The 144,179-nt window shown below is 40.6% G+C and overlaps 2 protein-coding genes and 1 long non-coding RNA gene across 6 annotated transcripts; 1 reads left to right on the forward strand and 2 right to left on the reverse strand.

Annotated features, from left to right (window-relative positions):
- Positions 1-3,378: 3,378 nt before the first annotated feature.
- Positions 3,379-49,172, reverse strand: EFNB2 (ephrin B2). 3 transcript variants are annotated; one of them, XM_032151296.2, is made up of 5 exons: positions 48,345-49,172; positions 26,081-26,364; positions 9,376-9,468; positions 8,512-8,625; positions 3,379-7,057 (listed from the first exon to the last, which is right to left on the reverse strand). In XM_032151296.2, the coding sequence occupies exons 1-5, from the start codon at positions 48,464-48,466 to the stop codon at positions 6,669-6,671; spliced, it is 1,002 nt and encodes a 333-aa protein (XP_032007187.1). In that variant the 5' UTR covers positions 48,467-49,172; the 3' UTR covers positions 3,379-6,668. The 3 variants fall into 3 exon arrangements, with proteins under 3 accessions (XP_032007187.1, XP_032007189.1, XP_032007190.1); XM_032151298.2 differs by lacking the exon at positions 9,376-9,468; XM_032151299.2 differs by lacking the exons at positions 3,379-7,057; positions 8,512-8,625; positions 9,376-9,468 and adding an exon at positions 19,655-20,666.
- A 7,579-nt stretch (positions 49,173-56,751) lies between these two features.
- ARGLU1 (arginine and glutamate rich 1) lies at positions 56,752-82,413 on the reverse strand. Of its 2 annotated transcripts, XM_032151300.2 has the most exons (4): positions 81,819-82,411; positions 72,885-73,110; positions 70,501-70,584; positions 56,752-57,585 (listed from the first exon to the last, which is right to left on the reverse strand). In XM_032151300.2, the coding sequence occupies exons 1-4, from the start codon at positions 82,163-82,165 to the stop codon at positions 57,421-57,423; spliced, it is 822 nt and encodes a 273-aa protein (XP_032007191.1). In that variant the 5' UTR covers positions 82,166-82,411; the 3' UTR covers positions 56,752-57,420. The 2 variants fall into 2 exon arrangements, 1 of the variants encoding a protein (XP_032007191.1); XR_009213322.1 differs by lacking the exon at positions 56,752-57,585 and having other exon boundaries at positions 70,500-70,584; positions 71,012-73,110; positions 81,819-82,413.
- A 45-nt stretch (positions 82,414-82,458) lies between these two features.
- Positions 82,459-102,487, forward strand: LOC131383338 (uncharacterized). The gene is made up of 3 exons (XR_009213323.1): positions 82,459-82,585; positions 82,680-82,816; positions 102,352-102,487. It is a non-coding gene; the product is annotated as an uncharacterized LOC131383338 (long non-coding RNA).
- The last annotated feature ends 41,692 nt before the right edge of the window (positions 102,488-144,179 follow it).

Here is a 144,179-nt window from a genome sequence, read left to right on the forward strand (position 1 = left end):
TTCTTCCTTTAATGTTGTGTTAATGAAGCCACTGCACAAAAATGATATACCTGAAGAGGATTCTTGGAGTATTCAGTTTAAGATTCTAGTTAATTTTCAGCAATTTGCTTTGAGGAAATTTATCTCCCCTACTGTTCTTGGACATTTTAAGATAAGAGTCACCATGCCTTTTAAAACACCACACACACACACACACACACACACACACACACACACACACATACACACACCCCTGTGATCTCTTTATTAAGCAGGAATGGCACTTAGTTAAGAAATAATAGCTCGATTATGAACTAAAAGATGTTTCTCAATTCTACAGTTCTCTGTCACAGACTACAGAATTAGAGGTGTAAATAATAAAGGAGGGATAAGGATGTGTTCCAGATACCAGCATGAACAATATTCAACAGGAAGTTAAATTAATCTTGAGTCAACAAGGAAGACAAAGTCAAGTTGGGCTAAGTTAACTGGTGGAAGGGGACACCGTGACCACCCGACACATTGCCTGGCTTGTGGTGAGTCTTTATCAGACATTCACGTAGAAGGGTGTAGCGAATGTGCTCGGACCCCACCTGCAGTGGCCTGAAAATGTTTTTAAACAGAGATAAACGATTCCACTTAACAATTAGAGGGAAGGGCTGGCAACACCAGCTCAATCAGTATGTAGACATCGCTGGTTCTGAAGTCTTTTTGGATTTTGATTCTAGGGAGGGGTGAAGAGCCGCAGAGTCCTGGACCCCAGGCCCCGGGCAGCGGGTTCTTGTTGGAGGCAGTGGGTGGATGGGCACGTGCAGCTAAAAGACAAGGTGGGGCCGACTGGGCACCACCTCCGCAGACTTCAGAGCTGTGTCTGCAGCACACTAGGACATGGAGAGGCTTGCATGGAGATACTTTTGTACAGCTGAAAATGGTGACGGCTTTTTGCTGCGAATCCTGCAAAAAGCCAAAAGCGACCTTCGGTATCTTAGAATCCATCCGTCTCACTTTACAGGTGAGACTCTGAGGCACAGAACATAAAAGCATCTGCTGAAGGTCACAGCATGAGTCAGTAGCAGAAATACAGCTAGAAACCAAGTGCCCCTTTCATGATTTAACACCTTTGTTAACTGTCTACAACTGGTCAGAAACCGTGCTGCTATAATTAGTATTATTTTCCTTCTGCCACATGCCTGTGTACCTGGTGTATACCTGGAGGCTTCTTGAGGGGGTTGGTTGTTTTTAAAAATATGGTTGACTTCATATGAACATTGTTTTAAAGAGATTCCACTAATCAAGTTATCAAAGTATAAAAATCTTAAGCTGCATATATCGTTAGCTTTTGGGACACATCTAAAAATGGATTAACCTACCTGGTTTGCTATATTTTATTACAAATAATGCAATATTTTAGTACCCCTCCCCCCCCAAAATCACTGATGAATGACTTCCTACCTGGAATAATGAATCGGAGTAGGAAATACTCTTTTCCATGACAACACTGAAAATTTGCCTTCGAGTAAGTGTATAGTGTAAATATCACAAACATAATTCAAAAATCCATCCAAAGTAAAAACTAAAGCAGTAGCACATCCAGCTAGTGTTCTTGGTGCTGCAGTAGCAACTGCGTCTCCTGAGCCACCTGAGACCTATTTGCTAGGTCCAAAAGTAGGGTAATGGTCCTTTTTTTTTTACCTACATTAGGAAAGTGAGCTTTCCTACTCTGGAGTTTTCTTTTTCTTTTGCTAATTCTCCTCTGGTTTGGGTTCAGAGACTGACAGTAAGCTGGAGAGCAGTTACCCAGGAAGGAATACTTTATTTTTTCTCATTTCCATTGCAAACCTTTATCCCAGGGTTTGAATGGCCATCTGCTTTGCCAAAAAAGGAGTTGAGGGACGCTTGCCCGTGCAGAGAAGTAATGTGCTCAGAGCAGGCTGGGCTCACCTTTCAGACAGAACAAAGGGCATCTGGTTATACGCCCTCTGCAAGGAGCTTCTGCATGTGGTTCCTTCTTCCCAGGTGAAAAGAACAAGTGGACAAATCTTATTTCTTAGCTGAGCTTGGCTTACTCAGAAAACGTGGTTTAAAAACAAAGTCCAAGCCATGACATTGTGTATTCGGTAATTTATATTGTAATAGGGACCACAAAGTAAAGGTTGAAAATGCATGATTTCATTTTGGTTCTTTTGCCCAAACTAATCAGAAATGACCTTGGTACATACGGTCGAGGGTTCAGCTTAGTTGCTTGGCCATAAAATTGCATCCGTAAACTTGGATCTGCAACTGAAGGCAGGTGGGCAGCAGGATAAAATCCTGGAATAGATGAAACTACGATTCTAGCATCAGCGAAAACCCTGGGCCTCCGGGGATTGTTGTTGTTGCTGATGAAGGGAGACATTTATTTAACAAACCTTTCTCTAGTACGAGTACTATGCTAAGCTGTGTAGATCCCTGTGTCCAAACCAGCCTTTCTTCATGACCTGGGGACTTTTGAAACATATGGTTTGTTCCACTGATTGGGGTGTGGTCTTGGGCAAGTCAGTCAGACCTGGGAACTCTTCTGGCTTGCTTCCTGACTCCAGGGGCCTTTTCCTATTCTCCCTACCTAAAATGTCTCACTCCTATGGCAGGGATTAAGCTGAGATAGTGTAAAGATCTTAGCACTCAGATCTCAAGGGTGTGCAGTTCTCTGCTATGGGTGGGGGACTCTTGGTTGTTTAAAAAGCTACCCAGGAAGTATAATGATCAGTCTTAATACCCAGTACTGCAAGAGGCCTGAAAAACAATCACACCCCTCAGGGTACATAGTTACCTTCCCCAGGAAGGTGACCACCGAAAGTGTGTTTTAAACTCACAGCTGGCCTCCGGCTTGCCTTCAACCAGTATCTCAAAATGTGCTTTCATCAATGTTAAGTTTTTACAAAAACATTTGACTTTTTCCTTCTCCCTAGGATTATTCTGTTAAGAAAAATGAAGCGATAGACAGCTGCTTTGCTTCTATGGACACTAGATCCATTTGGAATTAAGTGTAAGGTAAGAGTACATTTCCCTCCTTTTCCTGAGACAGCTCACTTTGTAGGTAACTATTCTGACTGTGCAATTCAGGTGCCACTAGAGAGATTTTCTGCTGAGGATTATTAGGATTTTATGCAATTGCATATTATTTTTGAAATGTGAGTTCGTGGTTTTATGGGGAATAATGAGCTCACGGCTCTTGGCAAAATTAATATTTGTGTATGTGCGCATCCCAATTTGAAAAGTGGGCACACGGTGTCCATGGACAGAAGTCTCTGGATTACTGTAATTTTGGGGGAAATAGAGTAAAGGAAGGCAAATAAAATAACAAACAAAAAAGAAAGAAAAACGAAAGAAAAGAAAAGAAGAAAAGTACTTTGAAGGCACTTTTTCCATAGGAAAAAAATATTTTATTTTTTTAAGAACAAATTCAGTTTGAAACAGATGTGGAATGTGACTTCACGGATTTCATTTTCTGGGGCTAACTGCAATGTGAAACTAAAGCAGATTTAAAACCTATGACAGGCTATTAAAATAAAACAAAGAAAGAAAAAATATAACTCAGGCATAATACTGTGTTACTTACAAACTGGACAACGAAATTTTAAATAAATATTCATGGTACATAATTACGGCACAAATATGCAGCAATTTGGCAACCTTTTATACCATTTTTTCCTCATTACAGTGCAAAGGGGAATGACACTGCCGTTAAACAAGCTGTAGCTAAATACATTGCAAAATTCAGATTTTATACAAAACATCTTGCTTAGACTTTATAAAAAACCAACATTGCTCTATGTACACAATCTGGGTAAGAAAAGCCATTTCTTTCTTGTTTTCATGTGTATTTTTATTAAAAAGGTGAATAAGGCTACTGTAACACCCCAAATCCATAGACAGTAAAATCTGAACCTATTTACAGCATCTTCACTTAAACATGATGGTGCAAATTCCACAGTCGGGTGGCCAGGGACGATCATACAAGCAAGGCATTTACAGTCACTTTCCAAAGCGAAACCAACTTCAAATAAAGGGACAGTTGGTGGATTGTCATATTCTGCACCAGACACAAAACAGACGCACAGAACACTTTTCAATTGGTTGCAGGGAACTCTTTTATCAATTCATCTGATTTTTCACAGTTTAGCATAGAACCAAAACGTAGCCAACTGATGATACATACATTTGATTTCATTAAAATCAGACTATTTCCCATTTTTCCCCTTCTCACCCCTCTCCCCCATCCTAAAAGTAACTTCTGATGGCTTACAAGAAACTCTTGCACGAATGCACAGAAAGGAGAGGTTGGGGTGATGGAAAGAATTACATATGTACTGTGGCTGGTTACCACGGCAACCCTCCACAGAAATATGATATAGATATATATAATATATATTGTAGATATATATTATACATATATGTACACATGTATACCACACACCCACTCACACATACACACACGCACTTTGGACCAACATCATTTCCAGGTTCAGGAAATAGGGGATCATAATTTCTGTGACAACTCATTTTTGCAGGTACTCACTGGAGGTCTGAGAACCTTAAAATGCTGTCGCTACATTTTTTTCCCTTCCAATTCAGAAAGCAAAGTGTTACCATAGTAACAGGACTATGTTAAAGATGTCTATTTTGCATAGCACATAAAAAGTAGGTTTCCTGTTTACTCTTCTTGTTTCCCAGAAGGGAGGGGGTGCGGGGGAGGACAGGAGGAGGGAGCCAGAGCTAAATCATCACCTGAAGCCCCCAGTGTGACCTGCTGGATTCTAGAGAACACTTCAGCCCATAAGGCAAGGGAAAACCCAACGCAGAAAATAAATGCCGGAACATCTTGTCATTGTTAAATATATGATGCAGTCACATCGACTTCCTGCTCTGTGGGGCTCGTACTTCCTAGTCTACGGTTCCATGAGATGGCTTCGGAGGACTTGGTTATTTTTGTATTTGCTCTCATTATTGTTCTTTTTGGAATGATGTTGTTTTTCCCAGAAGTAGCTGTCCAATTTGCTTTTTTAAGCGCTGAGCATTGGGACCACTTAATTGCCACCAATGAATTTCACATCTTCTGGTGTGTACTGTGTGCAACCTTAAAATATATATTAGTAAAAATCTTTCATTTTATATCCCTTGTGTTCTATATACCTATTATAAATACGTCCTATCTTCCTTCTCCCCCTGGACATCATAATTTATTTCCGTCTTAAGGACTCTAAGAGGTTTGCCGTATGTGCTTCACCTTGACACAGAGCACCGGGCGCTGCAGCCTCCATCAGTACCGACCCTGCAGCCCTGGCACCCGGACAGCACCGCATAAACCAAAGTGTCATAAGGCTCAATCGGGAGAGGAAGGGGGAACCCGGGGGGAGGGGGATCTGACCTACCTTTTATAGATGAGAATTCTTTAATAACAACAATGATGATGGAATTACAGCCTGTTTGACCTTTGGCTTTTCAACTTTTAGGTCAGATTTGGCTCTCTGCTATTCTCCTAAATGCTTTCCCTGTGTTTAATAAAATGTGATAAGTATAGCAGCTGAGTCTGCTTAAAAAATCATCCAAAGCAGACCGACTCTCCTACAGCTCGGAGCTGTATATCTTATTGCCAGTACCACAACAGTCCTGCCCGAATATATCATCAGCGGCCTACTTTCTCCCTTCCCTCCAAGCCTGTTCCTTTCCCAACAATACCCGTCTTTGTTCCCCGGAATGAAGAGGGGCTTTTCTTCCTGCACATCGCTAGTTGATAACAGCGAGTGCCTCCCCATGCACTGGAATCCACTGTGTGTGCTGTCGTGTCTCCTACTTGCCTCTTAAATCTCAGCAAAACCAAAGTGCTGTGCTACCTAATTGCTTTTTTCTTTTTTCCTTTCCAACTTTCTGTTTCAGAGGCAGCAGCAGTGAGCTGCAATTGCAGCCAGCCCTTTCCCCAGCCCCACTCCCTTCTACGAACTCCTAGCCTTCTTCGCAGACAGCCTAGCATCTGGCTAAAGGGCACCTTGTTAGCAAACACAATTTCTATGAACGGATTACCCATGGACTGAAGCTGTTGTTGCCAACGGCTGGAGGAGCGGACTCCAGACATGAGTGTTCCATTAGTGATGCAGATGTGGAGTGGAGGTCTCAGGTGAGGTGCTGCAGAGCCCTGGGTGACAGAACAAGTGAGACAGTAAGGACTAAACTCTAGAGATCTTTGCACACCTTAACTAGCCCGAGGTCCGTGTGACAAGTCCGGTATGCACTGTGGGGGAAATGCACCCCAGGCGGAAGCCGGCCCTTCCAGGCGTGGCGTCCTGGGGCACCTGCCAGGATGCTCACAACCCTCTCGTCCACAAACCACTGTCTTCCCTTGGCTTCTGCAGAGGCCTGAGTGACCGCAGCACATGGCTTCGAGGAGGAGACGTGGGACGCGGCACAGCAGTCCGAATGGGCGTCTTCTGCACAGTCTTCCAGCTTCCAGGGAGCGTGTGTGTTCACCAAGGCCGAATGCTACAAGACTAGGTAAGCTGTCCAGCGCGACGGGCTCTTCCGAGGAGGAGTGTCCCTCTCCCCCGGTGCTGTGCTTCAGTCAATTCTCCAGCACGCGGGCTCTCAAACCCTCAAGGGAGGCATCGGGACATTAGGTGTCCTCTGGGAAAGCACAGGTACCACCAGGGTCCCTCTCAGACCTTGTAGTAAATGTTCGCCGGGCTCTGCGGAGGCATCTCCTGGACGATGTACACCGGGTGCCCGTAGTCCCCGCTGACCTTCTCGTAGTGAGGGCAGAAGACGCTGTCCGCAGTCCTGAGCGGGATGATAATGTCACTGGGCTCCGAGCCGTTGTTGTTGCCGCTGCGCTTGGGTGTGGCCAGCGTGCTGAGCGACAGCGTGGTCGTGTGCTGCGGCGAGTGCTTCCTGTGTCTCCTCCGGTACTTCAGCAAGAGGACCACCAGCGTGATGATGATGACGATGAAGATGATGCATCCTGAAGCAATCCCTGCGAATAAGGCCACTTCGGAACCGAGAATGTTGTTCCCCGAATGTCCGGCGCTGTTGCCGTCTGTGCTCGAACCTGCAGACGCAGAGACAGAAAAGGTCAGAGATGGTTACTGCTGTCCCGGTGCTGACGGACTGCTTTTATGACCCTTAAAAATGTGAAGAATAAGCCAGGCTTATTACTAACTAGAAGCTGGACTTTGCCTCGCCAATACCTCGTCTGAGAGCTCAGCGCAAATGGAAATGAGAGGCATCTCCAGGAGGGACTTTCCTACCCTCCCAAGCCACAGGGTTGCCTTTGTATCATTATCCAGCAAGAGCACAGACTGTCGGTGACAGCCAGCCCTTGATCTGGCTTCATCTTCTAACCCGTGTTAGCCAGCCTGGGGCAGCGGCAGGGAAGAAAAAGGGAAGTGGCCAATTCTCCAGGTCAGCGGTGAGCGTTTATGTAGTATTGCTCTTCTGCCACCTTTGAGAAAGCGAGTTTCATGCGAACCTTCAAAGGGCCTGCCTTCTAAAGAAGAGCCCTGCCTCCTGGCAGAACAGAACAGCTAGGCAACGTGGAAGGAGTGAGGGGGCCTGGGAAAATGTTCAGCTCGTAACTCGTCTGTATTATTTGATTTACACTTAAAATATATTTGGAAGGCAGCAGAAACTCTCACACCGAACAGACTGCCAGCCCAAATGTTAAGCACTAAAAAATTGCCTGGCATCATTATATTATCCATTTATCAGTTTGTCACAAGAATTTGACACGTCTTGTCATTGGAAGTTAGAAATAACAACTTCCCTCCTTGACTCTTGGAAAGAGACGGAATATTGCTGCAGATGATAAATTCGCACAACGACCAACCAAGCACACAACAGATCCCTAATACAAAACTGCTGATGTCTGCTCAACAGCTACTCTCTAAAACCTTCATTAGCATGGTAACAAATACAGAACTATTTGTTCCAAGACTGTTAAGAAAACGAAGGTCAACAACGGACACTTTTATCTGGTATTCTACACTTTTGTCAGGGACCTGTTTAATATTTTCTTTTACATGTAAAATGTGAAACAAAATAACGATAACCACCTGAAAAAATACTATTATGCAATATTTAAAAATGTTACCATTTAAAATTTAGAAGAGGATCAATTAAACCCTCTGTGGATTAGATATAATTAGATGAGGGATTAGCACATTAATTACATATACATTAACATCAGCTTTAAGCTGGCGTTGACAACCAGCTTGATAAAATGTCAGCCAATGAAACCTTTGGCCTGACAGAGTAGTTCTAATAACTGGCACTTACAGCTCATGAATTCTACTCCTTTGAATGTATGACTTTCATTGGAATGAGTTATTTTGTTCTTATTGAGTGTAATTAATAATGACTCACTGACAGCAAAGATTCCTGATCACTGTAACTTCCAGCTAATCCTAACTGGTTAGAAGTCCTTAGACTCTGCCCTACCTTTTAAGATACTACTAAGAATGTGGTACCCACAGACCTCCATACACACAGATCATGCTGTTATACCTGGATTTGGTTTTACAAAGGGACTTGTTGTCGAACTTCTTCCATTTGTACCAGCTTCTAGTTCTGGACGTCTTGTTGGATCTTTATTCCTGGTTGATCCAGCAGAACTTGCATCTATATGAAAAACAAATGATTAATTACAGCACAGACATCTGACAATATCTAGCTTTAGGAGCTGCATATATATTTCAACAGGCATGAATAGCAATGAACATAAGAGTCTTTATGCAAAGTACTGTGAAATACAAGAATATAATTTTTCTTTTAAAACAAAATGGTTATACTAGTTATTTCAGAGGTTTAGATCGTGAGGCCATCTGTGGAAACTATAGGGATTCTTGCATTTGGCAGGCAAAGCATTGCAGATGACATTTCAATTTAACTGAGCAAGTTGATTGACTACTATACCAATTTTTAATTAGAAGAATAATTATTTCTTTCTGCACAATAGGTTATCTATATTGGAAAAGTCACAATGAACAAAACTCTTCTGTAGTCAAGATTCAGAAATGAGCAAAACTGCACAAGCTTTTAGTTTTCATTCTGGATATTTTGATTTTGAACCAAAGTGTTTTGCTTTTTAAAAAGAAATATCTATCTATCTATCTATCTATCTATCTATCTATCTATCTATCTATGGCAACAGACATTCTACCTTGCTGACCGTAACTCTTAGAGAGATCTCCAATAAAAGCTTAGTATATGGACTTGAGGAAATCTGTCAGTGGCTCAAAGTGCAGAAGGGTTTGCTTTGAAAACTAAAGAGAAGAGCGAATGAAGGTGGGCGTCGGCAACATTAGCACCACACTAGCTGGGGGCTACACCAGGTCACAGTGGCGTCACGAAGCAGCAGATGGTCTTTACCTTGTCCAACTTTCATGAGGATCTTCATGGCTCTTGTCTGGCACACCCCTCCCTCCTGGTTATCCAGGCCCTCCAAAGACCCATTTGATGTAGCTGATTAAAAATAAAATGGACAAAACAAAAAAATAAAGAAAAATCAGGAAATCAATAAGCCAAGTTTACATGAACATGAAATGTCTGAAAACAATTTGAAAAATAAGAATTCACTCTTAGTCGCAAGTTTTCTGAAAGTATGGGGATGCTGAAAGCCAAAAAGAAAAAGAAAAAGAAATAAAGAGAAATGGATATCGGAAACACTGCCGCATGTATGCTATCTGACTCCAAATTTATTTAGGCACTTTCTCCTTCCTTCACAAATGACTGATTTAATGTTAGTCTATAAATAAAAGGGATGGCATCTTTCAAAAAGTCTATGGACTCTTTTGGGGCCAAACTCAGAAGAGCAAAATAGTTAATGCAGCCATTTCCAAACGTGGTAATCATCCCCCCACACCTGCTTCCTCCACTGCAGATTTCCTGCTTCAAGAACAATTAGCTTGACGCTCTGTTTGTCAAGCATCCAAGTTCTGTAAACACTAGACCAGGAGCCTCCCACAACCCTTGTCTTCTTTTTTCAGCCTTACACATGCTTAAGAAGTATACCAGAAATCAGGTCTTCAAAATCTCCCCTTTTTCCTCCATCGTTTTGCAAATCAGAAGAACACACGTGTTATTACTGCCAATGTCAACCTTAGTCAACCGCTTCAACCAAACTACCTGTTGCGGGAAATCTCTGGCTGAATAGAGGGTTCACGCACATGCCCACCACTCATTCTGGGTCCTGTGGCAGCCCTGGAGAGAAAGTGGGGACTTTTACCAGCCACTTGCTGGTGTTCACCAATTGAATTCCCTCTCCACCTCAGCAGTGAGGAGTGGAAGGAAGGAGAGAATCGTTTTACCATTTTCAGCATCTTTTTTTTTTCCAACAGCCTGTGCTCTATTCAAACACATCCCTGCTCTGTCTCTTTAGACCAGCGAGGTCTCTGAATAGCTTTGTAACTCAAGCTGTAAAGAGATAGGCTGCCAGGTACTTTAATGAGAAACAGGCTTTGAATTACAGTTCAAGCTCCAGGAGAGAAAAGAAGGTGGAGAGTGCTAGACATTTTCATTCCCCTAAAGTTCAAGGGACAAGGAACAAAAGTGTTTCATATACATTTCTGCAATTTAAATCCATTTTCTACCTGATTATCAAAGTCTTGTCTTGTAACACTGTACTTTGCAAGGGAGTGAAAAAAGGATTGATTTTCTGGTAAAAATAAATCCCAAAGGCATTCTTCTAATGGGATTGTTTGTTTTCCAAACAGTAGGTCAGCAAACAAGTTCTATATGCATTTATAGTAGAAATATGCATTCCACTGAAATTATATTAACTACAAAAATAAGGCACTTGTTTACTTGTCTTTGTGGTCTTGAATTAACTTTTACTTTCACTGTTTTCCTCAAAACAAAGGCTGCCTCTTCTGTGCATACGTATCACTGTGCTTCTCTGAGTGCTTGCTTAAACTTTACAGTCTCACAATCACATCTCATTCTTCTCTAACTGTGGATAAATTTTTCCAGGAAACTGAGCAATAATTGCCATAATAAAAATCGTCTTGGAAGGGCAGTAAGAAGCAGACAGTATCTGCTTGTAGATACAAACATTGTAGACCATTAAGAAACTGTTCAGCAGACAGCTTAAAAAAAATACCGAAAAATTTTGTACACTTCTGTGAATCTAAAAAAAATCTTTTTTTAAAATTATTTAATGGGGCTATTAAAAAATTTTTTTTATTATACTTTAAGTTCTAGGGTACATGTGCACAACGTGCAGGTTTGTTACATATGTATACATGTGCTATGTTGGTGTGCTGCACCTGTTAACTCGTCATTTACATTAGGTATATCTCCTAATGCTATCCCTCCCGCCTCTCCCCACCCCAGGACAGGCCCCGGTGTGTGATTTTTTTCAGTTCTTCATTCTGCTCTTTCCCTTTTCCCTCCTCCAAATATGTGCCTAAATTTTAAAGCATCCTTTCCTCCCAAAGGCTTCAAACTATGAGTTTCTATGAGCAGACTCTATTTCTGGACCATTTCAGAGCAGTGCTATAATCTTCAATTAATTGTTGAGAATTTTCCTATTTGATTTTTCTAAAAAATTAGGATATGTCTGCGTACAGAAAGAAGTGAAAAGCTGATGTCTCTATTTGGCTGATAGTTTAAAATGTTTGGTTTACTTCATTCAAGTGGAATCTCAATGTTTTTAAATTCACATGCACATAAATGAACCTACATGCAAAAGTGCACTCAAACTCAAAGTTAAATGACTTACTTTTTGTTGCTAAAAGTTTCAACACTAAGCTGAAAAATGACAAAATGAGATCTGAAGGGCAGTGCACAGAAAGAAAGGGGAGGAATATACATTTATTTATTTTAATCTTGAGGGGGAAAAGACAATCAAAGATTCAGATCCAAAAGAAAAACAATTAAATGAATATCAGCAAGAGAAAGACAGGCACAGCAGAGCAGAGTTACTTGTAAATAGAATTGAGAACTGCGTCTGCAGGGGAGAAACTACTGATGACTTCTACTTTGTCAAATTGGAAGCACAAGAGGTGCACATTATTGCACTTGTTTTCTTTTAATTTGTAGGTCAGTGCCTTTTCTGAATATCAATGCTTTTGTGCGGAGCTCCCTAGGTTTACCAAAATGGTGTCTTGACAACCACAAATGTAAAATCTCTAGAGTATTAAAATTCGATTGGAATCTATAATTTAACATCCACAGACTATAAGACAGTAAGAGGAAGGCTGTGTTGCATAAGAATGAAACTGCTTTGCACCTTTAAGAGGGAAAACCTTTTTATTTCTTGGTTTAAAAAAAAAGTGTGGGGGGAAGAGGGAAACTTTCAAGTCTTAGAGTTGAATAAGGAAAAATCTACGGATGCTGCCTTCGTAGGTTCTTCTGAAGCCACAGGGTACTGCTTGTTTGGGGGAGTGTGCTTGCCGGGTGGTGAGCAAAAGTGGGCTGAACAGTCTGAGCCCAGACAGTTTTTCTGCTATATTCAGGATTTTGCTTCTTTTCCTTTTAAGTCAACCTGTGACTTGCAAAGGTTACTGGAAGATACTGAAAAATTCGCTCCTAATATTAAAATAACATCCCAAATACTTGGTTGCTTATAAAGGGGCATTTAAAATACAGTTACACGTTCCACCAGGAAAGATTTTTGCCATGAGTTAGAAATGATCTAAGGTGCCATGAATAACCCTGTTTTAACCCAGTTAGTACGCTGGTACTAACTGAAACTCCAGGAGATAAACTTTACAAGTATAACATAATTCAAAATGACTTCAGTCTATTTTATACTTGATGTAAGTATAGCTTCCCACAGTGAAAATCACCTTTCTTCTCCCCTGCCACATCCTCATCACGGAGTATAATTCTCATGCTGAGGTTCCAAACCCCCCTCCTTGAACAGTGACACAGCTAAAAAAAAAATAAAGAAAAAGATAAAAACTTCTCCTCCTCCCATACTACCTCCTTCCTGGCAGCAAACACTGAAATAAAACCACAAGATTAATATTCTGATTTCTCCTGCAAGTCACCAAGAAGCTTTGAAAGGCTTAGTGGCTGATTTTGAAAAATAACAAGAAATTGCTAACGCTTGGAAAAAAAATCTATTTCCATTTCAGGAGACAATTTTGCAATTATTTTCATTGTTCATTTGAATGTACTGGGAATTTTTAACTTAGAGAAAGAGTGAAAATCAATTGGTAGTTCATTATACTTAGTTTTTCTTTGTATCTTTCTATCAGCGTGATCTAATGCAGCCACAATCATAGTATTGCTAAATAGATGAAATCACATTTAATCATTCAGAGATAGAAAAAATAACATTGTTATAACTAAGCTTTTAGTGCCCAGATATTTTTTTCCCTTGGCTCAGGAAAAAAATAGACTTTACAAATTTAAGAATTACCAGAAAAGTTTCTCTATCCAGTTGGAAAATAGGTTTCATAAAGATACATGGGTATTTTACAGCCTGCTTTTAAAAGCTTTTGCTTCAGGGGTCTAACTGCATGTAGTAAGTATATAGAAGTCACTACATTGCTCCCCCCAGGGCCTAATTTCCAGTGGGTAGAGATTACTGCTCAGCAAAAAAGTTCCTTAAGTTCACATCGTCTAAAAGTTCTCCAGCACATCTGAAACCACACAGCTGCCATCTGCGGTTTGCCATCTATTTGCACCTATACTTATCTGCAGTTCTTAGTCACTGGGAAGAGTATACTGGTTATCTGAGTAGGAAAAAAAAGAGAACCAGTGAGTAACTGTAAAGCAGACTGGAAGGGCAAGGAGATTTCTGGCTGTGCTTTTTAGCCCATCCCCGCGAAGAGGAAGTAGTACTCCATTTTCACATGTCTTCATCTGATGTTCACCGCTCTGCTCCCAGGAGGCTAAGCTCCAGCCCCACATCTTGGCTGTGTTTAGTCCACCACATTGCTAAGCGTGTGCTAATCGACAATCAAACTTCTGGATTTATACCGATATATGGGTCTCACTGGCACAGAGATTTGAAACGGGGAAGCACAAAAAAATCCTACAGAATAATGATATCACAGTTCTTATGGAAAGAATGAAGCACCAGGAAATATAAATACTATGGAGGGTATTTCAAATTATTTAAAAATGTAGCATATTTGCATGGGGCCAGGATGGAGGAGAGGGCAGATGGACACTTGAAAGCAAGTATTTGTATCAACTCTGTTGAAGAAGTCCACCAGAGAGACATAGTAAGCATCCAGGGTCATGAAAACCAGAGTCGTCGGAATAAAAATGTTGCCCTTACATACAGCTGCACTGGACACAACTCACTCTCACGTAACCATGAAACAAGTAGCATTTTATGAACATTCCCTGTCAATATCTATGGGAACTATTCTTTTCCAGCATGTTCTCACATGCTAGCCTTGCTAATTTGGACTTCTTAGGCAAGTCTTCCTACACATCAGTTTCCTTAAGCTCGATACAGACTTCTGAAGATCGGAAGACTGTTATCTTGGCAAACTGAGGAACTAAAAAAAGCATAATCCAGTAACAACATGGAAAGCAAAGCCGTGACTTTAAAATAAACACAAAGACAACAACATACCAAACTATATTACTGTTTTCTTCTACCACAGGGCTATCAAATCTGAGTGTCAAAAAAAAAAAAAAAAAAAGGAAGAAGAATAAGGTAAGTTGAAAAATAAGAAGGATGATACAAAAATAATTAATGTGAATATACAACCTAGGAAACTAAGATTTATCTATTTAACACCCTGACATCAATTCAAACTATGTACTCTAGAAACAAGAATTCAATTTCTGAAACTCAAATTAACGTAGTTGAATGCCTTGAGTTTCACAGTTATCTTTTAAGATTCTAACTTAGAATAAAAGTTCTAAACATGGAAATGATAATGTTCACTGAATGCCAAAAATAAATGACTGTTTCTTTAAAGTTAATAAAATCTTCTGAAACAGAAACATCTATTTAATTTGCCAAAAGGTAAAAGAGAATTTCATTCATTTTTTTTCTAGCTTCTTCCTTTTATGTGTTTTTCACTGTGGCTTTAAAATGAGAAAAATGAGAAATATAATCATGACTTTCCAAGGGCCTCATTATTCTTGTTTATCTTAATATATTTTAAAAATTCAGCATTACTTCAAATCACATAGTACTTCATCCTATAATACCAAATTTGCCTTATCTTAGAGCAAAAGTGTTATGGTATACTTCCCCTAAATGGCCTCACTTGAAGAAAGAAAAATACAGAAGAATTTATTTTCTTTCTTTTTTTTTTTTGAGACAGAGTCTCACTCTGTCACCCAGGCTGGACTGCAGTGGTGTGATCTTGGCTCACTGCAAGCTCCGCCTCCCAGGTTCACGCCATTCTCCTGCCTCAACCTCCCGAGTAGCTGGGACTACAGGAGCCCACCACCACGCCCAGCTCATTTTTTGTATTTTTAGTAGAGACGGGGTTTCACAGTGTTAGCCAGTTTGGTCTCGATCTCCTGACCTCGTGATCCGCCTGCCTCGGCCTCCCAAAGTGCTGGGATTACAGGCGTGAGCCACCGTGCCTGGCCCAGAAGAATTTATTTTCAAGAAGAAATTTATACTTAGCAAAGTTAATTTAAACAAAACAAGCCCTCTACTTGATGAGACGGTTCTCACTGACATTTGATTAACTCTTATTTTGCATACAGGAAGCCACAGCTAAAACACTGTATAAACTATCAGTGATGTAGGATGTGTGAGTTTTTCACCCGTGAAAATATTGTTCAATATGATAGGAAGAATCACTTGAATTAATACCACATTGCTATAGTTGTGTTTTGAAAATTTAAAGCAGTAAATCATGCATTAAGAAGTAATAACTGGCTTAGCTTCAGTGACTTTTCTATGCAACACAATTAATTAGTTTTCTGCACTAAACAGAGTAATTTGGAAAAAGTAGATTCTAAAATTGAGTCACACTTTAGACCTCCCCTCCTGTTTGCCAGCATTGAAATATGACTGAAGATGTTATCAGGTACAAATGGATGCTTTTAAAGAAAATGGTACAGTTTTATTTCCTTAATTTCAAATATTCATGATGAACAATAATAGGACATTCTACCCAGAGCTCAGAAATAAGATTGTTAAAAATGGAACAACTTTGAGGCAGTTTGGTAAGTTGCTTTTGTTTGTATGTGCACTTAAAAGGTTTTGATGACATATATTACTTAATTACTTCTACTTGGGAAGAGAAAGGATACCAGGATACAGAACTGAGTTTACAGGTGCCATCATGCTATGTGAGGCTTGGACACTGAGGGAGAAGGTCAATCTACTGAGAGAACAGTCACAAAATAAAGCAATAAACACCACATCTAGAACAGAAGAAATTCTATCACAGCTTTCACATAAAGCCTTTTAATCATTAAAAACCGTATGAATGTCAAATAGCAATCAGTGAAGACATTCAGGGCCATAGTTATCTTTGACAATACAGACCTGGAAAGCTACTGGCTACAGACACTCAAGAGTGAAAAGACGGAAGAGCAGAAAGCAGTGATGGCAGGTGCACATGTGTGCGTGTCTACATGTGTGTGCGTGCAAGCACATGTACACATAGGGGGTATAGATCAAGAAAACATACCGAGCAGGCTCAGTGATATACACTGATGCTTTTCTGAGAAAGACCAGACAGTACTGGCAATAAACTTCACTCCCCCAACCCCCGACTTTTTTGTTTGTTTGTTTTGCTAGAGACATGTTTAACCACGTAAGATTATTTATGGAGTTGTTTATTTTATTTCCCCTCAAAATATTGTTTGGAACACCTTGATGTCTTGATTTTTAATAAATTCTGTTGAGGAAAAACATCACTTTCTAAGTCTAAGATCTTATTGTTAAAAGTTATCACGATTTATGCAGGTGGAATCTCTCAGTTAAGAAAAAAAATTTAATTTCAAAATAAAAAACAAAACAAAAAAAGGCCTTTCTTCTAGTATAATTTAAGGGACTGTTTCTTATTGCCACAGTAATTCAGAAAAACTTAATCTAGTGGGAATATGAGAGTCAATGGTAAAAGAATAAGTAACTTCACATAGAAGAGCCAGCCTTAGACACACCTGAATATGGGTTCTGAGCTAGGGAATCCGGGAGTGGCTAACGTGGAGAGTCATTCCTCGTCTATGAGGAACAGCTGAGCCCTCGGCCCATCCTGTGGAACATGAGCCGTACAGAGACTCGAGGTCCTAAGTTCTGGAGTAAATGAAGGTTGCCAGGTGGAAGTCATTAGCTGGATGGTGTTAGGTGAAAATGCTATAGATAAACTACATGCTGTTTGCACGCAGTTGCACTTTTCCTGCCCGGCTCACTGCCACAGGGCCATGCGGGTATCTTGTCCAGCCCAGTGCCACTGGACTCTCTCTCTCCTGTATATAAGCCCCCAATAAAACCCCATGTCTTGAAAAAAAAAAAAAAAGTCAGTCTTAATATGCTTAATATGGGCCAAAATCTACTAAGATAGAGGAATTGTGTTTTAAAAATAGGTGGCCAGATGAGCACTTCAATAGTAATGACTAAGCTCACATTTTTAAAGAAAAGAATCATGTAAGAGTTCTAAAGATAAAACATAATTCCCTATTGTCTATATTAGCTATACTTAAGCATCAGATTTTTTAAAATGAAACTTCCCAGGGAAGGGAGAGTGATAATATCTAATGAAAATATTCTGAACCATGAAGAAGCATGTGTTTGAGTGAATTATTTCCAGCACATAATCCAGTGCCTGCTCTCAAGATTTTGACAGTCTCAATCATTAAAATATCATTGCCAAGATGCGAAAAGGTCTAGCTGGGAAAGGGTCAGAGTAAAAAGTTCATGGTGGGGAGGGTGCGCATCCCACAACCCTCTAGCTCTTTCTACTGTCACTAATTGCATGCAATGATATTAATGACCCAGTAATTGCAAGACGAGTGGCACTGAAGTGGAAAACACCCATCGGAGGCAGAGTTCATCTCTAGGCGGTGGGACTTCACCAGCGACTGAATTAATGTCTGCTGACAGTTTAGAATATAACACTGCAGAGGAGAAAACACGCCACTCTCATGGCATCACAGCTTAGATGGACGTGTTGTTTGCTTTGACCATTTAGAGACCAGCAGTAACCCCAATAAGGTGCCCCTATCTAAATTTGCCCTACACATCAACCTTATTCCATCCAGGGGACATGTTCTATCCTCTAAGAATCCAGAGCAATTTCCCACGTTTGTGCCAATAAAAGAATACCTTCATCTCCTGTTTAACATCAGGAACAACAAAACGGGCTACTTCACCAATGCAAAAAGCCACTTGCAAAGCAGAACTGTCACCCAGCCTGGCTTCCCTGTAATGAGATCAATTACACTCCAGCTTGAGGGTCTGCCAATCCATCAGTCCGTCTATCCAGCCAGCCAGCTAACAAAACTGTTGCACTTGTACTTGGCTAAGGAAATTTGAAGTCTCATACCACCTCTACTTGTATGTTTGAGAGATTTTTATTTTTAATAACTATATTATGTAGCAACTTTCTATTGAGGGGCTCAAAGTACTTGCTAACACAAAAACACAAAGTAGTATAGACTTATTGAAAAAATGGAATTAAGAGTATGTCTAGAAAGAAAAAGAAAATTCATAAGAGCTAACAAATTGCCATTATAACCACCTTTTCCCAGTGGCCTTCCTTTCTTAGTACCCTGTAGGATTTTCTTAGTTCAACTTTGGGGGCAGATGATTGCAAGCTGGTTATATGTTACACAATATATGACAAAGCGTCAGTACCAAAATGTCTGATACAAACATACATTCCATCCTTTACAGTTCATGAGCTTCTCTGTTGTTGCTATGTATGCAACATGTGTATACGTATACGCTGCTGTCTCTACATATGTGTTATGTATGCATGCATACTATCTTTACTATTGCTACATGTGAAATTAGATGTTTGGACCCAGGAGGCACTGTTGTAAACTAACAATGCCGGCCTAAGGGTCCAGCGGCCCTGGATTAAGTTTTGTTTCTGACATTTGATGGCCAACTGAATTGTACTAAGCTACTCACACTCTCTAAGTTTCCGCTTTCTCACAGTGATAAAAGTTGCTCTAAGACTTGTGTTTCTAGACTTCAAAGTGAGACAAGAGTATGTGAAGGCCACAATACTTCCCTAAGTGATCCAACACCCAGCCTGAGATTTTGAAACTTCAGGAACAAATGTGACTCTTAAGAACTATACAAATAAGTTAAAGTAATATTTGTTTATCTGGTCTGTGCATCTTGGCTATTTTCATGTGTTTTATTTTGCTTTAAAGTTTTATCTTCTTGGTGAATGTTTAAAGGTTATTAAGAAAGAAGCCTGTCCTCTTTCATTCTTATACTAGGTCTCTAGCACTGTCCAATTATTTATAAATCCCAGTGAACCTTTAAAAAGCCATAAATAAGGTGCTAAAGATACCAAGATACATTTTATGAAATAATGAAGGCAGTTTTGTTCTGAGCAATTCCTAAATAATTCTTGCCGTCATGATGGCTTAGGTGATGTCATTTAATGTGAACAGAGTCTCCGTCCACAACAGCTTTTTCTTCTTACACACTGAGCCATATGGGACAGACATCCCCATGGTCATGACTCCATTATACCTGAGAGCCACAAGTTTCTCAGTGCAATCTCAAGTTAAGCAGAAGCTGAGACTTTAATCCTTAAGTGTAAAGAATTTATCTGTATTCATATTAAATTCAGTAAGGAGTCTCACTGACACACACTGGGAAAACCTTTAATACAGCCAGAAAAGGAGTTCACATGATGTTAAGAAATAACAGAAACAATGCTTCTAATTATCAGACTAATGGACTGATCTACTTTCCCAGCTAGCATCAGTGATAACGCAACCCTGACACATTTTCTTCTCTGGAAGGCGATTTATACCACATTAGGATGCTACTAAAATTATCAATAAAGATACACTTTTCATTGTGTAACAGGGAACTGAGAAAAAGTCCTGGCAAGGCTGGTGACATGGAAATTGGGAAAAATGATTATACGTATCTGAAGACTCCTCCCCTGTCTGTCTCTTTTGGGTCTTACAAAGGATCTGCTAACAAGCTTGGGCAATTCCATGAACAAAAAGATACATAAATGCATGTTTCTTGGTAAAGGAAGCTCAAGGACAAAAGAGCTTTTATAACACTCGAAGAAGACAAAGAGAGAAGATCTTATAATTAAGTTATGCAGTATTACTGAAACGTGTAAACTCTCTGGAGTTCCATTTTATAGATGGACCAAATCAGCCAAGCTTTTGGGGCCCGTCCTCTCCAGCCTGCAGCCGAGCACAGGTCTGCCTCCAGCCTGGAGCCTCATACTTCCTCCCCTGCTCCAAAGTTAACTCTTAGTTGTATGTATTTGGTGTCAAAGGTGGAAGTAATAAGCATTTTATATATCCCACCGCATCTGGATTCCCATCAACCCTGTGAAGCAGGTGCTGTCATTATCCCCACTTTACAGAAGAAGAGACTGAGGCAGAGAGGGGTTAAGTTACTTGTCAAAGGGCACTCAGGAACTCAGGTCTTCCAGACCCCAGACTCTCAACCTAAGATGTTGATCTGTTTCTCTTGGACGGGGGGAGGGTGGTGGTGGTGCTGTATCCCCCAATATCCCAAATGCACAGTATCTGGCAAGATTCTGATGAATATCCTATTACAAAGATGACAGCTGTAGGTTAAAAATAAAAATGAGTTTAAATGCTTGAACTCAGCCATTATGTGCAAGGTATCAAACATAAATCCTCACCCCTCAATCAGAGGACCCAAATGACAGGCTGATGTTGCTGTATCACCAAAGGGGATTACATTTAATGATGGAAATGTGGCTTTTGCTACATTTATCGTACATAAATAATTCATCAAATAAAGCACATAATCGCTTTATACAGCCCACACATTATTCTATATTCTAAAAGAAATCTATATGTTAAAAGGACATTTGAAAGCTCCGTTAACCATCTTGCTAAAGAACAGTGCATTCAGTACGTTTCAGTGCTACTTGCCAAACCTACACCCCAGAAATAAGTAAAGCGAAGGCAGAGAAGAAAACAAATATATGCTCAACAACATAAGCAATAGACTCTAAAGTTCTTCTGTTTTGATTCTTTAAGAATATTGCTTCATTATACTTGTGCAAGCATTTTACTTTATTTTGTGATTTTGCTTAGAAGTGGAGTACATTCTAAAAAATAGCAAAGCTGTTTGTGAAGCTTTCCAATTTTACATGCTATTAAAAAAAAAAAAAGCTATAGACAACTGGACCAATGAGGGCCCTAAGAAACGGCAGCTTCTCCAGACTCGTTCAGTGTTTCTTAAGGAAGACTTTGCCACGGTATGGAGAGTGAGGGAGGCCTCCAAGAGGGTGCCATGAACACCACAGGGTGGATCTCACAGAACAATCTTTGATCAAACAGTCCTTAGAAAAGATGACTTATGGACTATGCTACAAGATGTGTCTTAGCTATGGATTTGCAGCAAAATAATGCAAAAGCCATATGAAGCTAAATTGGGAGGTGCTTCATTAATACGGTTTTCTTTGTCTAACAGCTCTGCTATAGCTACTGTTCACTTGAAAAGTATGAACACAATGGCATTCATTTTTCATCCATCTCTGACTCACATGATTTTGGTAGTGTGACGAAAACCTCTTTGTGGGTTATTTTGCAAGGTTTTATGTGAAGGTAGAATAACCAGCCCACAGAACCTTCATAAGGACAGCTGTTGCAAAGGGCCAACACACCAAACCTGCTGACTCATTCAGCTCTGGGTGTCGCCTCTGAAAAGAAACTAAACCAGGCACAGAAAGTGCTGCAAAGAAAACTCTATGGATAAAGGCTACGAACACAAGAAGGCTTTCCCAGTATCAACTGGAGCATTTAGTAAGTCTAAGACACAGCTTCCCTTGAAAATGGGCAATTTCAGAACAGTTACTTTATGAACATTAAAAAAAACTTTAAAGACAATAATAAACTAACTATAGGTTAGGTAAATTAGCTACTCTGTTTTTAAGGCAATTAAAGATCGGAGCATAATAAAGAAAAGGTCTCCTCAGACCACATGGTCATAATATCTCCATCTTTGCATCACTTGAAGATTAGGAGATCTCATTATGCAAATTAGGCCCAGGGCTAATTACTGAAATAGGTCACTTGAAAAAGTCAATTCTGAACAAGAATAAAAACCCATACACAGATGCTCCTTGACTTAGGTGGGGCTATGTCTTGATACTTGATAAGCACAAGGTAAGCTGAAAATATCATTAAATTGAAAATACATTTAATACTCCAATAAACCCATCAGAAAGTTGAAAAATTTAAGTGGAACTATTATAAGTAGGTGATCATTCGTATATAATTTTGCCACAAGTTAAAAATCAAATAAGCATCTATGAGAAGAACACATGAGGACACATATCAGTTTGCCACATATCTCCTAAGGGCACTTAGTGAATACTTAGTGTTGTTTAAAAATACAGTTCAAATTAAAAATTCATATTCACGTCTGAAACTCACAAGTGTGATGACTATATTTTAAAGCAGGTAACACCACAAATCAAATTACATGTTTTTAAAGAATTTACAGAGGATCCTGTCCATTTGAAACCACACTAACAAGTGATGCTATATTGGATTTGTATGCCCAGCCCCAAGGTGGCTTGAAACTGGAAGAGACCACCATCATTAGCCAGAACAATGACAATACTAAAAGTGTCTTTTAGAGAAATAAATTAAAGTTTAAAGAAAGAAAACTGACTTTCTCATTAAGATTAGGAAGCAGGACTAGCAAGTAGGACTCTAGGTTCCTGGATTAATTCTTCTGAAATGCTGTTCATGTAGGGTACTCCCCAATGCAAGTCAGTCCCTCTGGACTGCTCCTCACTGGGGAAAGTCAAGCACTCCTCCAAAGCATCAGATCTCTTTTTCCTCTCCATGGAAAGAAACCAGCACACAATAACATATCTATTATAACACTGCTCGTTCTGAAGGCGCTTACCAACTAGACACTCAGATTTGGGGTTAAACCCATGTAGAATTTATTAAAGCTGAACTCAAATGCCAATATTATTTACTGTCTCAAAGTGAACCAATAATTTGAAGTGTTAAAAATATATATGTAAATTTTAATACTTTCTGTCGTGCTACCTAGCACTATTTATAAATGTACTGATATAAAAATTACTAACTTCAAACACTTTCCTTCTCAAAAAAGCCAGTACAGAGCTTGACTGTGTGTGTGTGTGTGTGTGTGCATTTGTCTGATATGCAAAGTAGTGACTTTTTAAAATTCATTCATTGTTTTGGTGTCTTGGAACTTATGCAGAAGCAACACAAAGTCAATATTAATTTCTAAAACTATTTTAACATTTGTTCTCTGCATTTCCCATTTTCTTTCTAGGGAAACTTGTAGATCAATGGGCTTTGCTGTAGGGTGGGTGAGAAATTGGCTTCCAAATTTTCCCAAGTATCTGAAACGCCTTCCTCTGCCTACGCCATCGTGGAAGTCTTTCAACTCTGCTGAAAGTCTCAACTGGACTTCCTGGCAAACTTCTGAGCCCTGCGTCCTTCACCCAGCCCTTATGACAGTCCCGCAAAGCAACATTCAAATAGCCTCTCGTAGTTTCAAACTTGAGACCCTCAATTCTATATTCCGAAAGATTCATTTATCCCAGGCTACCACATGCTTTTGCATGGTAAATCATAACTCTAAGGAGAGCTCTGATGGCCACAGTAGCTCAGTAACTGCAATGAACCTGTTAGTGTGGTAGGAAGAGTTTCCAAAAAAAGAAAATAATAGATGACATTATTGTGTAGATTAATATTATAATTATAAATTAAACTGCTTCTAAATACAAATCTCTCATGTATTAATAAAAAGCAATTATTAAATGCTCACTACATTAAGCAAAGAGATGTTGGTAAACATTTCTTTATTTGCATATCTTGCATATTATTTCACACTAAAGGTTAAACTCTTAATGTTTACTAAAATTCCACTTGCGCCCAGTGGGAACTTAGAATTTGCAAAGCATGCTTCATGAAGTCATAAGCTAAAGTAAGAAGAGAGACTCCGGGTCTGCTGGCATATCAGTGGACTTGGGCTGCATCCACGCACTAGGGACATGCGTTCACTGCCCTAGGGCATCTCATCTCTAGTGCGTCCACTCTTCCCGTACCACTACCTTCTTTCTCCCACCCCACCCAGGGGCATTAACCTTCTTAATAAATGCATCTGATCAGTTTCAGTTCCCTGTAAGTGTCATGCTTAACAGAAGCTTTCACTGAAAATGTCTTACTTTCAAAGTCTTTACTAAGGCCAGGCGCGGTGGCTCATGCCTGGAATCCCAGTACTTTGGGAGGCCAAGACAGGAGGATCACGAGGTCAAGAGATCCAGACGATCCTGGCCAACATGGTGAAACCCTATCTTGCCTAAAAATACAAAAATTAGCACACGCCTATAGTCCCAGCTACTTGGGAGGCTGAGGCAGGAGAATCACTTGAACCCAGGAGGCGGAGGCTGCAGTGAGCCGAGATCATGCCACTGCACTCCAGCCTATGAAAGAGAGAGACTCCGTCTCAAAAAAAAAAAAAATAATAATAATAGTAAAGTCTTTACTAATATAAATACATTGTTAGGCTTCCAAAAGCTTAAAGTTTCCATTTATTTTACCTGGTAACTATTTTACATTTTCAAAGATTTCCCTATTATTCTGCATACTTGGCCACCCCATCTACCTGTTTCATTTCAGAATGCTTTTATTTTATAATAATTATTCCTTACTAAGTATATACTCTACCACTTTATTTTTTCTTGTTGTTGTTGTTACTAATTCTTGGTAAGCTACTCTATGTATCAAGTTTTATTTAAAAATAGGTTTTCATTCTGTGCTTTAAAGTGTAGCTCTTGAGCTGGGTGCAGTGGCACATGCCTGTAGTCCCAGCTACTTGGAGGCTGAGGTGGGAACATCACTTGAGCCCTGGAGGTCAAGGCTACAGTAAGCTGTGATCACGCCACTGCACGCCAGCCTCGGCAACAAAGCTAGATCCTGTCTCTAAAAAAATAAAATAACAATAAAGTGCAGCTCATAGGTTGAGATGCAAGAGTTTCAGTTTGATCACCAAGAGTTTCCTACCTAAAGTTCTAGAGTCCACCTTGGGGCAAATAACAAACCAGTGGTAGACAGCAGTTCCCTAATAAACTGAAGTCTGTAGTAACCAAGCCACTGGAAAATTCAACCCAATTATAATTTTAAACCAAAGAAATTAAGAAAAAAGACTTCATTGCTTGAATGTGAACAGCTGTCTGAGTCACCTAGACTTTAACAACACCTGGGGCCCTGGGAATGAGGCTGACGAGAGATCTGCACATAGTAGGCGTGGGCTCCAAATGTGCTCATCAGCTGACTTCACGTCCTCACGAGTTAGCCTCAGATATGACCCAAAGGATACGTGCCATCTCTTCCTGAAACAGGGTGTCAAATTATATATATGTATGCAAAAAAGAGTAATTCACTGAGCAAACCAAGTTTTGTCTTTTTCTTCTGAATCTGGTTTTAATGTAACCTGTCATCCCCATTTTTCTGATTTATGAGCTCCATCTTCTCTAGATTGATAACTTCTTGAGGAAAACATGCTATTTTACCACCTTTCACTGCTGAATCCCTAGCCCTTCAGCACAGTCTCTGGCACAGAATAAATACGAAATGAATGAGTGAATGAATGGATGGATGGGTGAAGAGAAAAGGCAATGCACAAGATTTACCTATCAAAATCCACCAATGGTCCTTAAAAATGGTTTTGTCAGTAGAGATGCTGAATATATTCATATAATACATTTATTTCAATACTATTAAGAATTCTAGTGTTTTTTTTCTCTTTGGGTATGTATACTTAATGAATACTGGTAGCACAGGGTCCCAAATTCAATGAAGTTTTCTTTGAAAAAAAAGGGGGGGGGGACAATTTTTCAGCAAAGATTCTCATCAAATTATTTGCCACAATAATTTTAAGGAAACAAAAAAATTGATACAAACCTATATAGCTTATCTTAATTTCTATAAAATAAATGAATAAAATTATACTTACATATAATGTAATAATCTTTGTTCTTCTGAAATTCTAGACCCCAGAGGTTAGGGCTGAATTCTTGGAACTTGATGGTGAATTTGATATCTTGGTCTGGTTTGGCACAGTTGAGGAGAGGGGTATTTTCCTTCTTAATAGTGCATCTGTCTGCTTGGTCTTTATCAACCATATAAACTTTATAATATTCATACTGGCCAACAGTTTTAGAGTCCACTTTGGGGCAAATAATATCCAATTTGTCTCCTATCTGTGGGTATAGTACCAGTCCTTGTCCAGGTAGAAATCTAAAAGCATAAGAAAAAAAAGCCATTGAGTTGATAAAAATTAACAGTATTAATGATAGTTACAAGATAGCCAGGCAATGCCGATAATCCCAAACTATACATTTTCAGATTCATGCTTTTATTTATCAAAAGTCTCTTACTTCAGATCAATATGGGATGAATGTATTTTGGAATTAAGCTTTAAAAGAAAAAGGAAAGACAGAGAGAAACCACTTCCCTTACTCTAAGCCATAGGATCAGGCTACCTGCTGACATTTCTTTACCACCCCCTCGCTTGTAATATTTCAATACTCCTTTGTGTAACTTTACAGTAACTTTTCCTCCACGGTGAGTCAGATCTCCCACATGTTTGTTATTTTTTAACCATTGGCAGCTTTAGTTTATTGGGCATGCCACAGAGAGAGCTCATCAATTGGAGGGAACAGTGGATCCACTAATACTTTGTTGTCTTGTTAGTTTCCATGTGCTGTTGATGTTAATTAACAGACAAGTTTCATCAAGAATGTTTCAAATTACTTATCATAATTAGCCAGTCACTGATCAAACAATGGGTTTTTTATTACACTGAACAAAAGAAATGTCTTACAAACGCATAAAAGATAACCAGAAATAATTAGTTGTGGTATTGATTCAGCTGCAAAATGAAGAGTCCTCTACTTGCAAGGACAACAACTACTGTCCCTGCTCTACAAATCTTTTTTTCCTTCCCTTAAGATGTATTTGCTCCAATTAATTCTCAGAAGCAAATCTTTAGAACTAAGACTACTGATACAATATCCCCTTAATGCTTATAGCTAAAAGCCTCCCTCCTCCCTTTCCTCTTTCTTGGGAGCCATGTTCCTGAATGATCTTTAATGGGGAGTTTCTCTGAAAAACTGAAACAAGAACTTCCTAATGAACATCCTTCTACAAGTGCTAACACTAACAACACACTTAGAAATCCCAGCTCGTTCGTAAGCAGCCAAGCCTGCAGGCTCATTAAAATATTAAAGCCTGAGAACAAAGAATCGCCTCTGAATCCTTCCAATCCAACCCTTTCTTTAACCAGAGACGCCCACCAGCCATGATGACTACAGGGTCATAATTCACTAAGAGATAAAGCAAGGATGATAGGGCACCCCCAATTTCAAACCCATACCAAGGGAATAGTTTATGATTTATGCTAATGAATGGTATTAATTTTCTGAAAAGTGCCTGAGTGTGGTTACGAAGCAGCACAAAACGTAACAGAAATCATATTTTGGATTCATATTAAAAACCCGTACGCTTTATTGGCAGGAAAAATGTATGTGGCTGTTACCTCTTTCTTGGGAATGTGTTACTGTACAACCCCCAAAAGGAAGGATGGTCCCCTTTTTTTTAACTGAGCTCCTTTAGCAAGGACATATGACATTCATTCATTCAAAAAAACTTTCTGTGAAACAGAACTCAAAATGAATTTTTATAACAATGATATATTTAAAACAACCATGTGTGTACTGTTGAAGAATTCTCTAGAACTTTTGACAAATGCAGATCACAGTGGAAGCCTCTCTGTGGTATCCCCTCAACCCTGTGAATGGCGATGTATTCTCTCTAGACAATTTCATCTTCTTTATGGACAAAACACAATTCAGTTTCTCAAGTAACAGACTGAATCAGAATGTTTGTGGATGAGGCTAATTTCTTTATCTCCCCCAGCCCCTCCAACACACACACAGTAATTCTGATGTGCTGCTGAGGTTAAAAACCTCAGGCAAGATGCCGGGCTGTAAGTACAAACTAAATTCCATAAACATTAAATTGATCATATTCCTGACATTTCCTTTTTCTGCCATTTTATTCCTTGACCTTTTTAGGACATCTTTAAGGTTTACAAACACCAGGAGTCAATTCCTGCCTAGGGTTTCTCATACCACTCCAAACCTTTTCTATCCTTAATCTGCTCCTTTTGTAGCCTGCACAGACAGCACTATATAAGAGTTAGCTACTATTAGGGGAAGTATTCCTAAATTACAAGCCCTGGGGGCTTCCCAGGCTTCAGAGATTAGGATCCTTAACCAAGCCAGATGTACCCATTTCCTCAACCATTCATTCAGCTCTTTTAAGAAAATGCATTACACCTCCTCCCAAGCTGTACATCTCTGCAAATCTTAAAACTCTCCCACATTACACCCTATGTCTCAAGTTTGGCTCACTATGCTGTTTCTTCATTCAAAATGCTCCCAAGATCCTGTTTCCTTCACAAGGATTTTTTTTTCCTGCTTAACTAAAGATTCACAGGAGGTTTCCTCCCAGGCCATGCAAGTCACCCCTCTTGACTGTCATCACTCACCGTCTCAGCGACAGCTCTTGCTGGTGCTGATGCGGTGAGGTCAAGAACATGGGACGCAGGGGTTGGTGTGGCTTCGGGGATCTCTGTGTTTGAGGGCATATTTTCAGAAGGCATAAGTCACACAAATCATTTAATAAGCCTTTTAATTCATTTTACAAACACGCCAGGCCTTCCTTGATGTGAAGTTTTCATTCAGTGTGTACTGTCCAACTTTGTTAAAAATCTGTAATGGTCAGTGATGGCAATCCAGGGGGATACTTATCAAAACGGAAGTGTGGCGGGGAGGCTCACATTTCAATATGCATATTTGATATGCATTTGATATGCTTGTAAAAAGTAAATCGTGACAAAACTCACTATTCCTGATGATTCCAAAAGCATTAATTCACCTTTCAGAACACATTGTGGCAAAACGTGAGGCAAGAATTTGATCCTCGGCTCTTCAACAGTAATTGTTTCTAGAGCTCATTAAAACAATGATTGTTCCTTTAATTAAATCAATACAAAAGGACTCAATCCTTGAGTGCTTTAGCAGCTTTTACTTTTTAAGCGTATACATAAACAGCCATAGCACACAGTCACTTTAATTGAAGAAATTATGGCTTCTCAGTGGACAGAGTGCAGTTGAGCTGAGAGCCTGAACTACAGCTCTCTTGGCCATGTTTTCACTACGTGCAGTTGCAGTCTGCGTTATTGACTCTGCCTCCCGGGAACTCGCACACTTCCTAAAGCACCATGGCAGCAAACAACAGTACTGTGAGTATAACAACTCAAGTAACCTATTTTGTGCCAGACGTTATGAGTGACAGAAAACTGGAGATAGCTGATCATTAGGAATTTATAGTCTAGCTCCCTGAGGGCAGGCAAGTCCCACAGGTGACTAATTCAATATTAAATGCCCAAGGGGCTGACACAGAGTAGATGCTCAATAAATAATGTATTAGTTGAATAAAAAATAGGAATGAACAAATAGAAGCTAACATTTATACAAATTGAAGTCGAATTAAGTACCGCTCTTTGCAGATCACAGACACAATAGGAATTCTGAAGACAGAACCACTGAGTCGGGACAGGACATACTGAGGAGGAAAGACTGGATTTCCGCAGATGCCCTCCCAGGCACACTGGCGTTTCTGGAGATCAAGGAGCCCTGCAGATGCAGTTTCTGACCCTTTCTCTCTGGAAAAAGTTGTGAGTATTGGCAGTCTTCTACAATCCCTCTCTACTTAAAATGCAAGGCAATCAGCCACCTCCAGAACCACTAATAATACAAACACAGCTGCTTTTGAGCACTTGCTTTTGGCTCAGCACTGTCCAAAGCCCCACACGTCCCATGTTCTTCATTTCAGCATGACACAAGGACCTAACACACAAAACAGGTGAAGACACACTGGTGCCCCATGAGCATGACAGGAAAAGCCCCCTTTCTCTGCGCACTTTTCAGTTTTGACTGCAGCACATTCAATTATAACTCCGGGGTTGCAAAACACATTTTTTTCCCCCAAATCAAGCTGTCCATGAAGTTAAGGGAAATCAAGACACGCACATGTGAGCGTCACATGGAGAGCCAGGGAAAGTCTACCTCCACACCAAGCACACATCAGTGGTGTCTGAAGGGAAGGGGCTTCTTCCAAGGCAGTCATCTGAGACCATGGCTCAGATGTGCAACCCTTCCCCAGGAGGCTGGGAACCAAAAGGTGAGGAAGAAACAGACCAGCTACATGGCACTTGTGTTTTACATTTAATATTACATATGGACTCCAGACGATTATGCAAATAGCAGAATATATATGAAAAGCAAATGGGGTGAGTTTCCTAATACTATCATTTTTTAATGGAAAACAATTGAGTTCCATATGTTATAATCAAGTCAGTAAACAGAGTTCCTATTTTTGAAGTGATGGGGTTTATATTTGAATTCTGTTACTTTGATTGCTTAGACACATTAATAAATCAAACTACACAGCACATCTATCTATGCCCTAAATATTTTGTAATATTCAACAATACACTTCTCCTATGCTGACTTTGAAAGTGTTAAAAAGAATTATGATGATGATAACTGGCTAATTTTAAATTACTAAACTGACTTTCCATTATGGATGCCAAATATAGATTTCTTTCTGTGTGTTCAGATAATGTTCATCTTGTAACCAAAAACAGCAGAGGGAAACAGCCAAAGTTACAACCCATACCACATGGGGGGAGGCTGTTCTTGTTAAACTTTGCCCAGACGAGAGTGGTTAGAGAAGGTGTCATTTAATAAAGTCTGCTGATTTTAAGCCCAAATAAAAAGCAAAGACCACCAAGAGTGATTCATGTCCCACGTAGGAGAGAGAACTGAGCCAGACCAGCTCCGTCTCTGAGCAAAGTCAGAGCAGGCTCTCTCTACTGTCTTCCTGGGAGGGGAAGGCTGCCTCTTCCTTTCCATCAAGAGAATCTCCAGGTTCAGGACTGCTTCCCAGGCCATGGCGTGTGGCTTGGTGCATTCTCACTGGAGGGCCTCCCTGGAAACCATGGGAAGCTGCTCTAAGAGTGAGGCATACTGAGTGGAAATAGGCAACTCCAGTGGTTTTTCCCAGTGAATCAGTCCTAAGCAAGACAATAGGTGCCCTGCCTTTGAATCAAATATAGAGACAATATAATGTGGAAAAAACTGGAAACACTCAAGTAGGGCTTCCAAACTTAACATGCCTATGGTGAAATGATCTGATATTGGAACCTATTTTTACTCTTGGATTACCTATTGAACTTCATCCAAGCTTTTTCCAAGTTTTTCACCAATCTAGACTCTAATACTTCTACATGGAAGTATTAGACTTTGGCTAAGTCTAAGAATCTCAATTAGACATAAGTATTTAGTAATCTAAACTGGATCTCTAATAATTTAGACATTTCAACTTCACAGTCATAATTGTAAAAACTTTAAAAATTAGTCATTATGTTGCCAGGCGTGGTGGCTCACGCCTATAATCCCAGCACTTTGGGAGGCTGAGGCAGGTGGATCACGAGGTCAGGAGGTCAAGATCAGCCTGGCCAAGATGGTAAAACCCCGTCTCTATTAAAAATACAAAACTTAGCTGGGCATGGTGGCAGGCACCTGTTATCCTAGCTACTCGGAGGCTGAGACAGAGACTTGCTTGAATCTGGGAGGCGGAGGTTGCAGTGAGCCGAGATCGCACTACTGCACTCCAGCCTGGGCGACAGAGCGAGACTCCGTCTCCAAAAAAAAAAGTCATTATGCAACACAATATTCTTTAATATTAATAGACTGGAACATAGCATAATTAATGAAGACAACAGAAAGTTTTAACCTACACTACGAGCACATGCTTGTTTAAAACACAGGCCTAATACACTGAAAACATAAACCAGCCACTTGGAGTTCAGAAGTCATCTCATGTGATTTTCATTCACAGACCAGACCATGGCACGTTGGGATGTCAAGCCTGGACTTTTCTGCTGACCTGTATTGCATTATCAGGTCTCACAGGGTGCCTGGGAAATGGACGAAGGCAGTGGTCGCCTGATCTATTTCTGCACTTTGCCCAGTGTAACAGGAGGATCCGTGGGAAGCCAGCAGTGGAGAAGTTTATGGAGAGCTGTGTAGTGAACCCGAAATTGCACTCCCTGCTTCCCCTCCCACCCATGGCTACTCCATTTTCCCTGCTTCTTTCTTCCTCTGACCATACTACATGCACCTTAGCATAAACATCTGATGGCTTCTTACAAGTTTTCTCAAGGTTGGCCAAAGAGTGTAGATTAACAGAGAAGAAAACCCAAATCGCTGGGGGGCCGCTTGATGCTGGTGTAGTCTCTGAAAACACACACGAAATGTGTGACAATATGCCTGGTGGCTCTCCTGAGGGACGCAATAGATCCACGGAGGGAAACCATGGAAGGATATGCCAAAGTTTCCAAACAAGGATGTGTTAATATGTTAGTAACTGACTGCAAGAATATTTAGCTGACACAGAATAAAGAGATCAGAACACAAAAGATACAAACAGGAACTACCAGTTTCTATGTCCAGACAGACAACTAGGCCAGGTAAATCCCAAATCGAGACAGACACGATGACAGTGCTTGGAAATGCTGTGGGAAAGCTTCTATTTAAAAAGCATCAGATTCGATCCAGCGCCACTTCTACCTAGTATTACACACATAAAGATCTCTTTAAATATTTAATATTTATGTGTAATTATGGCAGTTATCGTGCACTTGAGAAGCAGGGCCATGTTACTCATGTAACAGGACAAGGTGAGTCCTGACATGGATGCTGGTGCACGTGCGAGCGGGATAAATGTGTGTGGGGGGAGGAGGCCCACACATAAAGCTCTTCTACCTCTGGGGCAAACTGCCAAGCAGGGCGAGATTCATAATCAATTCACATTACTCTCTACAAAGAATTATTTTTCTTTTCATTTCAAAATTATATTAGTGTATATGATCATTGTAAGCAGATGGCTAATTTCAGTTGAAAATATACACATCAATAATACACGGCATGTTGTTCTGTTTATTTTGCTGACTGCACGGAGACAACCATAAACAAATGGTCACACACACACTGCCTTTACCTGAGGCCACTTTGAGCTACTGAATGGTGGACTTAGAATGATTTTTAGCTTTCTGTGTTTTCTTTGCAATAAATAGTCAATGCTTTTGTGATAAGATTAAAACATTATTTTTTTAATGTAGTTTCAGAAAAACTTTGTGTTATCTTTCATAACTGACTTTAAAAATAAGCATTTAAAATATTTAATGCCTACAGACTTAAACTTTTGATGCAATTCCCTAGCAAGCAGATAAATAAAATTATCCTAGTTGAAGGTGTGGCCTATTTAATACATAAATCTGAGTCCACAGAAGCTGTAGTAACAAACTTGTTTACTCAAATAAGTGAAAAATAGGGAATATATACAATTTATGCTTAATCATTGAACTGTACAAACATTTCAAAGATTCTAAATCCCAGCTTTACAAAGAGGCTCAGGCCTAGCAGTTGCAAACCAAAACTCATGTAATATTACTGGTTTATTCCCAAGCCAGTGTTCTGTATTAAGTATACTTCGAATTTACCCCATTTTGGAAAACATCTACTTCTTCCATAAAAGGCTTTAATTTTTAATTAAATGCCAAAGCCTACAGTGAAGAAGAGAAGTCACAGTGCAAACGGTTCGTCTGCAATTCCGAATGCGGATGAGCAGTCTGCAGTTCTGCTGTAATTGGCTGGTGTTTCCAGTCACCTCCTGACAAAGGATGCACGCTGCTCTGGATAAGCCCAAACCCTTGACCCTTCACCCCACCATGTACTTCGGGCCTGCCACGTCTATACGGAGCTAGAAGAGCATTAACACCAAAGACCAAGGCTCCTTTCCGAAGTGCTCTGTGCACTTGGGAATACAAATACTCCCAAGGAAGGACTTCGCATCATGAGCATGTGAATTTGATGGCACACTTCATAAACAGGCAGGATCTTCAGTCTTGAATGTCTTCCATTTAATGCTAGATTGCTGCAACAGCTTAATAAGGTATTCTCTCAATGCCCCAAACATAAGAGTTTTGTTATAAAATGAATAAATAAAGGCAGGGCCTACGAAAGACACAGGCAGTAATAAGAAATACTTGGAAAATGTTTTTTCCTTTTTTGTGGATAGCACTTTACTGCCCCCTTTTGCACTTTAACATCAGAACAAGTTTCTATGCAGACTTATTCTGAAATCAGAGAAATACTGGGGTGTAGTTATAGGGTGTCAGGTTTATACGGAATTAGGTTACCAGATACCACTGCTTAGAGTAAAAAGTAATTACCTTAAAACTTCCAGCGAGTGCGCCACTATCTTCTCAGTGGCTTTAAACCTCCAAGAAATAAGGTAGTAATTGGAGGCTTTAATTGACATTTTCTGCTTTAATTTGAATGTGTATGTGTGTTGGAACAATTGCCTGTTTTCACAGGTGCCCCTTCTTTCACACTTTCCTAAAACAAATATCATCTGCAACATGAACCTGATTTATTCAAGGAAAAGAAAAGGGGTCTAAGAGCAGGCTATACAATTTGGAACCATTAAAGTGTTATAAATCTGAGAGCAAAGACTAGATGGGTGGGGGTGGGGGGTACAATTCACACCAATGACAAGCAAAATCTTTTCAAGAAAAGGAAAGATGAGAAGCACAGAAATTCAAACACACGGTGAGCTGATAGGCACACAAACCAGTTCAGCAACTCTTCAAGGTGAGGTGTATTTGTGCCTCTTCATCATGCATACCTTTGAAAAAAAGTAATTAAACTACAGTCTAAAGGAAAGTTTAATTTGTCAAACTTGAATCTGCAGTAACAGAGCTAGAGGGCTCCCAGTTCCTGGCCCAAAGACCTCAACCTGTATTTGACAGAGCTGCGTGTGATGCTGTGTATCCTTTTATTTAAACACAATCCATTTTCCTCTGTCAGTCTACAATTAGCATATGAGTCAAAATAATATTAAATTTCATAGCCCACAGTGCTGCACAATTGAATGAAAACTGACTCCTTTTGATGTGAATCTAGTTTTTCATTTGTGATGTAATGCTCGAAATCCTGCTGGCTAAAGTTAATTTTATTTTAAAATGCTCCAAGACAGTATTCTCATAGTTTAAGCTTTTTTTTTTCTTCAGGAAAATAACAGAAGTATTTATTTAATTTTTATCTGTGCCATGATTTTCACTGTCATAAAAGCCTCCAATTCACAGAGGGGCATACCTATAACTGGCTGAGGCTAAAAAATCATCTACTTTGGTATTAATCATCTAGAAGTCTAACTTTAAGTGGGTGATCCCCAAATATCATTGTTGTCTTTTCAAAAGTTGAGACTAGTTAAATCTCTGCCATGAAATTAAGACAAAACTCAACCACCTATCTCAAAATAAAAATGCAGGTCTTTATTTGCCAAAAAAAAAAAAAAAACACACAAACCCCCCCAAAAAATCAGCCTATGAATTTCGTAGCTAGATAAGAAAAAATGTGGAGATTTGAAGAGTAAGGCTGGGATGCTACGTACAGTGGGCAAGTGAGAAGGGGTGTGATCTCACAAATGCCAAATTTCATCCTGCTGGCTTGATCACGCTGGCTCCATTACTAAAAGGAGGATTTCATAACCCTCAGAGACAAGATGCACTGCAGGCTTCTTTCCCAACTGTAATTTGTGTGCACCTGTACAGTCTTGTTCCAAACCACGCTTTTAGCAAGAGTCTATAAAGGAAGGTGGAACTCTTGTTATTTATAGGTGAGGCACCAGAAAGAAAAATGGTTTTCATAGAGAAAGAAATTCAAAGGGCATTTCCAGCTGGTTCTCTCTTGTTTTAGATATGAGTGTTCAAATCCATTTGCTCATTTACCTGAGTGGGAAAAATCGTGTAAATCATACAGGGAATGCCTTGGCATTGAAAAAACTCAAAGAAATGGAATTAAGCTACAGTGACAAGCATAACAATACTGCAATCTAGAGTTAGGGAGAGCATATCTTTTGTTTTAACCCTCTGCCCATCCCTTTCCTTCCTACCATCACATTTTTTTTTTTAACTACAAAGAATTTTGCCTATTGACAAAAATGATTCACCCATGTATTATTAAAGTGAAACCTTTCCCTTTTGGTGGGGCCAACAGCCCAGCAAGGGGCTGCCATTCCTGCTCCTCCAGGACTGAGTCTGTCTTGTTTACCATGGGACCCTCCCTCTGACCCCCGACCAGGTACCTTGCATAAATAGGGTGCTCAATAGGTGTCTGTGTAATTAAAGAATGAACAAATTAATAAGGCATAAGATGAGATAAAACTCTCCAAGTTCTCTCTTGCTATAAGAGATTCACCTTGCCAGTCAAGCATAATCAGCCTAGTAACACAGTTTACAAGGCTGTGTGCAATTGCTTTACAAGCAGGCTGCTTCACAGATACCTCCTTCCCGGGCTTCAGAGGAGGGTCAGGGCTAGGTCTGCTGTGGGCGTATGACAGGAGACATTTTCCTGCACGTCTCAGGGCTTTGCCACAGCCCATGGAGTTAGGGAAGAAAAGGAAGAAAAACAAAGCAGGCTACAAAACAGCCAGGTCTGTACTGCTAACATCAAAAGGGAGCAAACTCAGACTGGGTTCCTGACTTCCATACGGATCACCCCCACAACTGTGTACCTTAGGAAAATAGAAACAGTGCTCCACTGTAACTTCGTGGACGACCCATTTATTTCCTGCTTAGTCACCACATCCAGCCTGGAATTACCTTGACCAAAACCCAAAAACACCCCAGAAGTTAAATACTATAAGTGACTCAAACAAGCAGCTACTGAGAACTGCATGAAAGTAATTGGACAAGGAGGAGGAAGGAGGATGTGCTGGGGACCCTGAGTTCTAAAAGGCATGAAGATTTGGTTGTTGGAGACCTCTGGCCGGCGGCTGCATGGTCTCCAGGTAAGCAGATGCTAAGCATGGTGAAAATGCAAACCAAGGGGCACCACTTGGAGTCAAGAGAACCCCAGGCCCACCAATATTCACCGCCTGGCTTCCTTAAACAAATGGCTCCAAACTTGCAGAACATCAAAAGCCAGATGGGCTGTACTGAATGAATCCACAGGCAAGAAGCCAGAATCCCAGTTTGCTGTAGAAATAAGCCTGGACTTGATTTGAGTCTTCTCAGCTCTGACAAGCTGGAGGCTGGCACTGTTCCCAAAATCGAAAATAAAATGGCATTTAATTGTGACTAGACTCTAAAAAAGATGTCATACTATCTCCTTAGCTTGACACACACTCAGCATCTCACCAAATGGATCTCCCCTCAAAAATCTGACCTCTTTTTCTCCCAACAAGAAACAATCAAATGTTTCAATTTTTAAACGGAAAATGTTACCAGTCAAAGGAATAATACTCCATATATGCACGACTATTATATATTGTAATAACTCTCCAGTCATCCTTTAAATGGGCTGATCATTATTCTGTTTCCATTGGGTATAACCTTATTATACCCGAGATTTGACATAACCTTATTATATCAAAGATTCAAAGGTTCCATTTAAAACTACACGACCATCATAAGAAAGTGACTATAAATCAAAATGGATAATGACAGAATTAAACCAATTATACCACAAACTTTTTGATCCATCATGTATGCACTGCTTTAAGCAAATGCATGCTTAATTTAGTTATATGATAAAGACTACTCCATGCAACAGCATAAGCAGGAGGCAGAGGATTAAAAGAGGGATCCTGGCCCCAGACGAGCTGGGTTTAAATCCACTTATTAGTTCAATATGACTTTGGCTAAGTTAATTAACCAATTTGGCCACAGTCTCCCCACTGGTATTATGGATATATTAAAAGTACTTCCCTCATATGGTTACCATGAAGGTTTCAGGAGTATTTGTCAGGCAGTTAGAACAGCAGCTGGCACATAGTGAGTGCTATACACAAAATGCTGTTAATAAAACAGCGTCCACCAGTTAAGCAGTTTTCTAAATATCATGTAATATCAATGTAAAAAATGCAATATTGCCCATCCCTCCAGGTTGAATTAATGTATTCATTCAACAACCCAACTGCTCACAGTACTCTCTACTAGAATATACAAAATGAATTCAAAGAGCCTCCTCTCAGTCCACAGTTGCACAGATGAATGAGAAAGTCCACGGTTAAAAGTGTTATTAGAAAGCACCAAAAGCAGGAAAGTAGAGGAGAGAGAACTTAATTTAATAGGACAAAAGAAATACAAAGGGTGTTTCGTGTAGCAGACAAGTCATAAGGAATGAGTAGAAGTTTGGCAGGTAAACAAAATAAATTAACATCAAGGAGTTTAAGGTGAAAGTATTATGCTATAGTCTTTATTAACAGAGTATTTTAATTTTTTCCTTGTATGCAAAGGCAAATTGAACCCGGCCGGGCACACAGTACATATTCGACTGACTTTTATTAATAACAACTGGTGTTTTATTGATTGGTTCATTGCGCCAATCACGGAGCTTAGTTCTTTAAATACAGTAAATGTTGACCAAAATTTTGTTACTCTTTTATTCAGCACTATTATGTTATTGTCCCTATTACAGAGATGGGACAACCGAGAGACACTAAGGCTACTGCTCCTAAAGCTACACAGCTAATAAATGGCTAAACTGGGATTGGACTCACATAGCCAAACTCTAAAGCCTGTGTGTGCCCTTAACTAAACTACAATGGCACTTGCCCTGCTGTCTCTGCGAAACCGAATTGCCTCACCTATCCACGATCATACTCATCTTGAAGAGCAGTAGGTACTGATAAGTCTCACATGAAAGTAGCTGAAATCAGTGACTCAGCTGTTCCTGTGAGGGATGTCTCCAGCAACGGCCTGATGTAGGGAATCCTGGGGCGTGTTCACAGGCGGACGTGATAGACACACGCTGCCCTTGGCGGAAATACTGTTTCTTTGGCTTGCTTACTATTTTCTTTATTTCGGTCTACTGTGACTTTGCTTTGAGATGCCCACAGTATTTCAAGACTCAAGCTCCTCCTCCCTTGGGCTGTTTCCGGACCCCTCCAGGGGCAAATGCCATTCCCTTCTTCTGTGTCCCCACCTTGCACCAGGCACCTACCTCTAAATGTGCCTGCTCCCACCTGGGCTTCTCTCTACTGGACTTAGACTTTAAATCTCGAGGGTACAGGTCACTCTGCCTTGTATTGTTGGAGCCGAGCAACGGGCCTAACACTTAATAGTTGCTTGCTGAATTAACAACAAATACTCCACCATCAATGGTTAGATCCTTGATGCTCCCCCAACAAGGCAAGGACCACAGATTTCTTTAGAGATCCCCAAACAGCTTTAATGTTGAGTTGCTTTCCCAGAAAGGTTGGTGTAGGGCGAGGGTTCTCAGTGTGGCCCTGAGGCAGCAGTTGCGAGCGTCACCTGGGAGCTTGTTAAACATGTGCATCTTCAAGCCCCACCCCAGACCTCAGGAATCAGGAACTCTGGGAGTGGGGTCCAGAAACTCCTGTTTTCTCAAGCCCTGCAGGGGATTCTGGTGCCCTAAAGTTCAAGTGCCAGGGACCTCTGAGCAGTCCCATTGTCTCAGGTCTCATCCATGTCTAGTAGCAGAAGGATGACAGTTAAGACAGGCTAAACTGCCATCAACACAAATCTGGGTTGTCTGTCCATTCCACTAATACTTACTGGATGCCAATGCTGGACAGAAGTAGGGACTGATGAAATGAAGAAGGTGTGTCCCTGACTTCTAGGACAGGTAGAGTGGTGAAGACTTGCATATCAATCATGACGTACCGTGTATATGGTTCTTTCTAAGTACATCTAAGTACAAAGTGCTGCGGGATTATGAAGAAAAGACTTGAAGAGATCACTCTTGATCTGTGTCATAAAGAGACAGAACATGTCTAGGAGAAATCAAGAACTTTACTGGACAGTCCATTATAATAATGATCCATTTTCCCATAGAAAGGGGGGATTCAAGGCCTACGAGAACTTGCATTCTTTTAAAAATCTAAAATGTACCTCGAATATAGTTCTGATAGATAAGTAAAAGATGACATTTTCGAACTTCTTCTGCAGCTAGGTACATTCTCAGCTTGGTCTGGAACATGATTTGCCCTGCCCCACTCACTCATTAGACAATTCTGATTCTGGGCAAATGTTTTAGGGCCATGGTAAGCCCAGGTAAAGGTGTGGAAAGAGCAAGGATTATAATTCATCAGCTATAAACCTGGGCTGGAAGAAATCAATTGAGAAACACTTCTGGCTCTGAAGGTCGGAAATTCTTTGCTATGCACACAGGTCAGGTGCCCCGCAGGGAATGTGGATTGGGAACAACAGTAGAATAGGCAGACAATAAGGAGTTGCACCCACCCCACTTAAACACACATCCACCCCTGCCAAAAATGCTAAAGCATCACTGGCTTTCCTCAAAGACAAACATGTTGTCTCTACTGGTTTCAAAAGTCTGGGTAGCACTCATATTACTCTAGGGTGATACGAGAGTGGTGTACACGGAAAACATGGATAAGGCCGCAGTGGCAATGGGGATGTGGGTAGCAAGTATGGGAAGACAGATACAAATACTGTAATTAAAATTGGATGCAACAGGATTTAAATTGAGAAAATAAACTGGTAATATAAATAAATAATTATAATAATATATAAAAACAACAATAAAATAATAAAAATAATAATATAAATAAATTAAGTATGGCAGAACAGCAGTGGTTCATTCGCAGCGCTCTAAATGTATGCCCACCACAGAGTAGTGTGAACGCTTACCTACTCATGCTTTAGAGAATGAAAAGAGCACACTATTAATACTCCACTACTGCCCACTTTTTCTTCCTATTTTGTTTAGAGAATTATAAGGGCAGAAACAACTTGTTTAATGGAGCTTTCCCTTCCACGTTTTCTTATTTGAAATCAGCAAGTATGTACTTACCAGCCACAGAATGCTTTGGACTAGAATTACATATTTGAATTTATACATGAAAGGAAAATATGTTAATAGTCTAGAGGCACTGCTGGTTCTCTGCTGGAATAACAGAAATAGGTTCGCCTGGCATTCAATGTGCATGGAAAGCATTTTATAACTGGTCACCTGCTCTTTTCACTGGTTTGCTAGATCCTCCTTTCTTATCTCTAATACTTCTGAAATATCTTCTCACAGGTAGACTGCAAAGCTAAATGTTGGATGAAGGTTAGTAAACAAATGGCAGGGCTTTCTTGAATGACTGCTTTAATCACTTTAACCCTGTTTCTGATAGAAAGCTGGAGGCCAGGGCAATTCAGCTTTTTCTTTTGTCATTTGCCTGCCATAAATATGCACCAGTCTGCGTTTGAAAAGCTGAAGGAGGCGGCAAGCTTGCTGGACATTTATCATGCTCTGTTCCCTGTTAACAAGCAAATACTTTAGTTGAATGGGCCATTAGCAATCATTGTCGAGTGTAGAATGCAAGGTGCTTCGATGTGACCAGCTTGTAAATTAGGGGGTAGCCCCTCTCTGATGAAGCTAGACAAATGAAATGGATCTATTAATACAGATTGCTGAATTAAGTTAGAAAAAGAAGGTAAAGTAACAGGCAATGGATATGGCCAGCCTATATGCAATACTTTAAAAATATTTTTAGTCTATGAAAGCTACATAGTAATGGCTACAGTAATTCCCATAGTAACAAGAAAAACAGGCAACAAGGGCCAATGTATCTACAGCCCCAAACAGATGCTCAAGTCAGTTGAGAATTCGGAATAAAATCAGTGAAATGGGTCTAAACTATAATATTTATGATTTAATGGCCATTTTTGTCAGACACAGAATCCAAGAGTCTAGAAGGGCCCTATGTTGCTGTCAAAAAAAAAAAAAAAAAAAACAGCACTGAATTCCCCTTTGTAAAACACACCAAGATGCACTCCATCAAGAAAGACACTTAGGGTGTTCGCAGCCTTTGGCATTTCCAATGTCTTGAGAGTTCAGACTCTTCCAAAGTGCTGAGACTTTCCTGTAATGCCAAATAGGGGGCAATCGAGCAAGTATTTCCTTCTGGCTTGACCCAATTGCGTATGTCACTCTGCATGGAACCCAATCGTGGTTTCAATGGCTTATTTTGTTTAATGGCTGAAATGGAAAGTATGGAAGGCAAAAACAAAAGTCTAGCTTACTTACAAGGTTGTTCAGGACAGAGGGCGGTAAGATTCAACAGCACAGAGATTTTTTTTGTTTTTGACTTTAAGGCTGGGCAGCACTAGCATTTTTAGAGTCCTGTAATTTATACTACCTCTAACAGCCTACCCCACTCAACTCAAAGTTTTAAGACTCACATTTATGAGTAAAATTACATCTAGGTAGAGCCCACTGCTCTTGGCATATTGGATTACTACTCATTTGAATTAAAACTAAATTCCTCCCTCCCCTTTTAAAAATTGTATTATATCTTTTTTTCCAGGGTGGGAAAGACAAAACTCACAGAAGAGCTCTGTGGCTGAGGGAGAGGGACAATGTGTCCTGTTTACCTTTGCTTCTCCCATGCAGTGGGAGAGGGAGCTGGTCTGAAAAGATGGCTGAAATCAAAAGGTCTCTGTTTTCTTTTCAGATAACCCCAGCCCTACCTATCCCCTCTGGTCGCTATTCCTTCCCAGCATGTCCCTGCCTGAAGCCCAAATAGATTAAGGCAATGACCGCGAAGTGCAGTTAATCCTACAGAACGGCTGCCGCTGTTAGGCCAGGAGTTAAAAAGGAAAATCTCCCAGGCCCTAACAACTGCAGTGATCTGAAGTTTTAATCAGCCCCAATCTCAATCTATAAAAAAGGCAGTCAATGAAATCTACCTTTGCCATATTATCCACCACCAATGAGCAAGAACTGAGCAGCTTTTCTTTACCGCCTCAGCCATCCCAGACCACAAGTAGAGCTTTCATACTTCCTAATCCCAGTTTCCAAGTCTGTGTGGTTCTCACATAATGCCCAACAGCCTGGAGGCAAGGGCCTTCCTCCCGTGCCCTTTTCAGAGACGTGTCATTTCTAACATCAAGCTAATCTATATGTTGCCATGGCTTCACCCTTTATCTGCCTTTACATCTTATGAACTGCATGGATTTACCACATTATTTTTATCTGAAAGACAGAAAATGGTGGTTTTATTGCCATACAATCAGATTACTGCTGCTAGTTTCTCTATGCCTTTTTACCATACTTCAATCAAAAGGGATCAGTTTCTTTATACTCTGCCCTTGATTTACATCACATCTGTAAAGACCTAGTCTGAGTTGTAATCCCCTTATTAACTATGACCAGGGTTGATTTGCCTAAAAATAAAAGCAAATTGTGTCAGACCCTTTCACTTTGTTTTTGATTCGGAACTACAAAATGGATTACTAAAGAAATCTTCAGAGTTCACACGGCTAGTATCGTGCTGAATTTAAAATGAGAATTAAACAAGTTAAACAGGGGAGGCATGTCAACGGTTTACATCTTCCATCATGGGAGAAGGGCTGAATTGCTGATGTCTTTGTATTCTTTGGCTTTATAGAGACAATGAAGCCACAGGAGTTTTTCCAAGCTGTTCGGAACATGTCCCATTTGCTATCCTTCCTTCTTTGCTGTTCTTATATTCCTCCCCCAGCCTCCTTCTAATTCCCCCCTTAAAAAGAAGGGGGGAGCTCTTCCCTGAAAGAGCTAATTCCTGACTAGAAGCTTATAGTTCTATGGGTTCTGCATATTTTAATCAAAATATTTTAAACAGTTGAGCACTCCTCTTTAAGGCTCTACTCCGCTACACAAAGGGTGAGCTCATAAGCAAATCTATGTAGATGTATATTAAGTGACCTGAAAAACAGGTTCTTTATGTCAGCAGCAAAGGCAGGCAGAGATTAGGCTGATAGGAGGACCAGTTTAATCACCTTCCTTAGAAGAGCACTTCTATTTGTCTAGTTTGCAATTAAGTATTTTAAGAATGAAGTTTTCATAAAACGTTAAAGAAATATCTTTCCTAAAAATTTTTGTATTAGGGTCTACAATCTGTATTTCCTTTTTCCCTGCCACTCCCATTCCTATGACGCATTACTGCAGTCACGGTGGGATCTCGAAGTTTCCCATTAGGTGAACGCACTCTAAAACGTCGCCCGAAGTTTGGTGTCATACTGAAGCTCTCGGGAGCTACCAGGAAGATTTCAGAGGAAGGAAAGACAGCAAGGATTTAGTTGCTCCAGTTGCAATGTCCATCTGAAGGCAATTATCTCACTGATCCACCAACCGAAGGATGCACCCCAGTAAGTTTACAGACAAGAGGTTTTAAGATAAATCTACCAATTGTTCTTCAGCTGACTCTATGGAGAAACCATTCAAACACATAGTTTTTAGCTGGTCTCCAGGCCAATGGCTAATTCACCTGTCCACATACTTTAGCTTAAGTCAGAAGCCTTTGGAAATGCTGGAGTCATTTGCATTTCTTTGCATCGGTAGAACAAGTGTCAACAGCTTATGCTTTGTAAAAGATTTAGAACCAAGTGCTTAACAAATCATCTTAACCTCTAGCTCCTGTTTCTGGGGCTTGAAGCTGTAATTGCTGAGGTTAAGATGTGCAGTCCCTAGACACGTGATTCTCAAATAAATTCTCATCTGAAAACAAGGCTACCAAGCATGTTGTGAGGTATCGCTTTAGCTTGGTCTTTGTGCTCTGCCTGGCTCACTTGTCCTGTAGAACAACGACAGTCCATTACCTACAGTTTATCATCCTGACAAAATGTGAGGAATGTGGATGTGAAAGCACTAACAATTCCACCCCTGGTGCTTTGAGCTTTTTTCTCTCTATATTAAAACCGACAAGATTAACCCAAACGCAAACTGTGGAGCATAGTTCAAGGGGCTATTCAATCAGTGCTGAATGTGCATTTGTTTACCTACAAAAATAAGAATTTCAGACACAATGGAAGGCAGGCTGGCTTATATATGTTATTGAATGGACTGTTTAAACAGCACTGTCCATTGTAGTTTATTTTATCAATCTCTAACAGGTCTGTATTTATTCAGAGCCTGATTGTGGTGAAGCCCACGTATTATACGTTATCTGGATATTATCCAGCCATTCTTTTGTATCAAGCCAATTAGTATCAGGAATCCAGTATTATATAGGGAAAAAATTACATGGGAAAAGCAAAATGCTATGTTAACTAACTAGTATGTGATGCATAAGGAATGGTAACCCCAGACATAAGGCATTAGTACTCGAAATTTTCAACAAAGTCAGTGTAATGCATTGCAGAACACCATACCAATACAGATTTGCTCACAGTAAAGTAAAATTAATTTTTTTAAAAAAAGAGCCCGCTACTTTACTTAGGCCAAAATATCCCTCTTGGGAAAAAATGTTCTACTGAAGTGTTAGTCAAAAACGGAAGCTAGGCATTACTGTTCTCTGCTGAATAAAAAAAAAAAAAAACTTTAAACAACCAAAATGGCTACAACGGACCCAACTCTACCAGAACATATCAAAGCAATGTGAATAACCGAACAGGGCAGCTACTGTTTCAGCACGCAGGACATCTTTCCATTATTACATACAGTCAGGAACGGGCGAGCCGACAATGTGATTAAAGTCGTTACGGAGACGCTGAATTTACAAAGGGTTTTCTGGACCCTGTATCCAAACAGCTGCTGCATGCTCCCTGTGTCGACCACCTGCTAAAAAAGCTGACCCCTGAATGAAACAAATCTAATTACTGATGGCGGCTTCATTACAAATGAATTGTTCCACAGTTCATAGAAACTGATGTGAAACTTCAATGCATTTGATTACCTTCCTGCCACATCATATTTACCGACTGAAACTTTCCCCTGGAAATAAATATAAAACTTGCCCAAGGAAAGCGACCCCCTGGCGTCAGGGGGTTGTATGCATTCTCAAAAACTTACAGAGGGCTCTTTCCTATGGCTCCTACAGGGAGAAATCTTTCTGATCTCTGGAGCTAGCATTCAGCTGCAAAGGAGACCTTTTCCAGGGACACATGATCCAGTCATCCAGGCAAGCCGTTATCAGGAGAATTTTAAAAGAAATGCTGCTGGAGGACAAGACAGCAGCAGCAACCTCAACCGCGCAAACGGCAGGCTTCCGGAAACGCAGGGCCCACGCAGGTCTGGACATAGCTGGAAAGACACACTCATCTTCATCATCAGAATGGGGGGGTGGGGGGCGGTAAATACCTGTCACCTCCCCCCGGGACCCCCCACCTCGACACATTACAGAAAGAAGTTATTAATGTCTAAACCTTAGGTTGAAATAACTATTGTTCTACCTTTCTTTTTCTCCCAACTAGATATTTCTAATTCTCCTACCGGATACACACAAACTCATAGTTAATAACGCAAAGATAAAGATACACACACACCAAACTAAACGCTGAAGAGGCTAACGGAATTTCTTTCAACTAGATTTAAACAGAAATATTAAATCCTCATAAGAAAAAAAAAATCAGCCTCAAAGACAGCCGGTCAGTGAAAGTGCAGAGTGGCTGGAGAAGGCGGCCTGGGGGAGGGGCGAGGCCTGGCGCTGCGCGATTCCGCATGGAAGAGTGACCTCTGGAGGCACCGGGCGGGCAGCGGCGCCGCGGGCTCCCCCCGACCGCCTCTCCCGGACTCAGGGGCCCGCTGCAGTGCGAGGTCCTAGCCCGGCTCCTTCCGGCACTACCTGGCGCCTCCCAAGCCGGCATCGATGCAAAGATGCCGCCGCCAGTACTTCATCAGCAAATACAATAATTTACATTAAAAATATAATCCATGCAAGAGCAGACTACACGGAAGGACGCTGAGCTAAGTTACTTCTCCGTATGAGCGGTGTTGAAAGTGCCTTCTAGCATCATACAAACATTTGTTTAAACCGATTTGTAACCGACATTTTTGCCCATTTCATGAAGGGATTCTTGGTTAACATGTTAGTGAATTTGAAATTTGGCACTTTTAAGAGAATGGACACTCCTTTAATTAAGACGTGATTTCTAAATCAATCCCCCATTTCTTTTCTCCTAAAACCAGGCCCAACTTGCTCAACTTCAATTAGGCCATTGATTTTGCTTCTGATCTCAAACGTTTTCTCCAGAAACCAGCTAATGTCTGCATACTTCTTCTCCAAGTTTCCGGAGACTACAATTCCATGATTCTGTAAAACATGTTTTGGCTGTGATTCGAAATAAGGGGATATACAGTACTGAATGCCCAGATGACTACGAGTTATGACCACACAGATTTAGGGATGGATGGGATTTTCTAAATTCTGAATGCACTCTGGTGGCCCAAACTGAAAGTTACTCTCCACAAGGCCTGGCTCGCTCCCGGCTATAGCGTCCGGTAAGAGCAAATCTGATCTTAAGGACCCCCTTCCTACCAGGGTACCGAGGGAGAAGGCTTCAGGAGCAGTGTCGACTGGGCAGGGCCTTAAGCTTTTATAGGAAGTGCATTACAATCAGGTCGGCCATCGAGACCGCATACTCCGGGGCTACCGGCTTATGAACGAAGCGGGAGGCCGAGGTGCGGCGGGCCCTCAGGGAGAAGCCTAAGGCCCGTCTCCCCCGCGCGGAGGAAAGGGCTCGACGCCCGAGTTCTCCTGCGAAGCAGGCGAGCTCCCCGCGCACCCTCGGGCTGGCGGCGCGGTGCCAAGGCGCCCCGGCTCCAGGGCTCTGCGGGCCGCGTAGCGACTCCAGGCTCCCCTCTCCAGGACGCGCTCCGCTGCTCGCGTCCTGCCACCCCGGTCGCTCGCCCGCCCGCGGGCCCCGGACCACGCCGCCCGCGCTCCCCGCGAATGCAGCATCTCCGCCTCTCTCCAGAGCCCACCAGTCCCCGCGTGCCGGCCAGCCTAGATTGTGGCCATGTCCTTCGTCCTCGAAAACAGGAGAGGGTCAGGTATCGCCATCGGACACCTTTCCGGACGTGACACCCGAGCCGATAGTAGCTTTTAGCGCCCGGGAGCGCTCGGGAGAGGAAAGGCAGGGAGACCGTCCCTTCCAGCGGCGCTCGGGTTGGAAAGCCGAGCGAGGAGTCTTCATCTAGTGAAATGGGGTGGGGTTGGGGGTGGGGGACGTGGAACCGAGGTTCCAGAAACAGGCTCCGAGGCCCCGCGGACTGACCCCTCCTCCCGCCCGGACGGCGCAGCGGACCCCGGGGCAGGGACATAGGGGGATCGCGGACGCCACTTACTTGGAGTTCGAGGAATTCCAATAGATAGGCTCTAAAACTATCGATTTGGAAATCGCAGTTCTGCATAAAACCATCAAAACTCCCCAGCAGTACTTCCACACGGAGTCCCTCCTCACAGCCATGGCGAAGCCACTCCCAGCTCCGCGCACTCCGGGCCAAGAAGGGACTGATGGGACGCAGGCTGGGACCCCCAATCCTCCAGGGCAGACTGGCGGGGAAGACGGCGTGCGCCCGCAGGCAGCTCCGGGCCGCGCTGCGCAGCTCCAGCGGTCGCCGGGCCAGATGCGCTCGCTCTCCCGGGCCCTCAGGGCGCGGGGCGGGAGCGCACGCGCGGGGCGCGGCGGCGCGGCGAACTCGGGGTTCCGGGGCGCCGCGCCGGACGCAGCTCGGACGGCCGACTCCCGTGCGGCTCCAGGGTGCCGGGCCGGCCGCGGCTGGCGGGTGGGCGCGGGGCGGCGGGGCGGGTGCGGGCTGGGACACAAAGACCCGGAGCGGAGACGACCGGCGCGGGCGGCGGGCGCTGCGTCCCGAGCGGGGCCGCCTGTGACTATAGATCCAGTGCAGCGGGCAGCGGCCCGAGCGCGCGGGCGCCGCGTCGGCGCGGTTCCATGTCCCGGAGCACGGAGCGGAGTAGGGCGCCTCCGGGCACACAGGAGCCTTCTCAGTCCGCGCGGCTCCCTGCCCCCAGGGCAGGCAAGAGGGAGCTCGGTCCCCGCCGCGGGCTCCGGACGCGCGCGGGCCTTTGTGTGCGGGGAGGGCGCCGGGACCCGCTGCGTGCGCAGCTCTTCGCTCCGGCCGGCGCCGCGGTCCCCGCCGAGGAGAGTCAGCGCGGCCGGCGCGCTGTCAGGGAGCTATAAACGCGGGGCCCCGCCCCGCCGCGCGAAGCCCATTGGCCCGCGGCTCAGCAGCCGCGCGCTGGTTGGGCGGTCGGTCCGTCCGTCCGCCATCCCCTCCCGACATTGGGCGCCGCGAGGCGGGGCTCGGGCTGACAGGTGAGCCCCGCCCCCGGCTCCCGCGGGCGGTGGGAGCGGAGCAGACGCCGGGCAGGAGAAGTGATCAGCGCGTGCACAGGGCGCCCCCGGGGCGGCGAGAGGCCTTCTGGGCGCGGTGCAGACGTGGAAACAGCGACGGCCGAGTAGCGGGCCACCTGTCTCCGCGCCTGGGGGCGCCTTCCCTCTCGGCGGAATCAGAGGGCGCGGCTTTCCCTCGCGCGGTGCGGAAGGCAACGGGCTCCGCTCGGCATCCCCCCTCCGCAGATGCGGCGCTGCCCCGCGTGCAGGACTTGCACTCCGCGCGCACCCTTAGAGCTCCCGGCTTCTGCGCGCTTCTGCCGACGCCGCTCGGCGAGGGCTTCTCACTTGATTTTGGTACCAATCGCCTACGGCTCAGCTTCAGTCAGTGGGGCCAGGAATTGCAAGACGATTCCCGCGACGCGGCGCCGGAATTTGCAGCTCTAATCAGGGCCTGAGCGTCGTCGCCTCCCGCCTTCTCCTCGGGCGTCTCCCTTCCCTCCTGTCCTCCCGGGAAGGTGGCGCCCATGGAGCTTTCCCCGCGTGTCGCCAGCACAGGCACGACCGCGGGGACCGTCTCACTAGCCTCTAGGAGACACGCGCGCTTCCCAAAGTGACCAGAGATTTAGAGGGTGTGAGATGGAAAATTCAAGGCATGTGCTTCTCACTCGGCGCCTGCAAGACCCCAGAGCAGAGCTGGCAGGAACTCCTCGCTACTTTCCCGGTCGAGCGCCGGTGCTGACGCTCGTCCGTGACTTCCACGGAGCCACAGCGCCCACTAGCGGCCAGCTTTGCTTCTCCGCATCTCGAGAGCTCCGCGGTCCACCGACCCGGATCCAGCATCCTGCAGCATCTAATCAAGTCACAGTTCCAAGGAAAATCTTTTTATATGTCCAACAGTAGGAAGAACACGGTAGAAATAAGGCATAGTGCAAATGTACGATTCAGTATGAAAAATTAAAATATACCGTATGCCCACTTTTTTTTTAATTTAATGTCGTCCACCCCAGGATTTATGTTTCAAACACAAACTGGGCAGTAATTCTACAAATGATGTATTTTTTAAAAAATTATCCACTACGCTAAATTTAAAACAGAAAATGCATATGGTAAAACACCTTGTTTTCTTTCACTCTTCTTTGTAACAATTTCTGAAGATTTTTATGGTACGTTGCTTTTAAGTATCCGTTTTTGAAACATTAGTCTTAAGTTAACGTGTACATCTCAATTGGAGTGGTAAACGCTTGTGAAGACTAGTTTAAGATCGAAAACACATTAAGGCATACAAAGTACTGCATACACTTACTCTTCCAAACAGATCTTTGAGAGCAGAAAACTTTCGTAATTTATTTTCATTTTAAATAAGCCTTCAAACTATATATATATATATATATATAAAGTTTATTTTAAAAAGGCTCCACCACGGTATGACGATTTGAACAGCGGATTCCCAGGAAGCACCAACAACCCAGGAAGGCGCAGGCACTATGACTCCTAACTTGACAAGGGTGAGAAAGGGCTAGTTTTTAATATGCTAAAATATCATTTAAGGAACTCATTGAAATTGAATATAAAGTTAGCTTAATGATCTTTTAAAAGAACACTGGGTACTCAGGACCTTTTGACGAACTTATATTGTGAAATTTAAATTGTGACCTCTTAGCTCACTACGTCCTCCTCTCCAAGTAAACTAGAGGAAATACAGGAAATTTGCATTGTCTGAAAATAAGCCAGCTTCCAAAAATAACATTTTCAGTAAATCAGATAGTCTCACATCCAAAGCGTTTTACCTTGGGACAAATGTAAATATACATTTTAAAATCGCTTCCTTTTCAAAACAAAGTGCATATTTGACTGAAAAGGAATCCTACACACACACACAAAAATCTATAGTATAAAGTGTGAGAATATACAGCTTAGTTTCAGTCAACAGAGATTCTATGTAGACAATGTGAAAACCATCAGCAGTAGCAGCTCACTTCGAAGATGTCAACATTCTACTATTTAACGGTAATTTTGGTAATTAAAAGCATCACCTCAAAGCCATTTATATCTACTATTGTATAACATGCCAGGCAAAAAGTATGTCATACTGGCATGCACAAGGCAAAGTAGAATTTCCAAAGCATGCCAAACCAAGAACCAATCACATCAGTGTCGTATCTCTTGGTATTTGGACTTCGTTTTACAATTATTGGGAAAACTTGGTTAATTTTTTTCTTTACCACACTTTGAATCATGATTAATGTATTTAGAGAAATCTATACTTTTAGCAGATGTATTTAAACCCTCATCAAATGAGATTTTATTTCAGCAGAGGAAGTTACTTGACTGTGTTCTAGAGTTAAGAAGTTTTGAAGGCCGGGCGAGGTGGCTCAACGCCTGTAATCCCATCACTTTGAGAGGCCGAGGAGGGCGGATCACGAGGTCAGAAGATCGAGACCATCCTGGCTAACACGGTGAAACCCCGTCTCTACTAAAAGTATAAAAAATTATCCGGGCGTGTGTCGGGCGCCTGTAGTCCCAGCTACTCGGGAGGCTGAGACAGGAGAATGGCGTGAACCCAGGAGGCGGAGCTTGCAGTGAAGCCGAGTTCGCGCCACTGCACTCCAGCCTGGGCGACAGTGAAGACTCCGTCTCAAAAAAAAAAAAAAAAAAAAAAAAGTTTTGGTAAGTCAAATAAGTAAGGATTTGGGAATTTCAAAGAATACCATAGTGAGTTATAAAAGTTAACACAAAGCTGAATAAATGTAAAATGAGATGACAGAAAATCGCAGCTTAAAGAGAGTGGAACCCCCCACCTCCAACCAAAAAAATGCATCTAAGTAGTTATGTTCCTACCCCTTTGAATTCCTAGACATGTTTTGGTCTTTAGAACTTAGGATTGTTTCTTATATATTCCTTATACAGTATTTCATCACTTCTAGGACATATTTCAAAAGATATATGTAACAGAACTTCTACAAAAACAAAAGCTTATCTAAATAACATTACAGAAAAATAAATTTGATATGTGTTGACTAAGTGTTGTCCAAGCCACACATTTTCTATGTAGCTTGTAAGCCTCTCGCAAAATCATATCCTTTGTTTCCTGGCATTGTATGCTGTTTATTTCATACAAGTCACTGACGTTTTCAGCACTCTCTAGCAAATCCTATTTTCCCCCATTTATCCTTGAGGGAAAGATGTGACAGGAGAAAATAAAACCCTTTCTTAAAATCAACTTTGCTAAACACCCTTCTCCCATCTGCTTCTGAAATTCAGATTGTTAAAACACTGAAACATTTTATATTAGTCTGTTTGTCAGGAAAAATATTACATTAGGCTCTTGGTCAAAAGAGAATCATTCTTCTCTCCAGGAAGTTTAGAGAAAACTCATACTTTATAGACTGTCACATATTCCTTATGGAAGAAAAATACTGTATTTTCCACTAGTATCCATTTTAATCTGAAGCTCAACCTCTCATTTCTTTTACAGCATTATTAATGTAAAAACAGCACACATGGAAATACGAATGGCTCCAACAAGCATGCACACCTGGCATGAAACTTCATCTCTTTATTTGCAAACCAAGTGTGGAGGACCAAACTCCACTCATCATTCCAAGCTGGATTAAGAGGTGTGGTGGATATAAAGGAGCAGATAATGGCTAGCTAGCTGTGCACGCTCTTGATTGCATGATTAATTCTAATATTTAACTTCTCTAAACAGGATGTTTTTTCAGACTGACTTGATACAGACACAGATGAAAATTTAAAAGTTAAATACTACTCTTATAAACATAAGGAAAACTTCTGACAATCCTAACAGATCTCGTCTTTTGGGTCCATAAAATCATTTTTTGCCTCCTCTTTATACTACTCAACAACAACAGCTTCAACAGCACTTAAAACCAGCTGCAATAATGTATTATTTTGTTAACTCCTTATTCTACTTGTCACTTCTTTAATCCGAAGTGAAAACCTAGAAAATGAGAATCATCCAAATGGTAAACAAACCCATTTTATTCTAACCCTAATAAGCCCAGGTTTGCTAATCAACAGTTGTAGCAATCTTAGAAAACACACACTATTAAAAACATACGCCTTTGGCCGGGCATGGTGGCTCACACCTGTAATCCCAGCACTTTGCGAGACCGAGGTTGAGTGGATCACGAAGTCAGGAGATTGAGACCATCCTGGCCAACATAGTGAAACCCCGTCTCTACTAAAAATATAAAAATTAGCCAGGCGTGCTGGCACCTGTAATCCCAGCTACTCAGGAGGCTGAGGAAGAAGAATCGCTTGAACCCGGAGGTGGGAGGTTGCACTGAGCCAAGATGGTTTCTTGCACCACTGCACTCCAGCCTGGGCAACAGAGCAAGAGACCATGCTGGGGGAGGCAAAAAACAAACAAAACAAATACACTTTTATAGCATTGATACAAAAACAGTGATGAGAGAAACAGCTGGATCAGTGGAGTTACTATTCTCTAATGTACTGGCTCTTCAGAGATAGAGCAAAAAATAAAAATAGAAAAATAGTACTGTCCCAACATCCTGTGATCGACCACTGGAGGCTCAGAAAAAGATCAAGTATGACTTCCAATTAAATTTTAATTTCTAAACCCAATGATGACTTAGGTATAAAAGCACTTATCATTCAATATGTGGAACACTTACATAGATGTAAAAGCAACCATTCTGATTTGTATTGCTTTGTAAAATCAGAAGAAAGTTCCAAAGAAATACTTAATGGAGTAAGAAGCTAGTTATTTCTTTCTCACACACAAACCCCTTAATTAGGTCTTCTGTATCCCCCACTTGCGCTGTTTGCCAGCACTGAATCAGTTACTCTAGAACCAATACTGGATGGATGGATGGATGGATGGATGGATGGATGGATGGATGGATTAGGTAATACAATCCACTCATATTAAGTATATCTACAAAGTGAACAGTGTAGCTTATCAGCAAATGCACATCTTCTAGATTACTGCACCACATTTTCCATCATCACAGGCAACTGAATGTTAAAAGCCAAAAACAAAGCAATAGTAAACAAAAAACGTTACAGACAACAAAGATAGTGAAACAATCAAGACCACTATTAAATGGCAATTCAACAAATCAAAAAAGTAGGGCCTATTGCTTGGGCTTCCACACTCCTTCTAGACTTCTAGGTTGAGGCCTTTTTTTTACCTTCAGCAGTCCCTTGAGGTCGTCTGATTAATAACACTGGTACTTGTTCACAAGGCTCCCCTGGAGGGGGAGGAGAGCCTCAAAAATTAAGATAGCCTGTCTTCAGTATTTCTCATGGCCATTAATACAAAACAGATGAATGGTTTTGGGTGTAAAGATGCAGAAAATTGAGACAACTGAAAACAGACGCTCTAATGGATAGAAATAGCTTTGGAGAAATGTCAGTGAAGTGACAGGCTCCTCATTCTAAAATGAGGCATCAGAAATGATAGAGTTCAACAAGCCAGGATTCTATGCTTACTATACTTAGAAAATCAAAAACAATACAAACCACTGAAAATTCTTAAGATACTGCTAAATCCAGGACAGGTGGTGATACAAAAAAAAAGCTATGGACACATACTAGCACAGTAAATGAATACGGAGATAACTTAGGGTAGAATAGTCTGATTCGCTGCATCTTCCTAAGGGAAACTGAAGTAGGTAAAATCTCATACTACAAACCCCTTCCCCAATTTAAAGCATTAAAGAGTCCTCACACCAAGCTAATTTAAAGGTTTAGTTTATACAATTGATAATTCTGCAAACCACAATATGTCAATAACTACATACTGTAATAAAAATAAACAAAGTCATAGTTAATTCTATAATGCATTAATAACCTAAAAAAACAAATTGTGAATAAAGGCATATTTAATAAATTAGGGAACATCTTAACTTCTAATAGATTGGGGGAAATTTTTAAGTTTTCTATGTACACAAAGGCAGTGGGAACAAATGAAAAAAACAAATTACTACATTGTTGCAGCACATTAAAGACTGGATGGTGTATATTATTCACAATTACATCCTCTATCCCATAGCCTGGCAGAGGAAAGTAGTTACCAAGCACAGGAACAATTTCAACATTTCACTGGAATCTCTAGCAGCAAGCAGATACTGCAGGATGTCATTAAGCAGCTTACTGTCACTTCACACCATATGTGGCAGTAAGAAACTTAAAAAAAAAATTAAAAGGCACGCATAAGCTGATTTCAGATATTTTAAGTCCAGGCTACTCTCTTTAGATACAATGTTTTGAACACTTGTATATAACAGTTTTTAAATAAACATTTCCAAAAACTTGAATACAGAACTCAGGAACCATGAATCTGCACCAAAAAAAGTTACACTGAAAAAACAAACAAACAAACAAAAAAACAGAATCATGAAATAATTACAGCTAACCTACATTTAGAGATAAAATATTTTTTGGCAACCTATATTCTTTAGGAAAATAAAATGTTTGATTTTAGAGTAGGTAGCATGTTTACTAAAAGTTCTCACTATATTTCATGCCTATTTAAAATTCTACCTTTAAAGATCTTTAAACTGATTTTATATTGTTCCTTACCACAATTAGACTCATTGAAGAGCTCAAAACTAAAGCATTTTTCTTAGCATGCACACACAAAATAATCTACCATTTAGTCATCTCATTAACTTATGTTTTCAATTTTTAAGAATAATCAAACTGTCTAAAAAAATTGGGCAAAAATAAAAATATTTTCTCTACTTGATGACATGTTTATGCATCTCAGGTAGCATTTTAGATCAATATCCTTTTCTTGAATGTTTTAATACCAGTATACTTAAACATATGTAAGAGTAAATGAGGCAGATTCTAGTGTATAATATGAAAGCCATCCATAAGATTCCACATGCAAAAAAAAAAAAAAAAACAAAAAAACTTCATAAAGTTCTAATGTGTTTGTCCTAAAAATAAACGTGCAAGTACACTACACAATGAAACTGACTTGACCATCTTAGCCTTTTTTTTGACAGTATAAAGCTAAGTTCTTTCTGATGGCCCACTGTGAAAATGATCTCAGATTCCATAATTTAAAAGCATTTTTCTAGCCTTTATTAAGTATAATTTGTGATAATACTTATATCCTAAAACAGAGGCACAGGTTTGAGAATTTAAATCTTCCGGGTTTTGTTAGTCTTTCTTAAAGGTAACACTGATGCCATTTGCTCTATCAGCATAAAGTTGATATTTGTAAAAATAGCCATAAAATACTAATTCACAAGTATATTTAATGTACATATAAACCCTATGTTAAAAGTATAAACAAGAGGAAATATAGTTCTAAGACTTCTAAATGGTTGACCATCAAAAAGTGAACCACCCTCTTTAAGACTTAACATAACTTTAAAAAAAATTGCTTCAACATATGAATTTAAGACTTTACTTTATTCAGCAAAATCATTTATTTACACAATGGGGAATGCTGGTTTGATTTTGTCAATGAAATAAAAACAAAATGAACAGAGACAATACTGAACTGTATATATACTTTGTATCAGAGTTGACCAACTGTTTCCTTACCTGTATCAGGAACATCAAGAGCAACAGTATCACAAGGACACTGGTTTAACAATACACCACATAGGTCCAGTAATACCCTGGGAATTTCCCAGTGCAATCACCAACTTTTTCTTTTTTTATAAATATATAAAAAAACAAAAAGTCAGCAAAACCAGCATTATGATGTAGCAAACAGAGTATAACTCTGAAGTCAGTGGGGTCAGTAAAAGCCTTATCAGACCATCCATAGTTTTACAATGTGATCTGCTCTTCCTCAGACCACTAATATAGAATCCAAACAGGTGAAAAATACGTCACTCCTTAGAAGACAACAATGATCTGATAAGGATTTGACTTAGTGGAAGGAAAAAAAAAAAAAAAAGGGAATTGCAGAGCATAGCCCCTATTAGAACAAGCTAACTTTCCAGATTTTACAAATTAAAAAAAACGAAAACAAAAACAAAAAACCACTTCAACATGAAGCTACCATACAAAGTTTTTCCATTTTTCTTTGTAAAAAGTTCAGAGTTTGCAATTTAATCCTGGGTTTTTAATGAGAAGGACAGTTTTGGCCTGGACTTCCCCTTGCCCAGGATAATTTTTTGTTCTTCTTTTTGTTGACGTTGTCGTTCTTGTTCTAGTTTCATCCTTTCCTCATGAATCTTTCTTTGTTCTTCAACAATTCTCAACTGTTCTTCGGCCTGAAAGTTAAAAGTAAAAATTAATTATAGAAATGTATTAAAAATTATCATATGTACCCCTGCAACAGGTGTATCTATTATGTATCTACAAAAAAATTTTTAATGGAAATGCAAAAAAGGGGGTAAAAACAAGGACTTTCTATGAATTACATGCCTTCACAATATTTTAGTTACGAGGTGACAACTCACACACAATGGCATGGGTCATAAAATTTGACTAAGGTCATGTAGTTTAAGTGGTAGAGAAAAAAGAATTAAGAAAATTAAAAGAGAACCCTTTATTAATTATATCTACATTTTATGTCTTTCATTTTTAATGAAAATAAATGAACAAATTATGGAAAAGCACTTACACATTTTGGAAATGGAAATTAATTTCCACAAATCACATGTTGAGATCATGACAGATTTTGTTCTATACCTATTTTTATCTCTAACTTCATTGTACCAGATTAATAGACTGTTAATTATAAACCAAGGCACAGATCTACTCAAAGAGCAGGTTATCCACTAATTACCATATTTATAGTTGAAGGGCATACATACACACACACACACACAAAAAAAAACCAAAAACGTAGGAAAAAATCTCCACTGGGGCTTTTTGTTTGTGTGGTCAAATCACGCTGAAAAAAAGGGACTATATTATAGTATCAGTAGACAACCAAGGAACACCACAGACCCAATTACCTGAAGAAAAATATTAAAACCTTCTGACCTGACTAACTATAAAGTGCTATCTAATTTCAAAAGGACACTGGTGTAACTGATTCCACTCCTGCAGTGCCTTCAACTCCTTCCATGTCAAGCAATTTATTTCCTGCATTCTTCTACAGATTTCCCCCTTTACCAAAGTCAGGCCCTTCTCATGCTTTGTAGAGATACCATACACACATCTTCAATTCTCAACCAAGTACAATTTTAATCCCTTCCCCAAGGGGACATTAGGCAATGCATGGAGATGATTCTGGCTGCCACAACTGGGAATGGCTCCTGGCATCTAGTGGGTAGAAGCCTGGGACAATGCTACACATCCTATAATGCGGAAGACAGCTCCCACAACAAAGAATGATCCAATCAGTGCCAAAATTGAGAAACCCTGCTCTAACCCTTTTTTATTATCAGTTATCATGATTTATCCTTTTTCCCCTCTATCTGACTGTGATCTTAAAACATTCACTGCATCCTTTGAGCTGCCTACCTATTCCCATTCGAAGTCAAATTTTAGGTCATTGATTCCATCTCCATTATTCTACTAAAATTATCTTCTGTATGGTCAAAATCTATCAAATTCAGTGATTTTTCTCTTTATTCAAATAAATTCTTCTGTTCACTTAAGTCTTTTAAAAATGTTCTCTCTTCTGATACATTCTCTAATGCCATACACTAATTACTTCTTTTGTCTCCATTGAGATTTTTTTTTTTTTTTTTTTAAATAAAGTGTAATGTGACTGGTTTATAGGCTTTATGGCAGAGGAAGATGGAAAAGGTAACAGGACTCTGGTATGCAATACAAAATGTTTAAATTTTATCTTAAGTAGCAAAAAAAGGGAAGAACACAAAAGTTTAGACAGCAATGTGACGTAGACTAAAAGATAGGTGTTGGAACAAATCAATGGCAGTCAAGTAAGGCCAGAGATAACGAAGATCAGAATTACAAGCAGTGAGAGAATCCGGCAGGTGAGCATGGTGGAAAATCCAACAGAGAGCTAAAAGATATCTTTAAGATACAGCTCTCTAAAACCTTTTTCCTATGCTACATTTAGACCTGGCTACTGGACACATCCACCTGGGAGACCTAGGACTTGCTTCAAAATTCAACATGTTTTAAGATTTAAATTATTCCACTTTATCCTTAAAATAAATCTGCCCTTTACACCTTCCCTTCTGCCACTCAAATTCTATAGCTTTATTTCATCTCTTCTTCAGTCAAGTTTGTTAATTCTTGTTTTATATTCTCTGCCTAGAGTTTATTTTCACTTCTTTTGCCAGCATACCAGTTTAGGGCCACATATCTTTTGTACATCTAAAATGGTGCCCGTTTCCAACGTGTCCTTCAATCCATCCTACGTGATACTGCCAGACTCACCTTTCTTGACCATTGCTCACTCTTTCTTGTTCTCAAATTTCCAATGATATCCACTGTCCATGGCATACAGCTTAACTTCCTAAAGTATAATGTTTCTCTAAGACAAGATTTTCTATAACCTGGCTCCAGCTTGGTTTCGACTCCTCTTCTAAATTCTCCTTTCTATCTTGTTTCCCGTCTTTTGCTCATGCCATTCTTTCCTTCTATGGAAATCCTACCTGTACATCAGAATCTATTTCAAATAGCCACTCTCTTCCTTAGGCTTTCACTGATATTACAACAAAAAGAATTACCTGCTACCGGTCATCATTAGTGAATTCATATGCCAATTACTTCATCCAGTTTTAATAAATCATCACAAATTTGGGGTAAGAGCTTAGTGTGTGCAACTGAATCAAGATGTAGTAAGGGTTCTTTGGATGTGTGCATGTGCCTAAGAAACATTTTATCAATATAAATACTCAGATTCACTTTCTTCTAAGGTTCTAACTCAACCCTAGGAAAGCATACTAGAGCCCTGGAGAGTGAGGGTACATAAAGCGGAACATCACCACCCTAATCCGTAAGAGAAATCTAATGAACATTACAAATATACCATTTTTTTACCCTGTAAGACAGAAATTCAAAGTGTGACAGCACATTGCTGTGATTTCAATATGTCCGCCAAAGGTCACTGTTAGAATTAACTGGCATTGTTAACAGTATTAAGCTGTGGGGGATTTAAGCAGTGATTAGGCCATGAGGGGTTCATCCTCATGAACAGATTAATTCTGTTATCACCCAAGTGGGATGTGGGTTGGTTACCATGGGAATGGGCTCCTGATAAAAAGATGAGTTTGGCCACCACTTTTCTCTCCCTCTAGGGCCCTCTCTGTCTAGCTTGCTCGCCATGTGATGCCTTCCACCATGGGGAGACCTCATGGGATGCCTGTGCCATGTTCTTAGGCTTCCCAGCTTCCAGAACCCTAAGCCAAATATTTTTATGAATTACCCTATCTCTGTTATAGCAGCAAAAAATGGACTAACACACATATGCTATCATATAAAGAGCACTCTCACACTATCAAAATTACATCTTCGTAATACTTTATGCCAGCAAGTACATTTTCTGGAATTTACATTATATACTTGTACAGCAATGTGCAAGTTTTGCACCCATGCGAAATTGATATATTTACAGGGTTACATATTACAACACAGTTTATAGAAAGAAAAGAATGTGAAAAAAACCCAAATATCCACCAGTATGGGGTACACTAAATAAATTACTGAAGATATATAAAGCAGAATATTGTATAGCCCTTAAAAACAAATTAAGAAAGAGGAAAAAAGGAGGCCCCTATGTTCCCCAATGGAAAAATCTCCAAGTTACACCGTTAAATGAAAAAAATAAAGTTCCATGTATACATGCTACTTTTGTGCAATAAATGGAGAATTAAAATATTATGCATTTGTATCTGCCTGAATATGCTTTTACAGACATTCTGAAAAGATTTTAAGAACACATAACTGAGTACACTTTTGGAGATGGGGTTGGGATTGGGGATTGCGTTGGGGGGAAGGTAAAGGGACTTCACTGTTTCTCTTCCTAAAAAAACAAAATTTGAACCATGTGATCATTTTGCCTAATTAAAATCAAGATTTTTAAAGTAAGGCAACTTCCTTCAGATAAAATACTAATTCTGCACTTTAGATTGGGTAAAGAATCAAGTTTCTTCATTTAGGTCTACAAATAGAGAAGGTAAAAGTGTGTGTGAATGTATGTACAGACGAGTTGATTTTCTCTGGGACTACGGCTCAACAATGTTAATCACCAACGCTAGGCATACAGTACCTACTAGAAGTATTTAATGCAATGATTTAAAAATTAGTTGAATATACTGTCTATATACAAATATTGGTATTTTGTTCTACTATAGCTTTAAACTAAGCATAAATCTTAATTACACTTTGACAAAAAAAAAGATTATTCAAACACTAACCACAGTCATCTCTCATTTTAATATAGTCTCTCAAGTGATAAAAGCTGGTTTCCTGTTCATCCACCATCTGTAAGTGTGGTATGACCCTAACACCTTATTTGCTAGGTATTTTCCTAAATCCTACCCTCTCTCTGTAGTAACTTTTTCTTTCCTGATGACTTGACTTGCCAGAGAATACAACCATTGTTCCTTTCCCTGCTTGTTTCACATTTATGCACAAGAAAGCAGTATTTGCATTGGGGGGTTGGGGATGCATATATGTATTTATACAGATGAATAATACTAAGCAACTCACTCACAAGGATTATGTGGTGGACAGCTTGGAGGCCAAGGAGAAAGCTAACATGGACAATACCAGAACCATTACACTGGGGCAGACCCTCCTAGCCATTATGCCCATAACCCTGTTCAATCTCACAAAGGTGGCTTTCAACCTTGTACCCCAAGCTAAAGAGTGACTGGTGATAAGAAATACACACACAAAAAATGTTCCATTATAGTTAAAAAGCCTACTTACCCCTCCCAGTAATCTCTGCCCTATTTTATTTATTTATTTATTTTTAGACAGAGTCTTGCTCTTGTTGCCCAAGCTGGAGTGCAATAACACGATCTCGGCTCACTGCAACCCCCGCCTCCCGGGTTCATGCGATTCTCCTGCCTCAGCCTCCTGAGTAGCTGCGACTACAGGCGCGTGCCACAACGCCCGGCTAATTTTTTTGTAGTATTTTAGTAGAGACGGAGTTTCATCTTGTTAGCCAGGATGGTCTAGATCTCCTGACCTTGTGATCCGCCCGCCTTGGCCTCCCAAAGTGCTGGGATTACAGGCGTGAGCCACTGCGCCCGGCCTCTGCCCTACAGTCTTTACCCAGAGGATCTACTGAGTTTATAGATTACTTTTCTAAGCATTCTCCTTCTTAAACTGTCTATAAATTTAATCAAGGTAGTCTTTAGCAACAGTCCCTTTAGCAGAGATACTGAAATCTATTCTCTATTTGAAATATATGTAACTTTATAAAATTTTAAAAATCTACAGAGATATTTCTTTTCAAGAGTGATTGTAGAAATAGATGAAAATCAGCACAATTAGAAACTATGCCACTATTCAGAAATGTGATTTCTACATTTTAAACCTTCCAAGATAAATAGCCTGATCCACTCTGCCATTTATAATTTTAATTCCTTTATTCATCTTCCCTTCCATAACTTTTTAAATGTATATCCCACTTTAGATAACCAATGACTAAAAAAATGAAAAAATATATTTGACACGATTAGTTCTGACACTTAGTAAACTATGTCAGTAAATTTTTCTGAGGTATTCCATGTACAACGTTAAATAACAGAAGGGTAAAACACAAGGATCCCCTTCATCCTTGTGACAACATATTTATTCTCACACTTACCTCCTTAGGGTTTCTAATATGCCAAACCATCATTACGGGATATCATTAGCTACCATCTAAATTCCTGTCACCACCTACTCCCTTTACCCCCTTTTATTCTTAATTCCCCTCTTGTGACATTTATATATAACCTTAAATCATTTTTGAAACTTCAACCTTAGATAATATCTCCATGGATTCCATATTACCTGAAGTGAAGACAACTGTTTCAAAAGGAGGAAGTGACAGATTGAGCTTGGTATGCAATATTATGTACAAAAAGCACTGCCTGAGCACTCTGGAGAGACTGCTCTGTAATTCTGCCAAGGAAAATCTGATGCCTTCGGGGTTTTCTTTATACTTTCTGTTCTAAAATTTCACAAACAAAGGTATTATCTAGATATGGCTCTTTTAATCTTCTGTATCCTACATTCTCTCTTTTTACAGTTCTTCTGCCTTGGTCATTCACTATTCTGTGCACTACGTTTTCCTTAAATGCCTGGGGATACCTGACATGAGTTTATTAGGAATGATTACATCAGGAGGGTCTTTTCTGGTTCCTACAACAGACTTCCCCCTGTGTCCCGGCTTTTTCATACCTCTTCACTTACCAAGTTTATTAGTTCTCCCTTACAGTTTTTAAGAACTGCTACTTTGGTGATTCAAGGCCCCATCTTTTGACTGGCCTTCAGTGGCTTCGTGTTTCTAGTTTGTGTCCTACAAACCCATCCTTCACAATGTCAATATACTCACTCATGTCCAGAAATTTATTTTTTAAATTACTGTCCCAAATACATTAACATAAGGTCTTCAACCAGCTTTTTATCTTAACAATCAGGAAAAAACCTCTCGCTCTCTGAAAATCCTTACCTGACTTACTCAAAACTTCATTTCAAATTAAAATATTCGACATTTACATTTGTTGCCTTATTTTTCCTAAGTATTGTGCCATTTCAACTTATAGAAATGCTCACTCTAAGATACTCCGTTCTTTTTCCAACTGTGTTCATTTCCTGTGGCCACTGTAACAAACTGCAACTGGATGAAATTTATTATGGAGGCAAGAAGTCCAAAATCCGTATCACTGGAACAAAAATCAAAAGTGTTGGCAGGGACACACTTCCTCCAGAGGTTCTAGGGGAGAATCTGTTCCTTGCCTCTTGCAGCTTCTGGTGGCTGCCAAGGTTTCTTGGTGTGTGGATACTTCACTCCAAGGTCAATATCCTCAAATCTCTGTTTGTCTTCACATCACCTTTCCTGTGTGCGTGGATTCTGTCAGGAGTCTGAACACCTTCCTTCATCGTGTCATGTGTCTTTTTCAGTCCCAGTTGGCAGTTTCTGCTGACACAACATTCTCAGAAACTTTGGAGGTCCCCTACATGTCACATCATTAAACATCGTTCTCCACAGATATTTCCTGGATAATCTCATCTATTTCTGGGTTTTACTGAGATAGTCCGGGAACCTATGAGTTACATGCATAGTTTCTTCCACACAAACAAAAGGCTGTCTAGCAATACCCCTGGCCTTCTTTCCAGAGCCAGTTTTTCTATCCGTGAACATCTTTTGCTATCTGAATAGCATGAGATTTTCCCAACATCAAGTGCTGGTGGTTCTTTCTATACTTATCAGTTCATTCTTCAATTTAGCTCTTCTTGCCACTTTACTATAAACAGGAAGAAACCAGGCTACAACTTCAACACTTACTTAGAATTCTCAGCTAAATATGAAAAAGTTTTAAGTTCTGCCTTACATACAACTGTAGGACACAATTCAGCCAAGCTTTCTATCACTATAAGAAAGGATCTCTTCCCCTCCAGTTTATAATATGTTCCTAATTTGCTTCTGAGCCGTAACCAGAAGCACCTTTAAAATCCGTATTTTTGCCAACAGTATTTAAAGGCAACGTATGCATTTTCTATCACGTGACTCAAAACTGGAGCCTCTACCCACTGTCCAATTCCAAAACCACTTCCACATTTTTAGGTAACATATTACCACAAACTAAACAGCTCAAAATAAATTTATTCTGGAGGCCAGCAGTCTGAAATCAGTATCACTGGGCTGAAAGCAAGGTGTCAGCAGGGTGACCATTCTCCATTCTCCTTTCGGAGTCTTTAGCAGAGAGTCTGCTCCTTGTCTCTTACAGCTTCTGGTGGCTGCCAGGATTCCTTGGCTTCAGCCTACATCACTTCAATCTTCAAAGCCAACATTTTCAAATCTCTCTCCTCTGTCTTTACTTAGCTTCCTTCTCCTGTCTGTGCTATATGCTAAAATTTCCCTCTGCCTAAGAATACATGTGATGGCATTTAAGGCCCACCAGATAATCCAGAATAAACTCCCCATTGCAAGATACTTAATCATATCTGCAAAAGCCCCGCCCTCCTTGTCATATATGGGCACATTCAAATTCCAGGTATTAGAATACAGACTATTTTTCATGGAGACAGGACAGAAGGGATTTTTCAGCCTACCATACAAACTCATTTAAAAGAAAGCCATCTCTCCATTGCAAAGCAAACTCTGGTTTATTTTAAACTTATATATGTGGTACACATTTGATATATAAGCAACTTTCAAACATGGCACTATCTTTTCTTCTCTCAAACTGCTGAGATAACAAACTGGTGAGATATGAAGTGGTATAACACGATGAACTTGGCAAGGGGTGAGAAGAAAACTATTTCATTAATAAAGAGATCTGTAAATCTAGAATTTATAACTTGCATATACTTTAAAACCCCAAACACCCCTGTCTCCCATCAGAAGTAATTTGTCCTTCCTTTGACCAGTATGTTACCTAAAATTTTATTAGAAACTATCAATGTATTATTATAGTTGAGGTATTTACACCAGATTCACTAACCAGGTTGTATGGTTTGTATTTTACAATCTTGACAAGGGTACAGATTGAGAGTTTCTTTCTCCTGCTGACACAACCTTCTGGAAGAGTATTTTACTCTATAGCAAAATCTAGCCCCAACTTTTAAGTCTGTTTCCCTCTCGAAAAAAGTAAAACTCATATACATTTTGGAACAGTATCTGAGATTTTCCCAGGCACATCATAAAAACACCATGAAGAAGACTTCAAAAAATTTTAAGCACTATTTTTAACAAGAGAAAATTAAAATTTTCCATTGTATTAACCCTTCAAATACCTAAAGATAGTTATGTGTCACCAACACTAACTCAAGAACAAAGAACAATCTGCCAAAAAGCCAAGTTAAGTCATATTTGGATGCTTTTACTTTGTAAATAAAGTACGTTTGTTGGTTAATACTTCTGTCTCTGTTGGCAAACCAAGTATCTTGGTACACAATGTGGAATTGAAAAAAACAGTAACTACCCATGGACTAGAGCACTTAACAATGATTTTCAGATATGAGTGAGCTCGTGTGGCTAGGCTAACACATTCCTTATTAGTCATTACGGGATTCAATCTGTGAACTTGTGTCACAAAAGGCTACTTAAAAGTCAAAAGTATGACTTTAACTTCTTTACTATTATTTATATGTGATCAAAAAAGTGATATACATTACTTATAGCATGTAGAAACTGAAGAAAAGTATAAAGTTACACATAAGACTACCAATTAAGGATAACTATTTTTAGCATTTTGGCTTTTCTGTCTCTTAAAATGTGCAAGTATATGTTTCTCAAAATAAAAGGATCATATTGGATATATAAATTTTGTATTTCTCTACCTCCTATTTTGTATTTCCCCTGAATTATCAAATACTTTTTGGCTACAGAAAAACCCACTGCATAATAATAATGAATCCAACAACTTGGACATTTCTATTTTAAATAATTTGAGATTATCTTTGTATGTAAATTCATTTGTAAATGATTCTATCTCATGAGATAAATTCTTAGACACAGAATTAAAGTTTTTTATATTTACTGATTTACTGTTAATTGTCTTCGGAAACTGTTATACCCATTTAAATTCTCATGACCATCAGGTAAAGAGGTATCTGTATCATAACCTGCCAACACAGGACACTGTGAAAAACAATGGCTTTAGGGGATTTCTATTAAGGAAAAAGAAAAGAGGGGGACATTTCTTTGCTTCTCTACTGAGGTTGAGATATATTTTCAGAAATTTATTGTAGTTGCTTCTTGTCCTACTTGTGTACAAATCTCCTTTTTAATTAGGAAGTTAGTCTTCTTTACTGATCTGTAACATCATTGTATTATTTTTTTCAGTTAAAATGTTTAAGAAATCTCCCTCCCCACTTCCAGGGTACTTTCATTATCAACTTGTCTTTTCTATAATCCGCTTTCCACACAAACTTCTTAGCACACATAAGGTTGGATGGCTGCTCATTTACTACAGCTACTTCTCCCAATATCCCAAGTTTCCACGCCCTTGCCTTTGTTTTATTCTACTACCTCAAAGGCCTTTGCCCTGTTTCATTTCCTCGCACTCTTGTCTGCCTCCTAATAGAATTTCCACCTATCCAATCAGGGCCCAACTCAAGGGACTACCTCTTCTAGGAAGGTTTCCCAGGCCACCCAGGGCAACTATGTCATTATCTTACATTACCTATACCACTTACCAAATATTTTCATGGTATTAGTAACTTTTTTTGGAGTTGTCTTTGTTTCCAAAATATGTTAAATTATTTAAAAGCACTTAATGGCTTGTCTACTTTTTCATCAAGTTGCTTTTCTCAATACAGATTTTAGCAAACAGTTACCTTTGATCATCCTTCAACATTCATCACTTTCTAGAGGGCAGAATGCTTCTCATTCTTCTTGCATTATATGGTATCAAGTACTTTTAATAGGAGTTTGAATGTATTTTACATATTTCCCAATAAACATAAAGATTAAAGAATAGTGCTCAAAATTGAGAGGAAGGGGAAGGAAAAAGGCAATAAAAGTGGAAGTGGGCCTCAACGTGTACCTTGCCATCTTTATACATTTTTTGTCTCCTCATACACAAAGAATACCCTACTTCTCCTGCCAGCACATGACTACCAACAGAACCAAATAAAAAACTTTTCTTGGCCGGGCGCAGTAGCTCATGCCTGTAACCAGCACTTTGGGAGGATGGTGCGGGTGGATCACAAGGTCAGGAGTTTGAGACCAGCCTGGCCAACATACTGAAACCCCATCTCTACTAAAAACACAAAAATTAGCCAGGTGTGGTGGTGGGCACCTGTAGTCCCAGCTACTCAGGAGGCTGAGGCAGGAGAGCTGCTTGAATCCGGAAGGCGGAGGTTGCAGTGGGCTGAGACTGCGCCACTGCACTCCAGCCTAGGCAACATAGAGAGACTCCATCAAAAAAAAAAAAAAAAAAAAAATTCTCCAGTATCAATTTACTATGCTTCCAACTTTATTGAACACTGTAAGCAGCCATGTTAAATATGTTCAAATTCTTACTCGACTTTCTCAATTCCAAGCCTCTTTTTCCCTAAGATATGTTTTTTACTGAAGTTTATCACAAGCATGCCATCAGAATAGTGTCACTCTGGGCCAGGAGTGGTGGCTCATACCTGTAATCCCAGCACTTTGGGAGGCCGAGGCGGGTGGATCACCTGAAGTCAGCAGTTCAACACCAGCCTGATCAACATGGTAAAACCCCATCTCTACTAAAATAGAAAAATTAGCCGGGCATGGTGGCGGGCGCCTGTAATCTCAGCTACTCGGGAGGCTGAGGCAGGAGAACAGCCTGAACCCACCCAGGAGGTGGAGGCTGCAATGACCCGAGACTGTGCCACTGCACTTCAGCCTGGGCAACAAGAGCAAAACTCCATCTCAAAAACAAAACAAAGCAAGAATAGTGTCACTCCGATCAAATCTAAATCTGTGTGATCTAGAAAAGTGCCAATGTTAAGCACGGCCCATAGACCACTTATAATCTACAAACTAATCAATCCCCAACAAGGACAAATCAATACAAGGGTTTTAGAAGTTTTTACAGCAGTATGACCTCATTTTTCTAGTAATTCATCTTAATTGTATTTTGCAAAAGTAGAGGTCTGAGACAAACTGGGATTAAAAAACAAAAACTGAACTTTTACTACCATTTGAGAAGTATAAGGTTATGACTACCAATATTTTTCCCAGTGATCACAGACTGAAAATCTTATTTTCGTTTTTCACGTGGGCAAACAATAGAGGACTGTAAGAATAATGCAAGGAGGCCAAGCCGTCCCTAGCTACCACAGGGTCAGAAGGGATCAAGATCTTGGCAGGGCACACCATGCTTCCAGGCCACCCACATAATGAACCCACCACAGCTATCCAATCTCTTTAACGTGTCCTAAAAGGAGGTCCAGTTCCACCTGCTCATTAATTTTGCTTCAATGATTTACCTGTCAACCATATTTTTTTTCTCTTTTCTGAAACATCTATGCCTCACAAACCAGAGTGTATTTACCCTTCAAAGCTCACTCAACCTTCTAACCTCAAATTCAGATTGAACACTTTCCCTCTTCTTCCTATCTGCACTGAGGTTCTCTCCTTATATGGAATCCTGGAATCACTAAAAAAAAAAAGTTATCACATACTTATTCATAAGCATGCAGCAATATAACTTAGAATGACTCATCCATTTCACATTCCTATTGCTTTTTCTACCTTAGCAGATTTTAAGATTTTCTTTGGGAAAGCGGATTATGGCTTTCCAATAGATTCCATTATGGCCTTCACAAATACCAGGTGATATTTACCAAGAATCCATTGTGTCATGATCATTAAGTTATCTGGAATATTTCTAGCATTCTCTCTTATCCAGAGTATACTATTTTTCAGAAGATGATGTTCTAGAAACAACTGCCCCATATTAACTTTTTACATTCTTATTAAGGTTATTTATGGTCTTCCTTCATCCCTACTCTCAATGGGATCCACTGTTAACTACTTAGACCCACTTGGATACTTTTCTGTACATTGATAACCACAAAATTTCTTTATACCATGTAACTGGAGCTTACAACTTGCTTTCCCTCACCCCCATCTTTCTATATTATATAATTACCGAAGACTCTGTATTTCTTAAGATTATAAACTAGGAATAGGAAATTACTGTGGTGCACTTACTATCAAATAAATACTATCTACTCCTGGTAACAAGCCAACTAATACAAAGTAAAATGCTGCATATTATAGTTGGTTTAAATATACCCCCAAGCTTTTGTTGTTGCTATTAGCTTTTTAGGCATAGGAGAAATGTGAAATGAGGTTAGGAAAGAAAAAATTGGGGATAGAGAACAAAACAATTTCCCCAGAAAACTTGTTTTTTAAAATCACTGCAAATTTTGGAGTTCCGTCCAGATTGGAAGTAAAAATCTCAATTGTTCCTATCCTTGCCTCGAAAAGCCTTTAAAGTTAGTCCAGAGAATCCCCCCAAAATAAGTCAAATTATAGGGCACAAAAATCAATCCACAAAATCTGAAAAAAGGAAATAAAGCAAAATACAAAACACTTTTCACGTATGCTTTACACTTACCAGTTTGGCTTGTGCTTCTGCAATTTTTCGGTTATTCTCTTCCAGTATTCGCTCTAGCTCCTCACGTTTTGCACGTTCTTCCTCCTAAAGGGGAGGATATGTTAAGATATTAGAAAAACAAAATGTTTATTTTTATTGATAAATATTTACTAATCTTCCTCTGAACTTTTTTGATATGACTTACAGGGTAGCTTTATAGCTACCTTCTGTCTGACAAATGATAAACTGTGCAGTCACTAAAATTGGTTTCTAGCACTAAATTTAAATCATCCCTCCCAGTCCAAACAGCAACCAACTAAACCCTCCCTAATGACAGTTTCCTGGCAATTATTACTAATACTTTAATATCACACAAATCAACAAGGACAACTACAAAACTGGATAGTATTTACCAAATTAAAAAAATAATATATAAAATATAAATAAAGTGAATATTTGTCTCACCAATTATGTATACCTACGTATTCTTTACCTATACTCCTTTAATCAGCATTAAAAGTTGAATATTTACTGTCTTGTCCAGTGTCCTGCAGAGTGTGCTCCTCGGCTGCCATACACGCCAGCTTCCTCTTTAAAATGATTTGTACTGTTAGCTTGGCAATACCTGCATCAGCAGCTCAACCATTTATAAAGAAACAACATACAAGGAAGGCTGAGCTGAGGAATGCAGATGTTTATGGTAAGAAGGAACAAAAAATGTAATTCATCATTCCTAAGGCAAACAATTAATAAGAAAAATACATTTACTGTTAGTGAAAAATACAAATGGTAATCCATACTTCATGGAACTACGGGCTTCTTCCATGGGGAAAATGGACTTAACATTCAGATGTTGACAATTTCGGAAGGCAGCTTATATTGTCATCTACAATCTGAACTGAAACTCAGAAATCCAGGGGATGCATGGTCAGGAAATAAAACTCTTCAACTTATTTTTTTCTTGGAGAATTTAATGAGATTTTATAATGCAAACTGTATGAAGACTGCTTGATGGCTTGAGCAGTGTTCAGATCACAGCATACATATTCAAATGATTTTAATATTTGGAAAGACTGTCAGAGGGTTGTGTCCGTGTAAAAAAAAATTGTTAATATGAAACAAAAAAAGCAAATGAAGAGAAAAAAATCTTACTATGATTAATAACTCGCTACAAGACAGCACCATTACTCCAAAAATATCTTCATTATTAAAAGCACTGATACAAATAAAAATTTCATACATTCAATTTTATAGTCTGTGAAACCCACTATAAATATAAGCATGTATATCTAGTTAAAGACAGGACAAGGGAAAATGCATTTTAAAAGCTAAGCTTACCAGAAAGCAAGGAGATTTAATATGTCAACTTGTCCACAATAATGCCAAGATGAAAAATGACAGTAAGTCTTAATTATTTTGAGTCAAATATGTCAGTTCAAGAAAATACAACTACAGGATTTCCTACATCACACACCAATGGGATTCAGATTCATTATGCAAACTATGGTGACAGACACTCAGGGCTGTAAAGTAATTTGCCTTGAGTGTTTCAGTGGCTTTCACCAAGTTTTTGGATCCTGGAGTAATCAGTGCAAACAAGCTATAAAGCTTCAGTAGCAAATTACTGTCTCACAGAAAGACATTTTCAACTTCTGCTCCAGCTGCTGATAAAACAAATCATGTGTTTAGCTTGACTCCAGACAAGGACAACCTGTTCCTTCATAACTCTCTAGAGAAAAAAAGGAGTTGTTAGTAGATACTAAAAAAAGTGGATGAATAATCTGGATATTTTTCCTAAAAAGATTCCTTGAAACACATTAGGAAAATGGAGGGCCTTATGATCAGAATGCTAGAATTAGTCCACTGTGCTGAAGCAGGGTTTAGGGGAAGGAGTGAGGGATAAAAGAAGGAAAAAAAGAAGAGTGAGAAAACCTATTTATCAAAGCAGGTGCTATCACTCAATGTTAGGCCCTGCTCTTTTTAATCTGACTGAAGGCAAAAGCCTCTCACAGTCTAGGTAACAGAGTGACAGAATAGAAGAATATACAACCACAGGTGGATTTTTAACCTTTTCCCTTTACCACTCCCTGTCTCCCCACCGTCCTCCCAAAAAAGAATGTAAGTCCTGCAGCCATGGCAAAAGTTTCAAACACTTCTCAAATAGCCAGTTCCATTAAATCAAAAAGTATCCTTGAATATGTTTTATAAAAGCTTCCAACTTTTAAGTTATCAGTCAGCACTTCTGAATAGGCTAAAAAATTAACTTTCGCAGCAATGTTAAGTTTAGACGAGAAAGGAATTAGATAGTCTGTATTCCATCTCTTTCTGAACTGAGCAGGAGGCAGAACCCAACACTGAAAGTTTTGCCATGGACTGTCTCTACTTTCCAAACGACCGAGCGTTACCTCTCTAGCTTTTTGTGCTGCAAGCTCAGCTTGTCTCTGTCGCTCGAGTTCTTCGAGCAACTGCTTTTCCATGATGCGTTTGGCTTCCTCCACCCTTCGGAGAACTTCTCGTTCAATTTCATCCTTCCTTTTCTCCAGTTCTTCCTCCACCCTTTTTGCCACCAATTCTTCCACTCTTCGTGCTGTTTCTTCCTCGATGAGTTTTTCTTCTATTTCTTGCTGTCGACTAGCAAACAAAGTGAAAAAAACGAGTTAGATATTTATTTTTAAAACTATAAATTTAAACAAAACTAGTTTTAAGTCTATCAAGCCATTGAGCCTGGTATTATTCAGTAATTTTTTCAGAATTCATTTTCATGTCACATTTAAGGAAATGACAGATACCAAGATGTTAACTGATACAGAAATACAAATGAATATAAAATCTTTTTTTCCTTTACCATATTCTAAATACGAGAACAGGTATATACAAAGAGCCTAATTCATTAGTTCTAATTTAGGAACAATAAATCTGAAACAGAAAATCTACTTCTGTTATCGACTTTATAATCAGAGGACAAGTTGTTAAAAAATATGGATTTGCTCATTTGCCAATCCCTTCGTCTGGGGCTGAGCTACAGAGAAGTAAGGAGAAATTATGTAGCAGGCAACTCAGATTGGCTGAATTCATTTCCCGCTAAGCAAAGAGAGAATAAACACAGATTGAAGAGATTCAGACTGCTGGAGTAATAGTGTGTAGTTTTTACTGAAAATAGGACCAACTTAAGTTTTGAACTGAAGTTCTTTAGCTTTATAGTTCCTTACTATGTCTTTTCTTCCTTTTGTTAATTGATTTTCAATTAAAAGCTCCTCTAGAAATGGGAAAGTGGGTAAAAATATATTTTTATTACCAGAAAAAGTTCAATAAAGCATGATACTACAGTTTTAATTACTCCAATCCCATTTTGATATTATAAACCAATTTACTCAAAATAAAATTCTGTGCTGAAATTACTGACATTCATCAAGGCACCACTGTGGAAATCCTGCACATTTCATACCAGTGATATTCAGTGATAGCCACTAGTCATATGTGTCTGGTCCGAACTGAAATTTAGTATGAAGAAAAAGAATATAAATGATCTCCTATTTTTATTTGATTGCATGTTAAAAATGATATTTTGGATAAAAATATACACTAAAATTAATTTCATCCATTTCTTAACGTTACTAAAAAATTTTATACTGCATATATTGTTCATACTATTTCTAGTTAATAGCACTCTGAGGCAATAAATTTGTGCTGAATGAATAAATTCTGAGGCTCTTGCAGTAAATCTAAATCCTAAGAGGACGATTCATGTTCCAACTTTCTCACAACCCTCAAAATTAAATAAAACCTGCAACCTTTATCTTCTGATGACTCATTTGACATACATATATATGAGAATCATTCAATTTATCTGTTTAGTAAAGACTTTATAGTTTCTAAGTGACCTTTAAATACCCCAATCCACTTCAACTCAACTCTATTCTTCGGGAGGATTCAATTCTCACCCAAGGGCTCTCATTTTCAACTCCCGTTACTTATCCACAGTGATAACACACTAATACCAATGTGTCTTAAACAATCTGATTCATTTCAGTTTCTACATTTATCCTCTACATTCTTCTGTCAAGGAGACAGTAGGTACTAGAGAAAGCATATTTTCCTTTAAGGGCCTAGATGTTTGCCCAACACTCATTCTCAGGACTCTGTTGTTTTAAGTCTTTATCTACAGCAGCTCAGTAAGAGAGCAGGTATCTTCCCCAATACTAAAAATAATCAATCACTGGGAGCATATAAAAGGAAACCAGACAGCAACTTCGGTAGAAATTAAATCACATTTCCATATAAAATGTTGTTTCTCTACTTCACCCAAAAGGAAAGAAAACTACTCAATGAAACGAGGCTGACAACTGTTGAATCTGGATAATGAGTACCCAAGAATAATGATAATAATCTGCCTTTGTGTATATGTAAATTTCTCATAATAAAGTGTACACACACACACACACACACACACACTTTTGCTAGTTCGTTCTTCTGAAATTAGTAAATGTAGAGAAGCCTAAGAAGAAACTTAATATTTAAAATTTCAAAACCAGTACAATGTGACTTTTAATTAATATTAAGTGAATCATAGTACTGACTATTAAAAAAAGGATAATGTAACACAGTTCCAACTAAAACTCCACACAAAGTAGAAAGAAGGCCCTAGGAGTAAAAAGTTGCCATCTTAAGAATTTGGTGAAGGTGGAAGAGACCTGATACACACTCAAGGTTATTTTTGGCAGTCAAGCCATCCCTCAGCAAAAGCGCAGTGGCTAATGGGGCCTCATTTCCATAGCTTTGGTCAGTAAGGAGAAAATGAGCCAAATAAATTTACTTACAGCAAAAGCCAAATCAGAATGTCTGTTCCCTGCTTCTATTTCCACTGATGACATCAAACCAGAGGGCCCATGTAACAGGCAGTACAGGCAGGCCATGGACTGCTCTGCTGCTTAGGAGTCAATTCTAACTACAGCTCAGCGACTTTACAGCCCAAAGGGAGGGCAAGTGGAAAGTCCCATGCTCAACTGAAACACTGGAGAATGAGAAATGACCCAGTGCAGTTTCTCACAAAGCTGCTTATCTCCCTTTGTTCCTGGAGGAACTGCAAGGCATCCCAACAAGAAAATTAAGCTTTGCAACAGGCAGCGTTCAGGGTACCACAGCAAAACTGTTTGCCTACAAGTGTTAGCAAGAATATAATTTCTGCTGTTTTTCTTGGTAAAATTAAAAATGCTACTTCAGTAATCAGAAAAAAATTTTAAATCAAATTTTAGAAACAGTGCTGAAGGAAAGCTCAATTTTATCCCCTCGCCATGTACTGAATTCAGCAAACCAATGAGCACATATACAACTGAACTAAGCATGAGTTCATTTTTACTGATGGCAAATTTATCATCATAATCAATGATAAAACCACTATTATGCCTACTCCCATAAGAGGCACTGAACTTTCTTGAGTGGGTCATTAGTGTCTTGCAAAATAGGTATCAGCTAACAGCCTATTCACTCCTCAAAACCCTGGCCATAGTAGTTGTTACCCTCATGATGTTCTTTTCTCTAATGTCGTCCTTACGCTCCTCTGCTGAATATCCATTCCCCTGCCAATAATGTGTTATACTGATGAAAGCATTAAATCAAGATCTTAAGGTTTTCAATGGAAATGGTATAATACTAGGTCCTATTTTCTCTGTGCTCTAATGTATTTTAAAAACACTAGTCAGGCTGGGCACAGTGGCTCATGCCTGTAATCCCAGCACTTTGGGAGGCCGAGGCAGGCGGATCACGAGGTCAGGAGATCAAGACCATCCTGGCTAACACAGTGAAACCCCATCTCTACTAAAAATAAAAAAATAAATAAATAAAAAATAAAAATTAGCTGGGTGTGGTGGCAGGCGCCTGTAGTCCCAGCTACTCGGGAGGCTGAGGCAGGAGAATGGCGTGAACCCAGGAGGCGGAGCCTGCAGTGAGCTGAAATTGCGCCACTGCACCACTGCACTCCAGCCTGGGTGACACAGCGAGACTCTGTCTCAAAAAAAAAAAAACAAAAAAACACCACTAGTCACAATGAACTTTAAAATGCTAACTATTAAAAACAAAACATAAGGCTACAGCACTTCAGCACTGTTATAGAGTAACTGGCACCATTATTTTAAAACATCTTTAAAATGTGGGAACTCAATCCTAGGGGCTTACTTCTAGGACTCGCTCAATTATTATTAGCAAACAGCATTTACTTACTACTTAATAGGTAACATATAATATTGTGCCAAAAGCTTTATATACCATGTCATCATCTAAATCATATAATTATTCCTATGCAGTGGGTATGTATCCCATTTTTACTGAGGAAACTAAGAACAAGGAGCTGAAGTTTCTGGACTCGAACACACTGGATGTTGCTGAGCTGTTTCTCTGAACCTACGCAGATGCCAAAGCTAATGATCTCAAGCAAGCACTATACTACCACCCTACATCGGTTTCTGCAGGACAAATGAGAGGGGCAAAGACAAGCACACAGATTTAACTACCAAAAAAAAGAAAGAAAAAAGTATAGGCCAGCCATAGTAACTCACACTTGTAATTCCAGCACTTTGGGAGGCTGAGGTAGAAGGATTACTTGAGGCTAGGAGTTCAAGATCAGCCTGGGAAACACAGTGAAACTCTGTCTCTACAAAAATTATAAATAAATAAATGAATACATATTCTTAACATCAGCTAGGTCTTATGCCTTAACGTTCTGTCAGAGCCTTAACCTCCAAAAATATGCGGTTCCATATAATCAATTTCCTCCTAAAAGCTCTTCTTTGCTCTCACAACGAACTGCCCAAGTATTTTAAGAATTACTTATATAGATCCCAGTTCAGTGTAGATACTCTAATTTAGAAGGCTCTTAATCCGTCATCCAGTTGAACACCAAGGATATCCTAACCTAGATATCACAGGCTAGAGTAAGTTACTATGCCATTAACATTTTCCTGATTTGCTGCAAGTTATTTTCAGCTGTCTATTTTTTCAACAGTTAATACAACACGGATGCAGCATCTCAAAAGAGCATTTAAGAAAATGGTGCTACTGCAATAGCAAAGACTTGGAACCAACCCAAATGTCCAACAACAATAGACTGGATTAAGAAAATGTGGCACATATACACCATGGAATACTATGCAGCCATAAAAAATGATGAGTTCGTGTCCTTTGTAGGGACATGGATGAAACTGGAAAACATTCTCAGTAAACTATCACAAGGACAAAAAACCAAACACCGCATGTTCTCACTCATAGGTGGGAATTGAACAATGAGAACTCATGGACACAGGAAGGGGAACATCACATTCCGGGTACTGTTGTGGGGTGGGGGGTGGGGGGGCGGGGACAGCATTAGGAGATATACCTAATGCTAAATGACGAGCTAATGGGTGCAGGAAATCAACATGGCACATGGATACATATGTAACAAACCTGCACATTGTGCACATGTACCCTAAAACCTAAAGTATAATAAAAAAAAAAAAAAAGAAAATGGTGCTACTGGTGTGGGGACAGGGTGAGAAGAACCACACTGAATGGCTGGGACACTAGGATGAGAGGAAGATCTTTTGAACTGAATTTTGAACCATGTGAAATGCCTATTCAAAATTGAGGGTAAAAGTCTTTAAAAATGTAAAGGCTTACCTTTTAAGCATTAAGATTACAACTCATAAGATCACTTCTTAAATTCATCAGGCTTGGTCTGGCTCCATGTAAGTTAGTTACATTAAATAACATTACTTATTGAGAACTATTATATGCCAAGTATCACCTACTTTAAATACATTATCTCCAATTTTCACAACAAGCAAGACAGATTATCTCCATTTCACAGATTTAAAAACAAGGTTAGAAGTAGGTGATTTAGGCTGGGCGCGGTGGCTCACGCTTGTAATCCCAGCACTTTGGGAGGCCGAGGCGGGTGGATCACGAGGTCAGGAGATTGAGACCACGGTGAAACCCCGTCTCTACTAAAAATACAAAAAAATAGCCGGGCGTGGTGGCGGGTGCCTGTAGTCCCAGCTACTCGGAGAGGCTGAGGCAGGAGAATGGCGTGAACCCGGGAGGCGGAGCTTGCAGTGAGCCGAGATCGCGCCACTGCACTCCAGCCTGGGTGAGAGAGCGAGACTCCGTCTCAAAAAAAAAAAAAAAAAAAGAAGCAGGTGATTTATTCAACAACTCAGAATTGTAAGTGGTAAACTAATAAGGTTTCCAATCTTACCAAAGAATTCCTAATTAGTTAAACCCAATGGTTGATTCTTATTTTACGGTCTCTTTCCATCTAACTAGATTTCTTGTAAGGGCACTTGACACTTGGCATTTTTACCATATTCCTTTCTGCTTCCACCATAGGCTTTTCTCCCTCTTCCTAATTACAAATACAGGCATGTCCTAAGATTCTTTCAGTTCCTTGAATGAACCGCTCTCCTCTCTCCACACTCTCCCTGGGTCATTCCATATACTCTCAAGGTTTCACTGACATTCAGTGAAGCCCCTCTCAGCTAGGCTTCAGTCTCACATGATCAACTCTGGATAAACTCAGTACAGTATATCCAAAACTAGTGCTCACAGTGAAGGCACCATTCTCTTATCCCCTTTCCCTCTCCCTTATCCACTATTTACAGAGTTTCTGACATTTTTACCAGTACCTGCCACATGGTTGTTACTGAAACATTTGGTAGATGAGTTGCAATAGCCACACTATAAACATGAGAACCACCATTCTTTTTCTGAAGTCCCACATTCCATTTAATATACTCTAAATGTTTCTTAAATCTGTCCCTCTTTTCCATTCCAACAACTATCCTCGCTACTCCTGTGTAAACTTCTGTACCCACCTCTTAGTTTCCATCCTATACAACAATCAAAACAAAAAAGGCACCATGTCATTTACCTGCTTAAAATCCTTCCCGTTTCTAGGATGAAATCCAAGCTCTAATATGACATACAATAACCCTAACATGATTCCCAGCCTCTATTTACCTCTCCAGTCACTCCATGACTTAAATATTTATAGAACTTCGTGTTCTAAGTCAACAGTCACCTGATTATTCCACTTTTAAGACCATTTCCTCTATTTTGGCAGGAGTCGGGGGGAGGAGGCTCTTTTCTGTGCTCCACATATGTCCTATACCTTGCCTGACATTGTCATATTCTTATATCATCCACCCACACAGGATACTTCCTTTATACAGTTTATATTACTGTCACTAAATTTACTACACTGTATTATTGCCTATTTAATGATCTGTCTTTGAGCTAGATCAAATCTTGGAGAAGGGCCAATCATCTTTATATTAACAGCACCTAGCACAGTGCCTGACACTTATTAAATGCTCAATAAACATCAGTTAAATGAATAAAATAACCAACAGGATATGTAGACTGAAAACTGTTTCCTTACATTCCCAAAGCTCCAACACTTAAGTCTTTCCATTGTTTCTTCTGCATTGCTTCCAAGGCATTAGAATATATTAAGTAATGCCTATTGCACGGCACCCAGGAATTTAGAGTATAGGTAGCTGCCAGCCCTGGTCCCTTCTCCCTCCTAAATACTATTGGCAGTTTGTGTCTTCTCTCAAACCAGAGAACCATATAGCTCCTCTATTTGCCATATTTCATTCCTGAATTTCTTCTCTGCTATCCATGTGAAACCTGCTAAATGCTTCTATTTATTCTTTGCAAACCAAGTTTCTTTTCATTTTTCCTACATATCTTAGCTTTCTAGTGAAAGGCAAGTTATTACTCTTTGGAGGTTTCCTTTGTTTTCACATGAAGAAATTATCTCAGCAATGTCTTAGGTAACTTTTCATACATCCATCTATTGAGAGCTATTTGAGATCTTTACAGCTAAGGGCCTTGTTGCAGACCCAAAAGTTGTATTCTACAAAATCAAGGTTTAAGTTGAAACAATTACTTGAACTTTGTTTTCATACATATCACTGACAGTTCTAAGTACAGGAAAAATGAGTGTTGCATGTGTTTCAAAGGAGTGTTGGAAGCTAAACAGCTCCAGGTACAGCTTCCTCTGTAATATTAGTGCTCCAGTCCTACCTTTTAGTAACTTTGGTTTTAGAAACAAGCTGTATGTGTGCTGGAAAATCTACCTAACACAAACCCCACTACAGAAAACCACTAACCCTGCAGTCAATTCAGTACACATAAACTCACCTCGAGAAAATCATAAATTCAGTCACGTTCTTGCTTCATGAGCACTTTCTAAATATTCACTGAAGAACTGACCAAGTATGGCTGGTTGAATAGGGAGTTAGTAGGACTGTTCAAATTTACTTTTCAATGTGGTTTTTGGAAACTGAATACCCAGAGCATCAAAGTACGATGATCATAAAACAAAACACACAATAAATCCCTACATTTTAAAACCCAAAAATTCCTTTAGTTTGGTATTATTTATCCACATCTACTTTCATAACCAGAAATACTTGGGAGCTGACATTTTCGGAAACACACTCTAACTCTAGATTTCACTAATATCCTTCATGTGAGCAACGCCAAAATAAAAGCAACTATTCAAGTGTCTTCTGAAGAAGCACAGTCTCAGGGGAACAACAAAACTGCACGTGTTTGCTAGAGGATAGAAAGCAAGTTAAAAAAAGAGGCTTTGGGATGGTGATTACACAGGTGAATTCAGAGGTCAAAAAACTCATCGCACTGTACACTTAGGGTGTATCTTTTTTTTTTAACATCTCAAGGAAGGGGTGAGGGTGTAGGCTCAAGGGGAAAAAAGCAATCCCAACACCTTAACAATAGGAATACACTAAAGTGAAAATGCATTTTTCTGGTGGACCACCTAAACTGTATGATTCCCGAGAGTAGTTAAGTCCTGTCCCAAATTTGAGCTTCAATAGAAGAATGCTTCTGGCCAGCTGTGATTCGCATCTCAAATGTTAATTCCCTTCTCTCTCCTTCTCAAGCTGACCAGCATACGCTCACCACCCTCCACATGTGCAGGCCAGCTCGCTCCCGGCCTCACAAAACCACGCAGCTCTCCGACCTCACTCCGAACTCCACCCCTACTTCCGGGACACCACTCCTCTCTCGCGCCAAAATCGCCTTCTCTCATTTAAGCCCTTTCTGCTCAAGCCCTCGAATTTTCCATCCCAAACAACTCGTGGGTCTGTCCCACCCCAAGCTTTCCAAACGCCAAGCCTGCCCGCCCCGCCGCCGCCTCTCCGGCCCGTTCTCGCGCCGGGTCCCCAGCCCCAGACCGTCCCCGCCATTCTCCCGGCCCGCGCCGTCCCGCCCCGGCCCCACGCCCTAGGCCAGCGCCCCGCTCTCCGCACGCCCCGGGCCCTCCCCCCGTGGGCACTCACATTTTTCGCTGCCGCTCGAACTCCGCTTTCTTCTCCTCCTCCTCTCGCTTCTGCTTCTCGTCCAGGCTGCTGCGCTTGCTCACCGTGCGCCCGAAGATGTCGATGCGGTCGGGCGGGGACGAGGCGCGCTCCCGGTCCCGCTCGCGCCGGGACACGGCAGTGTTGGTGGAGCGCGAGCGGGACCGCGACTCCCGTCGCCGGTTCCGTTTACTTTCCCGAGATTTGGAACGCTTCCGCACGCGCTCCTTGTCCCGGGATCGCGACCGGGACCGGCTGCGCTTCTTGTTGTGTTTGCTGCTCTTGGTGTGCTTGGAGCGGGACGAGCTCCGGCTCCGAGACCGGCCCATCCTTCCGGGCGACGCTCTAACCGCTCGCCTCAGGCCCCTCACGCGGCCAGTTCCCCTCGCCTCCGCCTTCGGACGCGGGCTGGCGGTTCTACCGAGGCCGGAGGAAAGAAAGGTGTCGGCCAACGGACTTTATGCCTTTTCCCGACGTCTACAGCTGCCACGAAGGCCACCTCCAACGAGAAAGCCGCAGCGCAAGGCGCCCCTAAGATGGCAGCTGTGGCTGCACCGGCCGCCCTTCCCACAATGCCGTGCGAGGAACGTGCCGAAGCGTGGACCCCGCCTCCTGACGATTTTTGCCGAAGGCAGGCGAGCGCTTCCGAGCGGACTCGTTTTTTTCGCCCGTCTTGGCGGAAGCCTGAGACGCAATAGATGGAGACTCTCCTTTTCGCCTTGGCGTACTCTGTTTTTTTTTCCTCCCTGGTAAGATGCCAACGCCATGTTGAATGAATTAAGCACGTTTTAATGGGATTTAAGTCCCGCCTCTCAGAAGTTGATTGATTGCATTACTTTCTAGGAGCTGGTCTTGTGGGGCAGCCCTAAAATGTATCTCCAAGTGACCCTGCACTCATCACTTGCTGCCTTGAGCTTAGTTTCCTCATTCGTAGAATGGAGACACCACACTTTCTGAAGTGCTTATGAGACTTGCAGGAGGTAAGTATGCAGCAGGTTTTGATGAATGTAACCTAATGCTTACTATAGGGCTTAATGTGCCTTCTAAATGCTTTAATGTATTAACAAGTGCTTAATTCTTACAATTTTGAATTAAGTGCTACTATTATCCACGTTTCAGAGATGAGGACCCTGAGGTCCACAGAGGTTAAATAAAGGTAGGTGACAGAGCAGGGACGTGAACCTAGGTCATATTGTGCAAAGCCCTTGCACATAACCAGCAAGCCCTCCTCAACCCTAGCCACGAAAAGCTTCGTCCCTATGTAGTACAACAAACTGTGTCATTGTTGAGCCCTAAAAGGAAAAGGCAATGTTAATATTTCCAGATAACAGGAACCCTTGAAAATCTAGGTGCCTCAATTTTAAAATTGAGTGCAATAATAAAGCTTAACTAAGTAGAAGAAAAATTAGAATTATTTGAATAAGCAAAAACATATTAAAAATGAAATAATATTTCCTCCACAATGGCAACAGAAACCATAAAATACTTAGGAATAAACTTTAACAAGTTACACAATCTTTATTATAAACCTTTACTGAAAAGGCAGTAATAAGGCCCTAGTAAATGTAAAACATGCTGTATTCTTAGATGAGTAGTCAGTATCAAAAATATTGTCAATTCTTCCCAAGTCAAATTACAAAATTAGTGCAATTCTCATGAGAGTCCCAAATTCTCTTGGGGATATGTGTTTTAGAACTAATTAATTTTAAGTTTTATATGGAAGATCACATAATTATCCATAAAACTTGGAAACAAAGAAGAGTAGTGTATTAGTCTGTGTCGACTGCTCTAACAAAATACCATAAACTAGGCAGCTTATGGACAACAAATTTATTTCTCACAGTTCTGAAAGTTGGAAATCCAAGATCCAGGTGCTAGCTGATCTGGTCGCTGGTGAGGACCCAGAGATTCACAGGTGACTCACAGAAGGCACCTACTCACAGTGCCCTCACATGATAGAAGGGGCAGGCTAGCTCTCTGAGCTCTCTTTTAGTGGCACCTCTAGGGTCTGAAAGTTTGTGTTCCCTCAAATTCATATGTTGAAACCTAATCACCAGTGCAATAGTATTAAAAGGTGGGGCTTTGGGATATTGATTAGGTCATGAGGGCTCTAACCTCATAACTGGAATTAGTGCCTATCTCAGTCCATTCCCCCTGCTATAACAGAATACCTTAGACTGAGTGATTGGTAAATAATAGACATTATTTCTCAGAGTTCTGAAGGCTAGGAAGTCCAAGATAAAGGTACCAGCAGATTCAATGTCTGATAAGGGCTTGCTATCTGCTTCCAAGACAGTGCCTTGTTGCTGGGTCCACAGAAAGGGATGAACACTGTGTCCTCACATGACGGAAGCGATGGAGGCAAAAGGGCAAAAAAAAGGTGGGGGAACTAGGACACTCCTGTCAACCTCTTTTATAAGGATACTAATCCCATTCAAGAGGGTGGAGCCTCATTTCTTAATCACTTTCAAAACGGCCTCAGCTCTTAATGTTATTATAGTGGATTTTAGGCTCCAACACAGGAATTCTAGAGAGACACATACATTTAAGCCATAGCAATGCCCTTATAAAAGGGGCCCAAGGAAGCTTGTTCACCCCTTCTTTACCATATGAAGACATAGAAAGAAGGTGTCATCTATGAAGCAGAGAGTGAGGCCTCACCAGACACTGAATCTGCCGGTGCCTTAATCTTAGACTCCCAGCCTCCAGAACGCTGAGTGATAAATTTCTGCTGTTTATAAATGACCCAGTCTGAGGTAGTCTTATAGTAGGCTGAATGGACTAAGATAGGAACTAATCCAATTCATGAGGGCAGAGCCAGCAGCCCCACCTCCTAATACCATCATCTCCCAGCAGCCCCCACCTCCTAATACCATCGTCTCCCAGCAGCCCCACCTCCTAATACCATCACATTGGTGATTAGATTTCAACATCTGGGTTTGGGAGGGCACACAAACATTTAGACTGTAGCAAATAGTACGTGTTTGCGCTACACAAAACTGAATAAACTGAATGACAAGATTTTAGGACAGAAATAGGAAAACGGTGCAATAGAAGGATAGATCTATTCTTTTACTTCAGATACATTCAAGTAAAATCACATTTAATATAGAATGTATAGAATTACCCCCATTATAGTAGAAATATTTCTGTCAATCTAACTGTCTGTCTGTACATATCTGTACCTATCCAGTGGGAATGATATATATGGTTTCTATATCCATATATGGTGTGAATATATGATATGATATATAGATACATCTGGAATTTTGTTTATATATATGTATATTATATATATAATCCAGAATGATATCTATTTGATGATAAAGATAGTTATTTCCAATGAGTTAGTGTATAAATTTTCTAGAGCTGCCCCAACAAATTACCACAGACTGATGTCTTAAATGAACAGAAATTTATTCACTTACAGTTCTGGAGTCCAGCAGTCCAAAATCAAATGTCAGCAAAGTTGGCTCCTTTGGAGGCTCTGGAAAAGAATCTGTTCACTGCCTCTCACTTAGCTCCTGGTGCTTGCTGGCATTCCTTGGCCTTTAGTCCCTGTCTCCATCTTTACTGTACGTCTGTCCTCTTCTTACAAGACCACTGGAGATTGGATGTAGATGTAGAGGGGATTATGGAGCTTTTAAAAGAGGATGATATTGGGCCAGGCGTGGGGGCTCATGCCTGTAATCCCAGCACTTTGGGAGGCCGGGGCAGGTGGATCACAAAGTCAGGAGTTCAAGACCAGCCTGGTCAAGATGGTGAAACCCCGTCTCTACTAAAAATACAAAAATTAGCCAGGCGTGGTGGTGGGTGCCTGTAATCCCAGCTACTCGGGAGGCTGAGGCAGAGAATTGCTTGAACCCAGGAGGCAGAGGTTGCAGTGAGCTGAGATTGGGCCACTGCACTCCAGCCTGCGTGACAGAGCAAGACTTTTCCAAAAAAAAAAAAAAAAAAGATGATATTTATCCTGCTCAGGCTCTGGCCATGTCTTTTGGCTGCCCCCAGAGAAAAAAAAAAAAAAAGGAAAAAGTGCATGAAAGCCCTTAATTTACCAGGGATCATCTCTGAGGATGCATTGAAGGAATGAGGAACACACACATTTTATGCCTGCATTTTGTAGTATAATTATCAAAATCTTGACATTTCACACTCCCCGAACTCACCTTATTTTCTCATGTATTTCTTTATTGATTATTTTTTTGCCACCAGAATCCAAATTCTTGGCATCTTGGCTGTTTTGTGTCCACTGACGCCCTATGGGTTAGCTAACCTCGATAAATATATGCCGAATACACCTTGAAAGAAAAGAATTGCGTGGTTTTTTATCCTGAGTATAAGTTTGGCTTCATTTGTTTTGTTTTGTTTTGTTTTCAGACTCTTAAAATTTTTAGTTGCCTCCCTTCCTCCATTCCCTTCTCCAATAAAAGCGTTTCCTCAGTTCATGTTTGAATAATTAGGATAGCCAAATATAAAGAACACATCATTCAAATCCAGATCATTCCAAAGAACAACTTAATGTAAAAAATAGGAGATGCATGAATGTATCTTTCTTCCTTAATATGGTTTGGCTGTTTTCCCACCCGAAATCTCATTTTGAATTGTAATCCCCATAAACCCCATGTGTCAAGGGAGAGACCAGGTGGAGGTAATTGAATCATGGGGGTGGTTTCCCCATGCTGTTCTCGTGATAGCGAGTGAGTTCTCATGAGATCTGATGGTTTTATAAGTGGTAGTTCCTCCTGGGTTCATTTCTTCTTCCTGCCGCCTTGTAAAGAAGGTGCCTTGCTTTCCCTTCACCTTGGGCCATGATTGTAAGTCTCCTGAGGCCTCCTCAGCCATGCTGAAATGCGAGTCAATTAAACCTCTTTCCTATATAAATTACCCAGTCTCGGGCAGTTCTTTATAGTAGTGTGAAAATGGACTAATATACTCCTAATTCTTAAATTACTGATCCTCAGTTGTTTTTGCCAGCTTTTCAAAATTTGAGATGTATTTTGCAACATGCCCATGAAGCGTCATAAGTATTGATTGCCTTGTTAATGGAAAATACCATCTTAGTTGCTCAGAGAGTTATGTTTACACTTACAGTGTAGGTGGAGTCCTTGGGCACCATGGTCCTGTTTTCTCTATAGTGTTGTTTCTTAGAATCTCACCTACCTAACTTTTCCTGAGCTGTTTGACACCCAGTTTATGCCCATTTCTCCCTATCCCACTGACTCCCAGTCCCTTGGCAGGTTGTCTCCTTGGCAGCGCTTTATTTGTAAGTTTTAAAAATGACATATAAATGTGTTCAATAATTTAAAGGTAAACGTCAACACAGTGAAAGTAAACTTTAAAAAAAATAAAAATAAACATGTTCATTAATTATTTAATATTCATCTCTCTAGCTAAAAAGTGAGCTCCTTTGGCTCTGGGGTTGGCGGGGCAGGGGGTTGGGGGAGTCGGCGTCCATGTCTAAGATTGGGGTCATCAATCTCAGGCCTAGGACCTAGGAGCACATGATGGGAGGCGTTCAACAAAACATTCAGAATGAGCAAATCAATATGGAATGTGTTGTCTGGCTTTTCTTAGCAGCATGGGTTCTTTGAAGAGTTTTAAAGAGAATTCACAATTACAGAATATTACATAATTTGAAGATGAGTAAACTGCTTTCATCACTGCTCTGGCAATAAAATCTGGAAATCTGGAGAACTCTAGCTTCTAAAAACTATCTTATGATTCAATTCAGAATGTGTAGTTCTGCACACATCGTACATTTTTTTTTCCTAAGCCAAATGATCATGAATTCATCTAAAACCATTGTCAGGAGTCCCTATGCTGTGCAAGACTAATTGTGAGTGTGACTGTATGCAAAAACAAACAAACAAACAAGGGAAGAAAAGCTTGTTAAAAAGGGAATTCTTTACTCAAGAGGCAGGAAAAAAATACCTCCTGACTAGGGAAAGCACATATTGATAGTTCCAGCAGCAACAAACCTGGAGATCTCTGTCATTTCTGTTCAAGTGCATGAAAAGCAAGGCAGCAAAAGCTCTTGGTGCTGTGAGCATAGAAGGCTAAGGACATACTTCCCAGCAACTTGCTCGGACTGGACAGTGACTGGAGCTGATTCCTGAGATGGGAGTGTGAGCTTGGCAGGCTCTGACATGGAGCCAGGCCAAAGTGGGAGGCCAAATTTACAGTGTCAAATAAACCACGACTTAGGAGAGATTTTGTTCAAAAGTATCATTGGAAGGGGTTGGATGGTGGTGGGGTGCGGGGAAACTGTTCTAATAAATAGAACACTCTACACATGAGATCTGCAGGCATCTCAAGAGTTAGGCAAAAAGGGGTTTTCTTTTATAGGAGGAATAAACAAGTTTAAAAGAACTGGATGTGAGGAAGTAGATGAAGGGGTCCCAAAAGTGGGTAGTGGATCAGGGAACATTCTTCTGGAGGCCAGCCTGTTCTTAGGAGTGGGTGAAGACCCACTCAGGCTGATGGTGGGCCAAGGTTCTGGGACCTGGGGAAAGATGATAAACTTAACCAAAGTTCAATAAACAAGCATTTTGTTTCCATTAATTTCAGGGGAAAAAATAGTTCAGCTAATTTGTGAGGCAAAGAATAGGAATTTGGAAGGCCCATGTCTGGCCCGTCATAAGTAAATGGGGGCGGGGGTGGGGTGATATGGTTAGGCTTTGTGTCCCCACCCAAATCTCACCTTGAATTGTAATCCCCATAATCCCCACTTGTCAAGGGAGAGACCAGGTGGAGGAAATTAAATCATGGATGTGGTTTCTCCCATGCTGGTCTTGTGATAATGAGTGAGTTATCATGAGATCTGATGGTTTTATAAGGGGCCCTTCTCCCTTCGTTCAGCACTTCTCCTTCCTGCTGCCTTGTGAAGAAGACGCCTTGCTTCCCCATGGCCTTACACCATGATTGTAAGTTCCCTGAGGCCTCCCTAGTCATGCTGAACTGTGATTCAATTAAATCTCTTTCCTTTATATTAGGGTGGTGCAAAAGTAATTGTGGTTTTTGCCATTGAAAGTAATAAATTACCCAGCCTTCAGCAGCTCTTTATAGCAGTATGAAAACAGACTAATACAGGGGGCTTCCATGAATCTAATTTAAGTCATACAGGGTAGAGGGATCTTGAAGTTAAGTCATTTCCTCTAACACAAAGGATGGGAGATTTCTTAGCCTCCTCTGTTTTCTAAGAACACAGGTAAAATTCAACACTCTCAGCTGTAAGGGCTTCTAAGGACAACTTAAGATTCTTCTTTTATTCCTTCCCCAACTCTCTTCCTTTCTTTAGGTAGAGAACAGTTCCTGACCTATATCTTTTTCCTTCCCTCTGAAGAACTTCTTTCAACACTTCTTGCAAGGCAGATTTACTGGTGACAAATTCCCTCAGTTTTGTTTATTTGAGTCTGAATTTCTCCATCACCTTTGAAGGATAATTTTGCAGGATACAAAATTTTACATGAGTTTTTTATTCTTTCAAATCTTTGAATCTTTTATTCCACTCTCTCACTTGCCTGGTTACGGACTAGAAGTCTAATGGAATGCCAATCTTTGTTCCTCTCTGGGTGGGTGTCCTCCACCATGCCACCCCCACCCCAGGCTTTTTTCGAGATTTTTCTCTAGGTCTTTGTTTTTCTGTAGTCTGAGTATGATATGCTGAGGTGTTGACTTGGAGATATTAATTGTGCTTGATGTTCTCTGAGCTTCTTTAATCTATGGTTTGATTTTTGTTAATAATTTTAGAAAATTCTCAGTCATTATTATAATCTTTAAATATTTCTTCTGCTCCTTCACTTTCTTTGTTCTCCTTTTGGTATTCATTAGTGCGTGTTATGCCTTTTATGTCTCACTATTCTTGCATATTCTATTTCTTTTAAAATATTTTTTTTTCTTCTCCTTGCATTTGAGTTTGGGAAGTTTCTATTGATGTCTCTTCAAGCTCACTGATTCTTTCTTCGGCTGTGTCCAGTCTACTCATGAGCCCATCAGGGTGCATGCTTCATTTTTGTTACAGAAGTGGTTTTGGTTTCTAAGATTTCTTTGCTTCTTTCTTATAATCTTCATCTCTCTGCTTATATTACCCATCTGTTCTTGCATGTTGTCCAATTTTTTCATTAACATTTTAACCACAGTTACTTAGAATTCCTGATATAATGATTTTGAAGTCTCTGCCATATCTGAGTCTGACTGTGATGCTTGCTTTATCTTTTCCATGCCTTCTGTCATGTCTTGTAATTTCTTGTGAAAAGCCAGACATGATGTACTGGGTTATGAGAACTCAAGCAGACAGGCCTTTGGTGAGAAGTTTGATGTTTTTCTGGCTAAAAGTTAGTCTGTGCTTACTGTCCCCTGTAGCTGTACGTGTCAGAAGCTTATTTGTCCTCGGTCCTGGTTTTTGGCTCTCCTGTTGTTTGTGGGTTTCTCAGGAACTTTTTCTTAGGAGTCTGGTCCTTGAAGTTTTATTGTGCTGCACCCCCCTGCTATTATATGGGAGCCCTGTTGATGTGGGATAAGATGTGGGATGGGGAACCAGTTCATGATCCTATGACCAGGTCTCAGTGTTTCAGTGAACCTGTGACCCCGGGCTGTGACCTTCACCAGTGTTTCTCTGATGGTTTTTCTCTTCTCATGCCAGAAAAGGCAGGCTAGAGGGGACTGCAATTGGGTCATTTCCTTTCCCCCAAATTGGATAAAGCTCTGGCTTGTTGGTGTTTGTTGTGAAGAATGATCTGGGCATATTTCAAAATGGTTACTCTTCCCTTCTCCCTGGCCATGCATGGGGTATATTCACCATGAGAACCTGGTGGGGTTCCTGGAGGAAAAAAAAATATGTCACACAACCCTGCTCTAGGGTCCCCAGGAGTTTTTAACTCTCATGTTAGTCCACCCTCAGCCCCTGGCGATTTGTCAGCTGCACCCTTCAAGTGTTCTCACCAGCTCCAGTGGCCTGTGCCTCCGGCGAGCTGATCTGCACTCTCCCTACTCACCCATCTCTTCAGTTTTCAGGGTGCTGATTTATCCTCCACCTCAGTTCTGTGATGGATCTAAGAAAAGTGATTGATTTTCAGCTTGTTTTTGTTGTTGTTCGGAGAGGGGTAGAGATGACTTCCAAGCATTTTTATTTCGTTGGTTGTTGTTTTTAGATTTTAATGTGCATATATATTTAAATTCTCATTAGAATTATACACTAATGATCTCTAAACTCCTGTGTTTGTTTGTTTTTTTCAGTTAACATGACCTTTCAAAAAAATGTATCTGAGCTACCTCCTCTCTCTGAACGGCTTTTTCCCACTTGAGCCTAGCAATCTTTCCTTAAGTAAAAAAAGAAAGCTGAGATATTCAAAAGAGTCCCCAAAGTTAGTGTCTCACACAGCCTGTTGTTTGTTAGCCAGTTTCCTTCTGGCGGAGGAAGTTAGTTTAAACATGGCCTACTTTCCTCCCTTCTCCCTTTCATTGCAGTCCATAGTTATTAAATTAAATGTAAACTCAGCTGTTTTATTGAAGTGCTTTTGTGCTGTTTATGAATAGAAGGGATTAGCATTTATTGGCAAATCATTATGCCCCAAGAACTGTGTTAGGTAGTCCTCAAGCTTTAATGTGCACAGAATCATCGAGAGATCTGGTAACATGCAAGCTCTGGCTCAGCTGGCTGGGGTGCAGCCTGGGTGTCAGCGTTTTGCAGGAGGATGTGCTCGCAGGGCCTGCCCAGGGCCACTGGTCTCAGTCAACCCCCACTCACAGGTAAGAACTCTGAGACTGGTGAGGGAAGTCACTTTTGCACAGCTTCACAGCCAGTCGGTATTTACAGCCAGGGTCTTCGGGCCACCTGCAAAGCAGCAGCAGGGGTGCCCCGGATTAATCCTCATCTCCTCCTGCCACCACAGCTGTTTATTTAGATTTTTTGTTTAGGACACTGCTGTGGGTTGAACCGTGTCTCCCTAAAAGCTAGGTTGATGTCTTAACCCCTGGTACTTGTGAACATGACCTTATTTGGAAATAGGGTCTTTTCAGATATAATCGAGTGAAGATGAGGCCGTACTTGAGTAGGGGGGCCCTTAATCCAACATGACAGGTATCCTATAAGAAGAGGAAAGGAGACATGGACACACACACACAGGAGAACACCGCGTAGCAGAGATGGGAGCGGTGTGGCTCCAAGTCATGTCAAGCATTGCCAGCCACTACCAGAGGCCAGAAAGGCCAGGAAGGCGCCGCCCCTGGAACCTGCAGAGAGACCGTGACCCTCTTGGCACCTTAATTAAGGATTTCTAGCCTCCATAACCGTGAGATAATACATCTCTGTTGTTTTAAGCTTCCATGTTTGAGGTGATTTGTGATAGCAGCCCTAGGAAATGAATAAAAATACTGAGTATACTGCCTTGGTTTTCCGTATTGCTGACTGTGTCTGCCCTCTAGACTTTCATCAGGCAAACTCAGTGACTGCCAAAAGCACATCTGACCCACACAAGCCCTCAGCCCACCTTGCTGTTTACTTGGCTTTCAGCATTAGGAGAAAAAATGATATTTACATTATAAAAGTAAATCAGCTGTATTGTACTTTAGAGCAGAGAAACCCTTTGTTACTCATATTTTCAAATACTTTTTAAGAGATGTTTAAAGCATGGAAAGTATTTTTAGCATTTAAAGTATTTGCATTTTTAATGAAAAAATTTCTCCACAGAAAAATTGGTGTATATGTGTGATTAATGAATTGCCTGATATTTGCTTGGGAGCTATACTGCCAAGCAAACGTTTATCATCTGAAAAATCTGGTGACATTTAAAAAAGAAAAACCTCTTGGGGTTGCCTTCTATTTGTTCCTCAAAGAATCTGTGCTGCAGAAAGTGAAAATGCAGAGCCCAGTTTTATTTCTCTTTTCAAACCAAATACAGTATTTTGGCTTTAGTTGGCCTTGAGTGAAAGTAAAATAGACTAGGAATGAATTTTTCTTTTTTGCTTCCCATCCAAAAGTCTGTAGTAGAACAAAAATACTGCTCCTGTTTCAACTGCTGGTTAACAAATCACCCTAAAACACAGTGGCAAAAAAGTCGTCCATTTTATTATGCTCAAAAATTCTGTGGGTAAGCAATTCTGAGAAGGACGCAGTGAGAATGGCTTCTCTGTGTTCCACAATGTCTCGGGGCTGAGCTGAGAAGAGTCAAAGGTAGAATGGGGAGCATGACTCAATTTGGCAGTTGATGCTGCCTGTTGCCTGGAACTTCACCTGAGGCTATCAGCTGTTTCACCTTCATGTGGCCTCTTCATATGGGCTGGGCTTCCTCACAACATGGTGGTCTTGTGGCAGCTCAGTGATCCAAATGCAGGTGACCCAAGAGAATTAGACAGAAGCAACAGAGGCTTTTCTCATAGCTTCAAAAGCTGTGCTATATTCTACTGGTTACCAGTGAAGTCCCTACAATTGGCCCAGATTTAATGGGAGGAGAACTAAGCTCAACTTCTGGATGGAAAGAATTAAAAGAATGTGCAGGTGTGTTTTAAAATCATCATAATGCTTTTAATAGATACATGTTTCACATAACATACAATGAAAATGGCATCAACTTCTAGTTGAAAGATACTGATGGATTTCTGTTTAATTTTGAGTAAGATGTTGCACCTCTCTAGTCCTTACTTTCCTTAACTGCAAAATGAAAGGTCGCACTGAGTGGACTCCACAGGTCCTTAGCAGAGCTATGATTTGGCTTCTTCCTGTAATTGTGCCAATCGAATCGTTAGAGATTCAAGACTGAATTTTATAGCCAACATTTATCTGAGAGGACATTATTTTGCCACATTTAGCTGTCTATGGCAGAATGAGGTAGAAACACATCTAATCTCAATGTTTCAATTCTAGTTCTTCCTATTATTATTCATAGCAGGTATAGCTACCATGTATTGCCTAGTGCTGAAAGCCATTTCTTTGCCTCATTTGCTCTCCATACCCACAACAATGCTAGCCTTGGTATTTCTTGTAGACATTTTTTGAAGGCTCTGCATGGGCCCACCCCATTCACTGTAAAGGTGTCCTTCTTTGCCTCCTTTAGGAATTGTCCAGGATCCCAGACATTTTTTTTTTTTTTTGAGACAGAGTCTCACTCTGTTGCCCAGGCTGGAGTGCAGTGGCACGATCTTGGCTCACTGCAACCTCCACCTCCCGGGCTCAAGCGATTCTTCTGCCTCAGCCTCCCAAGTAACTGGGACTACAGGTTCACGCCACCACACCCGGCTAATTTTTGTATTTTTAGTAGAGATGGGGTTTCGCCATATTGGCCAGGCTGGTCTTGAACTCCTGACCTCGTGATCCACCCGCCTTGGCCCCCAAAAGTGTTGGGATTACAGGCGTGAGCCACTGTGCCTGGCCCCAAGACTATTAATCATCAGAAGCAAAGCTGCTGTGTTCATGAAAATAGAAGGCAGTCAGGAGGTGGGAGGAGGTGGAGGATAGAGGTGGTGTTTCTGGCTTGGCTAAAGTGAAGTCCCATGGGAAGGAAATTGCCAGAAAACTCCAGTCAGGCATATTGGCACCCATGAATGACTCAGAATGCAGAAGCTCCTGTCATCAGATGAAAGGCATCTCTCAGGTGGCCAATAACAATACCAATTTCCCATGTGGCAGATACAAAGCTCAGCATTTTCCATGGATCCTTACAAGAAATGAGAGAGAGATAACTAACATATTTGTTTTCCTCCATTTGACAGAAGAAGAAAATGAATCTGGTTGGACTTAAATCACTTGTCTAGGAAGGTAACAGGCAGCTATTAAATAGCACTGTATTTGAATCCAGGCACTCTAACTCTGAGCCCACACCTGTCTTCTGTCTTCTCTCCATAAACATGTTGAGTTTTGTCAGATTTCCCCATCATCCACCATTGAAACTTTAGCACCATCTTGATTCATCACGCTTTCCCCCTCCACTAGGTACTCATTCCTATCCAGGATTGGCTGCATAATTTGAAAAACCCACTGCAAATGAAAACATGGGGACTTTTTCTTCAAAAAGCAGGAAAAAGAGTGTTGTTAAAGATACTAAACTATAAAGCTTTTTCATTTCTTCAGTGGTTTCTTTCTCGAGCTGTAATGATAATTTTTGTTTTTGTTTTTCTTGTAATTTAATGTCTGGTTTTCTCCTAAAAAAGGAAAGGGTCCACAGGCAAATGCAGACCCTCAAAAGCATCCTGCTGCCACCCTCGGACCCCCTGCCCACCAACTTGGGATTCATGTCCTAGCTTAGAGTGAGGGAACTGAGGCAGGCAGGCATACCTCCTTTCCAAAGGCAATGCCCAATCCATGGCCAATGCGTGATCTCCACATCGGGTCAAGCTAACATCTGGGTGGGGGCTCATTCTGTCATTGGCCTTAGATGTGGTGCTGCTGGCTTGGGCAGGGGAGGTGGTGAAGGTGGGTTTCATGTGAGCCAAGGCTGCAAGGTCCCCCACTCCACAGCATGCTTCATTTCTCATCAAACTTTACATAGAAAACACCCTCAAAGATAAGATTAAGAATCTCAAGAGGGGAGTAGCAGAGCATTAAGCTAGGTGCCAGCCTTTGTGAGCTCAGGGTGCTGTGTGACTACAGGTCACCTGGCCCTGGATCTGGCCCTGGTCCTATTCATCCTTTCTCCAAAATGATTTTCCCTTTTATCTTTCTCTCTCTGCTCTTAGTCTCCATCCAAGCCCAGGACTTTGTTCCTCATTTCTGAAGCTGTCAATGGCATGTAAGCGCCTGTCACTTGAATCCAAGCTTCTCAACCTACCTTTCAGTGGCATCTATACTCTGGATCCCTGTACCTGTCCAGACTGCCCCATCCCGTCCAGATTGTCTTCCCCAGTGCTCATCAGTACACACCCTCTGCCCTTCATCCTGGTGCGTGGTCTTGTTCTCCATGCATACCTGGCACCAGGCTCTCACTTAACTTACTTCCCCTTGTGCCAGCCCCTGACTCCTTAGGTGCAATGCCTCCCAGCTAAGTTCCACACTGTTCCCCAGCTTCCCCTGCAGGATTAGGGTGCAGCTGCCCACAACGGCAGTGGCTTGATGATTTACTGTTACTGGCTGCTTCGTCTTCCCTCTCTCACTGCTCTGCTCTTCTACCAGGTTTCTCCAGATCATGAACAGTTGAATCTGTGTCTTAGGGCTCTGTTTTGCTGTGGGCAAAGTAAGGAACCAGTGGTTTCAAACCAGATCCAATAGCATCTGGTTTGAGATGAATTTGTCCCAAAACAAATGTTGCTATGGTTTGAACATTTGTCCCCTCCTAAACTCATGTTGAAATTTAGTCCCCAAAGTGACAGTGTTAAGAGGTGGGGCCTTAAATAGGTACTACCCTCATGACTGGACTAATCCATTCATAAATTAAGGACTAATGGGTTACTGGATTAATGAGTTCTATGGGTGTGCAACTAGTAGCTTTATAAGAAGAGAAAGAGAGACTTAAGCCAGCATGCTCCATCCTTTCACCGTGTTGTATCCTGCATTGCCTCGGGACTCTGCAGAGAGTCCCCACCAGCAAGAAGGCCCTCACCAGGATGGCCTTTTGACCTTGGACTTCCCAACCTCCATAACTGTAAGAAATAAATTCCTTTTCTTTACAAATTACCCACTTTCAGATATTCTGTTATAAGCAACAGAGCAGGGACTGAGGCAGATATACCCTACACTGCAGAAGAGTGATGCATTGGACAGTCATAATATAGATGCACCTTACAGCTAGTCTGTGGGTTACTAAGCCCTGATCATTGCTGCCAGATAAATAAGGCACATCAGTTGCATTTTGGCTTTGCATTGTGAATATGCATCAACAGCATGACTGATTTCCAAATCTGGAAGGAAATATTTAATAACATATATATTATGTGGAACTGATAATACACAAGGATTATTAGGACAAGGCTTGCTGCAATGCAATTGACTGTCTAACCACCAGCCTCCCTCCATACTTCGCTGCCACAAATAACCTACATTATTCAGGTGTCATGAGGCCATGTTGTTTTGGTCCATCTTTAGCCCCTGTGGGGGTAAATATTAATGTATTGAAGACAATCACTGCTGCTCTGTTCCCTTTGGCCGTGAGTGGTTTAGGAGTGAGCGTGTAACACAATCTGGCAAACAAAATATCAGGAAAATTCTGCTGGGAGGCTTCTGAGAAAGTTTGTCTCATTCTATAAAAGGGACTCTTGAAGGAATGTTCTGATTTTTCTAAACCTACGGGATTAAGATGCTTGAAAGTGCTGCAGTTCTCTTGCAACTTCCATAGGATAAGCATGAGGATGGAAGCTAGCATGATGCAGATGGCAGAGAAGAAAGGCAGAGAAAGCCTGTGACCTTGATTTTATTGTTGAGCCACTGGCTTAACCACTGAATTGCCAGCTGTGGCCTTGCCCTCCCTTCTGATTTCTTGTTTCATAGGATAACAAATTCCTGTATTGTATGAAGCATTTTGATTTGGGTCTCTGGTTACTTGTAGCCAAAATCTGGAGTCAGACTGGTCAACAATCAATGTGAAACACAAAAACAAACAAGTAAACAGCCAAGGTGTTGAAAGGAGGCTGACTTTCCTAGATAAGATAATTAAATGCAATGCGTGTCCCTGTTGAATCAATCAAAGTTTAAACAAACCACCTGTAAAGGACACCTTGAGGACAATAAAGGAAACTTGGGTATTGAATGATGTTGAGGAATTTTTGTTAATTTTATATGTGACCATGATAATTATGATTATGTAAGAAAATGCCCTAAGACTTTAATAGTATATTTTAAAATGTTTAGGAATAAAATTTCATGATATGTGTATTACAGACAGTGACAAAAATATGAGCAGCAAATACAGCAAAATGTTAACAATAATTACGTCTAAGCAAAGGTTATATGGGTCATTATACCACTCTCTTCACTGAGTGTATCTTCATGACTTCACACAATTAAAAAATGAAAGAAAAACAAAACAACATTTCTAGATTGTACATCTGATAAAAAATTAATATGGTTTCATGGGGCCCAGCTGTATAGAAAAAGGCAGGGTTCTTTTTGAGGAAAATTAATACAGAGAAACACATGAAAATAGCTTTAAACACTCTGGCCGTAGGAACAGTGCTACCTGTTGTAGAAATCCAGTTTATTTACTACCCATTTGCTAAAGGCAGTACTCCTGTTCGAGGGAGAAACTATGACCTCAAGGAGACATACCATCGCATAAGCTATAATGCAGGTAAGAAAGGGCAGGCTTACCCCCTTTCCTTTTGGAATGGCCACTGTAAAGATGTGCCAACAATTTCACAGAGGTGGACCTCATAGTCTTCTGTAAAGTAAATATCCACCAGTGTCCCCAGAGCAACAGCCATCCACAGTGAGCAAAAGATGCTCCTGAAGACTGTGGATTGTGGGGGCAGAACCTTGGTTACCGATGATCCAAGATGGTAGCAGGTGACAAGTCTCCTTGGGTGTCAGGTAGGAGTGGACAGGAGTTGAGAGGACTTCAAAGTCTCTCTTAAAACCAGTGACACTTTTACAGACTGCAAAGCTTCACTTGAAACCAATGACTTGAAACATTATCAGCAAAGTGATGGAGATATTAGGAGTTTGAATAAAAATGGTCATATGGTTTGGTTGTATCCTTACCTAAATCTCATCTTGAATTGTACTTCTGATAATCCCCATAATCCCCACATGTCAAGGAAAAACCAGCTGGAGGTAACTGAATCATGAAGGCCATTTCCCCCATTCTGTTCTAGTGATAGTAAGTTCTCATAAGAGCTGATGGTTTTATACGTGTTTGACAGTTCCTCCTTCACACACTCACACCCTCTCCTGCTGCCTTGTGAAGAGGGTACTTGCTTCCCCTTTTGCCATGATTGTAAGTTTCCTGGGGCCTCCCCAGTCATACGGAACTGAGTATATTAAACCTCTTTTGTTTATAAATTACCCAGTCTTGGGTGGTATCTTTGTAGCAGTGTGAGAACAGACTAATACAGTAAATTGGTACTGCAGAGAGTGAGGTACTACTATAAAAATACTTGAAAATGTGGAAGTGACTTTGGAACTGGGTAATGGGCAGAAGTTGGAACAGCTTGGAGGGTTCAGAAGAAGACAGGAAGATGTGGGAAAGTTTGGAGCTTCCTAGAGATTTGTTGAATGGTTTCTGCCAAAATGCTGATAGTGATGTGAACAATGAAGTCCAGGCTGAGATGGTCTCAGATGGAGATGATGAACTTATTGGTAACTGGAGTAAAGGGGACTCATGCTATGGTTTAGCAAAGAGACTGACTGAATTTTTGCCCCTGCCCTAGAGATCTGTGGAAGTTTGAACTTGAGAGACATGATTTAGGGTATCTGATGGAAAAAATTTCTAAGCAGCAAAACGTTCAAGATGTGACCAGTATTATTCTGAAAGTGTTCAGTTTTATGTGTTCACAAAAAGATGGTTTGGAATTAAAGCTTATGTTTAAAAGGGAAGTAGAGCATAAAAGTTTGGAAAATTTGCTGCCTGATGATGTGATAGAAAAGAAAGAACCATTTTCTGGGGAGAAATTGAAGCTGTCTGTAGAAGCTTGCATAAGTAGTGAGGAGCCAAATACTAATCACCAAGACAACGGGGAAAACATCTCTAGGGCATGTCAGAGATCTTGGTGGCATCCCCTTCTGTCACAGGCCCAGAGGCCTAGGAAGAAAAATGGTTTCATGGGTTAGGCCCAGGGCCTGCCTAATCCCCCAGCCACTTCAGCTCCAGCTGTTGCTAAAAGAGGCCAAGGTACAGCTTGGACCATTGCTTCAGAGGGTGCAAGCCTCTAGCCTTGGCTGTTTCCATGTGGTGTTGGGTTTGCAGGTACCTGTAAGTCAAGAATTTGAGGTTTGGAAATGTCTGCCTAGATTTCAGAGGATGTATGGAAATGCCTGGGTTTCCAGGCAGAAGTCTGCTGCAGGGGTGGAGCCCTCATGGAGACCTTCTACTAGAGAAGTACAGAAGGGAAATGTGGGGTTGGAGCCCCCACACAGAGTCCCCATTGGGGTGCTGCCTAGTGGATCTGTGAGAAGAGGGCCACTGTCTTCCAGATCCCAGAATGGTCGATTCACTGACAGATTGTACCGTGTGCCTGGAAAAGCTGTGGGCACTCAATGCCAGCCCATGAAGGATCTGCCCAAGGCTGTGGGAACCTACTCCTTGTATCAGCATGCCGTGGATCTGAGACATGGAGTCAAAGGAGATTGTTTTGGAAATTTGAGATTTAATGACTGCCCTGCTGGATTTTGGACTAGTGTGGCACCTGTAGCCACCTTGTTTTGGTCAATTTCTTTCATTTGGAATGGGAGCATTTATCCAACTCCTGTACCCCCATTGTATGTTGGAAGTAATGAAACTTGCTTTTGATTTTACAGACTCCTAGATGGAAGGGACTTGCCTTGTCTCAGATGAGACTGTAGACTTGGACTTTTGGGCTAATCCTGGAATAAGCTGAGACTCTGGGGGACTGTTGGGAAGGCATGATTGTCTTCTGAAATGTGAGGACATGATTTGGGAGGGGCTAGGGGCAGAATGATATGGTTTGGCTGTCTCTACCCACCAAAATCTCATCTTGAATTGTAATCCCCATAATCCCGACATGTTATGTATGGGAGGGATGTGGTGGGAAGTGATTGGATCATGGGGGTGGTTCACCCCATGCTGTTCTTATGATAGTGAGTGAGTTCTCATGAGATCTGATGGTTTTATAAGTGTTTGACAGTTCCTCCTTCACATACTCACCCTGTCTCCTGCCACATTGTGCAGAAAGTGCCTGCTTCCCCTCCCACCATATGTTTGTAAGTTTCCTGAGGCCTCTCAGCCATGCAGAACTGTGAGTCAATTAAACCTCCTTTGTTTATAAATTATCCGGTCTATGGTAGTATTTTTATAGCAGTGTGAGAATGGAATAATACAAATGGGATGTTCTTTATGAATAATGGTCAGAAGAAAGCAAGAGGTGTGGCCCTTCCTGGAAAAGTGAGAACCCTGATTAAAATGAAGTCATCTTAGTGCAGGGAAAAGAATAAGCCTGCTTTTTTAAGGCTGCGTGTGTGTGCGTGTGTGTGTGTGTGTGTGTGTGTGTGTTGACAAAGATTCTCTCCTCAAGCGAGCAAAATCTCGTTAGGCTTTTCTGAACTCTCGTCTCAACTGGGTCCTGAATTTTGGGCTTCTGTGTTTTCTGCATGGTCCCAAATCCTGCTAAGTCAATTTAGCCAGAACCCTCCACCCTCTATATCTGATCACTATCAGTGTCTTATCAGTTTCCTCATCCTCCACCATCTCCCAGGTGATTGATCACTTTAGCCCACCTTCAGTGAGAATCCTATTAGGTCAGTTTAACCAGAATCCCCCTTCACCCCTAATGTTTCCTCTTAGTAATTTGTGCCCAATGACCTCCGGCCTGTTTCTTGGCTGTAAATCTCTACTTTTCCTTACTGTATTGCAAGTTGAGCCTGCCCTCTCTCTCCTGCTGCAAAACCGTATTGCAGTGCTCCCTACTCCTATGGCGATGGCCCTGATAAAATCTGCCTTACTGCACTTTAACAAGGGAATTAGTAATTTTTTTCCTTAAAAATATGGGTATATCATTTTTAAAAACACAACACAGAGAATATAGCTTTTTTTCACTTGCAGCTCCAAACAGTGCACATCTCAGGGGTGAGTTTGTTTTACATTTTGCACAAACAGACATTCAGAGAGCTTTTTGGAAACCACCACTACTAACCACTGAAATAGCTACTATGTCAGACCCCTCATCACTGGATTTAAAAACAAAATAAAACAAAACCATCCTGCTCTTCCTGGTTCTGTGGAAACTGTGGGAAAAGCATTTGTGGATCTTGATACAGAAGGATGATCAATTACCCTGCAGAAGGTATTTTTTTTCCATTCGATCTGTGAGTGAGGATCTCATTGGCCAGAACAATGACTGTGACTGTTGCAGGGTTTCATTGAGTCAGACCTCAATGACAGTGAAACTACCTTAGCTACAGTATTTACAGAAGGTGGAGACGTGTGATAAACAATTTACAGAGACACACCTAATAACAGGAAGAAAGACCAGGGGAGGAAAAGGCACTTTGCTTTGTGAATTGTTCTCAAAGAACTGCTGGGAGCTGGAGGCTTGACTTTCTAGGCCCTTTGTAGTGATGTGTTTTACAAAAAATAAATGTAGTTACTAAATGATTGAGCTCTCAAAATCAAGCTTTAAGTATCAAGAATGCCTTTTGCTTGATGACTTCTTGGCCATTTATACATTTAACTATGTATAGAGTTGCAAGATAAAATATGGGACATCCAGTCAATTTGAATTGGATTAAATAACAACAATCATTTTTTAGACTAGGCATGCCACAAATATTGCATTGAACATACTCAATGCTTGGGACACACTTATTCTAAAAGAAAGTGTTGTTTATCTGAAATTCAAATTTAACTGGACAACCTGTATTTTCATTTGCTAAATCTCACAATGTTAACTGCATATCGTTTTCATTTTTCTTTCTGTCAAGGAAGTTCTTGCTGCACCCTGTGGACTGCTGGAACTTGCTGATTGCACTTCATAGACAACTCCCCAAAGCCTGCATTGGCAAAGTTGGCCTTTTCCATTTGGAACATTCCTACCAGCTACCAGTGCCACCCTCCCCACAGCCTCTCTGGCAGAGTATGCTGGAGAACTTGGGGATTTTGCTAAGCTGATTAGTTAGATATTGTGCATCTCAGTGTAGTTTCAATTACTATTTTTCATATTATGAGTGAGGTTGTGCATTTTTTCATATGTTTAAGGGTTATTCACACTGGTTTTTCTATGAGCAGTCTATATCCTTTGCCTGCTTCTTTTTCTAAGTTTCTTGTTTTTCTCATCAATTTTGGGGAGCTCTTTTATATTAGGAAATCCATCCTTTGTCTTGAATATAACCGAACATATTTTTCCTTAGTGTTTATATTGAAATCACTGTTTCTTTTGACAATTGATACTTGCCTTTTCTTTGTCCTGTGAATTTGTCATATGCTGAGAGATGAATTAAAGTCTCTTTCTACAGCTGGGTTGTGTCTGTTTCTCCTTGTGTCTCGTGGAATCTCTTGGTAATACTGCTGGTGGGGTATTTAGTGCATTGAAAACCACCCTTCATGTCACATTTAATGGTTTGGGGCCCGGATTTTACCCAGTCTGATCTTTATATTGAGACCACAGCTTTCTTCTTGTTTGCATGTGCTTGGTTGTACTTGGCCCATCTTTTAATTTTCGGTGGAATGGAATTGCTTTTGTGCTGCATGTCTCTTGTGCATAGCATAGGGTTGGATTTTGCTTTGTGTTCATATCTGAAGACCCTTTCCTTTTAATAGGTGAGTTAATCCTGTTTTCACTTAGTGATTAACAGAAATGTTTGATATTAGCTCTTTCACATTATTTTGTGCTGTATTTCAGTTTTTAGGGTAGTTCTAAAAAGTCTTTCATTATATAATCTGCCCTCTTTGCTTTTTGTGTAGAGTCCTTATATTTAAAGTATGTATTTGGTTTTATTGGCTACTTTGATAAATGTAATATTGCACATACTTTACTCCTTTACTTTTTTAAAATAGCAATGATGATATTCGAATCTTTCCCCTCCCTTTGTTCTATAAGCTGCTTTTAGTCAATGATGCTGTATTTCTGTTTTTACATCTGAGTTGTGTAATCTGCTTAACACCTCTAGTACCTGATGTATCATCTTTAAAGTGCATCGTCCACTCCCAGCAACTGGTGTGGATTGACTCTACCTCCCTCTCTCTTCCCCTCCTTAAGTTTGTCAGTTGTGTCATCTCTACATCGTCAGCACATATGATATTTATGTTCTTCTCTTTAACCTTAATCACCACATTAGAGTTAGTAATTCTGTTGTAATTTTAGTCAGCTGACGTTCTTGCTCTGACAGTTCCTCAAGAGCATGTCATGGGAGGTCATCAATTTCAAATCTATGAACCTTTGTATTTGAAGACAGCTTGCTTGGATATAAAATCCTTGAATCATAGGTTTTCTGTTCTTGCTGTTTGTTTTTTGAATCTTAGGGTCACTGCTCCATTGTCTTCTGGTTTTGAATTTCGCTGTGAAGAAATCAGAAGCCAGAATAATCCTTTTACCTACCTGCCCAACACAGTCTTTCTTTATTTTTGTGGTCAGATAACTTTACTAGGATATGTATCTGTGTTGATGATTCTAATCAGTTTCCTGGACATAGTGGGAGACTTTTTTTCCCTTAAATTACATCTTCTTTTATGTGAGGAAAGTTTTTAAATTTATTAATATGTTCTATTCTATTATTGTTATTATTGGTTATTATACGTGGGAAGATTCTAACTGAGTACACTGGTTTTTTTTTCAGTCTTTCATCTCTCTTGAATCCTATTAAACTTTTAATTTCCATTTCAGTTGCATGTTTTTCTCATTTCTATCCTCTATTTCTCTTACTATGTTCTCAGCAGTATCTCTTATCCCTTGCTTGTCTTCCTATTTATCTTCATTTCTGTATAATTTTTCCTTTAATTTTTGTTTTGCTTTATTTTGTTTTGTCTTGCCATTTCTTTTTTTCTTTGAGACAGAGTCTCGCTCTGTCGCAAGGCTGGAGTGCAGTGGCACGATCTCGGCTCACGGCAACCTCTGACTCCCTGATTCAAGTGATTCTCCTGCCTCAGCCTCCCGAGTAGCTGGGATTGCAGGCACGCAACACCACGCCCAGCTAATTTTTGTATTTTTAGTAGAGACGGGGTTTTACCGTGTTGGCCAGGATGGTCTTGATCTCCTGACCTTGTGATCCACCTGCCTTGGCCTCCCAAAGTGCTGGGATTACAGGCGTGAGCCACTGCACCCAGTCTGTCTTGCCATTTCTTACTCGAGTTTTTGTGTTTCTCTTATGTGGCCTTACTTCACAGAGGATTTTTTTTTTTTAATCAGATTGTCTTTTGAAAGAATGGGAATGCTCATTAGTTACTGATATTTAAAAATCTTTGATATATTTTAAGTGAAAAAAGCAACAGACAGAGCTGTATGTCACTAGTTGTGCAAAAAGGAGAAAGAGAACAAAATACCAATATTTGTTTATATACGCATAAAATAATTCTGGAAGAATTTTCAAGAAATGGTGACAATGTTGGCATCCAGGAGGGAAAAACGTGTTTGGGAAGCACTAGTAAAGGAGAGATTTTTATTGTATGTTATTTGTAACTTTTGAATTTTGAACCATATGAATGTATTGTCACTTCAATTAATAAAGTAGTTGAAATTAATTTTATACTAAAAATTTAAGATCATCTGGAAAAATTGTGCAAAATACTCTACAGTAAATTTTTAAAATAGGGATTAAATATAACATTATCAAAATGTCTATTGTTTTATCAGACATTAAAATGTTCCATAGATTTTTCTAGAGTTAGGTTGTTGTGGATTTAGCCCAAGGTTAGAGAGACAGATGAAGGGATTGGAATAGAAATGGAAGAATTGTCCCTGCCCTAAACAAAGTTCAACCCTTGAATTGGGTCCAGATTTTTTTTTTTTTACAGAAAATTATTTAATGATATACCAAAGAGAATGTAAAATATGTGTTTAATATATGTTTAAAACAGTTTACAATGTAGTTAAAAAGAAAGCACTTATTTTATCTCAACCTCATTAATCAATAGATCACTGTTCTTTTTTTTTTTTACTTTTATTTTATTTCATTATTATTATACTTTAAGTTTTAGGGTACATGTGCACAATGTGCAGGTTTGTTACATATGTATACATGTGCCATGTTGGTGTGCTGCACACATTAACTCGTCATTTAGCATTAGGTATATCTCCTAATGCTATCCCTCCCTCCTCCCCCCACCCCACAACAGTCCCTGGAGTGTGATGTTCCCCTTCCTGTGTCCATATGTTCTCATTGTTCAATTCCCACCTGTGAGTGAGAACATGCGGTGTTTGGTTTTTTGTCCTTGCGATAGTTTACTGAGAATGATGATTTCCAGTTTCACCCATGTCCCTACAAAGGACATGAACTCATCATTTTTTATGGCTGCATAGTATTCCATGGTGTATATGTGCCACATTTTCTTAATCCAGTCTATCGTTGTTGGACATTTGGGTTGGTTCCAAGTTTTTGCTATTGTGAATAGTGCCGCAATAAACATACATGTGCATGTGTCTTTATAGCAGCATGATTTATAATCCTTTGGGTATATACCCTGTAATGGGATGGCTGGGTCAAATGGTATTTCTAGTTCTAGATCCCTGAGGAATCGCCACACTGACTTCCACAATGGTTGAACTAGTTTACAGTCCCACCAACAGTGTAAAAGTGTTCCTATTTCTCCACATCCTCTCCAGCACCTGTTGTTTCCTGACTTTTTAATGATCACCATTCTAACTGGTGTGAGATGGTATCTCATTGTGGTTTTGATGTGCATTTCTCTGATGGCCAGTGATGATGAGCATTTTTTCATGTGTTTTTTGGCTGCATAAATGTCTTCTTTTGAGAAGTGTCTGTTCATATCCTTCACCCACTTTTTGATGGGGTTGTTTTTTTTTTTTTCTTGTAAATTTGTTGGAGTTCATTGTAGATTCTGGATATTAGCCCATTGTCAGATGAGTAGGTTGCAAAAATTTTCTCCCATTTTGTAGGTTGCCTGTTCACTCTGATGGTAGTTTCTTTTGCTGTGCAGAAGCTCTTTAGTTTAATTAGATCCCATTTGTCAATTTTGGCTTTTGTTGCCATTGCTTTTGGTGTTTTAGACATGAAGTCCTTGCCCATGCCTATGTCCTGAATGGTAGTGCCTAGGTTTTCTTCTAGGGTTTTTATGGTTTTAGGTCTAACATGTAAGTCTTTAATCCATCAGCAGCACATCAAAAAGTTTATCCACCATGATCAAGTGGGCTTCATCCCTGGGATGTAAGGCTGGTTCAACATACGCAAATCAATAAATGTAATCCAGCATATAAACAGAACCAAAGACAAAAACCACATGATTATCTCAATAGATGCAGAAAAGGCCTTTGACAAAATTCAACAACCCTTCATGCTAAAAACTCCCAATAAATTAGGTATTGATGGGACATATCTCAAAATAATAAGAGCTATCTATGACAAACCCACAGCCAATATCATACTGAATGGGCAAAAATTGGAAGCATTCCCTTTGAAAACTGGCACAAGACAGGGATGCCCTCTCTCACCACTCCTATTCAACATAGTGTTGGAAGTTCTGGCCAAGGCAATCAGGCAGGAGAAGGAAATAAAGGGTATTCAATTAGGAAAAAAGGAAGTCAAATTGTCCCTGTTTGCAGATGACATGATTGTATATCTAGATAACCCCATTTTCTCAGCCCAAAATCTCCTTAAGCTGATAAGCAACTTCAGCAAAGTCTCAGGATACAAAATCAATGTACAAAAGTCACAAGCATTCTTGTACACCAATCACAGACAAACAGAGAGCCAAATCATGAGTGAACTACCATTCACAATTGCTTCAAAGAGAATAAAATACCTAGGAATCCAACTTACAAGGGACGCGAAGGACCTGTTCAAGGAGAACTACAAACCACTGCTCAATGAAATAAAAGAGGATACAAACAAATGGAAGAACATTCCATGCTCATGGGTTGGAAGAATCAATATCGTGAAAATGGCCATACTGCCCAAGGTAATTTATAGATTCAATGCCATCCCCATCAAGCTACCAATGACTTTCTTCACAGAATTGGAAAAAACTACTTTAAAGTTCATATGGAACCAAAAAAGAGCCCGCATCGCCAAGTCAATCCTGAGCCAAAAGAACAAAGCTGGAGGCATCACGCTACCTGACTTCAAACTATACTACAAGGCTACAGTAACCAAAACAGCATGGTACTGGTACCAAAACAGAGACATAGATCAATGGAACAGAACAGAGCCCTCAGAAATAACGCCGCATATCTACAACTATCTGATCTTTGACAAACCTGACAAAAACAAGAAATGGGGAAAGGATTCCCTATTTAATAAATGGTGCTGGGAAAACTGGCTAGCCATATGTAGAAAGCTGAAACTGGATCCCTTCCTTATACCTTACACAAAAATTAATTCAAGATGGATTAAAGAATTGGGGCCAGATCTTAATCACTTCTTTTCCTTGCCTTTATCCCGTCTGATCAGCATGGGTCACTTTATCTTTCACCTGGGGTTTATCAGCATGCAAACATGCTAAATTAGCTCCCATTAAAAACAAACAAGCAGAAAACCTCCCTGGTTACATATTTTTCCAAGCAGTTCTCCATATACCTATCTCTGTTTTCACTGTTTCTTAGTCTTTTCCCCATTCTCCTTCAACTCCTCTCCCTGCTGGGAGCCCTAGTCCTATGTGAGAGCAGCTCTTGTCAGCATGGACGGTGACCTTCAGCTCACCAAGTCCAGGGGACCATGTGCAGCCCCAATTTCACTCACCCCTCAGCTGCTTCGACAGGGCATCTCCTTATTGCTTTCTCAAAGTATTTTCTTCTACTGGTTCCAGCCACTCCCCACTCCCCACTCACTGGTCATTCCTCTGCCTTTTCCCCTGGGCCTCCTCTCATCTCTATATACTCTTTCTCCAAGGAGTTCCTCAAGGCCCTGCACACTACCTGAATGCTGGAGACCCCCATCCTGCTTTCCAAACTTGTATTTCCAGCCCTGAACATTCCCCTGAGTCCGGATTTGTAGAGTTGACCCTTAAATAACACAGGCTTAAAATGTGTGGATCCACTTCCATTTGAATTTATTTCCAATAAAAGTTCCATCGAGAGTGCCTGCTTCTCCTGCCTCCCCTTCCACCTACTCCACCTCTTTGGCCTCTGCTACCCCTGAGACAGCAAGAATGGCCCCTCCTCCTCTCCCTCTTCCTCCTTGGCCTACTCAATGTGACAACGATGAGGAAGAAGACCTTTATGATGATCCACCTCCATTTAGTGAATAGTAGATAAATTTTCTCTTCCTTATGATTTCCTTAATACCATTTTCTTTTCTCCAGCTTAACTTATTGTAAGAATAGAGTATATAATACATATAACATACAAAATACTTGTTAATGGGCTATTTATGTTATCACTAAGGCTTCTGGTCAATAGTAGACTATTAGTAAAGTTTCTGGGGAGTCCAAAGTTAGATTTTGCACTGCATGGAGGGTTGGCACCCCTACACTTTGCGGTGTCCAAGGATCAACTGTATGTCCAATCACCTGCTTAACATTGCCCCTTGGATAGATATGAAGACTTTCAACCTTGGCATGTTCCAAACAAAATTTGGTGTTCTTAACTGGAACTTCCCATACCCCCAGTTTTTCCACCTATGTGAATGGCACGACCATTCACCCCATTATTCAAACCATCTCCAAATTTCCTTCCATTGCCAAATTTCTTCCTTATGTTCAATACATTAGCTGGTTTGGAAAGCTCTCAGTTAACTATACGCTAGAGCTGATCCCATCTCACCATCTTTGTAACCCCAGCCTAGTCTCCTACACCCGTCGAAGTGCTTCTCACCTAGCCTTTCTCATCCTGTCCCTGCTCACGAATGCCAGTTCTTTGCACATAGCAACAAAAGTGCTTGTTTAATCAATGTGAACCAGACTGCACTCCCTAGCAAACAAGTCTTCGTTAGCTTCCCACCAAATATAACGTAGAATTCAAATACCATTCCATGGCCCCCAAAGACCCCAACCTAAACCTCTAAACTTTTCCTCGTCTATTTCCGTCCAGCCACAGTGGCCTTTTTGCTCTTCCCCCGGATACCAACCTGTCCCTGCCCCAGGCTCTCTGTGCTTCCTGTTCCTTCACCCCCATACTTTTGTGGGGTTGACTTCCTTACTCCGTCTCAGAACTCCCTGCATTATTCCTATTCCCTCTGCTTTTTTCAGGTGTCTGCCCAAAGACCACCCCTCACAGAGGCCGTCCTGACCATGCTTGCTCACATGGCTCCCAGCCTTCTCCCACACAGTCACCCTTGTGGCTTGCTGTGGCTTGCTCTTCCTCATTTTCGGGAATCACTGTTCATGGTCTGTGCCTACTGCTTAAACAAAAGCTACAAAAGGCAGCGGTCTTGCCCATCGTATTCAGTGCTATATTCCTTGTGCCTAAAACAGTGCCTAGAACATAGTATTTGCTCGATAAAAATGGTTGAATGAATGAATGAAAATTCAAAAACAAACACAAGTTCACATAAACTTTTAATACATAAGAAATATGACATACACTAGTGGATAAATAATTGATATTTATTTATTGATATTGACATAATTTGCTAACTAACCATTTGGGGAAAAATAAATTTCATTTCCCACCTGTTTGCCTATAGACAAATAAGCAAATAAATTCCAGGTGACATGGTTTTAAACTTACGTTTTTATGTATTGCACATCCTGGTACAAATTTGCTTTTTGATCTATAGTTTAAGTATTTGTTTTTTTTTCATATTTTAAATAGTTAAATGTAAAAATAAAACTATGCTTGTGGTTTGATATTTTTACGTTTCCATATGTATTGACTAATTGTTTAAAGATGACCCTGAAGAAAAAACAAGAGAAAGTATTACTAAATTTTAAGAAATAATAACCTAAAGCTTCTTATGGTAAAAATCTTTAGAAATAATGTTTAAAGTAAAATGACCCAGCTGGGGGCAGTAGCTCACGCCTATAATCCCAGCACTTCGGGAGGCTGAGGTGTGCAAATCATTTGAGGTTAGGAGTTCAAGACCAACCTGGCCAACAAGGTGAAACTCTGTCTCTATTAACAAACACAAAAATTAGATGGATGTGGTGGCTCATGCCTGTAGTCCCAGCTACTTGGGAGGCTGAGGCAGGAGTATTGCATGAACCCGGGAGGCAGAGGTTGCAGTGAGCCGAGATTGTGTCACTGCATTCCAGCCTGGGCAACAGAGCCAGACTCAGTCTCAAAAAAAACAAAAAAAACAAAAAACAACAACAACAACAAAAAACAAACAAACAAAAAAAGCAAAATGACCTGGTACATGTGCAGGGTTTTTATTGAACTGTTTTCCTTTAGTAATACTATTTATTCATCTAACAAAAATGTATGTGCTTTGCACTGTGCTAGATCCTCCAGATGACGCAATGATGAAGGATAAGATGCCTGCCCTCACAAGATTTTATATTTGTGGAGTTCTGTTTTTGGGTTAGAGTTGGAGGATCTCAAAGTCCTTGTTCAAGTTCACCCTCTTTTCAAAAAAACAAAAGAAAGATTACAATATTTTGTCTCCAACTTCCTGGAGGCTATCTCTGCTACATCCCTTCTCACGCCAATCCTATCAGCAGCACCCCTAAAACAAATGCCACGGATTCATCAATGCTTTCTAATGTTGCAGAATGGGGTGGGGGTTTGCAGCCGTCCTGGAGGCTGGGGACTGGTGGCCAGGGAAGCGCACAAAGCCTCTGAGCAGGAGTGGTAGGGGCAGCAGCCTCTGAAAGCTGACAGTCTTGTCCTCTAAAGCCTGGCTTGTGGTAGGGAGTACGGCTTTAAAGATTCAGCTGGGGGATTGACGTCTGAAGGTTGGAGCAAAACCAGATACTATCCAGAAATTTAAGTCCACAATTTTCTTATTTGTTTAGATGACTAGGGACTCCAGCTTATTTTAAATAACCAGCTTCCATTGCTTAAGTTTGTTTCATAAAAGTTGCTTCCACTCGATAATGACAGGATTAAGATGCAAAGTCATGCATGCTTAGAGCACATTTATATCTATGGCGAAAGCTATGATGATTTTTATCTAAACAGGCTGTATATCATGCTGAGCACTCCTATTGCCAAAAATCTGAGATCACTTTATTTCAAATGTAGTGCTCCTTGGTTGGTCTCTGAATCTCTGCAGTGTGTGTGGGTGGGTGTGAACAAGGACATAGATGAGCTTGTGCATGCTTTTGTGTGCATTTATTTGGAAAAACCTAGGGGTTGGATGAAAGCAAAACTTTTTCTCAGATGAGAAGGAATTCAGTTTAATTGCTGGATTACCCAGGCTCTTTTCCCATTTTTCCACAATTAAAATGTATTATAGAGACTTTTGTTTAAACGCAGCGCATTGAACATATGTGATTTACAATTTCCATACCTTCTCTAATCTTCAACAGAAATAACAGAAAAGTAATTTTAATAAAAGAGTATAAACAATAAACATAAAAACACAAAGAATATGAGGAAGGACAATGTCAGATGAATGACAAATTCAGAGCATTTTTAGACGGTGGAAAGTAGAAGCAAAATGGCAACTAGCTGAGTTGGGAGAGTGGGAGATCTAGAATCGAAGTCTTTCTAGAAGGGGACAGCAAGAAGAAGTGAGAAAGTAAAGCATCGAGGGTGGAGGAGGCAGGACAGGATGGTCTGGAAGGAGGAGGAACCCTGGCATCTGTGCACAGAGCAGTCACATTGCTGGCCTGCCCTTTGACACCCAGGAGCAGGCGGCCAGGCCTCCAGATGTCTGCAGGAGCCTGGCTCCATTCTCCAGGCCAGGAGGAGCTGGGCTCCTGGGCACCAGGCCCAGTGGAAGGAGTGAGGGAGGAAACAGGAAAGATGGAACAAATATCTTACCATGGAAATATGAATAAATTGTTATATTACAACCAAATGTAGTTTTTTCCGTATTTAATATTTTTAGATCAAGGAATGAGGTGTTTACTTTCATTTTATGCAAAGGATGTGTGATGTGTGGTGTCTGTGTGTGTGTGTGTGTGATGTGATTGGTGTATATGTGTTGTGTGCATTGTGTGGGTTGTATGTGTATGATGTGTGTGTATGGCGTGCTGCGTGTGTTGTGCTGTGTGTGTGGTGTGATAGGTGCATGCATTATGCTGCATGTTGTGCGTGATGTGTGTGTTGTACTGTGTGTTGTGTGTGTTTGGTGTGTGCAGTGTGTGTAGCATCTAAACCTTGCCACACTATCTCTCACAGGCCTTCCACAAGGCCTTCTTTTCACTTCAGTTGGTCTAATTTTTCCTAAATACCCTGCCCACCATCTCACTTTCTCACCGTGGTTCTCAGCTGTGATGCACTCTCCACTCCCCCCCCTTCCAACACACCTGTCAGGGAGCCAAACTCACACCTACTCCCTCCACTGAGTCTTCTGGCACCTCAGCCCTCCTGTATCTTCTGGACCTTAGCCTGGACTTCTCTGGCATGCAGCATACACTCCCTTGAGAGTTGCTTTAGTTTAAGTAAATGTATTTTCTGTCCAAGTCGAACTTGCGTTCTACTTTTTATTTTTGTTGTATTTAAACTCACTTTTCTATCAGAAGGTGAGGCAAGCTGGTTCTATCTAACTGTGCAGCGAGTGGGCTGAGGAAGAGGCTGGGAGGCAGTGCCTTCTGTCTGCAAACGGCCTGGCTGACTCCACATGGTGGGTGCCGCAGTTTTGTCTCCATCCTCCCTGGTATGGACTCAGTATTTACTCCTGCACGTTTGGCGTTGGTCTAAGATTTTGCTTCATGGAGCCCATATGCTTTTTTAGCCAACAGGCGCCTTCAACAGATGAGTTATTTTTTTCCTTTGTGGTTTTATTTTGAAATGATTTTAGGCGTATGGAAGAGTTGTGAGGATACTACATAGAATTCCTTCATGCCTTCACCCAGCTTCCCCGAAAGCTAACATCTCACAGGACTCCATTGTATGCATCAAAACTCATAACTCAACACTGGCACAGTACTGGTAACTAAAACACAAACCTTATTTAGATTTTTTTTTTTTTTTTTTTTTTTTTGCTAATTTCTCCTGTTTTTCTACTAATGTCCTTTATCTGTTTTAGGATCCCACAAGTCTCCTTATATCTCCTTCAATTGGTGGCATTTTCTCGGCCTTTCCTTGTCTCTCATGACCTTGCCACTTGACAAGTCCTCATTTCTTGACTTCTCCTTCCCCAGTACTTGGTCTTGTCAGCCGCGTTTGTGACCGTGCTGAGGATGAAGCACACGCAGTGGAGGCAGCTGTGTGGCCACAGAGGCAGAGGAGGGAGTGAAGCCACCTCAGCCAGGGAACGCCTGGAGCCACTGGAAGCTGGAAGAGGCAGGAAGGGTTTTCCCCAGAGCCTTCAGAGGCAATGTAGCCCAACTCAAGCCTGATTGCAGACTTCTGGCCTCAAGAAATCTGTTTTTTTTTTTTTGTGGTTTGAAGCATGGCTCACTGCAGCCTTGAATTCTTAGATTCAATCAATTTCTCTCACATCAGCCTCCCAAGTTGCTGGGACTACAGGCACATGCCACCACACCTGGCATTTTTTTTTTTTTTTTTTTTTTTTGTAGAGACAGAATCTCTCTATGTTGCCCAGGATGGTCTTGAACTCCTGGCCTCAAGCAATTCTCTTGCCTCAGCCTCCTAAAGTGTTGGGACTATAGGCATAGATACCTGTTTCCTGAAGCCATCCCATTTGTGGTAACCATTACAACAGCCACAGGAAACTCATACAGGATCCCATAGGAAATATGTAACTTTGCCAGTCACTCTGAGCACCTGGTTTTTCAAGAGTCCATTCAACACATTCTTTGTGGAGATCCAAGTGCCCCTCCAGGCCATCCTCCTGGTCAGGAGTACCATGGCTCCAAGTCAACTCTCCCCCTGCACAACCCAGCTCTGGCTACAAGGATGTTTATCCTGTCAAACTCTGAACCAGCCCTGCAGGAGTTCTCCTTCACTCCACTGCTGAAGAGCTGGGAGTCCAGATTTGTACTTGCAATTTTCCAGGCAGGGGTAAACGTGAGTCCACTGTGTCACTACTAGGTAATCTCCAGTTGCCTCTCTCTTTGACCGGGAAGGCTGGCGATGGGGATGCGTCATACAGGCTCCTTTGCCCTCTAGCTGCCTGCAGGGTCCAGCCAAGGGGAAGGCCCCACAGGAGGAGAGTGGCTGGGTGCTTATGCCTCATGTTCCCTGCTCGGCAGTGTCTGTGTTTCTCAATGGCAGGCCCTGGCCCCATCAGGTGCCTTCACCAGCAGATCCAGCAGCGCTGATCTCTGCTAACCACTTCCTCTCCTCACCCCTGCAGAGTAAAATGGTGCTGTGCTTGGCTCTTCATTACCTCTTATTGCTTTCTCTTAACTCCGATCTCACCTTTCAGTCTCCTTAGACTCTCGACAATCACCCATTTTATTTGTGCTGTCTCTTTCCTGCCAGGACCCTGAGCAACTCAACACCCCTCTAATTATAAGGGGCACCCTCTAGCTCTCTACTGGCACTGTTGAACGTCCACAGATTTCAACTTGGGGGGGTAGTTTTAAAAACATTTATAGCATGTGTTATGAGCTAAATTGTGCCTCTCCAAGATTCGCATGTTAAAGTTCTAACCCACCATGGCCTGAGTGTGACTGTATTTGAAGACAAGACCTTTAAAGAGGTAAAGAAGGTAAAATAAGGTCATGTGGGTGAGCCCTCATCTGATATGACTGGTGTCCTTATAAGAAGAGGAGACCACGACACATATATACACAGAGAGAAGACCATGTGAAGACACAGAGAGAATACCATGTGAAGACACAGAGAAAGCAGCTGGCCATCGGTAAGCCAAGGAGGGAGGCTTCAGAAAAAACCAAACCTGCCGACACCTTGACCTTGGACTTCTAGTCCCTAGAACTGTGAGAAAATAAACGCCTGTTGTGTAAGACCCCCCGGGCAGTGGTACATTGTTAAGGCAGCCTTAGCAAACTAATACAGCATATCAACAGCTTTTTTTCCCAAGGCAATTTTCCCCAGAAGACAGTATGATACAATAGAATTGAAAGAAACCTATCTAATTCCAACAGTCCACCTCTTTCATACCATCAGTGCAAGGTAAGTCACACGAGAGCTGTTTAACTGAGTTCTGTCCAGTTCCTTTTGCTTAAGAGTTTTTATTAGCACTTCCTTTGGATTGTAGCATCTGTTTAACAGGATCTCCTATTAGATCTGTAAAACAGGATCTCCTAAGGGATCCTATTTTCTCTTTGTTTTCTAAGTTTTCCTTAGCTGCTTTATTGTTTTCTCACTTAATAAATGATAAGATAAATTATTTTTAAAAAATGGAATGAATAACGAATACTGCATTACTCTGTTTTCATGCTGTTAATAAAGATATACCTGAGACTGGGCAATTTACTAAAGAAAGAGGTTTAATTGGACTTACAGTTCCATATGGCTGGGGAGGCCTCACAATCATGGTGGAAGGCAAGGGGGAGCACGTCACATCTCACGTGACAGGCAAAGAGAGAGCTTGTGCAAGGAAACTCCCCCTTGTAATAACCATCAGATCTCGCGAGACTTACTATCACGACAATAGCACGGGAAGGACCTGCCCCCATGATTCAATACCTCCCATCGGGTCCCTCCCACAATACGTGGGAATTCATGATGAGATTTAGGTGGGGACACAGCCAAACCATATCAAATACAAATTAGTGAAATGAAATTAGGCTATTGACTGATAGCTTGTCTTTTTCCCACTTTTACGCCCTCTCCTTAGGTCTTTGTCACTTATCTTAGTACAAAGTAAAGGAAGTTAATATATAAAGTTTAGTAAAGTTTTAAAGCATTGCAACACTTTTTTCTTTTCGCCATTGAAGTTGATCTACATTAGCCAAAACTAATAGAATAAGTCAAACAGAAAGCCAATTTAAGTGTCATTTCTACTTTAGGGCTGATTACTCAGTCTCATTTACCTGGTAGTGTCTGAGAGTTGAATGGTTTTGAAGGGAATGACTCTCTTGCCTTCTCTTTCTCCTTCCACCCTGCTCTATTTATTGATCAGTCAGCCCTCTGCTTCCCCACTGCTTGGCTCCTTTTTGATGACATCATCCAAAACTACAATCTTTACTAGACTTGTGTGTTAATGATTCTTAAGTCCCACAAGCAGCCGCAAACTCCTGAGTTCCAGCATCTGCGTATCACACTGCCCACTGAACATCTTCATTCATGTGTCCTCCAAGCCCCTCAAACTCACCCTGGCCTAAAGGAGAGTCTTCATTTTCAATGTCTCCCCAAACCTGTGCATGCAGTTTTCTATTGTTGCTCTTGATCTCAGCTACCAGAACCCTAATCTCCCCCAAGCCTGTGAAGGTCATCCTGTGCTTCTCCCCACATTCAACATTTGATTACTCATCGAGGCTTATACATGTCACTTATTTAACATCTGATACTAAGTTATTGAACGTTAAAAAAGTGTCACTCTCATTAGCAATCACGTACAAATCAACCAAAAAAGAAAGAACATTTGTCAGCTGGTTAGAAAACATGTAAAAGATAATACCCAATGTGGTCAAGAGTCAAAGGAAATGAACATTTTTATATGCAGCTAGTGGGAAGGAAAAACTTTTGCTGGGCAATCTGCCAAAGTGCACTAGACGTCTTTAAAAATGCATTCCCTTTAACTCAGTAACTTCACTTCAAGAAACTTACCCCTAGGAAATAAACTAGCAAATATATAGCTATTTAACTACACTTCAGCTTCACTTTTTTTTTTTTTTTTTCTGAGAATGGAGTCTAGCTCTGCTGCCCAGGTTGGAGTGCAGTGGCATGATCTTGGCTCATTGCAACCTCCGCCTCCTGGGTTCAAGTGATTCTCCTGTCTCACCCCCTCCCCCGACCAAGTAGCTGGAATTACAGTTGCCCGCCACCATGCCTGACTCATGTTTGTATTTTTAGTAGAGACAGGGTTTCACCATGTTGGCCAGGCAGTTCTCAAACCCTTCATCACCTTGACCTCAAGTGATCTGCCTGCCTGGGCCTTACTACATTTTTAAATAGTAAAAAGTTAAAAATATTATAATACCTAAATAGCCTAAATAAGAGATCAGTTAAATAAATTATCTCATTTTTGTAATTTCTTTTCAGCCATTAAGAATGAATATGTGTGTGTGTGTACTTATTGACCTAAATGATACCCACATGTATTTTTAAATATAAACAAAATTGCAAAACATATACATAATAAATATATAACATATATAGAGTTTCCATTTTAGATTGAAATATATATGTGTGCACCTAAACAGAAAAAGATGCCTGGAAAAGTGTTCTTCAAATATTGATGGTGGTTATTTTGGGAAGCGATTTTGTAGAAAACAAATTTTCATTTTAAACATTTTCTGTAGTTGCTGTTTTTTCTTCAAGAAGCAAGACTTTCTTTTATAATAAAAGAGCCAATATTTTTATTTTTAAAACTCTGGGTGATTTTGTGTCTAGGATGAAGCTAAGCATAACCCATTAAATAAGGACATAGAATCGTGCAATTAATGTGCCGTGGAACCCCATGTTAAACTTAACAACCCTTAGAACCATATCCTTATCCCTAAAAGAGAAGCAGCATCTGCTGAATGAATAATGCCCGCATAAATCAACCATTTCTAGAGTTCATGATCCTTGCTTAATAGAAGCAGTGCAATATTCCTAAAATCTCTGACTAGGTGTGGCAAAAGTGTGAAAGAATACAAAAGCCACAAGCCTGCAGTCATGTCTAGATTTCAGAATTGCCAGATGCTAATTATTTTCTTGTGCTTGAAGGCCTTTACATGGAAAAACTAAGATCATCTCTTCACCAATGCTGACATTTTGGATTTACGAGAAATAGAAACCTGCTCCTAGGAGGTTTCATGCTCTCTGCAGACTTAATTTCTTTTTTGCCACAATTTCTCAGTGATCTTTCACAGAGGAACTCACTCAAGTGCTCACCCTCGTGTACAAATGTGAACAGATGTCTCCGCATTCTTTCTAGGTGAACCACTGTTTGTCTTTTCGAAACCTGATGCTTCCAGGTTAGGGTCTTGAGATGACAATCAGTTGCTTCGTGGGAATGAGCTCTGGCACTGACCCTATGCCATGAGCCTAGACTAACACAAGAGGCATCCAACCAACAATTTTCATGAAAACAGTTTTGGATCTCTTGCCTGATTCCCACCTGCCCTCTGAGCATGCATTTCATTCTTTGTTTACTCAGTTCTGCCCCTTGGCTTCCCTCCTGTTTCTGTTCCCCGTGCCTGGACATGACTGTTGTGAACCTCAGCAGGGCTCGGTATTTACTCTTCCACTCCCTCTGCTCTCAAAGCTCCAGATAACTGCCCTACAAATCCATCTGGAGCTCCGGAGGTGCACCTGATGACTTTGCCAATTTGGCAGCCCTCCTGTCAAGCCTCTTTGGCCTCCCTGGGGCTGTTTAGACAAATAATCCCTAAGGATGCTTTCTCACAGGGTGGCCATGAGGACCTCTTGACCTCTTCCTAGCAATGTGCAAAGTAGGCAACAGTCTGCAATTGGTTCATTCATTCACGTGTTGCATGGACCATCTCTATTTCCTTCAGCTCATTTGCTCTTATCTCCTTCCACCATTCTTTAATTACACAAGAACCCCAGTTCTTTGAGTTTACCACTTCCTTACCCATTACTGTTTCAAATTCTTTCCTCTCTTACTAACATTCTCAATTCTCTGATTGCTTTCCTTCTATAGTAGTTCATGATAAATTACTGATTACATTCATCCTCCAACCTGGTGAACCGAACTACCCAACCCAAGTATCCAGCTCCTCTGCACTTTCATCCATTAGAAGTTAAAATTTCCCTGGGCCAGTTGTAGTGGCTCACACCTGTAATCCCAGCACTTTGGGAGGCCAAGGCAGGTGGATCACCTGAGGTTAGGAGTTCAAGACCAGCCTGGCCAACATGGTGAAACCCCATCTCTACTAAAAATACCAAAAATTAGCCAAGCGTAGTGGCAGGTGCCTGTAATCCCAGCTACTCAGGAGGCTGAGACAGGAGAATCACTTGAACCCAGGAGGCGGAGGTTGCAGTGAGCCAAGATCATGCCACTGCACTCCAGCTTAGGCAACAAGAATGAAACTCTGTCTCAAAAAAAAAAAAAAAAAGAAAAGAAAAGATAAAAGAAATTCCCTGGGAACATTGTACACCAGGTGGAAGGTTTCACTGAAATTTCATGACCACAGACCCATGTGAGCACTCGACACTCCCTCATGGTTCCGCCATATTTTCCAAGATCTTTGTTACTTTTCAACTCTTCTTGAAACCCTATACCTGGCTCCCTCTACTTCCCTCTCTTAGCCACTGCCCTTGACTTGCAAACAATTAGATGGGAAATCCCTCATCTTTCCGCTACCAAATCAACACACCTATCTGCATCTACATCCAGATTCTGCCCTTTCTCTCCTGTCACCGGAGTGAGACACCGGTGCTGTTTTTGAGAGGCAAATGCCTTCTTTCATGATCTGCACTGCCTTTCCTCACTCACCTGCACCAGGTCTTTATTTTGGGAGTTACCCTGCCTCTCTGCTCTGCACCATCCATTTCTCCCTCTTTGCTGGCTCAGTCCCGTGGGCACTCAAGCAAGCTGTATTGTTTCACTTCTTTAAAAGGATCTTTTATTGGCCTTCATTCTAAAGGATCTTTTATTGACCTTTATTCTCTTCTAGCCACAGCACCATTCTCGGCTCTGTTTTCACAGTAAGATATCTGGAAAAAGTTGTCTACATTTATTGCTGTCTCTCACATACTCTTTACTTTTCACAATGTGAGATGTATTGTGAAATATGTCATTCATTCGAGGGCATATAAAACATATATAAATATATATTTCTTTATATATTATATACATAAATGTATAGAGGTATTAAAAAATCTATGTCTAAAATAGTAACATAAAATGTTGCCAGCCCCTAGGAGTCCCCCAAGTGACACTTCTAAATCATATACTGTGGCCTGCCCCCACAGATATAAACACTTTTGCAAACTTTGTGATAATCATCCCAATACTTTCTACTTTCTTTCCTACCTTCTCTCTGTCTCTGTCTCTCTCTCTCTCTCTTTTTTGATCCTAGAGTTTAATAAAAATAATGAGCTTTAACAGAGCAAGGGCACCTAGGCCAGTCAGAAGAGGGAAGTTGAGTTGTAGTTTCATTCAAGGAGGAGAAAGGGAGAGAAAAAGAGGTGGGGAGAAAGGAATTGAGTGAGAGAGGATGTGAGAGGAGAGAAGGAAAAAAAAGGGAGAAAAGGGAAAGACAGAGAAAGAAAAAGGAGAAGGAGGAGGAGGAGGGAAAGAAAGGAGGAGAAAGAAGGAAAGAGGGAGGGAGAGCCTCAGGCTTTCTTTATAGTTTTCCCAAATTTGTATGTCTCCTTAAACTACACATATTTTTTGTCTGTTTGGTAAAACATATTATTGTGTCCACTATAAGATTAGATTTGTGTTTCGTTTTTGAGCTTTGCTTTTTTTGCTCAACATTATGGGATTGGGATTCTAACATGTTGATATGTGTATCTTAATTATGTTCAGTGTATAGTATGACATTATATGAATATATCCTGATTATTTATCTTTCCTATAGTTGAAGGATATTTGGGTTGTTTCCAGCTTTTTCCTTTTTATTTATTAATATAAATAATGCTTCTATGAATGTTATTGTATATATCATATGTGTAAGAGATTATCTAGAAATGGAATTGCTGCCTTATAAGATTGTACATTTTCAGTCTAACTATAATTGCCAATTTTTTCTTTAAGAAAGGTACACTATTTTACACTGTTCAAAGGTTCTATGAGCATTTCCATTACTTGACATGCTTGATAACCTTAGTATAATCAGATTTTTAATTTTTTCAACTTTTGGACATGAAAAGCTGGTTCATCGTGGTTCTAATGAGAGTTTCCTATATTGTTATTAAGGCTAAATATCTTTCATATGTTTATTGATCATTTGAGTTTCCTCTTCTGTAAAATTCCACCTTACATCTTTTTGATTGTTTTTCTTATTGAGGGATGGTGTCAGAGGCATGTGAACCAGAGCAACTCCATCTTGAATAGGAGCTAGGTAATAAAAGGCTGAGACCTACTGGGCTGTATTCCCAGATGGTTAAGACATTCTAACTTACAGGATGAGATAGGAGGTCAGCACAAAATCCAGGTCATAAACACCTTGCTGATAAAACAGCTTGCAGTAAAGAAGATGGCCAAACCCCAACAAAACCAAGATGGCAACCAGAGTGACCTCTGGTGGTCCTCACTGCTACACTCCCACCAATGCCATGACAGTTTACAAATGCCATAGCAACATCAAGAAGTTACCCTATATGGTCTAAAAGGGGGAGGCATGAATAATCTACCCCTTGTTTAGCATATAATCAATAAATAACCATAAAAATGGGCAAGCAGCAGCCCATTTATATACTCCCAATATATTCCAATTTATCAATCTTATCTTTTATGATAAATGGTTTAGCGTCATTTTAGAAAATTCTTTGCTACCTCAAGGTCACAAGTACCTTCCATATTTCTCTTAATGTTTCAAAATCTTGCCTTTCACATCTAAGCTTTATCAATTAACTATAAATGTTCCAGTTAAAAATATAAAGATTGGAATTTTAGACATCTAATTATCTGCTGAAATTATCAACGTCTAAAATTAATCAATATCTTTGTTCTCCACCTGGAAAATTTAAGGATGTAGAAAACTCAGTCATTCTTTAAGTTCTCTTTCCAGCTGTCATGAGTATTTTTGACTTATATCGCCAATTTCCTACTCACTTACTACTCTTTAGCTCTTTACTTATTCTTTTATCTCAGACATTCCATCTGAATCAGTCTTTCTTCCGCCTTTAGGCTTTTCTATCGTGAGGATCTGAGAATGGAAAATCCTTAATCTTTGTCTGAAAATGTTTTTATTTTACCCTTGTTCTTAAAAGACATTTTTACTGGTCTACAGTTTTAGGTTGACAGTATCTTTCTTCAATCTTGGTCTCCATTACTGCCATTAAGAAATCATCTGGAAATCCAATAGCCACTCTATTAAAGACAATCTGTCTTTTTTCACATCATGATTTTATATATAAAAAACCATAAAGACTCCACCAAAAAACTGTTAGAACTAATGAATGAATTCAGTAAAGTTGCAGGATACAAGTCAACATACAGAAATCAGCAGTGTTTCCATATTCCAACAACGAATTATCTGATATGGCTTGGCTCTGTGTCCCCACCCAAATCTCATGTCGAATTGTAATCCCCACATGTCAGGGGAGGGACCTGGTGGGAGGGGATGAGATCATGGATGTGGTTTCCCCCATGCTGTTTTCATGATAGTGAGTGAGTTCTCATGAGATCAGGTTGTTTGAAACTGTGTGGCACTTTCCCCCTCTCGTTCTCTCTCTCCTTCCCTGGCCGTGTAAGATGTGTGTGCTTCCTCTTAGCCTTCCACCATAATTGTAAGTTTTCCTGAGGCCTCCCAGCCATGCTTCTGTACAACCTGTAGTACTGTGAGTCCGCAAAACCTCTTTTCTTCATAAGCTACCCAGACTCAGGTAATTCTTTACAGTACTGTGAAAATGGACTAATATACTATTTTAAAAAGTAATAAAGAAGACAATCTCATTTATAATAGCAACCAAAAAAAAAGGCCAATTTAGGATAAATTTAACCAAGAGGTGAAAGACCTGTACATTGAAAACTATAAGACATTGGTGAAAAAAATTGAAGACACAAATAAATTTAAGATATCCCATATTCACAGACTGGAATAATTAATATTGTTAAAATATCCATACTAATCCAAAGTGATGTACAAATTCAGTGCAATCCCTACCAAAATTCCAATGAAATTTTTCACAGAAATAGGAAAAGCAACCTAAAATTTGTGTGGAGCCACAAAATAGCCAAAGCAATCTTGAGCAAATGAACAAAGCTGGAGGCCACACTACCTGATTTAAAGTATATTTCAAAGCTATAGTAATCAATACAGCAAGATACTGGCATGAAAACAGACACATAGGCCAGTGGATCAGAATGGAGAGTGCAGAAATAAATCTATCCATTTACGGTGAGCTAATTTTCAACCAAAGCACCAAGAAGACATAATGGCAAAAAGACAGTCTTGTCAACAAATGGTATTGGGAAAACCGGATATCCACATGTAGAAGAATGAAATTGGACCCTTATCTGACACTGTATAGAAAATAATCTCAAATGAATTAAAGACTTAAATGTATGACCTGAAATCTTAAAGCAACGAGAAAAAAGTATAAAGAAAAAACTTTTTGATATTGGGCTAGGCAATGATTTTTTTGATATGACCCGAAAAGCACAGACAACAGAAGCAAAAATAGACAAATGGGGCTGCATCAAACTAAAAAGTTTCTGCATAGCAAAGGAGACAGTCAACAGAGTGCAGAGATCACTTACAGGAGAGGAGAAAATCTTTGCAAAGCATCTGTCTGATAAGGGATTAGTATCCAAAACATACATGGAATACAAACAATTCAATAGCAAAAAAACAAATAACCCAATTACAAAAATGGGCAAAGGACCCGAATAGACATTTCTCAAAAGAAGACATACAAATGGCCAACAGATGTATGAAATAGTGCTCAACATCAGAATCACTAGGGAAATGCACATCAAAACCACGGTGAAATATCGCCTCATATCTATTAGAATGGCTATTATAAAAAAGACAAAAAACAGCAAGTGTTAGTGAGGATGCAAAGAAAAGAGACTCTTTGTACACCATTGGTGGGAATGTAAGTTAGCACAGCCATTACCAATTAAGGGTGTGTGGTTACCTGGAGAACAGTATGGCGGTTCCTAAAAAGTTAAAAAGAGAACTGCCATGTGATTCAGCAATCCTCAATACTTGATATGTGCCCAAAGAAAATAAAATCAGTATATTGAAGAGGTATTTCATTCCCATGTTCATTGCAGCATTATTCTCAGCAGTCAAGATATAGAATAGTCCCAAGTGTCAATTAACAGATGAAGAAATAAAGGAAATGTAACATATATAATGTATAGTATAGTACATACTAAATGGAATGCTATTCAGTCTTAAAAAAAAGAAGGAAATTCTGCCATTTGTGACAACATGGATTAACCTGGAGGACATTATGTTAAATGAAATAAGCCAGGCCCAGAAGGACAAAGAAAGTGCATGGTCTCACTCATATGTGGAATCTAAAAGATTCTAACTCACAGAGGCAGAGGTAGAATGGTGCTTGCCAGAGGCTGGAGAACGGGGGAAATGGGGAGATGTTGGTCAACGGGTATAAACTTTCAAGTAAGGCAGGATGAATAAGCTCTAAAGAGCTAACATACTGCTTGGAGATTATTGTTAATACTGTATTGTATACTTGAAATTTGCTAAGAGAGTAGATCTTAAATGTTACCCATCCCCCCGCCCACACACAATAACTATGTGAGGTGATGGATATATTAACTAGTTGATTTGTGGTGATCGTTTCACCATGCACATATATATGAAAGCATCACTTCGTACTCTGCAATATAAACAATTTTTATTTGTCAATTATGCTTCAACAAAGCTAGAAAAAATAATGTATTTTTATTCTGGTTCCTCTTAAAAAATTGTTTTCTTATTGTCATTGGCATTTTTCAGCTTCACTGTGATGTGCCTGGGTTTTTTGTCTGTGATGTGGGTAGATTTTTTTGTTGTCCTGTTTGGCATTTATTGAGTACTTGAGTATATGTACTGATGACTTTATGGAAAATTCTTGGTATCTCTTCAAATATTGCTTGTTCTTCAGGTTCTCTCTTCATTACAAACACCAATTATGCATATATTAATATTAATTTTCTCAATGTGTTTTCCATTTCTTTTTACTTGTCTTTCATATTTTACAAGAAATGATTGACGAAGAGGTACTCTGAGCTAAGTTGAGAAGGGCTAAGGGCGTTTCAGAAGGAAGACTGTGTGGTTTCCTGGGAAAACTGAGAAGGAAAACCACACAGGCTGCTGCTCAGGGATTGATCGGGAGAGGTATGATGTAAGGATGGTGACATGGGCAGGGAGAAGATTGTGTAGCATCTTCAGCCAACAGGCAGCGGGAAACCATTGCAGAGTTTAGGGTGAAGGCGAAGGAATCAGACGTGTGTATTAAAAAAATCACCTGGGCCCTCGTGTAGAGAATGGTTGGAAGAGGGCCAAACACGATGTCAGGAGACTAATTAAGAGGCTGTTGTAGTGTCCAGGCTTGTGCTGACATGATGGTAGCCAAGAGAGAAGCAGATGGAATGAGAGATACTTAGGAGACAAAAATCAACAGAACGTCGTGTTGAGGAATTATGGCTTCTAAAATCATAATGAAATAGAAATAAAGGACATGCTGTGATACAGAAAGAATAAGAGACATCATTGTTTTCAGACTGTATACCTAGGGAATCTCAAATCATCAACTGAAAAGCTAGAATTAGTAAAATTATTTATTTAATGACTGTCACTTTCCCTATTCCATTTATTTTCTCACTCTCTTTTCTCTCCTCAAACCTCCCACGTCTTTTCTCACTTTCTCAACGTCCCAGCATCTCACTCTCCACCAGGGATGTGCTTTTAATTTCAGAGAAAAGCTAAAAGCAATCAGAAGAGACTCCTCACATGCTCCCACCACGGTACCCGCCCCCATTTATGTGCACATATTTCCTTGTGCTCCATCTTTTCTCATGTTGCTAGAAGTAAGCTGTCCTCACTAAGGCCAAGCTCCCCGTGTGTGAACTGGCTTCTACTCCTTCTACTGCTCAATTTACTGTCTCCCTCAGCCTCACCACTTTTCTACTCTATTAGTTGATCTATATCAACACAGGAACATGACCTAATTATTTCCTTTTTACAAAGACTCACTGGACCCCATGTATGTATCCAATTACACTTCCCCATTTCCCTGCTTCCATTTGCAGCATCACTCATTCATATGGTTTGGCTCTGTGTCCCCACCCAAATCTCATCTTGAATTGTAATCCCCTCAGCATGTCGAGAGGGGGAGGTGCTTGGATCATGGGGGCAGTTCCCCCATGCTGTTATTGTGATAGTGAGTGAGTTCTTATTAGATCTGATGGATTTTAAGCATCTCACATGTCCCTGGTTGCACTTCTGTCTCCTGCTGCCATGTAAAGAAGGTTCTTGCTTCCCATTGGCCTTCTGCCATGACTGTAAGTTTCTTGAGGCCTCCTCAGCTTTGTTGAGCTATGAGCCAAATAAAACTCTTTCATTTGTAAATTACCCAGTCTCTGGTAGTATTGTTATAGCAGTGTGAGAATGGACTAATACACTGCTCAAAAGACTTGTCTACGCTCACTGTCTACAATTTCTCCCTTCCCACTCTCTCTTAGACACACTCAATAGGTACATTCCCACCTCATCACTGAACCTGATTTGATGAAGGTCATAAGTGACAACCAGTTGCTAAATCCATGTGGGCGAAAGTCTATGACTGAGTGACACAAGGGTGTAAACATTGCTCCCTCGCAACAAGGTGCAGTGAGCCTCCCTGCAGGTTCAGACTGAAGCTCATCTCCAGTTGAAATCATGCACATTCTTACTGAGCTTTGCCTCCTGCCCTATCCTGCTGCCTGCACATCCCTGATGACTCTCAGTGAATCACTTACAAACATCCTCTCTCAGGCTCTACTTCTAGGCAGCCAACTCGACACAATTGCTCTGTGCCTCATCACTGGGTGTTCAGAGAAAAACTTTTCATATCTGTGTCCAAATTTAAACCATCTTAACTTAGTAATGAACGTCTATCAAGATCCCAGTCTATCAAATCTGGAATTTTTGGAGGTAGTTAAGAAGTTTACTTAGGTCTTTCTGTGTCCCTGACCTAGTTAGGAACGTAATTTCACTCAGATGAGGATATCTTGCTTAGAATTATAATCAACCCCTCACACAGTTTCGAATAATTAACACAGAACTGGCACATGGAAGGTATTCAAGAAATGCTTTTGAATGAAGGAATCATTGCATTTAGCCCTCTCTCAGACTTTGGCCATTTGCCTTGTGTTGTTGCTTTCAGTGTCTTTTGCCCTGTAGAATCTGAAGCTTGGAGAAGATGTTGACTTCTGTTTCCATACAAGCAGTACGTACATGAAAAAGGCAAAGCTTCTCTTCTAAAACAAACAGACAAAAAATCTTATTGAGAATGGACAAATGATCTAGCTCAGATGTCTTCACAAAACAGTCTTTTAGCAAAAATCAGTTCATGAAGTCAGAGAACCTCATGGTGGAAGGAATTGTGATGGGATTTATTCCAGTCAGTTCTTGTTCTAATGCTCCCATCATGTGATGAGGTAGCATAAGTAAGAACACAACTCGGGCATGCAATTAGGTTTGTTAAACCCATTTCCTGGGAATTCTTGTTTATCTTGGACAGTAAAAGATTCTGAGGGGTAAACATGTTTTCTTTCCTATTCATGTATCATTATGCCTTCTAATTTCCATTCATTAGTCTAAATTCTATCAACTGGGGCAACATTGAGCAAATATAATTTTCTTTCACAGGATGATATGATGGTTAATATTAAGTGTCAACTTGATTGGATTGGAGGATGCAAAGTATTGTTCTAGGTGTGTCTGTGAGGGTGTCACCAAAGGAGATTAACATTTGAGTCAGTGGACTGGGAGAGGGAGACCCACCCTCAATGTGGGCAGGCACAATTTAATCAACTGCCAGCACAGCTAGAATAAAGCAGGCAGAAGGTGGGAGAAGATGACTTGCTGAGTCTTCTGGCCTCCATCTTTCTCTCGTGTTGGATGCTTCCTGTCCTCGAACATCAGAATCCAAGTTCTTCAGCTTTTGGACTCTTGGACTTACACCAGTGGTTTGCCAGGGGCTCTCAGGCCTTCAGCCACAGACTGAAGGCTGCACTGTCGGCTTCCCTACTTTTGGGATTTGGGGACTTGGACTGGCTTCCTTGCTCCTCAGCTTGCCAATTGTGGGACTTCACCTTGTGTTTGTGTGAGTCAATACTCCTTAACAGACTCTCCTTTACATATTCATCAATTATATTAGTTCTGTCCCTCTGGAGAATCGGTCTAATGTAGATGGCCTTTCAAATATTTGAAAATAATTATCCTACTCCCTCTGAGTTTCTTTAATATGTATTTTTGTTTTTATCAAAATCTAACCCCTCTAATGTGCTCAGGTTCCCACCTCTTCTGGCTTCTCAAGGAGTTCTCTTTCCTGTCTCTACCTCATTTTGTCAATCTCTCTCTGTCTCGAATACATTATCCTATTAGAACTATCCATCATCTAGGGTAGTATTCTACAACTCTGTCAGATGCAATATCCCCCTTTTTAAAACAAATATTTTTGCTCCTTTTTTTCCCTCCAAAATGAAATTCATTGACATTATAACTTACTGACACACCTGGTAAAAATATGAATAAAATGCCTTAGCCATAATAAAATGGAGAAATAAAAGGTATGCAATATATAGTAGGATAATGTGTTTTAATACATAAATGCTTGGAACATGAGGTTAGTAGTTTCTGAAATGGCTCCCAGTTATCCCTTTGTGCCATTCCCTGCCTTTGAGTGTGGGTTAGACCTAACTTGCTTCTGATGAAGAGGGTATAGCAAAAGAGATGGCATGTCCCTTCCTTGATTGCATTATAAAAGTTGTGACTTCCATCCTTCTCTCTCTCTACTCCCCCCACACACCCCATTTTCTCTCTGGCTCTTCTTGCTTATTCTGATAAGGGAAGCTGCCAGACAGAGAGGCTTATGTTGAAACAAACTCTGTGCAACCTCGGGCGCATTGCCAGGGAGGATCTGAGGCCTTCAGTCCCAAAGTCTGCAAGAAACGGAATCCTGCCAACAGCCACATGTGTGAGCTTAGACATGGATCCATCCCCAGTTGATTGCACCTTTTATCAGAGCCCCTGAGCCAGAGAAACTAGCTGAGCTGTACCTGAAGTCCTGACCTACAGAAACTGAGATAATAAATTTTGTTGTTTTAAGCCACCAAATTTTAAGATAATTTGTTACTCAGCAATAGATAACTAATATAATCCACAATGAAGTAGTGAGATGCTTGCATCTACTCTTAGAGGATTATTTGGATATTAGAGGCGTAAGATCAGAAATCATTCTCAACAGAAAGTTCAGGGCAGAGAAAGAGCAGAGAGCCAAGTAGACCCTGGATTAAAAGCCAAAGTTAGGTTAAAACTAGTTTTAGGATAACCAGAGTTATTCCAATATTTATTTTAAAAAATCATCCCTTCTACAGCCAAGCAATCTTCATGGCATTTATTCTAAGTTAAAAATCTTAACTAAGAATAAGATCCTTGATGCTTTAGTTCCCTGGATGAACACTGTGATTTGTTTATAGAACCTACATGTCTTCCTTGACAAATGCTATGATATTAAAAAATGTATATCCTCAATGCCCTTTTAAACAGCATTTCCACCCTCAAATGTGTGAAGTTTTGATGATAACTCCACTCTTTCCTTCTCTGCTCAGCCTCAGGATGTTCCATCTGCCCTACTTGAATGCCTGAAGCCCTTCTTTCTCCAATGACCATGAGGAAAATCTTTGGAGGGGTTTCTTAGTCTGTGGATTTTTTCTCCACAAGAGTATAAAATAAGAGGATGAGGGAAATAACCTTAACTGAATACATGATGATATGGTTTGTCTGTGTCTCCACCCAAGTCTCATCTGGAATTGTAGCTCTCATAATTGGGAGATAATTGAATCATGGGGGCAGGTTTCCCCACACCGTTCTCATGGTAGTGAATAAGTCTCATGAGGTCTGATGATTTCATAAGGGTTTCCCCTTTCACTTGGCTCTCATTCTCTCTTGCCACCACCATGTAAGACGTGCCTTTCACTTTCCGCCATGATTGTGGGCCTCTCCAGCCACGTGGAATTGTGAGTCCATTAACCTCTTTTTCTTTATAAATTACCCAGTCTCGGGTATGTCTTTATCAGCTGCATGAAAACGGATGAATACACATGAATAGCACGTCAAGACAAATGTTACAGACTGAATGTTTTGTTCGGACCTAAATTCCTGTGCCGAAGCCCTAACAGCCAATGTGACAGTAGTTGGAGTTGGGGACCATAAGGAGGGAATTGGGGTTAAAAATGGTCAAGATCCATTAGGCTTAGAGAGACTAGTGAGCTCTCCCTCATCTCCCAACCCAGGTGCACAAAAGCAAGAGGTCATATGAGCACGCAGTGAAATGGCTGCACCTACAAGCCAAGAAAAGAGGTCTTAGAATAAAACCTAATTTACTGGCACCTTGATCTTGGACTTCCAGCCTCAACAACTGCAGGAAATACATTTCTTTTGTTTAAGTCACCCAGTCTGTGATTTTTTTTTAATAGCAATTTGGGCAGACTAAGACAATAGTTTATAGACTCAGGCCATTAAAGTGTCAAAAATGAGGAAATATGGTAATCTTATAAATAAGTGCAACCTTATTATTTGTAAATATAGATAAAAAGAATTTTTCGTTATGATGTGGGTCAGAGTGGTATGGAGTGTCATAGAAAACACATTTCTTTGCAACTCTACCTGATTGTAGACCATCCATACATTCAGTCCTAATTTTGGATGAGATTTACAAAAGTTGTGTAGGACAAAGGGTTATTTCACCTTTGCACATTGGCATGATATCTGGCATCTCTGGCTCCTGACTACTCAATTCCAGCCATTCCCCTTTAATGATTTGACAATCAGAAATAATCCCATAAATTTTCAAAACTCCCTTCTGAGTGGTGACACCCCTATTGAAAATCATTCCTCTATTATTTCTTTAAAATTCATCATCAATTGCTGTCAACTCTACTGTCAAAACAAGTCCTGCCATTCATACATGATTAGCTCATGTCCGTGAGCAAGAATCCGCCCTCAGTTCAGCGAAGGAGCATAAGATCTAGTCCTAAATCAATCAGTGCACTGTATTCATCTGGTGACAATAGCTAGACATGACCCAATCAGAGCCAGTGACACACAATGGAGCTTTTGATTAATAGCTTGGGAAAGAGACTCTGGTCCTCCCAGCCACCTTGAATGACAGAGGCTGTAGGTATGGAGCTGCTTAACCATGTGGCATGTTGCAGAGCCTCCAGTAAAAGCCAATCCAGTGGAATGTATAGTTGGGTTTGGGTTCTCTTTGTGTGATACTTTCCATGCATTAAGTTGTGCAAGACTTGAAGAGGAGGAAACTATATTCCTGCTTTATAGTCAGATTGGGGGGTACCTAACAGCATGGTGCAGGAAGAGCTTATATATGGAATCTGTGACCCTAGTACTTTCATATATTATTTTCTGCACTTTATCGATCACTGAACCAGTTATATGCTCCAAAGGTTACATCTTGTACCCTGAAGGGAGGAAAGAAGAAAAAGCAAGTTTACACACAGGTGCACAAAATACCTTCCCAGTTCTAATTATTTTGTTTATTGTCTGTCTCTCTTCACTTGAAGGTAATCTTCATAAGGCCAAGATTTGCTACCTGTTTTGTTTATTGCTGTACTCCTGGTGCTGAAGATGGTGCCACTGAGTTGAGGGAAAGGTAAGCCTTGGCGTCCTGATTTTCTATTTGCCATCTAAACAGTATTTATCAATATCCACTCCCTTTCTGCTTTTTAACTTTTTGTTATGAAAAACTTCCAATATATACAAGGTAGAGAAAATATAAGTGAACTTCTTTGTACCCATTACTCAACTTCACAATTATCATGGCCAATTCATTTTCACTTATATCCACCACAACTCTCCCTCTTTGCCTCTCTAACTAGATTATATTAAAGCAAATCTCAAAAAGCTTCTACAAACTTCTTTTATGGGTACATAGTAGGTATATATATTTATGGGGTACGTGAGATATTTTGATACAGACATGCAATATGAAATAATCACATCATGAAAAGTGGGGTATCCATATCCTCAAGCATTTATCCTTTATGTTACAAACAATCCAATTATACCATTGTAGTTATTTTTAAATGTATTTGTACACTTTAAATATATTTTAAATGTGGTTGTATTAATTTACATTCCCACGAAGTGTGTGAGAGGGTCCCCTTTTCTCTACATTCTCTCCAGCATTTGTTATTGCCTGCGTTTTGTATAAAAGCCATTTTAACTGGGGTGAAATTATATCTCATTGTAGTTTTGACTTGCATTTCTCTGATGGTCAATGATGTTAAGCACATTTTCATATGTGTGTTTGCCATTTGTATATCTTCTTTTAAGAAACGTCTACTCAAATTTTTTGCACATTTTTTAATTGTATTGCCAGATTTTTTTTTTCCTTTACAGTCGTTTGAGCTCCTTATATTCTGGTTACTAATCCTTTGTCAAATGGGTAGTTTGCAAATATTTTCTCCCATTCGGTGGGTTGTCTCTTCACTTTGTTGATTGTTTACCTCACTACACAAAGCTTTTTAACTTGATGTAATCCCATTGGTCCATTTTTGCTTTCTTTGCCTCCGTTCACAGGGTATTACTCAAGAAATTTTTACTCAGACCAATGTCCTGGAGAGTTTTCCCAAAGTTTTCTTGTAGTAGTTTTATAGTTTGAGGTCTTAGATTTGCGTCTTTAGTCCATTTTGATTTGATCTTTCTATATGGCAGGAGATAGGATTCAAGTTTCATTTTTGTGCATATGGTATCCAGTTTTCCCGGTATCATTTATTGAAGAAACTGTCCTTTCTCCAATGTATATTCTTGGCACCTTTGTCAAAAATGAGTTCACCATAGGTGTATGGATTTGTTTCTTGGTGCTCTATTCTTTTCCATTGGTCTACTTGTCTGTTTTTATGCCAGTACTATGCTGTTTTGGTTACTGTAGCTCTGTAGTAGAATTTGAAGCCAGGTAATGTGATTCTTCCAGTTTTGTTGGCTTTGCTTAGGATAGCTTTATCTCTTTTGGGTCTTTTGTGGTTTTATATAAACTTTATATTGTTTTTTCTATTTCTGTGAAGAATGTCATTGGTATTTTGGTAGCGATTGCATTGAATCTGTAGATTGCTTTGTGTAGTATGGACATTTTAACAACGTTGATTCTTCCAATCCATGAGCATGGAATAGCTTTGCTTTTTTGATGTCCTGTTCAATTTTGTTAATCAGTGTTTTATTGTTTTCATTGTTGACATCTTTCACTTTTTTGGTTAATTTCTAGGTATTTAATTTTATTTGTGGCTATTGTAAATGGGATGACTTTTTTGATTCTTTTTTCAGATTGTTCACTGTTGGCATATAGAAGTGCTGCTGATTCTTGTATGTTGATCTTGTATCCTGCAACGTTACTGAATTTGTTTACCATTTCTAATATTTTTCTGGTGAAGTCTAGGTTTCTCCAAATATCAGATCATATTACCTGCAAACAAAGTTAATATGACTTTTTGCTTTCCAATTTTGATGCCCTTTATTTCCTTCTGTTTTCTGGTTGCTCCAGTTACAACTTGCAGTACTGTATTGAATAACAGTGGTGAAAGTGAGCATCGTTGTCATGTTCCAGATCTTAGAGGAAAGGCTTTCAGTTTTTCCCCATTCAGTATGATACTTGCTGTGGGTCTGTCACAGATGGCTTTTATGTGATTATTTCTGATTGTCAAATCATTAAAGGGGAATGACTGGAATTGAGTAGTCAGGAGCCAGAGATGCCAGATATCATGCCAATGTGCAAAGGTGAAATAACCCTTTGTCCTACACAACTTTTGTAAATCTCATCCAAAATTAGGACTGAATGTATGGATGGTCTACAATCAGGTAGAGTTGCAAAGAAATGTGTTTTCTATGATACTCCATACCACTCTGACCCACATCATAATGAAAAATTCTTTTTATCTATATTTACAAATAATAAGGTTGCACTTATTTATAAGATTACCATACTTCCTCGTTTTTGACAATTTAATGGCTTGAGTCTGTAACCTATTGTCTTAGTCTGCTCAAATTGCTATTAAAAAAATCACAGACTGGGTGACTTAAAGAAAAGAAATGTATTTCCCACAGTTGTTGAGGCTGGAAGTCCAAGATCAAGGTGCCAGTAAATTAGGTTTATTCTATGCCCGGTTTTTTGAGGGTTTTTATTACGAAGGATGTTTAATTTTACCAAATGCTTTTTCAGCATCAATTGAAATAATCATATGGTTTTTGTCCTTTATTCTGTTCATATGATGTATCACATTGATAATTTGCATATGTTGAATCATCCCTTGAATAAATCTCACTTTGTCATGACCATTATCTTTTACATATATTGTTGAATTCAGTTTGCTAGTATTTTGTCGAAGATTTTTATATCAATATTCATTGATATAAAAATGATATTGGCCTGAGATATTGGCCTGCAGTTTTCATTTTTTGATGTGTCTTTGGTTTTGGTATCAGGATAATACTGTCCTTGTAGTATAAGTTTGGAAGTATCCTGTCCTCCATTTTTCAGAATAGTTTGAATATAATTGGTATTAGTTCTTTTTTAAACATTTGGTAGAATTCAGCAGTGAATCCATCAGGTTCCAGGCTTTTCGTTACTGTGAGACTTTTATTACAGCTTCAATCTTGTTACTTGTTATCAGTTTGTTTATGTTTAGAATATCTTTCTGGCTCAATCTTGGTAGGTTGTATGTGTCTGGAATTTATCCATTTCCTTTAGATTTTCCAATTTATTGACATACAGTTGCTCATAGTAGCCACTAATGGTCCTTTGAATTTCTGCAGTATCAGTTGTAATGTCTCCTTTTCATCTCTGATTTTATTTAGTTTGGTCTTCTCCCTTCTTTTCTGCATTAGTCTGGCTAAAAGTTTGTCAGTTTTGTTTATCTTTTCAAAAAACCAATATTTTGTTTTGTTGATCTTTTGTATTTTTTTCATTTCAAACTCATTTATTTCTGCTCTGGTTTTTATTATTTCTTTTCCTCTATTAATTTTGGGTGTGGTTTGCTCTTGCTTTTCTAGCTTTTTAAAATGCATCATTAAGTTATTTACTTGAAGTTTTTCTTCTTTTTTGATGTAGGTGCTTATAGCTATACATTTCCCTCCTAGTACTGCTTTCATTGTGTCCCATAGGCTTTGGCATGTTGTGTAGCCATTTTCATTTGTTTCAAGAAATTGTTCAATGTCCTTCTTAGTTTTTTCATTGACCCACTGGTCATTCAGGAACATACTGTTTAATTTCCATGTGTTTGCATAGTTTCCAAAATTCCTTTTGTTGTTGATTTTTAGTTTTATTCCATTGTGGTCCGGGAAGATGAATGATATTATTTCAATTGTTTGAACGTTTCAAGACTTGTTTTGTGACCTAACATATGGTGTATTCTTGAGAATGACCCATATGCTGAGGAGAAGAATGTGTATTCCTTTGGATGAAATGTTCTGCAAATGTCTGTTAGGCTCATTTGTTCTTCTTTCAGCAACTCGTCTCTAGTTTCTGGGACACTGCCTCCTTATTTGCTATCTCTTTTCTTTCTAGCCACTCTTCCTTAGTCTCTGAGCTTCTGGGGAGCTCTGGAGTAGGGATGGTCCTTTGGAGTTGTCCTGCCCTGAGATGGGGGGCATGGGTCTTTATTTTCATTGGTCAGTCATTGAGTCGGAGCTGCTTTCTGGGAGGGGATGAAAACTTGGGTGGAGCTGTCTTCAACAGTTGTAGAGTGAATTTGAGTAGCTCACCACAGCATCCACTACAATCTTCCCCTTATGCTATCATATCCATTACTTTCATATAATAAGTTTTGGGTTCAGCTTCCATAAGTCTTTGCTTGGTCTGTTTAGTGTTGCTTTAAAAGAATACCTGAGGCTGGATAATTTATAAAGAAAAGATGTTTATTTGTCTCACAATTGTGGTGGCTGGAAAGCCCCAGAGCCTGGCACCAGCATCTGCTTATCTTCTGCTGAGTGCCTCCTGCTGCATCACCACATGGTGATGAAGTAGAAGAGGAAGCAGGCATGTGCAAAGGGGACCAAACATGAGAGATGACTTCACTTTTTAACAGCCCATTCTCATGGGAACTAATTTATTTCTAGGAGAATTAGCCCAGTTTCAGAGAAAGACATTAATCCATCTTAATGACCTAATCACCTTTTAAAGGCAGCATCTCATATTGGGAATTAAGGTTCCACCATGAGTTGTGGCTGGGCCACTCAAACCATAGCAGTCTCTTTTCTTAGTATGTTATGAGATTATTAGGATGAACCACAAACTCTGCAGGTGATCTCAAGACTGCAACTGACAGTCATGGTCTTCCTCCTGTACTACCAATTCTAGAGTCCCTTCGCCACCAGTTACCACCTTTGCTGATATAGGTAGCTGGTGAAGTGATCCTAATTTCTGAGAGGGGCAAGATCCTGATCACAATGCTCTTCTTAGGTTATGGAGGTTGCATTTATCCATTTACTTTTAATATTGATCATAAAAACAAGAGGCAACCCCGTGGGTTACCTACATACCAAACACCTTCTTCTTTGTGTAAAAGCAGGTATATCTCCTCTTGATGATTAGGCTCAACTCTCCTGCCAGGATGACCACTCCTTTTATTGACTGATGGATACTTATGGCATGAAGAGATTGAAGTGTTCAGGCAGATGCCATTGCTTAAAATTTATGTGTCTCTTACTGTGACCCCTGCTAGAAGTATTCCTCTTCAGAGAACTATGCCTTCTGTGTCTGCAGAGCCCAGTGTGATGGGGATGGAAAGCATGAATTCTCTAATGGGCTCAATTTGCAATAGTGATAAGAGGGGCCACTAGTTCTACTTCTCGGTTCGTAGGTATAGGTATCTATTGACTCTTAGTGTATACTGCATCCTAGAGAATGGCACCCCTTACTTAGAGAGTATATTCTCCATGGTGGAATCTCAGCAGCATTTCCAAAAGGTCTTTCCAACAGACTTTCAGCTTCTGGTTATGTGATGGAGCCAGTAGATCCCATGGCCATATGCCCATTGCCACATCTTCTTTCATGTGACATAGTTTTCTTGGTGTGATGCAATGTTTTATGAGAATTCAATGTCAGTGGATCAACCACTATGTTAGCCCTTGGATATTGGTAGTGGCTAAGGAAAAAAGGCAAACCTATACCAAGAGTATGTCAATTCAAGCTATGATGTGTCACTGTTTCTTATGGGGTGTGTATGTGGCAGGGGTACAGTGTAGTCAACTTGCCACCAAAAGACAAATTGATCTCCTTGAGCATGGTGCAATACTGAGAGCTGAGGGTTGTCTCTGGTGCTGATGACTTGGACATTCAGCAGCAGGAGCTATATCAGCATTGGAGAGTGGAAACACATGCTTTGAACCCATGTGTAGTCTCTATCCTTGCACCGTGGCTGCCCTGGTCATGTTCAATTAGAGCTGAACTGGAGTAGCCAAAGACAGAGGATGGCTGATGTCAGCTGGCTGAGCCATTCCACTTACCAGGTTGTTAAGTGCCTGTTCTGCAGTGGAGGCTCTCGAGTAGGTATCCAAATGTAACATGGAGATCTTCACACTTTGAACTCACTCCCTTCTATCCAGCCACATGTTTTACCCCAGACATATTTGCCTCCGAGTTTTCAACCTTTCTCCTTCCAGGTCCTTGACACACCAGTCAAATCACGCACCACTGCCCATTTATCTATACATATTCTTACCATGGACCACCTCTCTCACCAAGAAACCAAAACGGAAGAAGAGGTGCACCACCGTGCCCATTGGGAGCATTCTCCTTAATGCTCTATTTAATGTCACACCTGAGAGGACCTCTGTTCAGCAGCAGTTTATTTTAGTTTGCACTCCCAGACCAAATGACACATTCATAAACCAAACTTGGCTTTTCTCTTCCTCTGTCAGATGATTATAAGGGACCTCTCTCCATGCAGCCATTATAAAGATTTGAGGAGAGATACAAGTGCAACGGTGGTGATAACATGCAGGCCAGGATCATCTGGTTTTGTAGGTTATTTGTGTCCTTTAAACAAATGCCCTTTAAACACAAATAAGCTATAAAACTTATTGTTATTATTTTTTTTTTGGTTCATGACTACCCTAAATGTACTGCTTCCATCTTACAGTGGATTATGTTGGGGCTACTTGGCCTTATGACTTGTTGAATTTGAACTCAATTCACAAAGGGCAATTCCAATTGCATGGTACATGAAGTACCACGGTCAGGTGCTCTACCCCAGCAGATCCTAATAGCACACCAAAGCTAGTTTCTAAATGGATTATAATTCTCACTGCAGCTGACATAGTCTTCTTTCACAATCCTGAGGGTATACACTGGAGTCTACTGAGGCTTGTCATAAATTCCTAAGACCATCTTTTTCCATTACAGAGACTTCAAACACATAGGGCCTGCCAGGTCATATGATGAAAACCACAGACCCTGTTACATATCACATCCCAGACCTGGTCCAGAGCCATTTCCTGATCTGAGCTATGCTCCAAGCTGACAGGCTTTTGTGTCATCCAGTAAGTGGACTGGAGCAGTATTTTCCAAATTTGGACCATGGTGTCCTCAGAAACTGAAGAGGCTGTCATTGTGTTTCCTTATTGCTTCCTGAACCACATAGTGTGATAGAGGAAGCAATCATTTGTCCTTTAATTTAAGAAAAAATGCCCCAGCTTCTCTAGGCCACTAATTTCCCCCCCAAAAAACCACTAATATGGCAGATCTTCTGTTCGCAGATTTTATTACGAATGCTCTGAAGTGCATGCGCCCTTGTGAGGCCTCCAGCATACTTGCCACTTCTTGTTCATCCAGTCTAATGAACGTGATATAATAATATAGTGGACCAATATGATGCTCTGTGGAGGGTTGGGATGCTGCAGGCCCCTCTGTATCATATTATGATGGCAGGCAGGACATATTTCTGTATGTTCCAAGTAAATGTCAACTGTTTCTGACCCTCCTTATTCTGCTCCGATTAAAGATGTCATGCCTGACCAACATGGTGAAACCCCATCTCTACTAAATACAAAAAATTAGCCGGGTGTAGTGGCGCACGCCTGTAATCCCAGTTACTTGGGAGGCTGAGGCAGGAGAATCACTTGAACCTGGGAGGTGGAGGTTGCAGTGAGCTGAGATCACCCCATGCACTCCAGCCTAGGCAACAAGAGCAAAACTCCATCTCAAAAAAAAAAAAAAAAAAAGATATCACATCTGGTACAACATCAGCAATGGGACTTACTACTTGATTGAGTTTGGTGTTGTCTACTGTCACTCTCCAGGGTCTGGGTGGTATATTAAATGGGACATGATGGCGCCCACCAACCCCAAATAGTTTAGGTGTTGAATAGCACCAAGCCTTTTCCCCAGGTGTGTGATATTGTTTATTGACTATCTTGGCCGGGGGAGCAATAGCAGAGCTTTTCACTTCGCCTTCCCCAGTAAGATAGCTCTTATCCCAAAGGCCAAGGAACTCATGTGGGTGTTTTGCCAACTTCCAAGTATATCAACTCCAATTGCACATTTGGGAAACAGGAAAATGACCATGGCGTGGGTCCATGAATCCAGTGGACCATTGGAACCCAGATCAGGGCTGAAACTCCCTTTATTTCCTGGCCCACAAGCACCCTACTCCAATAGAGGGCCCTAAGGAATCCTGAGTTCTCTGGGTGTGAATGTCAGCTCAGGCCCTGTGTCCAGCATTTCTCAAAATGTTTGCATATTCTGCTTTTCCACTGTATAGTTGTTTAAACAAGTGACCACAGGCACATTTAGCGAAGAACCATTGGAACCATAACTGTGTTCGCTTGCCATGGGTGCTCCTGAGAACCTGACCTCCATTTGAATTAGTGGATTCTGGGTCAGATAAACTGACTCAAGGATTAAGATCTGTTTTATTTCTTCTTCCATCATCTATCACACACTTGTGGCATTTCAACTTTACTTAATGTGGGCTGTAATTTTCTCCAAAGTTCCAGTAGTCATCCTAGCAGTGTGATGAAAACATCTCCCAGAGTCCTTGCCAGGGTGGCAAATCATCTATCACAGTAGACTGCACCCATATAAATAAACTCACCCTTTTCCAACTTCATGCTTCCCCTGCTTTGATTCATCCCCCTCATTCAGTCCCATAAACAGTCTCTGGCTTTGGCCATTGCACGTTGGCCTGCCACCCTTAGGCACATGGTTCCTTCCTTTGCTCAGCGGACTCTGCATTTCCCCTCCACATGCTGTCTCACTTGACTCTAGTGATGGGTCTGGTCAAGGCAGGAGGTGGGGGTGGGTCCTTAGGAGCTCTGTGTGGTCTTGCAATGCAGAGATTTCTACATCATGTTCAAGCAAGGGCAGAGCACAGCCTCTCACGGGGAGGTCAGGGCCACCTCTGTAGGCCCGGAGGGCTCTGAATGGAGTGTTGAGGTTTTGTTTTGTTTTGAGATAGAGTCTCACTCTGTCACCCAGGCAGGAGTGCAGTGGTGTGATCTCGGCTCACTGCAACCTCCACCTCCCAGGTTCAAGACATTCTCGTGCCTCAGCCTCCCGAGTAGCTGGAACTACAGCCGCTCGCTGCCACGCTTAGCTAAGTTTTTGTATTTTTAGTAGAGGCTGGGTTTCACATGTTGGCCAGGATGGTCTCGAACTCCTGACCTCAGGAGATCTGCCTGCCTGGGCCTTCCAAAGTGCTGGTATTACAGGAGTGAGCCACTGTGCCCAGCCTCAAGTGTTGAGGTTTTGAGAGCATTCATTCTGATGTCCCTCTCATCCCTAATAGGCCCCCGACATTGTTATTGCAGACTAACCAGAGCTAAGAATTCAAATTTTTTTGAAGTGCCGCTATTCTTATAATTAATTCCTGGTCCTTATCCATAGATTTTTCAGTCCTCCTGCTACAGGAGATAAGAGTATCTTCTGATGCCTCCAGTGAGACTTTCTCCCTTTCACACTTTCCTTTCAATGATGATTCACAGCCCTGAGCCTCACATTGTCTTTCTCTAATGCCTCCAGTGACTCAGCCAGAGCCATTAGAGTCCATTGTTCTCAGCACTGGTAATTTTTCTAACTCTCAAAAACCTGGGAGATTGCCATCTACCAGGGTATCCTCTCCCACCCCTTTCCCACCCCAGGTCATCACCAGTGAAAGTTCTGACACTTGCACTTCTCTGGCAAGTCAGGGCTGGGGCTTCACTGCCAGCCAGCAAGAGGATGAGCCAGCTCTACAATTCCACTTCAGAGTCCATCTTCTTGGATCACTCTTGGCACCAACTGTATTGAGTTGAGTTCTCTGGGAAATAAATAGACTTGCAGGTAAAAATTTCCATGAGAAGTTTTTTGGGGAGTGATCTTAGTGCTTATACCTATAAAGGAGTAAAGGCGGTAACACTGGGCAGAAGGAGATGCCGAGCTTTGTTGCAGTTGCAGCAGAGGAATCAGTGAATCTTGCATGGAGTCTGACCTGGGAGGGCCTCCCAGAGCTGTACCACCATGAGGCAAGGGACCAGGCCTCTGCATCCCACCTTCGTGCACCAGTCATTGGATGCAGCTGCCCCTGAGACGATGCTATGAACTTGGGTAGGGTGGCTGTCTTCAGCTGGCAGCCATTGCCAGGGAGGGACTCAGTGGGGAGCCCTGACAACCGCCCCCCAACCCACCAACACTCTCAGCTGTGGAGAGGATGACAGTGTCTGCCTGGGCATCACAGCAGCCACAACCACCCCTTTTTCACTCCTTTTAATCTGTCTGCCCCCTTTTATACATTTATTCTCCCAAGGTTTGTATTCTCAGGCTTTTTCTTCTTGGGTCTGCCTTTCTTTGGGGGGATGGGGCTGCAGGGAGTGTGCATCTACTTCCTACTACAGATGCTGCATCCTGTCCTTGGATCTCCATGATTCCCACCCACTGGTTTATCCTTCTGTTTGTACCTGGCCTCTGTGGACTTCCCACCTGTTTGCATCACCTCCCCAACTTCCCAATTCGACCCCCAAGTCCTATATCTGTACAATACCTGTGCATGCCTTGTATATAAGTCCCCATGGCTCGTACGTTGTGGACCCAGGCTTCTGTCCTTCAGTTCCCAGCACCAATATCACAACCTGTTTGGAAGTGGACATGCGTTAAATTAGTGCATGTTCCCTACTTTTTGCCTTGGCGTCCAATTCTGCTTTGTCTTTCCACCCCATCCCCCTACCTCAGTCCCTTACCCACAGCTTTTACAAAGCTACCAGAGGAAGCTTTCTAAAATATGCATCTTTATTCATGGAAAAACATTTATGGAATGTTTTCAGTGTCCTACCTAGGTTATTTTCTAGGCATCTGTGATGAACAATACAGTCAAAGTTCCTGCTGTCATAGAACTTACATTTCAGCGGGAAGACAGGCATTTAAAACAAGCGAATGAATGGATAGATGCTATGCTAGGAATCAGAATGTTATGATAGCGTGAAGACATGGCTATTTTATAATAATATCAGTTGTCTGATTAAAAACTATCAGAGGTTTCCCATTGTCTGAAGGGGAGAGTTCAGACTCGCTTGGCACAAAAGGATCCCATGGAGAAAAGTTCTGGGCCCCTGGTGTGGATCAGATGGCCCCTTGGACTTGGTAGTTTGGGTGGCTGACTCTTCCAGGAGGCCAGGCCTTCTGCCCCAGTGGCCTTCCTCTTGGTCTCCTTCCTTCCTCCTCCCGGGATCCCTTCCCACCGGAATAATGTTGCTTTTAACCAAAGTGACAAAAGCCCAGCTGGCCTCAGCAGGTTTATTCTTGTCAGTGTCTCAAACCAGACAATGAACAATCCATTTCAACGGGGACTTTTGCCACTATTTTTGGGAAACGTGGACTGTGACATGACTTTGGGAAGAAGATATATTGTTTTTAAGCATGGAGGTGCAATGCTGATTTCTACTGAGACCGGGCACTGCGGCTTAATTTGCACCCACACAACACTCTCTCTTCCTAGCCCAGTATCCCCTCCCCCGCCCCCCAATTTTATCTCACTGAGATTGTAGGAGATTTTAAGCAAGAAAATAAAATGAAACCAAGCACGTTATCAGTAGGTTACAGGTCAAAGGCGATAAGTCCTCAAAAATCCCAGTTCTCAACAGGAACCTGGGACTTTTCACTGCACTCACTGCAGAGGTGAGGAGATGACAGAGGAAGCAGAAGGTCCCCCGCCCTTGGCAGGCTCCCACCAAGCTGCCATTACTTATTTATGGGGCTATCTGATGATTGATCTGAAGAAATTGATGACGGACCCCTAAACATCCCCGAGTCCAGCAAAGCTCCTCCCCCTTCCTTCCCGCATTGCCGCTCCTCTTCTTTTTCCCTTTATTTGGCGTTATGTTCATTGCCTTTCCCCAATTTCTCTCTCTCTCTTCCTTGGACTCCTGCAGCTCGGGTCACTAACTTAGCTTTCACCCCCCCTAGTGGTAAGTAAGGCAAATCACCCATTTGCTTATTGGTTCCAAGAGCTACAGCTTCACGCGCTCTCATAGGGGCTGAAAAGATACTAAAATGAGAGAAGACATCTATTTATTACTCGGACGAGGTTAAACTTTTATTTTAACCACAACAGCTAGTCCAGTCCCAAATCTTGAGATACTTGTTCTTTATTATTTGATTATTACACACACAAGAAATTACAACTACAGTGTATCAATAGAATTTCATAACGTGTACAGTCAAGCCTTTTAGGTATTT

This window comes from Hylobates moloch, unplaced genomic scaffold, assembly GCF_009828535.3.
Source record: "Hylobates moloch isolate HMO894 unplaced genomic scaffold, HMol_V3 SCAFFOLD_4, whole genome shotgun sequence".
NCBI lineage: Eukaryota > Metazoa > Chordata > Mammalia > Primates > Hylobatidae > Hylobates > Hylobates moloch.

Excerpts from the sequence above, each read along its gene's own strand:
- EFNB2 (XM_032151296.2), bottom strand. The coding sequence starts at position 48,466 with ATGGCTGTGAGGAGGGACTCCGTGTGGAAGTACTGCTGGGGAGTTTTG. Across the intron at positions 26,365-48,344 it reads TGGAATTCCTCGAACTCCAA|ATTTCTACCTGGACAAGGAC; the intron begins GTAAGTGGCGTC and ends TTATGCTTTTAG. Across the intron at positions 7,058-8,511 it reads CTTTGTAAAACCAAATCCAG|GTTCGAGCACAGACGGCAAC; the intron begins GTATAACAGCAT and ends CTGCGTCTGCAG.
- ARGLU1 (XM_032151300.2), bottom strand. The coding sequence starts at position 82,165 with ATGGGCCGGTCTCGGAGCCGGAGCTCGTCCCGCTCCAAGCACACCAAG. Across the intron at positions 73,111-81,818 it reads TTCGAGCGGCAGCGAAAAAT|TCGACAGCAAGAAATAGAAG; the intron begins GTGAGTGCCCAC and ends TTTGTTTGCTAG. Across the intron at positions 57,586-70,500 it reads CAGAAGCACAAGCCAAACTG|GCCGAAGAACAGTTGAGAAT; the intron begins GTAAGTGTAAAG and ends TTTAACTTTCAG.